Source organism: Haliotis rufescens, unplaced genomic scaffold (assembly GCF_023055435.1).
Source record: "Haliotis rufescens isolate VD_foot unplaced genomic scaffold, xgHalRufe1.0.p SCAF_11, whole genome shotgun sequence".
Classification (NCBI taxonomy): Eukaryota; Metazoa; Mollusca; class Gastropoda; order Lepetellida; family Haliotidae; genus Haliotis; species Haliotis rufescens.
The window spans coordinates 29,895,781-30,018,953 of record NW_025963791.1 but is presented as its reverse complement, the minus strand read 5'-3'; the positions used below and the strand labels follow the sequence as shown (position 1 = coordinate 30,018,953).

The 123,173-nt window shown below is 38.9% G+C and overlaps 3 protein-coding genes across 3 annotated transcripts; 2 read left to right on the top strand and 1 right to left on the bottom strand.

The window, feature by feature from the left end:
- The first annotated feature begins 11,546 nt into the window (after positions 1–11,546).
- LOC124132591 (glutamate receptor-like) lies at positions 11,547–56,866 on the top strand. Its single transcript, XM_046496569.2, has 14 exons — positions 11,547–11,697; positions 16,678–16,757; positions 33,670–33,816; positions 36,189–36,440; positions 41,010–41,200; positions 42,000–42,194; positions 45,997–46,170; positions 47,305–47,526; positions 48,062–48,162; positions 49,015–49,108; positions 50,119–50,461; positions 51,432–51,649; positions 52,850–53,100; positions 54,849–56,866. Exons 2-14 carry the CDS (start codon positions 16,697–16,699, stop codon positions 55,141–55,143), a joined length of 2,544 nt encoding a protein of 847 aa, XP_046352525.2. The 5' UTR covers positions 11,547–11,697; positions 16,678–16,696; the 3' UTR covers positions 55,144–56,866.
- Positions 56,867–68,326: 11,460 nt separating this feature from the next.
- Positions 68,327–85,969, top strand: LOC124132592 (ionotropic receptor 25a-like). Its single transcript, XM_048392521.1, has 14 exons — positions 68,327–68,586; positions 69,214–69,357; positions 70,544–70,786; positions 72,113–72,294; positions 72,853–73,008; positions 73,952–74,092; positions 75,162–75,263; positions 76,159–76,251; positions 78,604–78,795; positions 80,034–80,361; positions 82,087–82,224; positions 82,748–83,186; positions 84,202–84,415; positions 85,717–85,969. The coding sequence occupies exons 1-14, from the start codon at positions 68,511–68,513 to the stop codon at positions 85,870–85,872; spliced, it is 2,604 nt and encodes an 867-aa protein (XP_048248478.1). The 5' UTR covers positions 68,327–68,510; the 3' UTR covers positions 85,873–85,969.
- Positions 85,970–88,730: 2,761 nt separating this feature from the next.
- Positions 88,731–122,847, bottom strand: LOC125378000 (interferon-induced GTP-binding protein Mx-like). The gene is made up of 14 exons (XM_048392519.1): positions 122,687–122,847; positions 103,452–103,670; positions 102,304–102,456; positions 101,725–101,879; positions 101,251–101,389; positions 100,912–101,110; positions 100,062–100,137; positions 97,017–97,139; positions 96,071–96,221; positions 93,734–93,978; positions 92,932–93,049; positions 91,781–91,855; positions 91,461–91,528; positions 88,731–90,140 (listed from the first exon to the last, which is right to left on the bottom strand). Exons 1-14 carry the CDS (start codon positions 122,748–122,750, stop codon positions 89,919–89,921), a joined length of 2,007 nt encoding a protein of 668 aa, XP_048248476.1. The 5' UTR covers positions 122,751–122,847; the 3' UTR covers positions 88,731–89,918.
- Positions 122,848–123,173: the final 326 nt, after the last annotated feature.

Below are 123,173 nucleotides of genomic sequence, written 5' to 3'. Positions count from 1 at the left end.
TCAATTTGAATAGAAATTATCTGTCTAGTTGAAACGCTTGTACAGTTCATCTAGACAGGAATTTTATTCTCTGTGTAATTCAGATACAAACATTTTGAAAATAATTCAATGTTGATAGTAGCACCATACAAATTATTGATAAGACTTCAACATTAAAATTTGGCAACATGTATCTGTGTGTTATGATCGCGTGTAACTTGACATCTATGATTCCATTGGGGAAACGTTTGTTCAATAACATAAAACAAACTATTGGTGATGATGTAATGGATTGTTGGTCTATGTAAAGAGAATTTATTTTTCACAAAATTGTTACAACTTTATGAACGGTGTATCAATATCTTATTGAAGCTCATGACACAACACAGTATGCACAAATAATTCATTCTTTTTTAAAATGTTCTTGTTTCTATACTGTGATGATGACTTTACACTTTTACTAACGCCATCAAATTGTTGAATTTATTTTTATGACACAAGTTTCATCTATACCAGTGTGAATTATTAGTCTGAAGCAATAGATTTTGTGATCCTGTGACATTGTGATACATCTTCTCGCCATGACTATTTTGAGCAACATTTATACACAATAGCCTGTGGACATTGATAGAGAAGGCCCTGCATCAAGCACCTGATTATTGCTTTAACACTGGCCTAGGTAGAGTACAGGTAATAACCTGATTATCACAAGGAATATTGTATGGTAAGGTATTATATGTTTCACATTAAAAAAATTATTTCATGAATATTCTTCCCAACTCAAGGAATACAGATATGACCAATTGGCAAGATCACTTTCTTGATAATTATTAGAATGTAATGCTTGGAATGGCTTTATTATGTATATGTATCAGTATTTCATACTCAATGATCAATTGTGAAAGTTGAGTGGGATATAATGTAAGGGAGATAACTCATGAAATGGACCAAAGATTTGACGTATACAGGCCATCTGTGGACTACCACCACCACTACTACTGGACCCAAACTACTACTACTACTACTACTATAACGACTTCCCCCACGACTACTACTACTAATTCTACTACTGGACCAAAACTACTACTAATACTACAACTGGACCAAAACTACTACTACTACTACTACTACAAATTCCCCCACTAATACTACTACTACTTCTACTACTGGACCAAAACTACTACTAATACTACAACTGGACCCAAACTACTACTACTACTACTACTACGACTTCCCCCACGACTACTACTACTACTTCTACTACTGGACCAAAACTACTACTAATACTACAACTGGACCCAAACTACTACTACTACTACTACTACTACGACTTCCCCCACGACTACTACTACTACTTCTACTACTGGACCAAAACTACTACTAATACTACAACTGGACCCAAACTACTACTACTATTACTACGACTTCCCCCACGACTACTACTACTACTTCTACTACTTGACCAAAACTACTACTAATACTACAACTGGACCCAAACTACTAATACTACTACTACGACTTCCCCCATGACTACTACTACTACTTCTACTACTGGACCAAAACTACTACTAATACAACAACTGGACCAAAACTACTACTACTACTATTACTACAAATTCCCCCACAACTACTACTACTACTTCTACTACTGGACCAAAACTACTACCACTACCGCAACTTCTACTACTACTAGGACTTCCCCCACGACTAGTACTACTACTAGTTCTACTACTACTACTGGACCAAAACTACTACTTCTACTACTACTACAAATTCCCCTACGACTACTACTACTACTTCTACTACTGGACCAAAACTACTACTACTACTACTACTACTACTACTACAAATTCCCCCACAACTACTACTACTACTTCTACTACTGGACCAAAACTACTACCACTACCGCAACTTCTACTACTACTACGACTTCCCCCACGACTAGTACTACTACTAGTTCTACTACTACTACTGGACCAAAACGACTACTACTACTACTACTACAAATTCCCCTACGACTACTACTACTACTTCTACTACTGGACCAAAACTACTACTACTACTACTACTACTACAAATTCCCCCACAACTACTACTACTACTTCTACTACTGGACCAAAACTACTACCACTACCGCAACTTCTACTACTACTACTACTACTACTACTTCCCCCACGACTACTACTATGACTTCCCCCACGACTACTACTACTACTACTAGTTCTACTACTACTACTGGACCAAAACTACTACTAATACTACAACTGGACCAAAACTACTACCACTACCACAACTTCTACCACAACTACTACTACTACCACCACCACCACTAGTAGTGACCGCCTTCTTGGTGTGGTGGAAGAGCATCCTTCCGGAGAGGGGAAGGTCCGAGGTTCGATCCCCAGCCGCGTCATACCAAAATATGTTAAAAGATTGTATTTTTTGTTACCTTACCTGGCGCTCGGCCTTAAGTGCAATAATCTTGGACACAACGTTAAACCCCATTTAACCTCACCTCACCTCACCTTACCTCACCTCACCACCGCTACTACTACTGGACCATAGCTACTACTACTACTAGGTTTTCAAATAGGTTTCTTGAAGTGTGATTATTATTGTGTCATTACACAGATATCTGTAACACATACTTTTTACAGACAACATGATAACATGGCTTGACAGATTTATCAGAATTATCAATCCATAAAAAACAATTAAAGAAATAGGCATCAAGAACAATACAGTTCCACCAAAGATATTCTACACAATAATACTCCATAGAGTCTCCTACAGAAGTGGAGACAGCTAGAGTTTGGTGAGGGCTTCCAAATACATCGTTAGTTTTATCAAGCTATTTGTTCTATCTCACTTTTATCAGTGGAGCTGCATATCAAGACTAGTACAGTACAATGTGTGCTTCTGCAAAATGTAACAAAAGCTGACTATAATTAATTAATGTACCAGGTATTATCTGTTAAAGGTATATGTAATTTAACAAAATAATTATATTTCTAATCAGAACAAGAGAACAGGCTATGCAGATTTTGTGATCAAATTTTGTCATGTATTGTTTGTAGGCGGCTATATTAATGACTATTATATCTCGACCTGGTAAGGCATCTTGTCATATATTTGGTGGTAGTTCACGTATAAGAAATCTCTATCTATGGAGCTTTCTATCAATTTTGTAATATATCAGTAGATGTATATATAAATGAGCCGTTGATCGTTTTACTGCTTTTTCTATTATGATGATCCTAGTCTTGTAGTTTTTCAGAAAACAGTTGGTTTCTGTTAAACATGTTAATATAGTGTCTTACATTATAGACTATTTTCTTCTTCAGTGTGAATACAAATGATATACGGTATTTATTTATGGTGAAACAACAGTATTCTACAATCATAACCAAACTTTCCCAAACACTATAGCCACAACTTCTAGCTTGTTTTTCCACAGTGTTCTTGACACAAAGAAAGAAGCATTGACATATTCTTCTCTTTGTTGGGGCTATTGAATACGGCTACAATAAGATCAGTCCTCAAAGCGAGACCTCATTAGTCTGTAAATTTGATTCCTTAATAGCTACAACCAACACAGTGTTCCTTGGAATAATATTCCATCTTTAATTAAAAAGCAAGCTAAACTTTGTGTCCAATAGTTTTTTATGCTTTCAAGCGAGCACAAGTTTTTAACTTTTATTTCCGTTTTAAGCCTTTGCGCACTTCTTGTGGTATTTATTGTTTTTGTTTGACAATGTTGAATAAATGCTTTGCAATAGGTTCTGTTCTGTTAGCTTGTAGATTGAACAGGGTCGTGTTCCACAAAGTGCTCTTGGCACCATGACTTACTGAAATCAATGCTGAAGCAGGATTACAATCGTCTTGGCACTAAGATCGCTTTTTGGAACTGAGCCCAGATGTAAGTGCACGTTCAACTTCTTACATTTGGTGAAAAATAATCTTATGTAATATATTCATGGAATTGGAGTAATTTGTGCCTCTGAACCTTTTTTGTGTATGCACAGCAGTGGCAAATTTTATTGTTCATAGGAATAGCAAAATTTGACACAATTTGAGATCGTTGGCAAGGTTATTTTCCGAAATATTAAAAGCTATCTAGCCATTTCCTGATGGGAAAATGCAATGAATCAAATAGAACTTCTAAAGGATTGGCAGATTCACAAAGCTGTCATGTTCCTTCCAACAATCTCAACTTTGCAACTGTTGTGGCCCCTCTGAAAGTATGGAGCTGAGACAGTCACTTTGCTTGGATCTCTTTGATTGTGAAAACTACTTTAGTAAGTGATACAAAAGATTCTTTGTGTGGTGGCCATTTCTATTTACCAATGCAACTGTATGTCCATATGTTCTAGTCATGACGCATTAGCAGGTTTTCACATAGAATTATTTATTTATTCACGATCTAATTTTGATACTTTTGTATGCATAATCAGCACTCTTTGCCTGACTTTTCAGCCATATCATGAACAAAGTTTTAAGGCTTTTTGATTTGGGGCCATATTGTACATATTTTTATCATGTTGTTTTTCATCCTGAAATCACAAGAAATATTTATCACCATATTTTCATAAGTTATGCTCTCTTATGACTGGATGACTAACTATTAACTACACAACTTAGCACCATCAATTGTATATAATCTCACTGTGGCTCTGTCTTGAAATTCTTTACCCAACTTTGAAATTTTGATTCAGTGAATATAGTGTGAGCCCAGTCCTTCGAACAAACATTGAAAGTTGCCCAGTTGTGAGTTTGCTAGTGTTGGCAATATGGTGATAAGAATACAATGGGACTTTAGAGATGACGTGTGTTTGCTCCTTGCGTAGCTGTCTGGCTTGTGTGCAATGTGAGTGTTATTTTCTCATTTACACTTTGTTACCATTTTATGTACAAAGAGAAAGTTGAAGTCCCATAACAAACTTTGAAAGTTATGTGGAACATGACAACCGGTACAACTAGTTATTTTAAGTATTCTCTGTTATTATTTTTAATGTCAGTTAATACTCAAGATGTTTTTGAAATGCCAAGTACAGCAAACAGTGTTCAGTAGGGCAGTTATGTATCCCTCATTCTTCTTAGTTAGGGATTAATGGACAATACTGTTGTATGTACCATTATTGTTCATGACAAATCCAAAAGTTATTACAAAAGTTGGATCTGTTTTGTAATCTGAACAAGTTATCTACAGACTGAAGTACGCTGGGGCTCTTCAGCTGATGTGCTGTGCTTTGGATTTGTCCATGTTGAAAATTATGAAATTCCTGTTTGACCAAAAGTTGTGAGACAAATTGTAATATGATATACGGTCGAACTGAGTTTCTCCACAAGTGAACAGGAAGTGACTGTAGTGGTTACTGTCATAGTACTAGAGGTGTACAGAATACTGTCACAGTACTAGTTACTTCCCAGTTCTGATAGTACTGGTGGTGTACTATTATCTGCGTCCCTTGGTTACGTCAGAAACCTAGGATTGTGGGTTCAAATCCCAATGCTCATGGGTTTCACCGAATTGGTAAACATCTGAGACATGCATCACTTCGGGCTTTCCTCCCACATTAAGCTGACACGCTGCGATATAACTGGAATACTGTTAAAAGCGATGTTAAACCCAACTCACTCACTCACTATCCCAATACGGGTGGCCTTATCTATTGGGTGATCAGTCCAATGATTTCCAACAACAGATGTAACATTATCCTTGAACGATATTTGCTCAATTGTCATCAAGGTTTCTTGATGATTATTTTGGTATTTTCTCGTGACTTGATGCAAACATTTATCAGCTAGTTTCAGTTCTCCTTTGCCTTTTGTTAATATAATTTAGAGAAGATTTAATGAACTTTATGTTGATATGTTTCTCAGTAATATCAAAGATTGTTATAAAGGGATGATGCCATACCCTTGTCACACAATTTTGTATGACTGGGCTGCTGTCTTCTGATCTGTGCATATCCAGGTGATTATAGCCACCAGTAGATGTTGATAGAACATATTGTTCCATGTCTTGTCAATCCATTACTCCATTCATTCATGGCCCATGTTGTATCAACTTGTTTAACAATAGGAGAAAACACAGAAGACTCGGATAATATATTTTTTCACAATAAACAATGTTTACAACAATAAATACTGTCATGTGTTTTCTTCCTGGCATACCTCTGCAGGTTCTGATGTTACCCCATGAGTGGGTGCCGACACACCTGGTATCAAAGTTTGACAAACCCAAGCTGGGTAGAATCGGTCTTCAGCAAACCCATGCTTGCCGTAAATGGTGACTATGACTTGATGCATGTTGACTTGGTTGATGCATGTCATCGTATCCCAGTTGTGTGGATCGATACTTATGTCAATCACTGGATTTTCTGATCCAGACTCGATTATTTAAAGACCACCGTCATATTGCTTGAATATTACTGAGTATGGCGTTAAAAAAACACACAAAAATAATAAAATTAATGAGTACATGTTGTTGCTATCGCGGCTGTGAGGTAAGGGAGGTAAACACGGTTTGTGTAACTTGCAGGTTTATTTTCATATATACAGGTTCTACTACACCAAATCATAACCAGTTTGGACAGTGCGGTTTTCGTAGGCAGCCTTCAGTGCAGATCGAGAGATATCTGCAGGCTGTGATTGGAGGATATTCTGTAAGATTTTTATGTCTTTCAAATGTACATCCATCCAGTTATTAAAACTGACCATGTTTTTCTATATTTAGTACTGTCTTTTTCAACATGATGACTGATGCTGAATGTGACCACAGCTATTTTCAAGTAGGTGACATTTGGTGCGAAACTGGGGGTGGTGTGTTTAGCTTCCTGTACTCGGAAAAGGAGCTGGCTAAGCTAGTCATTTTTTATTTTTTTATTGCTGCTCTGAGGCCAAACTGTGCACACACGTACAGGTAATAGCTGTTGAATGCTTAGTTATAACGTTACTATAGAAATCTATGGGAAAACATTTGGTTGTGTGTAACCTGTAGTGATTGAAGTGAGTGAGTCAATAATTAACGCTTTATTTTTCTGTACCGTTTCAAAAACCAGATAATTGCAGACAAAGTGTCTGTTCAATTACGTTTACAATTCGCCTAAATACTAACATGACTCTAGAATATCTCCCCCCCCCCCCCCCCCCCCCCCACACACACACACACACCTCTAAGCCGTGCACATTTTCGACGCTTGACTGAGGTTGCTTTATCGCTGGTGATAGCCTTTAAAAGCGGAGGGTTTAAAAGACGGAACAAAACATGTGACTTTTCTTGTTGGAATATCGTTTCGATGAAATGCGACGTGAAAGTTTTGTATGAAGCCGAGTGTCGATCCGACATGTATGCGTTTGTTTGTTGTTTTTCGCAACACTTAACACCAATCCAGCTGATGGAGGCCTGTGAAAGATACACTTGCCAAAGAGACATGCGATGACAAGCTATCAACCAAGTCACCGAGCTTGACCAACCCGTCCAAATGGTCGCCTCTTTATGATGACCAATACGGATAAAGGCGTCATGCATCAGCGAGAACACTTATGTCCAAATTAAAACTGCTGAATGCTTGTAAAGTGTCCTGCTTATATCACCCCCCACAGTTTGCGCTTAATCTGCCCAACTAGTTATCATTTGTCATTTTAGAAAAGATGGAATTTGTCTCCAAGGCAACATTATCTTAACACAGATATGTTAAGGAGATTAGGTCTTTGATGTCACAGACTATATGTGTGAATGTCGCAAAAAACTCATGACATGTCATCAAGCAAATATACCCAGAGGAGTTGAACTGAAAATTGTAAACATTGCAGATCATATCCTCGAGAAGTGAAGCTCTCATAAAAGGTGTGTTCGTACTCTAACAAACATTAGAAGTGCACATTTGTGCATGTCCCACTGTTAATTTATCCATAGTATCCACAGGCGCAAAACAAGAAAGATACTTACTGTTAATTAACTTTTCCATTCGTTAACAACCAAAATAGACTTTCCTTCAAGACACTTGTCTATCCATTTAGAAAACGTAAATAATCTAATGTCAGATTTTGCTTGTTAGTTGTTTAACACCGCACTCAGCAATATTCCAGCTATATGGCGGCGGTGTGTAAATAATCGAGTTTGCATCAGACAATGCAGTGATTGATATCATAAGCATCGATCCCTGCAATTGGGATACGATGTCGCCGTTAGTCGCCTTTTACGACAAGCATAGTCGTTTTTTACGACAGTGGTTGCTGAAGACCTATGCTAACACGGATCTTCACAGGACTCTAATATCAGACAATAATCCGAGATACCTAACATTAAGAGCTTCCTGGACAATCTGCTGTTTTTGGGCGGACGAATTACGCTTTGTCGTCATGTCGGATAATGTACGAAACTCGACGCTGTTGCACACACACCACTTTCCATTCGTCACCACTCGCCCCTTTCCGTAGCCTGTCACGGAATAACACGAGTTGGTCACGAATGGTCCACTTTCAACACGATCGGCCAGTTCCGCTGAAAAATGCGGTTACGAAAATGGTAGACTTACGAAAATGGGCGAGGTTGCCCGATTGTACAGACACTGATGACGCTATCGTAATGCTATTGTAATAGGTAAAGCTGTATTTCAGTCCCTCTTCTGTGAACGTTTGACATAAAAGGAATTGAAAGTGCACGTAAACATCTGCAGTAAGCTTTCATAATGTATACAGGCATACCCATTTACGGTAGCTTTTGGCTTATTACTTACAAACTGATTCACACAAAAGCGCGAGAGAATAAACTTGAAATTCTAGTCTTATCTGGCTTAAAGTGAATGAGATCCGTGAAGATCCGGGGTACAATAGGTCTTCTTCAAACCATGCTTGCTGTAAAAGGCGACTATGCTTGTAAGAGGCGACCAACGGGATCGGGTGGTCAGGCTCGCTGACTTGGAACCCTAATTGCATGGGACCCGTGACGATTCCGGGGTAGAATAGGTCTTCAGCAACCCATGCTTGCCGTAAAAGGTGTCTGTGCTTGTCGTAAAAGGCGACTAACGGGATCGGGTGGTCAGGCTCGCTGACTTGGCTGATACATGTCATCGATCCCAATTTCGTGGATCGATGCTCATGATATCAATCACTGGATTGTCTGGTCCAGACTCGATTATTTACAAACCACCGTCATATAGCTGGAATATTGCTGAGTGCGGCGTTAAACAACAAACCAACAACCAACTAATTGCATGGATTGATGCTCATGATATCAATCACTGGATTGTCTGGTCCAGACTCGATTATTTACAAATCACCGTCATATAGCTGGAATATTGCTGAGTGCGTCGTTAAACATCAAACAAACAAAAAAAGTGAACGAGTAGCCAGTGACCACACCCCACTCCACACCTGACAGCCTAACCGTTAAAACAGATGTGTGAGTAGCGCTTAACGCCGTTTTGAACGGTTTCAGTGACAACACGGATTAATATGTCCGCGTTGCTTGCCCGATGAGACACCACCTGTGTTACATTTGCTTCAGTGTGGGGAAGGACCGAAGCCCAAGAACCCCCCCCCCCCCCCCCCCCCCCCCCCCACACACACACACACACATTCGCGTTCTTTACGTTCACTTCACACAGCAAGTACAGTTTTTTTTGTAATCTGGTTGGGTCAGTTTCAAATGAAATCAGTCTGCGTTGACACAATCATTACTTTACATTAATCTACGTTTCCGGATATCACTTATCCATATCTGGATCAATAAAATAGATTTGTCAGCTGGTCCGGTTTCCCACACATCCACAAATATGGATCTTGAACGTCACGCCAAGGACAGAGGGCTTCAATTCGTTGATTTAAATGGGTTGCTGGAAGAACATAATAACCACATAGACCATGCGTTATTTAAGACTCCCGTTTCACACCATGGGAAGTTAAACATGCACAATTTGACAAACTACAGACTAATGTGCATGTGTGTGTGCGTGCGTGCGTGCGTGCGTGCGTGCGTGTGTGTGTGACAAAAATGAGATTGTTCTATTTGTACAACAACAAAATTCTGGATTTGAACATAACATTGGGACTGATAATATATGATACAAAGTTAGGCGCAGTTAAGCAGCGTTGTTGCGGAGAATCGTTGGATGGGTGAGGTGCTGGGACAACTTGACGTCTGAGAGTTTGTAGGGCTTCGGCCCTGCATCACAACGAAGCACATTTACAGGTGCAAGAGAGTTGTTTTCGAAATACGCCTCTGTCATTGCATGTGTACCCGGTAAGATGAAATGGCAATGTAGTTGTTAATGTTCTAGCGCCTCATAAGGGTTGTGTACTCCCCAGGGAGATAACAATGAAATAATAAAAATGAATTAATAAAAGAATTTTTCTTTATTCTTTGTTGAATATGTGATTGACTTATACATATCTTGCACATTACCAAATAATGGATAATATTATCGATGCGATAAACCAATCTTGTAAACATGATATCAAAATCCGATAAACAGCCAAATAAGATAACCTAACAGGAACTGTTATGCCTGATTACCTGCTGTAGAATGTTCCCGATAAGTTCGGATAGAGGTTTTTGACAGTTTCCCGTGAGTGTTTATGTAGCTTGACCGAAGGCCGAGTAGTCTTTTTCGTCCCAAAGATATGGACACATTTTACTCAAATAGATACGGCTATCGAAGAAACTTTTTTCAATCTCCATGCCAATTATAAATTTTGCTGCACGCTGATTGGCTAGCTATAGATCACGCCTTTTGTTCCTCTGTAGTGTAAATGGACGTGTTATATTGACATTTTTATCATCGTCGATAACCGTGAATCCACCCTGTTATACCGATACCCACCCTTCACGCGTTATCGACTTACCACAAAATGATCTCATTAATACATCGACACATTTTAAAATTAATCAAATAATATAATATTCAATATACTCACTGTTGCATAAATTAAACTGATAATTTAAATTGAGAAAACGTGACTCTCACGTGATCGCATCGCAGCCATGCCGTATTTTCACATGTCTCAAAACATGAAACAACAGATAATTACACAGTCGTGTACATGTTGTGTAAGAAAACTTCAATATGCATTGTCCGAAATGCACCATCGTATTTATATTTGTTATACATTGGAAAAACCCATCATTGGCAAAAATACAATATTTATTACCTAAAATACATATCATTCGAGGAATATAAATAAGTGATATTTGCTGTGACATTAATACGTGTGAATTCTTCCAGATGATTCCTACAAGTGGTTGGAAAGATTCACTTTAATGATTATCAAGGACCATCCCTTTCAAACACTTGATTAGAAAAGCTTTACCGACGGCGCAATGCTAACTCTCACACTGAGTCTTCGATCAATATTTCAGTATTTCTCCCACGATGAAAAACTATAGATTTATAGATTGTGCTTTTACCAGAGGCATTATCGCTTCTTATCATCCTGCGAGGTCTTCACCACCCAAGGTATTTATTTTGGCATTATTTACATAAGCATCACTACTGCCACCTAGCGGTCTGCTGGGTCGGTGGCATCGATCGTGATGTCGACAACTGCATTACTGACTAATATTGGATTTCCTTGGTATAATGTGGCCGAGGATTTATCTGTGTCTTCCCTTGTCGCTGTATGTATATTCCATATTTTATTGAACAATTATAGTTCTGCCATTGTGACGATTACCTAAGGTAAAACATCATCGTCTTTGTCACCTCCTTGATGGTAAGTATTAAATTATTTAAAGAAACGTCTTGACAAAACTGTGTTAGCTCTTTGAAAGGCATTTAGAAGTGATACACATAAGGAAGAGAATATAAGGATGTCAACTTCTTTATTATGAGGAACACAACGTTTCGGAGTATATGCTTACTCCTTCATCAGGTGAATGAATGCCATGAGGCAGAGAGCATATATGTGTGCAGGTAAGGACAACGAAATAATGAGATAACCAAAGGTAGAAAATAAAAAAGGGTAGAAAATAACAAGGGAAGCCAACAGATGGTTGGGGCTGATAGGTGATTAGCAATAGACAAAGGAAGCCAAAACATTACAGTAATTAGCGCTGAAGGTATGGAAGCCAGTACTTAAGTTCGGGCTTTCACTGTCTATTGCTATCCTTTCGTTATCTTATTATTTTGTTGTCCTTACATGTACTTACATATGGTCTCTGCCTCATGTCATTCATTCACCTGATGAAGGAGTGAGCATATATACTCCGAAACGTTGTGTTCCTCACAATAAAGTTGACATCTTTTCCGTTACTAGCATGTACAACGTACTGAAAGTATTATTTTTATAAATCATGTTTTGGTAGATTTTCAAATGTCATAATTAGTAACGCTTGTATCAATGTTTATTGTATTGTGTGGGATGTATATATTACATATATTATATTTTATGTTTGCACCAGAAAACTGTATCATGTATTGCGTTAAACCTACTAATATTAACTTTTAAATATTGTACAAAAAATAGAATATATCAGATTTGAATAGCTCAGACATTTGTATGATAAAAGCGACTAACCCCTGTTAGAAATTACCCCCATTTCAGCTTTAATCACAATGGCCTGATCTCATTTGGGAACTCTTTCATGACACTGTCACGGCGCGCAAACATACATTGTGTTAATGGCTCCTTTATCAGATTGATCATATCTCACAACACATGTAACAGATCAGAAATGCGTTTGATTGCAGTTCCAGCGTATTTCAGTCTAAATCCATTATGCGACCCGTGCTAAAATATTACTCTTTAGTGAGTTAGCTGTTCACCACTTCAAACAGATGACTTGACCCCAAACATTTTAATTATAATTTCTTTTAAACATTCGTCTCTTTTCCATTGTGTTTTGATTTTCTGGTCTAATCAAGAAACGTTGGAAAACATTGCCGATCAGGCAGTTGCCATTTAAAAGTAATATTGTGTACTATTGATTAACCCCCAAAAGACACCTTACATATACCCGTGGGGTCATCAGGCTTTATTTGACGTTGGCGAAACCAATGACCATGAGAATGGTGCTGACAAACAGTGAAATCCTAACCGTCAACGCAAGAAAATAACCAGTCTTGATTATGAGGTGAGGTGAGGTAAAATTGGGTTTAACGTAGCGTCCAAGATTATTGCACTTATATAGCGACGTGCATGCACGTGTATGTGTGTGTTGCTGCTTGTACTAGTCCGGACTGATGCCGATTTATAGTGCTAGCTCACTGAGATACCATGCCGCAGTTTAACATGAATACCCCACTCAGACACAGTATACTGACTCCGAGCCGACCAGTCCCTGTTTTAGCCCCTTAATGCTTAATGCCCCTTAATGCCGAGCGCCAGACAGGGTAACAACAAGTACAATCTTTTAACGTCTTTTTGTATGACGCGGCCCGGGATCGAACCCTGGACCTTCCGCTCTCCGGGCGGACGCTCTACCACAAGACCACGGAGGCGGTCCTCTTGATTATGAAACGAAACAGTTTCCATTGGGCCTACAAGGCAAACGAGCGGTGAAAATTATATAAATAGATCAGTGATGGCACCCGGTGTTCGCGAAACGGGTGAACATGTCCTGCCCTACCAGAAGCACCTGGTTCAGCTGCAACTTTTGGAACTAATATCAACATAATGTATGACAAGAATATTGTCAATTTTTTAAAAGAAAGTGTGCATACACTCACCTACGCCATCTCAATATTCCTTCAAATATTATCTACACCCAAATGTCCATAAGGTTAATATTCTTTTATCTACAACCAACACAAAGCTGATTATTAATATCGCTAAATATCTGTATCACAGTAAAGAAGAGAGAACACGTATTTTATCATTGTGACTGTTGCCATAAATATGCCATACATTTTGCACAAAGGGCCTGTGGCCTGTACTGTACTGAATAAAGAAATCAAAATCGCACTATGTTTGTTAGAAAATACGGATTTAGTAGGTAATGTAAGCCATAGATAACAAGGAGGAAATACACATTCGTACACTCTTTGAACATCCATCGTACACTCTTTGTACAGTTGTCTCGTATTATTGATTTCGCTAAACATACAGAGAAGGTTTTTACACAAGGAAACGACTACAACGTCAAAACGTACACAGGAAAAACGCAATGGATTGTTGAGCATGGTAATATTTACAATGCTTTTGATTTCAGTCGAACCTTTTAGCCCCAATTACTGGCACACGTTAATAACCATATATGAATTTGCAATTAACTGATCCATTGATTGGTTCTTCAATTGCACAGTTCTTCTTAAGTCTCATCTGTAGCGTTATGAGATATGACAATATGGCCGGACGTCTCAACACCTATACCTATGTTACATGCTTTGCAGTAATTGTTGTTATATTTCCAAGTCTCTAACTTGAACCCATGGGTTTCACCAAAGTGGTTCACGTCTGAGACCTGCGTCATTTCGGGCTTTCCTCCTCCGACACGAGGTGATATGATTGGAATACTGTTCAAAGCGGCGTTAAACTCAATGGCTTTCTAAATTGAGGTGAAATGGGGTTTAACGTCGCGTCCAAGATTATTGCACTTATATAGCGACGTGCATGTACGTGTGTGTGTGTGTTTGTTTGGCTGCTTGTACTAGTCCGGACTGATGCCGATTTATAGTGCTAGCTCACTGAGATACCATGCCGCAGTTTAACATGAAAAACCCACGCAGACACAGTATACTGACTCCGAGCCGACCAGTCCTTGTTTTAGCCCCTTAATGCCGAGCGCCAGACTGGGTAACAACAAGTACCATTTTTTAACGTCTTTTGGTATGACGCGGTCGGGGATCGAACCCCGGCTCTCCGGGCGGACGCTCTACCACTAGACCACGGAGGCGGTCTTTCTAAATTGAAAACACAGTAGATTTATCTCCATCCCAATATGACAAATGGCAACTTGTTTATAGAATGATGTGGCATCGGTTAAGAAGAAGGTGAAAGTACTAGGATCAGTGACATTGATTTATCTTCCATATGTACCATAATGTACACCAAATTATATAAACAACTCAAATAAGACAATATAGTTATATCACGCCGATATCCTTTAAGCGTTGGTCACACAGAAAATGAAGGGCCGTATTCGATTACCAACATGGGTAGTGTGTGAAGCCTATTTCTGGTGTTCCCTTCCGTAAGTGGTTGAATATTGCCATAAGCGGCGTAAAATCCATCTCACTCTCTCACTCTAAAGTAAACACTACACACTATAACATGTTACCGAGAATACCTACACTCGCTCAATCATTGTTTGAAAACTATGCCGCATAAAAATATTGCCCCACTGGCTTTGAATAATCTAGGAACCACAACACGTTATTTAGCAACGCTTATGAAGTAAGATCAGTATTTGGAAAATCCTGCCGGTGGGTTTGCGGCCATAAACAACATCATGGTCTAACATAGCTTCTATATCACTGCCGGAACAATCAGAACGCCTGATCCTTAAAAGTCTTAGCGCTAAGGTGATCGTAACTCCCATGCCTTAACATAGACTTACGACAGTCGTAGCGCTAAGGTTGTTTTGTACAACGGCACCCATGATGGTAGAATTACGCCTTACGCTCAAAGCCTATTGTGTTGCAAGCATGGATGTGCACACTAAATCCTGCAATATACTTGATCATCACTTGATCCATAAACTCTATCCATCTAGTACTTGTTCCATAAAATCTATCATATTTACTCTCACAAGGCACATTTGAAATACCTTGTTATAGATACATATATCAGGTTTATATAAAATACAATGCGTTCAGCAATGTGCCTTCAGGCAAAAATAAAGGTGAAGGCCTACTTCGATCTCTCTAAACTGTACTTTCATGGTACTTGCGCTGAGATTATAGTCTTTTTACCATCGCGAACCGTTATGTCTTTACTATTCCTTAATAACTCAGATGTGCACATATGTAATTCTTTAATTTTTTATTATTGTGAGGTAGTGGATATTGTTTTACGCCGCTTTGGCAATATTCCAGCAATATCACTGCAGGGGTCACCAAGAATGGGTTTCATACCAGTCCAGGTCACCGGCGCGACGCGCGGACGCTTTAACCACCAGGCTTCCGCACTGCCCCATTCAGTTATTATTGTGTATGGAATCATACAGTTTTTGTTGTTGATTTTTAAATATTTTTTATTCAATTCAGTATATGATGTTACCTAGTTTTACATAGAGTAATATGACATGTAGTATACTTATTAGGCGTATTAAGATACCTGTACATCAGACAGCAAACTTTAGTTGGCTACAGGTGTACAACAATGTTCACAAGTGGTGAACGAGCAGGCTACATTTGCCATACTTATTGGGGTCCTCATTAACTTAGTGTGAAGCTAAATCCTTACAGCACATTAGTGGAAATTGTTCGTGTTCAAAATAGAGACATTAACTAGACAATTCATTTGCCATTTTTTTTCCATTTTTATGACAAACTGTCTTATTGTATTGTTTTTGTGTGCAATTGATTTTTCTATCCGAAATATATTGATTAAAGTCTTCAGAAAGTTTTCAAATGACAATTTGTTTTTCTTAATACTTGATACATGTATATTTTTCGCATGCCAGTTGTTTGAACGGACATAGTTGCAGGTTCGAGTGGTTCCATAATCTTTCAAGAAAAATGATTACTATTACGACATTAACCTTATTTGTACATGAAAGAAATACACTTCTGAAATCTTCCTTTTTTTCAGAAATAGGTCCTCCGGAACGATGCTTCTCTGGGTAACAGTTTTAAAAGTATCTATGACATTTGCAGTCGGTTTGAATTTATGTGAGTACTATTATTATATGTGTTTATCGTTACGCTATATACACAGCCATAATTTCAAAGCTTGAAATATGTTGAAAGATGGACATATGGCACTAAATACAATGTGAGTGAGTGGAAATGGTTTTATGACGCTTTCGGCAATATTCCAGCAATACCACCAGAAATATGCTTCACACATTATACCCATGTGGGGAATCGAACTCGGTTCTTTGTCGTAACGAACGAACGCGTGTACCACTAGGCTACCACACCTTCCCCCTAAATACAAAGTCAAAACATAGACTGGAAATAGCCATGTATAGAATGATATATTTTTCAATTTAGTCGCACCTTCAGGATTAAAAAAAGTTAATAACGCTATGTCATATTGCAGCTACTTTAGCTTTGGATAGTTCTCTAGTTAGTTCTTAAAGGACACAGCTCTTCTTAAGTCACACCTGTAGTGTTACGAAATGTGATATCGAGGAAATATTGAAGTTCAGATCATTTGTTAAAAAACAACACCCCAAAATTTACTAAGGCCTTGACTGTTCTAACTGTTGTAACCCTGATTAAGTAACATTTGGGAAAGAGTCGTATAAGTAACATTTGGGAAAGAGTCGTATGATACTCTAGACAACTTTGAAAAACAGAGCATTCTCAATTGTGCCTCAAAAAGTTGTGAAATGTGAACACCAAAGGTTTGAATATTGTTCGCCATGAAAGGAAATTTCCCTTGTGGAAAAATTAAGTCATCACTCCTGTCGTCAAGTCTCGAGGGTATTTTTTGTCACCTGAATCTTTATGCATAGATCTAAATGTGAATCTTATGGTGTCTTATATTTCTAGCTCAGGTGGGTAAATCAGTAAAAAGGAATTGTCCGTTTGGACATTATTGAACGATATCAGATCATCACATACCTGAAGCTTAAGGTCAACTTCTTGACCAAATTACCCTGTTTTGATTTTGCCATTCCGAGCAGAAATCCGAACCAGCAAGGAAGGGAGCACAACTGGCGACAATTGGGATGCCTACGTCTTGCCAAAATGTCCCATCTCCATATTCCACATTGATGTTATCTGTCCAGCAATTTGCACATATTGTTTTCTCAGTAAACTTGAGATGACATTTGCTTTCATTTTTGACAAGGTACCCTGATTCTGTGAAGATAGAGAAGTAACAATATCTATGGTCACCACGTTAAAAGACAAATGCCCCATGGATCAAGGAATTAATTTTGTCATTACGTTTGCCGGGTGGGAAAGTGGTGAAAGTTGAACAATCAAATATTTTGATATAATTGAACTTGTTTAATTTCTGAGATTACAACAAAAATCATAATTTTGGAATCCAGTACAAAACAGGAATGGACATGTTTTCAGGTTTTTGAGTCAATGGTACTGATGCATAGTGTTAGCAGATTTCTTCCTGGGGTAACATATTGGCATTATGTGTGACATTATTTGACTTATTCCAACTTCATTGATTATACAACTTATGTGATGATCTTTACAAATAATGGCTATATCATTTGAGACTTCGTCAGTGAGACTACCAACTTTTCATGCAGCCAAACATTGACAGCTTGCTGGAGTAGAATGGGTTTATTCCAATCCCGAGGACTGCAATCTGAACCATATTCGTGTTGTAGCACCCCGTCTGCAGCGCAGTGGGGCGGTTTTGTCTTTTAGTATTTTAGTAAAATGCTACGTTAAATGCAACATGATCACCAGCAGACAAATAGACTTGGTTCACGTAAATAAAAGCCACAGATCCCGGTCCGCAATCAGAAGAAAATTCTGCTTGAATTAGAGTCCATTGTCATAGATCATAAGAATCTGTTCATAAATATGGATCAAATAGTGATGATACCATGTGTATATACATGATGCAGATATGAAGTTTATCAAAATTTGGGCTTATTTGAATTTATCTTTTTAAGGACTAAATCATATTCTACCACGAGGAATGATTGATTATGACTGGTCAAACCAAGATCACAATCAGGTATCTAATTCAATTGGTTAAGACATTGCGTATGAAAACATCGATTTATCAATGGCCGCATCGATGCATTTAACAATAGCTGCCGATAACTCATTAGGATTGTATATGTTCAATATCAGAGCAACAGCTTATCAAACATGATGAAATCTATTTCAGAACACACAATTAAGTCAGACACACTTTCGAAACTGTGTCAGAGCCACACAATCATCTGTCACGAAAAAGTGCAGTCTCTCAGACTCATGGCGTACAATGCTGAATCGTCGTCATGTCAAAACGGCGGTATTCAGCCATTCTTCAGGTTGGTTCCGTTGGCATTGAGGTTGTGCTGGCAGGATAATTTTAACCAAATGGTGAACATAATTATAGAATGCTCCGGGCCACTGTGGAAAGAGTACTGTCATCGTGAGCAACTCTTTTGGCTGCCTTTGGCAATGAAGGAAGTAGGTCAAGTTCAGCCATGTTGAAGTTCGAAGTGGAAAGATAGCCATTCCGAATTATGTATTACTGTTACAGGGGAGTTACAAATGGTGCATTATTTTGAATACACGTAATTAATCTTGAACTTGAGTAATATCGTTTTATTTTCGGTATGTATTTTCGGTATATTTGCCCATGGGTAAGCACTTGTTCACGAGAGCATCTTTTTCAAAGCGCTCCTGCCATCATGGTGGAATCGTGATAAATCAACTGTTTCGTAATTCAAATTAGAGGTATCTATTATACATTTAGACAACCTCAAACCCCAAATGTAGGTTATCCCCCATTTGGATACATGACCTACATAATGCTGATATTTTAAACAATTGGAGGGAAATTTAATATATATTGATATATTTCTTGAAAAGCGAATTAAAGATTTCCTTAAAGTGCGAGCATTTGATAGCACTTCATCGCAAGTCTGCTCAATAGTGATCATAAGAATTTATTGATACGAACTGACAATCGATGACGTGCTGATACTGTTATGAGGGTTGACATGTATGTGCTATATTGCTTAACCACACTTCCGCGTAAACAACATAATTGTCAAGACTGACCAGGATCGTTAGATGCCGTTTGAATGCGTATATGGATAAAAAAAGAAAGTCATAAGTGAAAATGTCTGTTTCTTTGAAAAGGAACGGGGGAAAAATAGCTAGATATTCAGCATGACATGAACACCCTCATGTAACGATGCATTTGAAATAATAGAAATTGTATTGCAAATCCTTCGAGAACCTATCGGGTCAATATTCAGCTTTATTTAACACTGGTATGCTTTAAATCTTCCAAAGAAGAAGAGGTGATTGAGTTAAGTGCTTCAAGGACTTCAAGCACTTCTCAATATGTTAGATATTACCTTAATCACAGATAACTTGCCATAATGGTTTCTCATGACCTTCAAAAATGTTAAATATTTTAATTTTAACGCGCACCAATAGTTCAGAAGTTGATACCTCGACGTGGTACTGTAAACTGGCACACTGTAAAAATGCAAATGTCATGTTCCTCTGTACATTAAATGCATTTAATTGATTAATTGTTTCAGTTAGAGCACATAGTAATAATGAAATGGGGTTATAATTTGATAACTTGTGCAGAAAGCTGTTTATGGTGTCATCGCAAACACTGTGGTCATTGTGTCATTGTGTCAAGGGTTATTGTGTAATTATGTCTTTGTGTCATTGTGTCAAGGATTATTGTGTAATTATGTCTTTGTGTCATTGTGTCTTGGGTAATTGTGTCATTGTGTTAAGGTTTATTGTGTAATTGTGTCTTTGTGTCATTGTGTCATTGTGTCAAGGGTTATTGTGTAATTATGTCTTTGTGTCATTGTGTCTTGGGTAATTGTGTCATTGTGTTAAGGTTTATTGTGTAATTGTGTCTTTGTGTCATTGCGTTTAGGGTTATTATGTAATTATGTCTTTGTGTCATTGCGTTTAGGAACATTGTGTCATTGTGTCTTGGGTTATTGTGTCATTGTGTCTTATGTCATTGCGTCTAGGGCTATTGTGTAATTGTGTCGTTGTGTCATTGTGTCTAGGGTTATTGTGTCTTTGTGTCATTGTATCTAGGGTAATTGTGTCAATGCGTCTTGGGTTATTGTGCCGTGAGTCTTGGGTCATTGTGTCAGTGAGTTTTGGGTTATTGTGTAACTCTGTCTTTTTGTCATTGTGTCTGGGGTTATTGTGTCACTGCGTCTTGGGTTATTGTGTCGTTGAGTCTTGGGTCATTGTGCCAATGAGTGTCGAGTTCTTGTACTAGGCACCTAAGTCACAAATCTGTCGTAGAATGTCAGGGAAACATGAGGTCATAGTTACTTCTTTAAGTAGATGTACTGCAGTACAAACATATACTCAACAACAAAAGTTCCTGTGACACCAATATTTTAGTGTATTTTTCAAACAAGTAAAGTTTGGTTTTCAATATTGTAATACATGTATGGAATCAAGTCACAAAAAACGCAACTGCTACAGAAAAGCATGATTCCATGCAAAATTTGACTTTTATGCAAGTCCCATGCATTTCACTACCCAAGAAAGGGTGTGAAAACATGTGCGTTAACGGGATTCCATATCCATTGTTTAGCATCGTGCTGTCAACAACCACTCAGAAAATTACGCAATTATTCAACATTACGAAATGCCATGCCTGTCCGAAAATGAGTGTCTGTGAGCCATTGGTATGCTTGAAGCAGGATCAAGTCAACGTGATGTTGCAAGACAATTTAACGTCCACAGAAACACCATTTGGTGTTTATGGCAATGTTGGCAACAGACGAATGCAGTCAGAGATTCGAACAACACACCTACGAAATCGATTCCAGCCAGCAACAGTGACTGCAAGAAGCATCCCTGGCCTTCGACGAATATCTTCACCGTACGTCGTCGCCTCAGATGTGCAGGGATTGTCGCCAGAAGACCCGCCAGACATCCCATTTTGACAGGAAACCACCCTCAAGCACGCCTACAGTGGTGCAGACAGCGTCTAAGCTGGATGGCCATGCAGTGGGGACAAGTTCTATTCACTGACGAGTCTCGTTTTCACTTCAGCCACAGCAATGGACGGATTCGAGTGTACCGACGTCGAGGTGAACGTTACGTCAATCATTGTGTCATGGAAGAAGATCGGTTCGGGGGCGGCAGCGTTATGGTATGGGGTGGGATTACAGCAAGACAGAGGACGCGTTTGATAGTGGTAGAGGGAAATCTCAATGGACAGCGCTACCGCGACGAGATCATCGGCCCTGTTGTTCTACCGTTTTTTGCGTCGTCATGGCCCAGACATTACCTTTCAACATGACAACCCCCGGCCTCATATTGCTCGACTTGTTCAGGATTCTCTTCAACAAAACAACGTGAATGTCATCCCCTGGCCGGCTCGCTCCCCTGATCTCTCACCAATCGAGCACATGTGGGATGAGATGGATCTGCGCCTTCGACGTCAACCACGTGTTCCACAGACACTCAAGGAACTTCCAAACATGCTCCAGCAGATATGGACAGATATCCCACAGGACTTTGTGCGACGCCTGGTCCATTCCATGAGACGAAGATGTGTTGCTTGTATCGCAACCAGAGGTGGACACACACGCTATTGATTTGTAAATTGACATTTTGGCATGTTCATGTTTGTTTTTTTATGAAATCACGCATTTTCTGAAGTCAGTATGGCAAATTAAACCATTTGAACACTTACAGGAGTCTTTTATCTGTTGCAAACCGAAATTGTTTCAGATTTGGTAAAAGAACATAACTTTGCATTAAATCTTGGGTCAATGTCACAGGAACTTTTGTTGTTCAGTATATTTTAACAAGAGAATATAGGTCGTAACGAAACTGTCAGCATCTCCCGCTCACAGACGCAGGTGTGAAACGATAATATGTATGTATAAAGTTTTATAAAAGTGATCTTTCAACAGGATCAATATGTTCTGTACGTGCATGTAGGCTGTGAAGACGCAGCGCGCGATTCGGATGATGTCCCAACACAAAACAGACTTATTATGTGATAATATTAATCATTGTTTACACAACCACCAACATATTTTAGCACTTGATGTTTTCTCGGTTATATATAAATAGATATTAAAACTGTAAACTTCGTTAATGGTTGCATGTAGCAGCCAAATCGGAAATCAATAGCGCCAAATGCTATCTTTCCTTCTACAAACATTGTATACATGTTCTATATTAAATATATTTAATCTAATAAGCGCCCAGGGACACCGGATGGCCCATTTATATAAGTGCCGCTATTCGCCGTGTAGAGTTGCGTCCCTTAGGCGTGCCAGAATCCTGTGATCGTGGGTTCAAATCCCACATTCGCTCCGATCATGGTTTTAGTTTGTCGATTACTTTTTGAAGCTCTGCATATGTACAGAGGAAACAAAACCAACAATGATTCTTAATCCGATTTTATAGGAAGGAGTACCAACCTTATCTAACGTGTCACCCATATCAAGGTTTGTAACTTAACGCCGCGCTCAGCAATATTCCAGCAATATTTCTGTAAATATAAGCGCCTGAACCAGACAATCCAGTAATTGATATTACCAATCCACGCCATCGGGGTACGATGACACGTAATCAACCAAGACCACCGAGCCTGACCACCAGATCCTCTTGTCGCCTCCTACGACCAGCATTCACTGCGATGGACCAATTCTAACCAGGAATCCCAACGGGGTTACGATTTTGTAAGAGAATTCAGAGTGTATTAACAAAACTTCATACAGATTATTCCTAACCGAACTCATGAAACTTTCACCCTTTTAATCCCACTCTTATAACCTTGTTCTGAATTTCTGCAATTACGGTAACAAGATCAATAATGATATTTTATTTGTTATCTTTAATTTCACGTAGAACATCATTATACCGATATGATATTATGGTATATGTTTATAAAACATAGCACATTCGCTCGATGCATCTCCAGCACGATCTTTATCGCTGGCTCAACAGGTGTTCCTGAAAGGTTCTATCATGTCAGATGAACCTGAGGTAATTGGTTCAAGTTGCACAGCTGGGGAAATACACAATAATATGAGCCGTGGTGATGGGGCGTCACAACAGACACGCGGGAAACGTGTGGATGAGTTCGTGTATGGTGGCCTATATCCCTAATGAAACAGTTTGATGGAACTGATAACCTAATTTGGTATTCGCAGCTTGCCATTCTTGTTCAAATTGAACAAGTGTTCTGAATGAATACCCTTTAGCAGTAGAATATTGTAGTATGTATGTGTAGACATCGTTTGATGTTTATTTCACTGAAGTAAAAAGAGTATCTTGTGAGATGAGGTGAAATGGGGTTTAACGTCGCGTCCAAGATGATTGCGACGTGCATGCAGATGTGTGAGTGTGGCTGCTTGCACTAGTCCGGACTGATGCCGATCTATAGTGCTAGCCCACTGAAATACCACGCCGCAGTTTAACATGAATACACAGTATACTGACTCCGAGCCGACCAGTCCTTGTTTTAGCCCCTTAATGCCGAGCGCCAGACAGGGTAACAACAAGTACCATCTTTTAACGTCTTTTGGTATGACGCGGCCAGGGATGGAACCCCGGACCTTCCGCTCTCCGGGCGGACGCTCTACCACTAGACCATGGAGGCGGTCGCAGTATCTTGTGAAATATTGCACTGGAGATAACTAGTACCAACTCATCGGAAATATGTGTCCTGCTCAATTCAGACTGAAGCCTTAAAAAATGTAAAAAGTACAATTGTCATTTTTTTATGCTTAATGTATTTACACAATTAATCAGTGGTCAACTACTAATAAGCCCGGGGCAGAAATATTTTTAAAGCCTTCGCTTGTAACGCCAAAGACCCGGGTACACTGTGTGAAGTCGATTTATGGTGTTCCCCGCCATAATATTGCTGAAATATTGCTAAAAGTGGTATAAAACCACACTCCTTCACGTATAAGCCTATGTGACTACGTTAGGAGATACCCGTCTCTAGAGTGCTCAACTAAGCAATGTGATAACGTGAACAGAAAGGTTTCAACATAAACACTGATGTACAATGTTCAATTAATCCTCGTAGCAACGTGAGAATAATATGGAGTTCAACATATATTATAAAGTGGGCAATTAAGCCCATATAGCGCCCATTGGCTGCTTGAGAAATATATGAATTTTAATGAACCGGGGGCAAAAGAAGTATGATTTAAAAAATCACACAAACAATTCCCATAATACTCTAGGGCTGATGGGTACTTAGACATCTTATCTTTGAAAAGCAATAAATTGGCTTTTTTTCAAACATGGTAGGAGTTATATGGTTGCAAATTCATTTCTTACCCCAGTTACTAAGAATGAGTGATGGTCAACTAGAATTAAATTAAAATATATTAAATTTTATAACAGTTCTTTCAATGTTCAATTACATAAAGTACAAACTCGGTATACTTTCTAGTGCCCCTCAGTCTATATGTCATGCTACAGAGTTGTCAATTAAGCCGATATGGCAACGTGAACAGTATATGAAATTTAACTGATGCTCTTGTATAAACTGGTCATTTACGCCAATGCAGCATTTTGGAATGTATGCGAACTTCTTTATAGACCCTGTAATAGAGAGGTAATTAAAGCCTATGAAGCAATTGAACAAATTTATAGAAATGACTAACAGATTCAGTAGCTAGCATATTATTATTTCCAATTGTTAATCATTAATATTGTTAAATCTATATATAAACACTAAAATGTATAATATTTGCATATGTATGAGATGCACACTGTCTTCACTTTCCAGCACATTGTACATATCCTCCATATGAGCACTATATATATATTGCGCACTCTGTTTCCACAATGTCGAGCTTCAATTTTAAATTGTTCATTTCCATTATGCAATATTATGTTTAACAGTCTACAGGGAGAAGGCGGTAATAAGTTTTGCACTTTTGCCCAATCCTTTTGTCTCATTGGACAATAAAATATATTTAATAATAATAACAGTACATATAACCTGCTTTGTATAGAATGGTCACTAACATATAAGTCCATCTGACCTCTTGTAAAAAAAAGGAATTTAATTCAGCTATAGACGTGTCGACTAAATCCACAAAATCATATGTGATAACTTAAGACAATAATTGGGATAACACATCGACATTTATCTCATAACAGAGAAGTACAACATGTTTATATTTGAATTGTATGTCAATGAACGATGATTATAATGTGACACCCGCAACGATGTCGATGTGATCGGTAACACACGATAAACTAGTGCATTGTAATCAGCAAAAGCCCTCTTGTCAATATATACTAATTTATCTCATGATACAATGTGTATAGTGTCAGGAATGTCATTGGGGACGGGTCTCCAGTTGAAAATGATGACATGTAATGAATAATGCATAGAGCCCGTAGGTGTCATGACTAAGATCAAACAAATGTTCAGCGATCATGATCAAAAGCCACTGTATCATCCAGTTCGTATATTCGATGTAATAAATGTATAAATATGCAACCGTCATTCATGGAATCTAATGCCACAATCTACCGCTCGGTTCATAGAAGTGCTTTCCTGCATACAATGACATCCAATTAACATCTACCCAACGATCAAATGACCAGAAGAATACACGGGAGTACCGCATATCAATATGTTTGCACTTACTGACATTCTATATGCAGTAAAAAGTATCACGAATGTGATTAGCACGAGGCCTGATAATGGAACGCATGCTGAATATTTGACAGAATATTTCGTCATGCATCTCATCAATCTAAAACATCTGAAACCTATGTGAGACCGACAATATCTAAACTACGGTTATAACGAACACGCTTATAACGAACTGACGGATATAACGAACTAACCTTTTTGGTCCCGAGTATTTGCTGTAGTTATGATGTATATATGCTTATAACGAACTACGGTTACAACGAACTAAAATTAGTAGTCCCTTTGAGTTCGTTATAACCGTACTTTACTGTACTATTAGGCGTTAGCTTGTTTCACAAGCGGAGTAATGCTTGATATTTATATATGAAATGTAATATCTTGGTTATAAGCATAGTTTATATTCTGTCATATCTTGGTAACAGTGAGTGAGTGTGTTGGGTTTAACGCCGCATTTAGCATTATTCCAGTTATATCACGGCGTGTCAGCTTAATGTGGGATGAAAGCCCGAAAAGATGCAGGTCTCAGACGTTGACCACTTCGGTGAAACCCACGAACACGGGTATGGTGCCGACAAACCTAGAAACATAATTGGGGCGAACCGGGATTCGAACCCACAATCATAGGTTTCTGGCATGCCCAAGGGACGCAACTCTGCACAGCGAATCGCAGCGCCTTAGACGACTGGGCAACCCGTGCGTGTATGTGGATATATGTGTTTGTGTATAATACTGTATATATGTACGTGTGTACGTATGTAACACAGCCCGTTGGATCTCTGGTCATGATAGAGCTCCAGATCTCTATTGTTGGTAGTACGAGGAGAATACATTGGATCGAGTAGTTTGACTAGTGATGTGGAAGATTGCATGTAAATATAGCCCGACGACGCGGTACGTTGCTCATAATATCAACCATTTGTTTGTAGGCCCCCACCCCTTTTATCGATCCCTGGTAACGCGGTAACTATAAGATGGTCTCCAGTAATCGAGGTTTTTACCTTTATGTATTTTTTCCGATTTCCACCTACCTATTTTGTTTCAGTGTTTATAGGTTAAGCCTCAAAACAGCTATAGCTTTGATGCTTTTGCCATTAGTCGCTACAAACTCACTCACAGAACCCACATTTATTAATCAGTGCATCGATACATGTTTCTCCCTTCTCATACATTATTTATGGATATCAAGATAATAGACAATTATGTACGACACATGGGACAGCAATAACTTGCCACAATGCAATTTCCATTAATGCAATATTCCCCATGGTCCAGTGCTGCTAGCTGACAACACTTATTGAGGTACTTGACGCAGCTTCTTGCTTGGCCGAAAACTCTTTAATCAAGGTGATTATTTCAGTTTGCACACTTGACAAATCTGGGATTCTGGACATTTCACAATATATGGTATATGAATATACTCAATGAATTTGTCGAACTGGTTGTCCTATTCTGATAGAATATCCATATGCTAACATCACCAATTACTATCACGACAACATATATATATATATACGATATGTTGTGAAATGTACTAATTCGTACGGGTAGCCCAGTCCTTTACGGAACTGTCGTGATAGTAATTTATTGGTGATGTTAGCATGTGGATATTCTATCAGAATAGGACAACCAGTTCGACAAATTCATTGAGTTATCAAATTCCAGTGGGAAATGTTACTTTAATGTGTTAAATGTGTCCGAACCCGACAGGTTTATTTATAAGCTATGGAAGTTATGCTTTCTGTCCAAATATTTGCTCCTTGCATATTTACATAAACTATGCATTATGTTTTGTCAGCACAGAAGTAATTGTGTTCCTGACATGATTTCCATACAGAACCAAAGAAAGAAAATGAAGGTTGTTTCAACAAACAATGAAACATATAAATGCATATGTGCTCATTGGCAAATGTTTGCCCTTACATTCTGTGATGTATAATAGGTTGCGGTTTTTTCTCAGTTCTTTTTGTTATTTGTTGCCTGGGTAATATGGGGATAAGGTTTATTTCTAGTCAGGCCTAGACAAGCGTGAGTGATATAAAATGTTTTCGATTTTTAGAAACTTCGTGCCTTCAATATCTGTTCCTATGGCGAGGCATAAAGTGCAATAATCAATATGGACAAATACAAACAAAACATTTTTCCGTTTTAGTGGCTTTTAAACAGCCTTGTAACATAACGATATGTTCATAATCAATAATTGTAGACTTACTGCTACGTGATAAATACTGAGGACGAAGTAAGATGTTTGCTGTTTTTAAAGAAATCCAGGTTCATGTTTGACATACCAATGCCGTAGACGCCCATGACATATTCTAGTCACCATGAGAAGAAGGGTTGACCGATGTTTCCATAGCATAAGGCATAAGGCCAATTGAAATATTATTCTTGTTTCACATATTTTCCTCAAATGTCAGGATAGAGGTGTGTGTGTATTTTTTGAGTGCGTACGTGCGTGTATATGTGCGTCTGTGTGTGTTTGTGTGTAAGTTTATTGCTTTATTCTTTAGTCGCTTACAAGTATATAACAGTCAATTTGTTTCTACTGTTCGGCGTGTCGGATCCAAGTGACCTTTGGTCGCGCCCCTGTGGCTCAAAGTGTGAAGATACGGGCCCGAAACCATTGCAGGTTGCGACTCTGACACACGGGGAATTCCATGACGAGAGCAACATACCCCATTTTGATTTGCCAAACCGTTTCTTAGCAGCGCTTGTAACGCTTAAAAAAATTAACAAATTTATTCAATATTACATGTATATTAAAAGCCTTATTTTACATGTATTTTGTTTAGTACCGCAGCATTAATTGAATGCGGGACATATAGATTGCTAAGACACTGAAATAAAGAACACATATTTGTCATATAATGAGTTGCATGCGTCATTATGGTGTTGAATATTGCAAGGGACCATCCGATCCTCAGAGGAAATGTTGACTTAATTGTAACTCATCAACAATTAGATGCTTTTGGTGGTTTTAAGTATAAGGGTATAGAATCTCACTTCAACGCTATATGCCTGTACGTTAATAATATTCATGATTAGTAATACTTTTTACCATGTAGCTTTGATCGCAAGTTGATAAGTTTACAAATGGACATGTCGGGAATGTCTGTTGTTGGTTTCTCTTATGTCAACAAATTCATTTACGTCCGAAATGATGTTGCCCAATTATGTTTGTATTATGTTGTATACAAAACACTTGGGAGAGCAGGCATTGATTGCTGGCTTGTGATAAACAGAGCCCCTAACGAGAATGCCTGGTAGCTAGGAGTCCGCATGGCGTGGAAGGTACTTGGGGTAGTCATTGATGCTGGCAGGGTCATTACTGATATCTTGTCATAGCTGTATGGGTATGAGTTCGCTCCAGACTCCATTTGGACTTTGCAATGCCGACTCCCTCTCTTCTTATAAAGCAAGTAATCACCTTTTGGAAAACCGTCCAGTATTTGATTTGAAAATGTTTTTGCAGAAAAAAATCTAATGTATAAGTGACACACTTACGAGGCCTTCTCCAACAAAGATTTTTATTACATTGTAATATATGAATAATGATATTGCAGTATAAATGTACAGTGCATAGAAATTATATACAAGTAATGTGAGAGAGAGAGACAGAGACAGATTCTTTGTTTCCCCAACGCCGTGATATAACTGGAATACTGTTAAAAGCGGCGTAAAACCCAACTCACTCACTCACTCACTCACTTTATTTCCTCCAGAAGTTAATCCGAAGATTATACATAATTAATCAAACGTATTCACACAAACTCATATTACCTGTACATATATACAATACAAGACAGTAGCACCAGTGTCATGCCATTCACACCGTACAAAAGGTTAGATCAGATGACATAATCAAGGTAAGGCTTTAGTGTAAGTACATAAGCAGAAAATATCAGTATAACAGATTCCAATGTAACTATATCAATACATTGTGAGAAGTGAGTATCAGCACCAAAGAAAAATGACAACATATCTTCATCTTGTAATTCCAACTGGACATAGGTTTCAACATCAAGCAGATCAATAAAAGTTGAAAACAGTTCATTTCTTTCCTGCAGTAGAGCTTCACAATGTAATATGATGTGATTATCATAATCAACGGCATGCTTGTTACACACTAAACAGTCCCTGGAAGTTTTGTTTCGTGATGAAACTCTAACACAAAATTTTAAACTTGACCTCTGTTCTGGGTACAGATATGCTAGTTGCTATAATATATGGTGAGTATGTTTTGTGTGTATTAGCATGAAGCGTGAAAGACCTGTATTGACAGAAACTTTTCTGCGCCACATATTTTCTTCATATTCATGTGTGGTTTTATTAACCAGTTGCTTCCAGTTTCTCTTTGTAGGAAATACACAACAGCTTACATATGTACAAAGGTTGTTTCGTAGGTTATACTTGTTAAGAAATGATAATAAATCTCCACATACAGATTTAGGATTAGTTGGATTTGCAATGTATGCACAAAAAAGATGTTTAACAAAATTGTTACAGGTTAAGTTACATAAGCGGCCAAGCAGCTGAAGTTTACACTTGTCGATATAGCCGATCATTGTCCAAAGCCCAAGATTAGCAATAGTGGATTCTGATGGAGATCTTTTATCAAGTCTTTGTACGGTTCGTGCGAAATAGCGTTGAGTATCTTCAATGACATTGATGTTTTGACCCTTAATATCAAAGAGAAGTTCGCAGCCGTAAAAACTTGTTTTTAATATCATTCTTAACCAGATTTTTACACTGGTAGCTGGATGTAGCGCTGAGCTGTTGAGTCCCACAGATTTTAACGAATTAATACTTTGTCTTGCTGTTTGGCAACATTTTTCAATACTTGATTTACATGACAAGTTATGTGTTAGTAGTATGCCACCATACATGACAGAGTCAGAGGTTGTTATATTTATATCACCAAGTTTGCAGTTAATATCTAACCCCTTTTGTTTTGTCTTAGGGAAGACAACAACATTACTTTTTGAAGGGTTATACGTTAGTCGCCACTTTGAGGCATATGAATGTACTGTATCAAGTGCTTTTTGAAGCCCTCGTGGCGAGGTGCTCACAAGAGTTGTGTCGTCTGCAAACAAAACCGTTGGAATATCTAGACCAAATACACAAATACCACTATTTGCTTGTCTAAGGGCTGTTATAAGGTCATTAATGAAGACTAAGAAGAACCAAGCAGAGAGAACTCTTCCTTGTCCGACACCTTGCCTTACATGGTATATATCTGACTGTTCACCCTGATAAGTAACAAAAGCATGGCTATTTGTATAGCTATGGTGTAATAACTTCCATGCATTTCCTCTGATACCCATTTGGTGTAATTTGTAAAAAGGGCCGTCCTGCCATATTCTGTCGAAAGCCTTTTCATTGTCTAAGAAAGCAGCATATAAATAAGGGTAAAAACGGACATTATTGCCCCATGTTCTTTCCTAAAGCCGAACTGGAGCACGTCAGGGAAATCAGGATTTGTCTTTATCATTTTTAGTTCAAGGCACTTAGCAATACGTTTTTCAAACAGCTTGCAAATGCATGAAGTTAAGGTTATACCTCTATAGTTTCGGGGAACCGATTTGTCATTCTTACCCTTGTATATAGGAATGACAATTCCTAGTCTATAATTAAAAGGAATGTATTGTAGTCTTAACATAGCATTAAACAGTGCACACAGATATCTTATCAAGGATTCACCCCCGTGAATTATATGCTCGTTTGTAACTTTATCAGGCCCAGGGGACTTGTTTCTACTCAGTGTTTTTACAGTTTCGTTTATTTCTACAGTAGAAAATTGTCTTTCTAGCTCCTCATCATGTGCCCCTATCTCTTCGTGAATACGTTCTAGGGAAGAAGATATTTCTTTTCGAAAATTTTCATCAAAAGTGTCTTAGCAATATGGCTGAGCTAGATCAAAGTAATATTTTCCCCACAATCTACAAATGTCCGAGGGTGTTGTGACACTCTCTCCCTCAGGGTCGAGTTTTGTTATATCTGTAGTTTGTGACCTTTGCTTTCTTACAGTTTTGTAAAAGGAATGTATGTCGGGGGAGGAAGGGGCTGCGGTGGTATTAGAATACCAGAGCCCCAAGACGAATCAGTTTTTTTTATCATTATTATAAATAAACAGCATATAATCATTAGAGAAGACTGTCCTCTTTGCAATTTAGATTGGAGACGAATTACCTTTTTAATTGTGATTTCTGTAAAAAAACAAACTAGACTTGTACATCTGCAGCAGATTCATTAGACCAAACACCATCCCATTTTGTCAACTATTTAATTGTCATCAGTGTTAAATATGCTTTCCATGTTCATTGAGATAATCAATAATGTATTCTGTTCACAAAACACAACATTTTCACAAATTCCGCTTGTCACTGTAAACCTCTACTTTGTTACCGCTTGGCGATTTATGAGCGATTAGGGGCGGTCGGGTAGCCTAGTGGTTAAAGCGTTCGCTCATCACACCGAAGACTCGGGTCCGATTCCCGACATGGGTACAATGTGTGAAACCAATTTCTTGTGTCCCCCGCCGTGATGTTGCTGGAATATTGCTAAAAGCGGCGTAAAACCATACCCACTCACTATGAGCGAAAAGAGATGTTAAGATAAATACTGGGACACGGATTTTATCTGTTTAAGACTCACTCTCTCTCTCTCTCTCTCTCTCTCCCTCTCTCTCTCTCTCTCTCTCTCTCTCTCTCTCTCTCTCTCTCTCTCTCTCTCTCTCACACACACACACACACACACACACACACACATAGACCTGTGTTTATGAAATAGTGATGGTACCAGGCATTCGCAAAGAGGTGAGCGTATCGTACCCCACCGTTGACACCCGTCACAAGCACATGCAAATTTCCGCGATTACCTGGTTTCATCACAGACTTTCAGTGATCCATTCATACAATTCATACCTGTTGTGCCTTTCCCGCCCACTGGAATCTGTTTCGACAGATAAACAAGACTGATCTAACGGGATTGGGTGGTCAGGCTCGGTGACTTGGTTGATGCATGTCATCGTATCCCAATTGCGTGGATCGATGATCATGATGTCAATCACTGGATTGTCTGGTCCAGACGCTATTATTTACAGACCGTCGTTATATAGCTGGAATATTGCTGATTGCGGCGTTAAACAACAAATAACCTAACCTAACCTGATTAATCTCTGGCGTTCACGTTAGCCTGTTATACTGAACTATTGTATGTTGCCTGTGCATTGTATGTAGGACGCGAACGTCCATGATAAACAGCTTTGTGTTGACTGTTGTACCAATGTCCCTGCAGGTGTTGTGAAGCTGCCTGGATATGGTGACATCACTGACGACGCCATACACCTGGCTGCGATGACATTTTCTGATCAAGCAAATGTCAGTTTGTCCGTATCTATAGCAACGCTCAATCCAGTATCATTTTCATCTATCGCGGAACCAGGTACGTTGTAGGCTCACGTTGTTCGTATTGGTTAAAACATGCACATCGCACTTCCGGGTAGCACAGGGCTTTAGATTTTCCAATAATTAACCTATATAGCCATCTGTGGAGCAACAATGTGATTGGCCAGTCAAAATAGCCCGAAGTGATAGATATTATTCAGCTCAACTTCCAGGAAAATATATATATATTTTTTTTTATAATTATGCACAATGCATTCGCCCATCATGTTCAGATCTAAATACATCGACCAAAAATGTGACAATAACATTTTGTCAATATATCTATAAATATTGATATACACAATATACAATCCGACATTGTGACACATCGTGTGGAAAACATCAAGATGTAACTAGAAGTAAATGTCACGTTACCAACCGTATACAAATTACCAAAACGTACAAGTTGATGACAAATTCAACATGATTGTAGTTGTCTACTCCTTTGGGAATCAAGCCGTTGCAATGTGTGACCTGGCTGATCTCCACTTTAATTATACTTTCATGGATAACAACTTCTTTAAAGTACCAAAAGTACTGCGTATTCGTCGTTACAATAACAATAAAGAAGTTCCGTCCAAAAAGGTGGTTCGTCTTCATGTTCTTCAAACTTCTAAATGCCTCTCAAATACACTATTTCTATATTTGGTCTTTCTACAGAAAATGGCAAAATGATGTTCCTGACTAAAGCATGTTAATCTCGTCTTGTTTTTATGAGAATATTGTTTTCACTTCTGTGTTTCAATAGGATATATCAAAATATACAAACACTATTTTATTGTGTTCAAGTGTATATAAGACCAGATATGACATTTGAAATTTGTGTGCATGTCCCTGAGTGCAATTTGAAATTATAACTCGAATTGTTTGTTTTTTTATCAAAATATAATACTTCCAAGAGTTACCTTTTTTAGGACAAGAAGATCTTTTCATGAAGTTTTTTACATTTATATATATTTATCCTGTCACTACAAAACTTACTTTTGGGGGCTTACAGTCCAAGGAAGGTTATTATTTGAACAGGGTCACATGACCAGAATGTTCTGGCGGAGGGAATCATGAATGGCGCGAAGGAAACATATGCCATACATGAAGGGTTTTGTCACAGTTCGACTCAAACTACAATTGAAAATGAGAGGGATTTTATTAATCATGCATACATAATGATACAATTTTGGGTTACCTGAAACCAGTGATAATGTTCAGGCTACATGCTAAATGTACATTGACATTTATTTGGGGCATTTTCTTCTGAACTGTCATTACCAGAACAGTCATTACAACAGTACTTACAGCATGATTGTGTGTTTTAAAATGGAATCTAACACACTTTGTTGGTATTGGGTATATAATCAAGTGCTATATCAGTAAACCTAAAATAACCCGACTGCAACTTACAGTAGAAATAATTCTGAGATTAATCCTAACTTTTTCAGATTTATGGTATAAGTCAGATATGTTGTGGTAATAACATTTGAGGTGATTATGTTTTCTGTCTTTCACACTTTTGTTATGAATTAATATCGTGCAAACTTCGCAGCAAAGTATATTTTTATAAACATTAATTAACATAGTGTACAATCGTTAAAATAAACAAATACATTTATTACTCAATTTGTGAGGAAATCATGTGTCAATATTGCCACATTTGGTAGAATCACCCATATGTCATTGCACCCGATTGCGTAAATCGTTGCTCTCTCATCACCGCCCATACACCCGCCTTACACTAAGGGGACCTTTAGTCGCGTCGACACAAGAGACATATTGCCTTTGTCGCTTCATTTACCTCTATTCATACCCGATTGCCATCTAAAAGAAACTGTTTACTCCACATATTTGAAATAAGAATCGAAACCCCTTTTGTCAGTTAATGCAAATCCCTGATCGAAATGGAAGAATAAGCAAATATTTGTCATTACTGACGATATAATATGAAAACATGCAATTCTAACAGCTGTTTCAATATTGCACTCACTGTTCCATTATGTAATTTTAGCGCCATGCTTTAAGCGTACTACGGACGTGCTCTGACATTGCTTGGTAATTTTGTCGATAGTGTTATGACAGGTCATTCATAACAGGTTTAACAATATTGACATCAAGCGGTTTCCTCCGATCGACCTTTGCTATGACTAAACACAGGGTCATTCGGTTAAAATGACAAAGTGTGATGTTGCCATGATAACTTCTTGTTTGGTTAATCTTCATCTGACATGATATGGTATTAATGTTTTGAGTATCATACACACATTGAAAGCCTTGCACATTATTGATAATTATGATGAAGCGTGCTACTTAGTGACGGGTTTTGGAGTATGCCTGTTGCAAACATTGTTTTTAATCTTGAATATATTTTATTATTTTCAGACTGTTCAATATTCAACATGACCTGCACTGGTCTTATCACATTTGCTGACTGCTCACATGCCATTTTCATAGACTTTTGGGCTGAAGAACACGTGATACCACACGTGATGTTCACCAACAGAGCATGTGACTTTGTCAGCTCGCATGGAGTCAAGATGATCCCACACTTTACCACGCAGAATAAGTTGATATCGGACATTGTTGTCCAAGAAGAATGGTCTGACGTTGTTATAATGTACGATTCTCTTCTAGGTATGTATTTCCCCTCCCATTGTAACGTGTAATATAATACATACAGACATCATTAACTAACGTTGTTGGCTCGATATATCGTTTAAGACGATGTGGTTTTATGGTCTTGGCAGAATCCTCGTCAGCACCGATATGTTGTTGTTTATTTATTTTTATTTTTACGCCGCATTCAGCAATATTCCAGGTTGGGGACACTCCGCTTGTCACGAACAACGGATAACATATTCAGTGGTCCTCTGCTTTCAAGTTGACAGGGCGGGGGGAGCGGGGTGGCCTAGTTGTTAAAGCGTTCGCCCGTCACACCGAAGACCCGGATTCGATTACCACTATCATCACTGATTTGTAGTGATCAATTCATATAATTTGCATTTTACGCATAGTGGACGTTTTAGATTCACTAAATGTTACATGTCGGGTGTATTTTTCTAGTCAACACATGGCAATGTTACCACGTGCACCCACGCGAACTGTGCTCGAATGTCACGTCTACATCTGTGAATTAATGACATGATGTCAATTATTATCATTTACTTAACAAAGATACACATTGTCCAACGTGTGATGAAATCAATATTGTACTCAGGGAGAAAAAGATAATATCCTGCTTGCTCAAAATCAATGTTTCCAGTATTCTTACGAAAATCGTATTGGAACCTTTTTTGTATCAATGCAACACACCTGTATTGGTAGCCAACCAACGCTTATTCCACGCCCTTCGGAATCCAAAATAAGAGGTGAGGTGAAATAGGGTTTAACGTCGCGTCCAAGATTATTGCACTTATATAGCGACGTGCATGTACGTGTGTGTGTGTGTGTGTGTGGCTGCTTGTACTAGTCCGGACTGATGCCGATTTATAGTGCTAGCCCACTGAGATACCATGCCGCAGTTTAACATGAATACCCCACTCAGACACAGTATACTGACTCCGAGCCGACCAGTCCTTGTTTTAGTCCCTTAATGCCGAGCGTCAGACAGGGTAACAGCAAGTACCATCTTTTAACGTCTTTTGGTATGACGAGGTCGGGGATCGAACCCCGGACCTTCCGCTCTCCAGGCGGACGCTCTACCACCAGACCACGGAGGCGGTCTCCAAAATAAGACGTTTGTTTGTTACATGTACATTGCTGGCGTAAGAGTAACGGGTATTTCAAACCACGCAACCTTGCGCGAAGTGTCGCTAAACAAACATTTTATATTTCTTCCGGTCAAAAGTCCTAACCAAGGTATTACTCAGATGATATTACACGACATGTTCACAAAATTCGAAGTATTAGTGAGTGGGTGAGTGAATTAAGTTTATCGCCGCCTCGAAAAGTATTCCAGTTATATCACGTCCTGTCAGCTTGACGTGGGAGGAAAGCTCAAAGTGATGTAGGTCTTAAACGTTTACCACTTTGGTGAAATCCACGTTCACGGGTATGATGCTGACATACAAAGAAACATAATCGGGGCAAACCGGGATTCGAACCCACGATCATAGGTTTCTGGTGTGCTCAGGGGCGCACGGCGAATTGTGGCGCCTTAGACGACTGGAACATCTATGCCCCTACGGTCAGTGAGCATTAGACGTATCTCACTCTCAGTGAGTGAGTGAGTGAGTTGGGTTTTAACGCCGCTTTTAACAGTATTCCAGTTATATCACGGCGTGTCAGCTTGATGTGGGAGGAAAGCCCGAAGTGATGCAGGTCTCAGACGTTTACCACTTCGGTGAAACCCACGAGCACGGGTATGGTGCCGACAAACCTAGAAACATAATTGGGTCGAACCGGGATTCGAACCCACAATCATAGGTGTCTGGCGTGCCCAAGAGACGCAACTCTGCACAGCGAATCGCGGCGCCTTAGACGACTGGACCACCCGTGCCCCCTCGCTCTCAGTAGTAGCATGCGTCCCTTATTCGTGTGTCAGGATCCGCAGATCATGGCTTCAAATTCCAGATTCTAATCGATACTGAGGCCTGTTAGATCTGCGTCACCCGTGCTTCTGAGTTGTTCATGTATACGTCTTGACACGCGTGAATTCTGGCGTCCCCAGTAAGCTGGAACTACGTGATATAGCTGACATAATGTTTAAGGGGGCACGGGTGGCCCAGGCGTCTAAGGTGGTTCATGTACACGTCTTGACATGCGTGAATTCTGGCGTCCCCAGTAAGCTGGAACTACGTGATATAGCTGTGCAGAGTTGCGTCCCTTGGGCATGACAGAAACCTATGATTGTGTGTTCGAATCGCGGTTCGCCCCGATTATGTTTCTAGGTTTGTCAGCACCATACCCGTGCTAGCGGGTTTCACCGAAGTGGTAAACGTCTGAGACCTGCATCACTTCGGGCTTTCCTCCCACATTAAGCTGACAGGCCGCGATGTAACTGGAATACTGTTAAAAGCCGCGTTAAACCCAACTCACTCACTCACTCACTCACTCATAATGATTAAAGCAACGTTAAACCAAACTCACTGTAACAAATAAGGGGCGATGAGGTGGCCTATTGGTAAAACGTTCGCTCGTCACACTGACGGTGTTCTCTACAAAGTTACAATGACGCCCATTTTTGACACACGCACCTCTTTTATATAGCCGGAATAAGGCTCAAAGCAGCTTAGAATCCAACCAACTCAGTCACTATCAAACACTCATAATCCATATATGATCTCAAATACCCAAACTCCAAATTCAATTTTGTGGTCACGAAATGACAAGTTTGTTTTGTTTGATTGTTGTAAATACAATGTATTATACAGACATGACAATTTTGGTCTCCAAATTCGCGACAGGTAAAGAGTATTGTCATGGCTCGTAGCTGCAGTATGTACCTCCCGAAATCACGTGAGATGCATCGTATTACAAATATACTCTTCAAAATCAGAAAAGCAATGCGGATATTTTTGGCAATAAAAGCAAAATAAGCGGACCAAAAGGTGCAAAATGAAGAGGTTTAATGTGTTATAGTGTTAGTTACACATTTCCCGGATCAAAATGATCACAATAAGAACATGCAGAGCATTAGTCGGGAAACACGTAGGATTTGGAAAAACGCATCCAGTGCATCAACAAAACGGCCATGGAGCTGCACGTACTGAACGTGCAGCAGCACTATGAACGATTTTTTGATTGCCTGGCTTCTACGTTAATTGAACAGTGACAGTTTAACAACATGCCAAGATGAACAGAAGTGCAAAGAAACAACGTCATAAGCCGCTTGCAAGCAGGGGATCCCCAACAACTGTAGTCGGGGTTTTCAACGTAGCGCCGAACACCATCACAAGGCTATGGGATCGGTTTCAACAGCATGGGTCAACACATGATCGGCCAAGGTCAGGACGACCAAGAGTAACCAACCCCGCCCAAGATCGCTACATCCGACTGCGCCACCTACGTGAAAGGACGACCACAGCCACACCAACCGATTTCTCCTTTGTCTACACAACAACAACGTTGATGTTCTTCCCTGGCCCTCCAGATCCCCGCATTTGAACCCGAAAGAGCACCTGTGAGATGAATTGGATAGACGGCTACGCCGACGTCAACCACAACCCCAGGCATTGCATCAGTTGGCTTTTGCGTTGCAGACCGAGTGGGCTACCATTCTCCAGGATGTGATTCGCATACTCGTCTCTTCCATGGGCAGGAAATGTCAGGCTGCTATCGATTCAAACGTGGGACATACGCGTTATTGATGGTAGCTGACCTTCACCTTGGACTTTTCCTATTTACCGATAACTGAGATAACTACAATCACCAAGTGTTCTCTCCTCAACATTTTGGCTAAATACCTTGTACGGTTCCTCGTATAAATGTATGTTCCTACCTCACACAAATCTGGCATTGCGTTTCTTTTTTTTGAAGAGTATATACACGAATTATCCATTTCATACCCGTGCGAATGGCATCACAATTTCCTCTTCCAATATGAATGACATTGTGTTGTGAAATAAAAAACACAAAACACTTTCCATAATCATACGAATTTTCCATTAAACGATTTCGACTGAGTCACAAATATGTGTTTATGAATCACCAAGCCTTCGCGAAAATGTAAGCGTCTCTTGCTCAATCGGTGGCACACATACATACATGCAAAGGTAAGTTCATTTTTCAGATGAGAAAAACACGTGAACAAATAAGGAATTGCATCGGACATCATTTTTGTCACTGTGTCAAATTTGGAATTTCTTCTTCTTTTCTTCTACCATAAAACATTTTGTAAGCTTTAGAGTACGAGTACTACGCCATCTTTGACATATCTAAAGAAAGAGCGTGCTCGATTTATACAAGGGAGTCCGTATGTACAGCCTGGCTGTACTTAAACAATTGTGAAATATCGGTATCAAAGACTGGAGCAGCAGGAATTTCTCGACATAAAAAGAAAGTTGACAATTGGAACGTTAAAGTCATCCCTCTCTTCGATAGCTTTTTGTCACAATAATAATCTTTACGCATAGCTAGCCACTCCAACAATAGCATGTACATGAATGATGTTAGACTCTGTTCACGTATGCACAATGTAACGACTGTACAACGAATTAGAGAAGTTCTTGTTTATGACGAATCTGTGGTTCTATGGTGTTTCAGAAAACAACCAACTGGCTGACCTTTTGAACAGACTGTCGGACAGTTTTGTAGGAACAACAGTGATTGACCTGTCTGAAGCAAGGTCAATCAGCTCAACAGTGACCGAGAGCATAAGGGGCGTCTCAACTGTCCAATATAAGAATATAGTTATTGTAGCTACGGACGCAACAGTGAACGAATTAATAAAACAGGTAAGAAACAAAAATAAAACCTGTTCTCTGGCCTACCGTATCACGCAGACTAGGTAATAAAGTACAGGGTCGGTGATAACCAGACAGTTGCCACAAAGACGTTGTTCATCATTGGTTGGAATAAAGGGACCAATTTATCTATGGCAATTTTGTAATCCAGTGGGCCGTACTCGCTATTGCAAAATTTGGGAATAAGGACACGTAATCCAAACTGATAATAAATTTGTGAAACATTCATTGACGTCATCCTGTACGTTTCTAATAACGTACAGTCAACTGTCAATTAAACCCATTATTGACTAGTTGGATACTCCACACTCGAAGGCCCCAAAGGGATACACGTTATGGTGTTGAACAGTTTAATTTTCTGGACAATACTTGGTTGATGATATACAATATATTTATTACAACGTATATTGCCGATCATATATAGTTTAATTATTTCGAGCAAAGCAATAAAAATAGGCGACAGAAGGAAGAATTCGTTTCAAAAAAGCTACCTGGAACTACAGAAATGGCACATATTCCCTTGCTAGTTGGAGTGGGTGACCTCCACTCTGGCGTTTACAATATGCCTTAATTTGTGTTATCACACCACACATCATTGAAGATTTTAAGTGCTATATTAATAAACTTCACTATTTCGATGTACAGGTAGCAATTAGAGGTAGAGTAATTGATACGAAAATTGAAAATATTATCAATATTCATTGAGTTTCGGTGTTGTTCTGGAATATTTCCAATGACCATCCGATAGTGGAATCCACTGCATTTTCGACATTGCTTCTTACATTTGCAGGCCTACCAACATAAGATACTCGGACAGAAGTACTTCTGGATAGTTGTATCGGACAGCCTGACATTCCCAACCTTGACCTCTATGTTAAGGGAACGCAGTAACGTTGTCATCATAAGGACAGATGACGCCCCAGGCTCATGGGATGAGTGTGACAAGCATGTACCGTTATCGTGCCCTTTGTACAACCAATCCCAGGTACATAAAGCGACAAACCCTTTCCATATCCAATAGAAATCTCTGCACAAAGCAGAGTCGATTGTACTATTCCGACTATATCGGATGTGTTTATGAATCACTGTCAAATATTGATGATACCAGGTGTTCGCGAAAAGGTGAGCGTATCCTGACCCACCGGTGGCACCCGTCACAAATACATGCAAAGGCAAGTCAATTGTGCACCCGACAAAACATGGGAACAAAATGGTACAAGTCAAACTGCATCAGACATAATTTTTGTCACTGATGCGTCAATTGTGGACATGTCCTCCACATGTTTACCATAAAACTTTTTAAAAGCTTTACTGAGGCCTTGAAAACAACAAATATGTCCGACCATGTATGTCCAACAAAAGTAGGCATAGATGTAAACAAAACAGACAGTGTTTTTCGATATTATGCGTTGACGTTTGGTTCGACAATTCCTCGTTCATATGTGATATCCTATTTAAAGGGACAATATTTTGTTACGAAAAATGAATAAGTTTCAACTCTTTTAGACATTCATTGTTATGAAAATACAAACCAAATAATGAAATTATACTGGAAACGTATATGACTGCTAAGTGGATATTCAAACAAACTTTTGAAACAAGACCTGGCAGACAAGAAGGGATATGAATGTGAATGAGCGAATGTTATTGTCGTGCTAGCATGGTGCATGCTTGTTTGGCAACAGCTGCTTATATCGTATTGTAATTAAGATTTATATTATGCAAAAACACCTGAATATTTCTGATTTGTACATAAATGAATATGGATATACATGACAGTTCAAGAAACTTAGCAGTTTTTTGTTGATTTCTGTTACAAGATTTCATTCAGAAGAAGAATTTGACTTTTATGCAATCCAAATAAGATGCAGTTTTGTTGTTGTTTTGTCTTGTTACAACATTTCGGTCAGAAGAAGAATTGGTCTTTATGCTAATGCCGACCAAATAATATGCAGTTGTGTTGTTTTGTCTTGTTAAAACTTTTTATTCAGAAGAAGTATTGGTCTTTATGCTAATGCCGACCAAATAAGATGCAGTTTTGTTGTTTTGTCTTGTTAAAACTTTCATTCATAAGAAGTATTGGTCTTTGTACTAATAGGTTGATTTCCATTCCCTTACATGTTTATTGGTACATGTTTACTTTGCAGTAGCATACTATTCATTACCAATTACCTATGTTTGTATATTTACTGATTTCACCCGTGAGATCGGGGGGAATTTCACTTTGAAATAGCTTTGCACCAGGCATATGAAACACTCCGGGGTTGTGGGATAGTCAAGTCGTTAAAGCGTAAAGCTCGTTCATGGCGAATACAGCGGAATAATTTGTGAAGATTATTGGTGCCGTGATATAGCTTCAGTATTGCTAAAACCAACGTACAACCCAATCCACTCACTCACCGTCAAACACTCCATCTTGATACCTAACTGTAAGAACGACGTATCGATGACATGATCTCAAACACCGAACATCAATTTTGTTGTCACGAAATGACATTGATCCCCGCGCTAGGCAATCACACACGAAATGTTTGCATTAGCTACTTTTATAGTGCTTTCCTGTTTTCGGTTCAGTGACATTTCGTAAATTGATAGCTTCTGTACCTTTGACATTTGATGCATGTCTCTGACAATATACTTTGATTGAAAGGTGTGATATCTCACTCGATGGATTGAAATAGAAACTTACTTTTCATCTTTTTGATATCAAAGTAGCTGTTAACTTGTTACAGACTCCCCTTTTATGTAGTACAATGAGGTTATCCTTGAAAAGTGATACACAGGAAGTATATGTATGTTATTAAAGAGAAATGATCAACATTGAAACTGAAAATGTGTAATTTTGATGTTGCTGATTTATGGTTTACATGTGAATATATGTAATTGAATGTGATTATGAGAAATGGGTTATTAAATAGTTCATTAAGGGACATCGTATCTTGAGGGCCATGTTGTGAAAATATGACACTAGAAGTGTAAGAAACTGGAAAAAATGTGATTTTGTTTCCTGAGACTTTATCATACAGGATTTCAGAGACTTTATCATAGAGGATTTCAGAGACTTTATCATACAGGATTTCAGAGACTTTATCATACAAGATTTCAGAGTCTTTATCATACAGATTTTCACATCACACGGTGTTTAATTGTTCTCTGATCGTCCGTTAAATTCAAGTAAGGAATCTTTCACAATAATTTAACGCAATAGTCTTGTATCATAATAAATGTAGACCTTGGATGCTTTAACCTTAATTTGAACTTGTCATTGTACTCGATCAGTATTGAATAGAGTTGTTTGAACAAACTATCTATTAGCAGCGCAGAGGCCTGGTTGTATCCTTCCAAACATACTCAGGGATATGTTTATACACTCGTGACCACCTGTGTAGCCATAGTTACCATGACATCATTGTCACAAAAACTTGGACTCTCCTTGAGACTGCATCATGGATTCACATGTTAAGATACTTAAAATTAATATACCTTCAAGAGCATCAGTTCGTTTCATAGTCATTATGAGCAGCAAGTATATCATTATCCTCCCGCCACGAATTGGGTGATATCCGTCCGTCCTTCCGTTCATTCCGCCAGGTGTCCGTCAGTCCGTCATGTTTCGTTTCCGGAGCATTGCTCGGAAAAATATTTATACTGTATTATCAAACTTTGCATTTTTGTGCTGAACTGGTGCCTTTGATGTTTTGGTTTCCTTAGCAACAGACCGGGCTTCGACTAAAAAGATCGTAGCATTCGTTTCCGGAGCATAACGTGGAAGCCGTTTTATATTTTATTTGGAACCTTTGAATATGTATCGAACACTTGCTGAACCCGTGCTTTTTGCTGTTCCGTGGCAATGTAGTTTACTTTCATTACCAGAGCGTAACTTAAAACCCCCCAGATGGGTTGTAGTGTTAATTTCTGGATCCTATATCTATAAGTATATTAGCCTTGAAACTACATACCCATATTAACAGAGAACTTAAATTGTCATGCTTTTTTTGAATTTCTACAAAAAGGTCTACGCAGGGTTGTCTGAGAACAGTTACCATAAATACCTAATTGAGATGTATAACACTTGCGAAAGGAACTTGTACCTCGGGTATAGGGTGAATGGTGGCAAAACACAAACCAGCCTACTTTTCTTGTAGTGGGCTCAATAACTATTTTAGTGCTTGCAATTAGGCCCTTGACAAAAAGTTCCACTCAACTTGTCAAGACAGAGTTGAAACATTTATGCCATAATGTTTTTTTCTTGAGTTACCCTCCCTTTCTCCATGTATATTCACTGCTATATGGACAGAGTGCTAATGTGCCCCATGACTTGGGATAATGACAACGTTGTTTTCTTGTTATATATGAAAATATGAGTAATGTTTGTAATATCATTAGACGTGAAAATATGAACTCGCGTTATATTCTAGATGCTATGTTTATGACATATGTTGTTCTTGAAAGAGAGCACTATCTCGTAGCATGTTTACGTAGATGCCAATTCTGGACATTAGGCGGTAGGATATTAGGCAAGTTGTTAAAGCTTCGGTTCGTCACACCAACGCGGGTTCGGTTCCCCCTGAAGGGACAATTTATGAAACCCAGTTTTTGTGTACCCCGCAGGAAAAATGCTCCAATCGGCGTAAAATCCTCACTCACTGTGGGACGTTTGCCAAGCTTCGTACGGGTACTGTTGGCGTGTATAGGTTTAAAAGGTAGCATTTAATATACGTTCTTGTCATGCAAAGTCATTGAATCAAGTGCTGAAACAATGTTTATTGTTTTTATTGTGTGTTTAGGTATATCTGATGGAAATACACGACGCATTCCATATTATTGTGCATTCCACGCAACAGATCTCACACCCAGATCTGCTTCTCAACCTGGGTCCAGGGTGCTCCGATGGAATTGTATCAGAGAAAGATCCCCAGCTTGTATCAGGGAAAAGGGAATTGGTAAATATTATCAGAAAGGTGTGTACATTTTAGACATTTGTCATGGACCTCTACATTTCTATATGTTTAAATATATTCGTTTGGGAAGAATTAATTCATTAAATCCTGTTTACACTTCCCTTCTATTACAGCTACACCATGTAGTCAAATATGTTATAATCGTATCAAGATAACAAGTAGTTGAACTTACTTAATAAAAGTAATGATAATCATAACACTACAACACATGGTCAGTTGATGCCAAGCTTTGGCACAGTATCTTAAGCGACATGATGGAATGGCTCGATCCTTTTATTCTTCGACCTGCTTGTGGTTTTGACGCAGATGCCCATCCATTGTACGACCCAGAATATGTAGAGGGCGTCATAGAAAATGAAAAACACAAAATTCTTTGGAATAGGCCTGTATTCAGGCTCAGACCTATCCAGGCACAGATGTGATTGACAAGATTCACGAAAGACATGGCAAATATGTAGACCTCGCTTGCGATATGTCACGCTTCCATCCCACGTACCAAGTTGTCCGACTCCCCATTGTTCTCGGTGCCTTAGTTTTGGTACCTCCCAGTTGTTACCACGACGTCACATTCAAATGACAATACTAAACTCCCTACCACTGAAGCTGGTTAGCTGTATTTTTTACACCCAAGTCACTAGTTACTGAAGATTGTCCTGTAAACCTGACGGGTCATTTTCTTTAGATATAAATCCACTGATGCTTTAGAGGAGGGGGATGTCGCATTTTTGGCTAGGGGCCAGTGGTCGCATTCTTTTGGAGACGCATTAAATTCACGATTTACAGTATTACTCTTTAAAAACTTATAAAGTTGGGTGATGAATTATGGATGATTAATACAAACTGACCCTCGTAAAATTTATCAACACGAGGCTATAAAAGTGTCGGAGTGTTTACCTTTTATTGACTCGTGTTGATACAATTGATATCAGATTCTCTATGTATGCTTGAAGTTCTTTGCTATTTCTCCGAAGTACTTGGAAAAAATAAAGTAGAACACAATGCAGTGTTTTGCATTACACATTTAAACATATTTATTAACACATATGGTCAATGGGATTGGGTAAAAGATATCCTGCTCAGATGTCCCTTTCCCTAATTTAGATGGACATTATAACGTGTTATACTTTGTTTCAGACGTCTTTTGTCGGAAAAACCAGACATTACAAATTTGACGACGCCGGATATGTGACAGCGAGGAGCTACAATATCGTCAGCACATCTGACAAACGTCCAAAATGGTTCCATAATGTCGGCACTTGGTCAGAGGAAGGTCGTCTAGAAGTATTTGATGAAGAGATATTCGAAAATACATTCAGAAACTTTGGAAATACAACATTATTAATCGGATCTCAAGAGGTAGATATATGATTGTATGTTGTATTACGACCCTAACAGAAGTATGTGCTCTAGCGATGAGAATATTCATTTTGCATCACCAAAATTGATTTGTATCATTTTGAAGAGATAATATATATTAATAAATTGTGCGGTTTGTTTATACGAAAGCCTAATGTTGCAGAATGAAATATCAAATAGCGAGAAATATTCTCGAAAATTTCAAATAAAAACAATAGAATTTGCTACCAAAATGGCAACATTAGGCTTCTGTATGTTTAGACATGATTCATTAAGTGATAACTCCTTTTTCCACATGTGGTCGAATTTAAATGTATCTATAACACAACGGACTAAAAAAACGTCGGACGTAACATTCTCACACTATTGCAATACGTCATTGCATACGCGTGTGGTGTTCTTAATTTCTCGTGTATAAAATCGTGCTTGTCCGGATATCTCGAAGTAACAAACGAAAACGGCCCCACTAGATTCGAGATAACTAGTTTCAACTGTACTAAAGCTGTGTTATAAGTTTAGTCATATATTTCCACAGGCCCTCCCATTTGTTGTGAAGAATATCATTGATAATAGGACCGTTTTCACTGGCTTCTGCATCGACATACTTGATGAACTGGCGCTCAGATTTAATTTCAAGTAAGCCTTCACATCACATCACCTTTGCACCATTTCTTATGCCCCGTAAATGTACATGTACATACGTTGAGCCACAGGCGATGTCATCTATAAGCACTTACTATTAATATAATGCTTCAAAATGGGGCGATTTAAAACTACCACTAGATCCTTAGGCTATACCCCCTGATCTAGAAAATATCCAGATCATATCAAGCATCTAGTTATTAGCGACATATTGTTTTATAAATTGATGCTCCCCATCTGTTGTACGGGATGTATACAAAGTAAAAGATAAAGATATATTTTTGATGCCCTGGTGAGATTATGGCTATCATAATACCATCTCTTCAATGCAGTTTTGTACGGGGGGAGGCATTTTGGGAGTCAAAAAATTATTTCAAATATTTTCGGAGGTACAACTTTTTTTAAGAAGGCACTTTGTATTGTAACGCTATTAGGTCTTTCTAAAGCAGACTGTATCTTGCTCCCGTGCGAGTTTCAGTGACAGGTGTGCTTGCTGAACCATTCTATCCTGTGGGATCATGACCGGTGCGATGTTTTCTGTACAATAAAGCATAATTAGTCCCTAGACACCTAGTAGTCACAGATTGATTGCATGGTAACACAGTATGTAGCCATCTGGATTTCAATAAAACTTTGATGATGAAATGAGCTTCACAACATGTGATTTATATCATATATTACTCACTTTTACGGCAGTTTCAAAATGAAACCATACAACATTTTCTACAGTCGCCTGGAACATAAATTTTTGCACTAATTTGAAACTTGATTACCGAAAATATTTACGTAATCGTATGGGAATGGACGATTTCACACATTAAGCTATTTGACGATGGTTGTTTTCAGTTACACAATCGTTGAACCCTCAGACAGGATATGGGGTGCACCAATAAATGACAAAGGCGATTGGAATGGCATCGTTGGAATGATCGTAAGAAAGGTTAGTTTTGGAAATCGTAAAGCTAAACTTTGCATAAAAATTGAATATAATGAATATCAGCGATACCTGTCCATGTTCATAAAAGAAGGATGTGAAACATCTGATAAAGCGATGTTATCCCGTGATAGCTTTTATGCTTTTGATCTAGTCAGCCTGTTGTATTACATTATTACATATAATCATAACATTATGCTTCATTATGTTGTTCTTTCTTTCAAGTTGAAACACATCTGTGTCACTCTAAGCGTTGGGGGCACGGGTGGCCCATTCGTCTAAGGCGCCGCGATTCGCTGTGCAGAGTTGCGTCCCTTGGGCACGCCAGAAACCTATGGTTGTGGGTTCGAATCCCGGTTCGCCCCGATTATGTTTCTAGGTTTGTCAGCACCATACCCGTGCTCGTGGGTTTCACCGAAGTGGTAAACGTCTGAGACCTGCATCACTTCGGGCTTTCCTCCCACATTAAGCTGACACGCCGCGATATAACTGGAATACTGTTTAAAGCGGCGTTAAACCCAACTCACTCACTCACTCTAATGTTTGTTCGAATGGACAATTTGGCCATTAGTGGTTGACGTATATGTTATCTTGAATCCACAACATTTCACTTAATGTACACATAGAATTGACGGAACTATTTTGTCACTCAAGTGAATTAATTTAAATTTTGTCGGAAAACATATTCCAAGCGGGTCTCGAACCCGCCTCGTGTGTTCTGCGGACGTGTAATAGTCAATCTTTGCTACGGCTATATTTGACACAACAGTGTAAAATTAACAGTTTGATAGTTTGAAATATTTGTAAACATATAAACATATACAGCCTTGTTCGTGGCTCTGCATTTCTCGTAATCCCCGACAGCATGTTTTCAAATATTTTCATTTGATATATTTGCGATAACATACCCGCATAAGTATTTATTGTTCCTTAATAATACCTAGATAAAGTAGTTAACATCATAAAATCGCTAGTCCATCACATAATTTATATAAATTTTTCTATCTATATTTCAGGAGCTGGATTTCGGTGCAGGTCCGTTTACCATTACATCAATACGGGAATCGGTCATAGACTTTACTAAACCTTTCATGGAAGATGGCGCTGGGATTATTACACGTAGACCAGATGGAGAATCCCAGAAGATGTTCAAGATGTTCACACCGTTTGCTCCCATTGTGTGGGGTTGCATTGTCATCGCGATTATTGTAGTGAGCGTCTTACTCTACCTTGTCAACAGATACAGCCCTTTTGCTGCTCATAAGGTGTTACCAGAGTCAGGACACGCAGGTTCCCACGCTGAAATGATGAGCTTGAAGACGACATTGTGGCTCATCTACGGTTCCTATATGGAACAAGGTATTGATGCAGTTATTGGAATTAACCGATCACTGACTTGTTCATTTCATAGCAAATTTGTACATTTATTTCATTTAACATGTAACCTCTGATTGGCGTATGATTCTCGTAAGATGCCAATAAATGGTTCCTATATTGAACAAGGTATTGATGCAGTTATCGGAATTAACCGATCACTGACTTGTTCATCTCATAGCAAATTTGTACATTTATTTCATTTAACATTTAACCTCTGTTTGGCGTATGATTCTCGTAAGATACCAATAAATGGTTCCTATATTGAACAAGGTATTGATGCAGTTATCGGAATTAACCGATCACTGACTTGTTCATCTCATAACAAATTTGTACATTTATTTCATTTAACATTTAACCTCTGCTTGGCGTATGATTATCGTAAGATGCCAATAAATGGTTCCTATATTGAACAAGGTATTGATGCAGTTATCGGAATTAACCGATCACTGACTTGTTCATCTCATAGCAAATTTGTACATTTATTTCATTTAACATTTAACCTCTGCTTGGCGTATGATTCTCGTAAGATGCCAATAAATGGTTCCTATATTGAACAAGGTATTGATGCAGTTATTGGAATTAACCGATCACTGACTTGTTCATTTCATAGCAAATTTGGACATTTATTTCATTTAACACGTACACATCTGCTTGGCGTATGATTCTCGTCAGATGTCACTAAGTTGATCGGGTGGTCAGACTCGGTGGTTTGGTTGGTATTATATGTATACCGTGTGTGACGACAACGAAAGTCACATATTGTGAATCTTCTGATTTATGTTATTATTGCAATCAAATAATATAGCCTACTTAATGTACTGATATAAGAAGGTTAGATTTAAATATTAAACAAGACATAGTTTCAAGTAATTCTACATTGAATAATCGGGTGTTTCCATTGCCGTTTTCATATAACGTATGTCTACCCAACACTTAAACCTCAACTTTGCAGGTGGAGATCCCCATCCCAACAGCACTTCCGGCCGCTGTATTCTTGGGTTTTGGTGGTTGTTCACCATCCTGATGGCCTCAACGTACACTGCCAACCTGGCAGCCTTCCTTACAGTCACCATCGCCGAGAAGCCCATCAATAGTCTCGCAGAACTGGCTGCACAGGATGAAATGCAGCCTTTGGTCAAATTTGGAAGTAACCTGTATTCATTGTTTAAGGTAAAACAAATAGTTGTTTATGTGCCTTTAAGTAATCCTGTTGCAGGCGACCCTGTCGGAATCCTGGGTTAGAGCTGGTACCCGGCAATCTATTCTTGTCGTCCGAGGTAACGTCATTGATTGGGTGGTCTGGCTTGTTGACTTTGTTGATTACATGTCATCGTACCCCGACGGAGACAATTGTTGCTAAAAATATCACTGGTCTGTCAAGCCCAGACTCTATTGTATACAGGCGGTTGTCTCATACTAGTCATAGCTGGAAGAGGCGTGAAACAACAAAACAAAAACAAACAAGATTAAAAATAAACAAACCATTGCAGGGGTGGTACGTTGGTCTTAAAACCATATGATAGGATTATCATACACACTCACATACACAAGATATGTAACTTCTGGTATACGCATACCTATATCCTAAACCGTATCCACTATTGATAAAGTAATAATTGTTATAAACATGACATACAGCAATTGATTTAGATTTACATATTTTTCTTGTGGAAATCTAGCATTACACTTTACAGTAACAGGAATGATACTATAGCACCAAACTTCCACAAATGTTCCAATGTGGAAGAATACCTTCACCAATGTCAAATATTCACATTTCGGGTGCAATGATTCGTATACAATATGGAAGCTTATGGAATATATACATTTGTTGCTTCAAATGACCAGCTGTACTTATATTATATATGAGTTGTGTCTGTCTATTACTACAATAAGGGACCGCCCCCGTGATCTAGTGGTAGAGCGTCCGCCCGGAGAGCGGAAGGTCCGGGGTTCGATCCCCGGCCGCGTCATACCAAAAGACGTTAAAAGATGGTACTTGTTGTGACCCTGTCTGGCGCTCGGCATTAAGGGGCTAAAACAAGGACTGGTCAGCTCGGAGTCAGTATACTGTGTCTGAGTGGGGTATTCATGTTCAACTGCGGCATGGTATCTCAGTGAGCTAGCACTATAAATCGGCATCAGTCCGGACGAGTACAAGCAACCGCACAAACACACACACGAACATGCATGTAGCTATATAAGTGCAATAATCTTGGACGCGACGTTAAACCCCATTCCACCACTACTACAATAAGGACGTTGTGATTTATACAACTTTCAGACGTCACTGTATAAGTGTAATAATTTTGAACGCGACGTTAAACACCATTTCACATCACCTCACCTCACCTCACCTATCTCTTTTAGGACGCTGACAACGGAGTATATAAAGACGTGTGGGGAAAGATGAGAGGCTATCCTGTCGTGAAGAGTAATGATGAGGCCCTGCGACACGTGAGAGATGGGACAATGGCCTACATGACTGACAGGTCACAGTTAGAATACATTCTGTTGCATGACTGTGAACAATACTCCCTGGCGGACGAAATCTTCAACACTGCAGGACTCGGATTCGTTGTCCCAGAGAATTCCCCATTTTTAGAAGCATTTAACTATAAGTAAGCATGGTACTCCTCCTAAGAATATATGTAGTGCGTGTTTTCTTCCAAGACCAAGATGATAGTCTGAGTAAATTAGAATAGTAACATATTTTTAATAAACGACAGTCGTCTAAAGGCACATATTGATAGCATCCTATGTCTAGAAATGTTCCACTCATCGTAGTTGGATTCAAACACTGAACATATAGACTTTTCATATTGTTGAGACAGACCATACCTCAATAACATCATTGACAAAAATCAGAACGAAAATAAAAAATAAATATTCTGCTTTATTGTCTTATAACATCTCGTGACCTAAAACAATTGACAGAGAGTTCTTATGATTGCTGAAAGGGTTTTATCGAGTGTATTTATTTGTTATTTCACCCGAAAAGAGAAATATCCTCTTTAAATCCTACTTACTTTACGAGAAGAAGTAACGAACACGTTTTACTGCCCACAAATCGCGAATGACCAGACACAATTTGTATTTGTATACACGGCACCACTCCAACACTTCATCCTAGTCAAATTAGGAGCCAAAGTGTTATTCAAAACAATGAAGGTTTGTGCAAATAGCGGAAACGCCCCAGGGAAGACCTTCTCATCCAATACACTACATTCAACTTGTTTGTATCACTTGGTCTTCATTCCAGAACAAGATATTGCGTGTATATCTAGTGTGTGTTAATACCATCACCAACATTGATTTAGTTCTAAAGTACCAATTTCTTCCATTTATTTTATTGACTGGTGCCAAAATGTGTTTGTGTAAAACTGAGATAAAAGACTAATTGTTTTCCATTTATCTTAATACCATCCGCCCGTGCAGCTTCTGTAGCTACACGCAAGGGCGTCACAACACATGATACACATTAATGCTCTCGTGATCTACATGTTGAAAAGAATCCACTTTTCGGAAGTAACTTACCACGGGTAATTTGATGGCTTTGCACTTCGTAACATCATTAGTTTTTAACTGCAATTATAAAGAATACATTGTAAACGGAATGCACTGAAAATCACTGGTCCAATGTTGTGTTTTTTTACAAATCCAAAACCTTTTTAACACCTTACTTCGAACGTTAAATGGCTGGGGCTATCAGGCGAATCACTGAAATGATCAAAGTTGTAATGGTATGCCCTAAAGCCGAATATGGCACATGTATAATTTTTTTATGTTTCTGTCTGTTCAAACGTGATACCTTTTTGGGAACATCTGGTATTATCAATATTTGATGGTGATTCATGGACGCATGTTCGTGATATGTTCAACCGCACTATACAGTTGTACAATCCACTATCGATAATATTCCTTAAAAACATAGAAAGAGTTTTGTCGTTTTTGTTATAAATTGCAACGTCATGTTTGCCCTTAATGGTATTCTGAGAATAAGTCAATTGTGGGAAAGGATATATGTTGTTCAATATCTTACGTTAAAGTCAAGTAATTAAATGCGGTAATACTCTCGTAGAATGCTAACATTAATAGTGGTTAACATTATACAATTTATAATTTGGTGGAAAGTGAAACTGTTGTTACCGTTGAAGGCATTTAGGTGTAAATTTATCTCTAAACAAAGGCTGTTAAACTTCTACATTAATGTGGATGGCAGAATTCCGATCCTTTCACATATAATCCCCGTGGCATTCATATAAGGTAGGTTGGAATATAGGTTTACATCTAAGAAGTTGTTATTTTTGCGTGAAAGTATCACTGGCTTCTTTATAATATTAAAGAAATACGCTTTTTATTTTTTCAGCATAATGAAAATGCAGGAAGCTGGTTTGATTGATAAATGGAAACAAAAATGGTGGCCGAGTTCAGACAAGTGTAGCGGTTCAGAGAGGACAAGTTCGGCAACAATACTAGGTCTTGACAGTTTGGCTGGACCATTTCTTATATATGCTTCTGTGGTGGGAGTGGCTTTACTGTGTCTCATTTTTGAACTTGGGTTACATGTAACTAAACTGAACATGTTGTGTCAAAAGATAAAGCAATGTCAGTCATCAGGAACACAGGATTTATCTCTGCACCGCACCGATTCAAGGACGTAACGGGCATTAGGAGTGACGCTGTGGTGTAACAGATATCTCTTTTTGTAATCAACTGACTCGAGCGTGTAACCTTGTCTGACGAGTGGGGTTAATGATGCTTCAGCGTTATTAAACGATCACCTTGTGTTTGATCAGGTGACTCTAAGGCATAATGATAACCTGTGTATTATCAAATAAATATTAACTGATTCCGGGACATAACGGTATAAATGTAATATACCGTATTCGACGTAACAAGCGCCCATGGCGCTCTCAAAATAAGAAATATGGGGCTCTTTCTTAGAATATTATTTTGGTGGAAAAAAAGAGAGTTGAAAGATAAATTTTGTGGTTTATGCTGACAGCCTGAAATGTTTATATACGACAGATATATTTTTCCAGAATTTAATTGCCCACAATTAAGGGTGCATATAACACACTAGTGCGTATTATATACGAACAAAAAAGTCTTGTGAACATTGATCAATCGGAAGGGGTGCGAATTTGGATTGTTCACTACTAGCCAATATATTAGCAAATATCGCCATGGGCGCTTATTACGTCGAATACGGTATGTAACTAATATGTTGTAGATTTCATCATATTTAATGTTATCTACCCTGTCCTCTTCTTCACATCATGCTGCACTGACAGCATGACGTCACAGTGTTTGATATGACGCCATCTGCATCTGTCATAATAGATCCTGCTCATATTTACAGTTCACACTATTTGATATCGTTACACAACCATATTCCACCTAACATATGTATCTGTACTTGTGAACACGCAACGATAACTTCGTAGTGTTGTATCAAGTTTTCCCGTGTTTTTTTAGGTGAACACATCACTTGCATGTACATATGTTTGTGACGGGTGCCACCGGTCTGACAGGATTCGTTCACCCTGGTGTCACCACTATTTGATATTGATCCACAAACACGTGCTTATGATGTAGTCGGAATCGGATTCGTCTGCATTTAGCAGATATTAATTATGATTATGGATAGGGTTTTGTCGCTTTTATATGCATGTGTCACTAGGGGGGTGAAGGGGATTTTACAAGCTGACCGATCTTGTACACCCATCCGGTCTCATGCAGTTGGTAGGTCCCGTACACCCAGCTAGTCACATATGTCGCTCATATTGATTATGTATAATGTAATACTACTCTCATTTTTGTAGTGATATTGATTTTGTTCTTAAATACATATTTTGATAAAATGACGTTGTTGTTTTTACACATTCATTACAGTATCATTACATATATAAATTACATATATAACTGTCTGTAATGATACTTGAAGGATTATTTTTATATATCTCATTCTGTTTGGGCACCTACTCCCATCAGCTGTTAACGAGTGAGTGTATGAATGATCTTTATTTCCTCCATTAATTTCGGAGAGTGATCTCCATTTGTAATCATGTTGACACAACATATTTACAGGAATTATGCAGAGAAATTGAATGATTCACTATACTGAATATTTACATGGCGTGATCCTGGTATGAGATATACTGTCTATTGATAGGTCATTGATCGCAGGTTCCAAGAGTTTATTTCTCGTGATAGATAAGATATGAGTCATGCCCAGCTGTCACGGCTCATATCCTCTACAACAGGGGTTATACCACCTAGTAATGTCACAAGTTTTACTTCCTCAACTGCACAGTCTTTAACACACTTGTATTTGTTGTTTCCACAAAATCATAATAGTATCATATCATATTATATATATAAATTCCCTCATCGACATTTTGAATTCTTCTGAAACCATGAAGGATTTACAAATTTATATATATATAAATTTGTAAATCCTTAATGGTTTCAGAAGAATTCAAAATTATTATACAATTAGAGCAATTTATATATATATATATATATATATATATATATATATATATATATATATATATATATATATATATATATATATATATATATATATATATATATATATATATATTTGTAAATCCTACATGGTTTCAGAAGAATTCAAAATGTCGATGAGGGAATTTATATATATATGATATAATATGATACTATTATGATTTTGTGGATGTGTGTGATATATATATATATATATATATATATATATTATACATTTTGAGTTCTTCTGAAACCATGAAGGCTTTACAAATTTATATATATATATATATATATATATATATATATATATATATATATATAAATTTGTAAATCCTTCATGGTTTCAGAAGAACTCAAAATAATAATAATAATAATAAAGGGTGTGTATATATATATATATATGAATTTGTAAAGCCTTCATGGTTTCAGAAGAATTCAAAATGTCGACGAGGGACAGGAATGCGTGAGACCGGTCTTCAGAAGTTGCCTCTATGTACGTGGCTGGTAGTCTATCATAAACACGTACTTCATTCCAACATGAACATTGTGAATAGGAAGCCAGGTTTTTATAGTCGTGGGGCACTTCAGGTCTGGTTCAATTAGAGGTTTACGTGTGTTCAAACAGGACGAAAGTATCATGAATTGTCAATATTCTGGTCTTCTTGGCAAAATAATAACAATTAGAATATGATCGTTATCTGTGAAATGTGAAACAAGCTTTTGACTTTTCACATGATATTCCACCTCTCGCAGCCGGACCCCGTTCTACAAACCCATCTCACCTTTTGTCCAACTCAAACAAGTCACTAAAATGCATAACAATGGGTTAATATATATAAACCATTTCTTATGGAATTACCATTATTGTAGACATTACATACAACTTACATAGTCTCAGTGCAAGTCACTAAAATTAAATATACTACTCAAAAGAGGTTAAGGATCACCCGATTATTTCATATTGGTAATGTTAATCTGTCATGGCATGAGAGATTAACTATTGTAATATGGAAGAATCAGTTGATCCTCAACTTCTTTTGAGTAGTATACATAACAATGGGTAAAGATTATGTAAACCATTTTTATGGAACTATGAGAGAACATAATTGTGGACGTCATTTACAACTTATATCATTTCAGTACAATTAAACCACATTAATCCGGAATATACCGTTTGAAAACAAATCGACATATGTAAGTATTAACGAATCAAAGGAAATAATGTATGTAGGCGTTCCAAACAAGACGACTGTCCTGAAAGCAGGGATTCCAGACTATCGAGGGCCATACTAATGAGGTGATACTGTAAACCCTGTACATACGATATTCCTGGAACTAAAATCGGGCTGTGAGTTTGGCCCACATACCCTCAATATTGTACCCGATAGAGAAGGTGAAACGCGACACTGTGTACGTAGAACAGCTGTTTTTTGCCCTGACGGCGAACGTTGGCTTTTGTTAAGCATACCATGCACGTGTTAACGTATCTTCTTCACATGGTTATCTAAACATATTCATGAAAAATAATAGGATGAAAACATGAGCTCACTTAATGCATGAATAGGATTGTGTTAAGTGTAGAATTCAACATATCGCTCCACCAAACCAGAATGACCTTAAAACATGTTCTGTCAACACTTCACCGAAGTTCTGATGGCTTTCGATCGAGTGATATGTTTTGATTGTATTCAAGTATGCAATTGTAGCGTTTTATGCCCAACATCCCGATGTGGTTTGTCGCTCAAGGGATTTGATATTCGATGACAAGTTATTATGACGAATCACAACTCGACTGTCCACTAATACCACTATCTGCTATGTGTATAAACTCATTAGTTACCACATTCAAAAAATTCTCAACAAGATAGATTATGTAATAGCAATTAATATGCTGTCAAAATTCATTCCATTTCTTCTTCGAATGTACCTTATATGATGATTTTAGGGAGACATTACTGACAGCTATCGATAATCTTGGAGGACAACAAACTCTACATAGTATTCTTTTTGGTGACCCAAACCTAAATGTTTTATATATAAACACAAAATGTATAATATTTGCATATGTTTGAGATGCACACTGTCTTCACTTTCCAGCACATTGTACATATCCTTCATATGAACACTGTATATATATTGCGCATTATGTTTCCACAATGTCAAGCTTCAATTGTAAATTGTTCATTTCCATTTTGCAATATTATGTTTAACTGTATATAGGGAGAAGGCGGTAATAAGCGATGTACTTGTGCCCAATCCCTTTGTCTTTTTGGACAATTAAATATGTTTAATAATATGCTGTCAAAAGGTTATTTATGATCATAATCAAACAGCCATTAGGGAAACAGTGCTGTTAAGAGTGTTTCTTAGAAGAACAATTTTGCACAACAGCATGTCCTGTGGTTAGTATATATTTTTGTCCTAGTCAAACAACCTTGCACAACAATTTCAATGAGGGGTAATTAAAGTATATGCACAACATCATGTTATTGCAAGAACACGTCAGATACACATGAAAAAAATGGTCTTTTGATCAATGTGATTGACATTGGCAGTTATTAAAATGTTTACGAACACTAAGCACGCTTAGTGGGAACATGTTCAAGGTAGCGAGGCTTGTTGCTTTGATCGTAATCCAGAAGTGTTACACGGTGGAAGTTGGACATGTGTAATTATACCCAATCAATACAGTGGCTCACAAAAGTATGAAAATGAGTATGGGGTCGTATCTTTCGGTTAATCATAATGCAATTGTCAAAATGTTAAAAGCTAATTAAGGATAATCTCAAATGGAAGTATCTAGTTATCTTCAAATGGGCTTTTTAAGTAGCACAGCTTCTAAATGTATGCGTGCAACTGAACACAAAAATGTGAATTTATATGATGAAGGAGGCCTTTGCGTCACCTTTGAGTAAACAATGGTCCTTTTCGCGCGCGCGTGCGTGCGTGCGTGCGCGTGTGTGTGTGCGTGCGTGCGTGCGTGCGTGCGTGCGTGTGTGTGTGTGTGTGTGTGTTCGTTGGTGTGTGTGTTGGTGTGTGTTACGTATAAGTATGACCAAAGGCGGGGATCGGAATGGATGCGCGATACGTTTAACATGTTGGCAGGGTATAAACGCAACGCAACTGAGAGTGGTTTTAGGCTTCACGGTGTTTTTAACGCTGTATTTCTGCCATAACTCAGTGGTCAGTTGTAGTGATGAGGTGAAATGAGGTTTAACGTCGCGTTCAATATTATTGCACTTACATAGCGAAGTGCATGCACGTGTGTGTGTGTGTGTGTGTGTGTGTGTGTGTGTGTGTGTGTGTGTGTGTGTGTGTGTGTCTGTGTGTGTCCTTGTATTTTTACGGACTGATGCCGATTTAATAGTACTAGCCCACTGAGATACCATGCCGCAGTTTAACATGAATACCGAAATCAGACACAGTATTCTGACCCCGAGCCGACAGTCCTTATTTAGCCCCTAAATGCTGAGCGACAGACATGATGACAACAAGTACCATCTTAAAACGGCTTTTGGTATGACACGGCCGGGGATCGAACCCAGTATCTTCTCCACTAGGTCAGAAAGGGGGTTGGCCAGATGGTGGAGGTCATAGATTGTATCCACTCTGTTTGATCTTGACTAATTAAGTATGATAGCCATGAACAGCCCTGATATATATATCACAGACGCTACTGTGTCACCACGACCCTGCTTCTTTATGACTACTATTATATGACCTCGATGTATGCGGTTTCGGAATGAATCCATCATGCAATGAAGCTAATTGGATCTAAACAGAAAATTAGGAATATTTGTTCGGCAAGGTGAGGTGAGGTGAAATGAGGTTAACGTAGCGTTCAAGATTTTTGTTGGGTAGAAATTAATATATACGCTTCTCATTAAGGTTAAGAGGTTGCAGTTACCTGTTTCCCATCGGTTTCCAATACGTTTCCGCCAAAATAATGACCTGATTTCTACTGATTCCGTTACATATTAGTGTCATTTATTCGTTTTTAGGTCGGTTAACTTATCCCGAAAATTTATGGAAATCAAACGTATTTTTGGATTTGTAAGATGTTTCGACTATTTTGACTGCAATACATTTTTCAAAGTGTAAAGTAAGTAGAGGGCGAACGTAGAGTGAGAGAGTGAGTATGGCTTTACTCCGATTTTAGGAATATTCCAGCAATATCACAGCGGGGGACACCATAACTGGGCTTCACACATTGTACCCACGTGGGGAATCGAGCCCGGGTCGTCGGCGTGACAAGGGTACGCTTTAACCCTGGGGCGTAAGTGGAGGCATGGGACATTATCTGTACCTGAAAACTGCCTGAGGGGTTGCAGTTGCATTTGGAAACGACAAATGTTTTTATCTATAGCATTGCATCCACGCAGATAGTTTACTGCATGGCGTACTTTATGGCGTATAAAGTCTATAAATATAAATAGAAGTAGAATAGAAGTCGGAACGTCCCACGCTAATGCCCTGTAGCAAACATTCTTGTTCCAAATTTGAGAAAAAAGTACTGCGATGGCGACAAGTTGGAGACATGTTGATCGGAAAAGAGTAGTGGCAACGCACATCAACAAGTTCAATCCCGTCTCCTTCTTTGCCATACCATGCTAGCATGTACAGTTTCCACATTGCTCTTGCTACCACACTGAACATGCACGCTGCATGTATAACTACACATCGACAACGTCACTTATGTAAATGGTTCAATATTCTAACATATGGTTACGTATGTTGACAGTGCTGACAGAATCCCATTGTAGTTCATCAATAGGTAGCAACAGGTTGGACTGTAGGCACATATAATACCTTCTGGCTTGAGCACATGTCGCTCAGCTGGATGGCGTTTGATTTCCAATTACTAAATTGTAACAAATGACGCTTATAACCAACTTCAACCCGTTATTGTGGTACAACATCCTCTACAATGCTGAAGATCAATGCCGACCTTGATGTTTCTGTGCAAGCTTTATTTGCTGTTTCTGTACAAGCGGTGTTTATGTGACAAGATATGGTTTAAATGAATATTGTCAATTAGAATCACCGATTCGTCCAAGTTAAGGTTCTTGGATTGTCAGCACCGGACACGTATTCTTGGGTTCAACAAAGTGGTAACTAACGTCCAAGTTGTCATGCATGGATTCAGACTTGTCTCCAACAATAAACCATAACTCACTCACGCACACGAGGGTCGTATATGAGGGTTCATTTAGAGACTGGCATATATAAGAAAACATCGCACTGAAACCTGTCCCACAGCAACTACCTGCCCCATATTGCTGGAATATAGCTTAAAGCGGTGTAAACCACAACTCACTCACTCACTGCAAGGTGGGAAGGGGTCGCTAGTAGTCAAAGCGTTCGTTCGTCACGCCGGGGTGCCATCCATGAGTACAATGAATGAAGCCCATTTCTGGTGACCTCCACCGTGATATTGGTTGAATATTGCCAAAAGCGGCGTAAAACCATACTCACCCATCACTAACTTGCCCATAGCAATAAATGCTGATGTTTTTTATTTGGATTCGTGGCATTGAAGCGAAATCGAACCTCAATGACATGCTTTGAACCCGACAGAATATCAAGGGGAATAACAATGAATGCGTTTCAGATGCGTATTTGTGAAGTTATCTGAGACGTCATGCAGTCATCCTGATAATAAATGGTTAAGCCAGATGGCAAATGTTCGTTTTATTGTATGTTTTGCTTTTACGCTTTGCTCTGAATCATGAGCACGTAGGGTGACACAAATAAATTACGTTCACGAACTACGTGGAGCGTACATTGTAGGTGACACTATCCGGAAGACCTGGGAAGTCTATTGCTTTATGCTCGATGAATAATATCATATTTCGTCAAAGATATGAAGGACAAACACGTAAAGCATGACTGACGATTGATTGACGAACGTTAGAGAGAGATATGCCGACCTTTAAAACACATTGCCTTGCGAAATATAATATTGTATTGCGACGGCTGTGTTTTGTCAGGATGGGCCTCACAACTATAAAACTTCAACGCAAGAGAATAATCAGACTCGATAAGCTGCCGAAACAGATTGCATTACCCAATATAAAAATATATAAAGTTGCTAAAATGCAATGTTAAACGTTAAAACCGATAAATGATCTGTTATTACGTAACTGTACAAAAACGGGCATGTCACCACAGGAAAGGCACGAAGATAATTTTTACATGGTTGATTTATTGCCAGTAACGACTATGTGATTACGGTCGTCGAGGTATTTTGGGGGCACCTGATGAAAACATTTCTACGGCAGGGATATCAAAACTGGCGCAAAGCTGGGCCAAATATATTGAAGACCAACGAGATTATATGGAAAAAACAATTCTAATTCTGAAACATTTTCTATTTGAGGTAACGGACTTTACGTTTCTTAGTACAAACGCCTTTGTCTAAATAATATTTTGTTATGGGTCCGACCATTATGGTTTCTTGGATGTGTCCATAGACCTTCATTCAACCCACAAACGACAAATAATGTAATGTTGCACTCAAATCTGTTTCAAATTAATAGGTTCCGAACGGTAAGATGAATGTTGCCCAACAACAATCCGTACGGAAATGTTTCAGTCATGTTTTATTACTGAAATTGATTAACATTACCCTTTCTCAGTACTAGCAGTCATTACTAGCAGTAGTGATTATGATGAAAAACTTCATGTTCCTAGATTCAAATGAAACGGCTAGTGTTCAATGGCATTTTGTTTGTATCTCTTCTTTGTTATAGAAGCAACGAGTGCCATACTATAGATAATTGTTCCTTAATATGATGCCGAAGACAGATATTTGTATTGTTAGGGGATTCCTATTAATGAGGCTGCATTGGATGCTAACAGTCACAGCAAATTTATAAGAACATTTATATGAAATCGAATCTTCTTCAAAGAACAACAAATGATTGAATATTTCAGGAAATCATAGGTTCTTTCGAAAACAAATACTATAAATGGGTACGTGTTTGAAGGAACGTATTTGACGAGGATATTATCAAAGAAATCTGCTCATTACCCATGACAGTTCTTCCGAAGCGACTGAAAACTTTAAACAAAGGAAAATATGTGCTCACCACTTGACTCGAATTAAATCAACAATGTCTAATGAAAGAAGTATCGAATAACACGGGAACCAAGTTGATTTCGATTTTAAATGCTTAATAACAAGACATCTCACTTCTTTGAATATTGTTTGCGGGAGGTAAACAATGTCATGATTGTCAATATTTACAACGGATAATCTGAAATGAAAATAATCCAAATCATTTATCATGTTGGAGCGAAATAATGAAGAGCATGTTTGAAAATGAACATCAAGTGTGTCCATATACCAGCTTTGGAAACTATTTTGTTGTATGTGATGTATGATGTAGTACTGTGTACACAGCAGTATGCCATACTTTGAAAGTGCTTTGAAACATGCATGTCATGCATTAACGCTAGCTGTCCTAAGGCCTTTCAAAATCTCCGTTTACGAATCTTTCTTTAAAACTTAACATCGATTTAATACATTTATGAATATGTATGATACATGTTAACAGCATGCTAGGCTCCCTGCAAACGGTTTTGAGATTATCAAAGCACATGTTAATCCAGACTTAAATTCAATCTAATATCGTCCCACGTATTTCTATAGAAATTAAGCTACATTTCCAAATTACAAATAGTTCTATAAAGACGCCATGATACCAAAAATGAAAACAATAGTCCAATTCAAACCTGGCCTGACAGATATATGGATATGTAAGAAAGATTGTGAAGAAATACTGAATTTACTAACTGGTTATAGAGGATTGGGCATACATGCGTAATTCATAACTCGATGCATACCTAGCATTTTTTATCGTTGGAACCAAAGTGTACACCACTTGAATGTTCTCGTTCCAGTTGCAGTGGCACCGATGTCGAAGTAATCTGGGGGGAAAGTAGTTTCTCAAGCTGCTATTCATTATGTGCATGTATATACAGGAAGGATATTAGTACTTAAAGTGTATGTTAATTGCCCACTGATCAGCAGCACGCACCTTAACTGCTGTCCCATTTGTAATGAAAGATATTGCAATCAAATGCTCTATCAGATGGGCTCCTTGAGTAGACTGCGGTTCCGGCCATCTGGGTAATTGGGAGTTACTAATTGAGCTTGAAAATGAAGCATAGTGCAATGAGTGCAGATTTAATGACACCTGCTCAGTAGGATAAATATATATTGGTTGATGATGGAGTCGGATACTGCCTATTCCAATCTTCAGATGAGACTCACATGGTTGGTTATGTAGTAATTACTGCTGAGGACTTCGATCAGAACTTTTGTATTCGACCTATTATTTCGTGCTCACCTTGAACCCGTTAAGTAGTTTTTCTCTCACAATAAGTATTCCATTTACCCATTTTTATACCATATATTTTCTAACCTTATGGAAAAGAATATGTGCATGCTTTGTATTTGGTTGTTGGGATTGGATTTCCAAGTACTTCTTTACAGTTTAACCTTTGTCGGTGCAGAAAGACTTCAAACAGACAAAATCTCTTTTAAGAAGGAACAGAACGAACCCAAGTACTATATGAATATGTACATGTAGAAATACGAAAGCAAATTAGTCAAATGCTCTCAAAGTAAGGAGTACAGTCAACGTACTGACTTGCCTATTCGTACTGACACAGATGAAGGGATCGACCAAATAATAATAGTCTGATGAGAGGGGAGACAGGCCTGTTTGTTTTGGTTGAGACAGTGTATATTTTCAGTCAGTTTTACAATTAGCCTTCTCTAAACAATTGCTTGGGGACCCAGCACACGTTATTGGTCAGAACATTCATCATGGTCAGTGAACGATTTACACATATCTTTGTAAATCATGAGGATATCTTACATTGTCAGTTTCATATCATTTATATATTGCCAAACGGTTTTCATGTTTTTTTTTAATTATTGTAATATATTTCGACACCCCCTATTTAGATCCATTCGAATGAAAGTGAACTGATTGTGTTTCGTGATTCATAGGTATGTTTCATTGATGCAATATTCCCAGTGAAATCAACCATATCAATTTGGTTTTCCGTTCTCATCTGCCTATGAAGTATTTTAAGTGCCCTTATTATTTGGTTGAAATCCATAGTAAATGGACACACCGCTTTGGTAAATCTTACGAATATTTTCCGAGTGTTTAAATTTCATATTTCAACACTGATAATACAGTGAGTGAGTGAGTGAGTTTGATTTGACGCCGCTTTTAGCCTTATTCCAGCAATATCACGGCGGGGGACACCAGAAATGGGCTTCACACATTGTACCCATGTCGGGAATCGAACCCGGGTCTTCGGCGTGACGAGCGAACGCTTTAACCACTAGGCTACCCGACCGCCCCCACTGATAATACAGACCTCCCTTTCAAATCAATAAAACGAACAGTAAGTGGACACTGCATTCGCATCAATTATTAGGTTGTGGTTAAATATTGCAATGATTATTACTCTTATAATCAATGAGAGTAAACACGTCTTGATGGTTTAGACATTAGGATGACCATTGGAGACACTCTCATCATATCCAATTCCTTGTCATGTCTCTATAAATTGAACTGGCAGGCTTATATTAGAACGCATATGTTGCAGTGTTTGCTTCCTGTCTGAGTACATATATATCATTGGGATTATCAAGGGCTTCTTTTCATTGAGTAACAACCTCTTGAGTTAATTAAATGCTATATAGAACGATATGGGGTTGTTTTGCCTTGGAGGCTTAAAGGCTTAGCGTGTTTCCGGGAGGGCACCATATGTTCAAAGCAGATTGTATGGTACATGGGCAGAAGCGGATGCTGACTGCTATTAATGATATGTTTTATACTTGTATATTTATCGCAGATGTGCAAATATGCTTTTCCTTTATACTTTATAATAGATGTTGTTTTGATTGTTGGTCTGTTGTTTAACGCAGCACTCAGCAATATGCCAGCTATGCCGGCGGCATGTACACAACAGAGGAATATTGCTAAAAGCGGCGTAAAACCTCACTCACTCGCTTTGGTTTTCAGTGATCCATTCATAAAATATTCAACACCATTTTGCATTTTACGCCTAATGGCGTTGACGTTTAATATTATATTGCCAACCATTAAATTACTACATTAAATGAAATATCATTCCACAATTGATGTCAACGCGTAAATTTAATATTTGATCCAAATTGAGACAGATGTGATTAGTGTCAAACAGCAAGCACAAATTTGTTGTTACGTCTTTTGAAGTGTATTAAAAGAGAACTTCAAGTCTGATAGATCATGTGAATCCTGACCAAGTGGTCATGGGTGAGATGTCCAAAACCAAACGCTTGTTATCAATATTAATAGAACAGGTGGACAGTGTTCACGTTCCCTCTGTTGACGGCTATGAGCACTGAGCCTTGTACAACCATCCACGGTCGAGACAATCAATACACCGCAGCCTTCTTGGCACAGTTTGATTGAAACACGGGAATGTGGAATTTCGAAAACAATTCTAGAATGAATTAATATGTGATGTATACCTATTGAGTTACAAGTTGACTAAATGAAGTATTAAATCAGTTCTATTACTATTTAAATTTATCCCCTTTACAAATACGTTACCTTTCTTGTGCAACGAAGAACTCTCATATTTACCTCTAAGTTTCGTAATCATAAATGCATATTAAAAATATTTGCTCACTCTGAAAAATATTAAAAGCCGCAAACTGTATGGACAAAATACATATAGATTTTGGATATATTTCATACTATTTTGTGATATGAAGTACCTAAACGTGTAAGCTGTATAAAAAAATGTACATGGTGTAGTCATTGACAGTGGACGGAGTGAGCAAATATCAGTAAGCCAATATTCCAACTATTTTCACGGCAGTCTGTAACCGTTTGGACCAGATAAACCAGTAATAGAAAGCAAGACAAACCTGTAGGCCGCTGTACGGGCTCAAGCAGCGTTGATTTGGGGCCTATTCCTGTCCGGCTCCCACAAGGGCACAGTGCGAGAAATGTATAACTAAATATAAGCGCCATGTATTCGTATAACCTACATTAAAGTTCCAAAAGCCTGCCTAAAGGTACATTTTTAAAAATCAAAATTGCATTTTTAGACATTTGGTGGAATATTATCTACATTTATGTCTGTCATCAACAACGTCAACAACACTACTTACTTGTTTGCTGTTTTTGTTTCTTTAAACGTACCACCTACCCACCCCCGCCAACCCTGTTTCAATAACTTGTAAGAACGAAATATCCCTGTAAAAAGGATTACCCGAGTCCTATTCGAACTGGGTCGAGTTACGAGTATCAACCCCCGAGGCCAGTTGATGAGCGTTGTCTACCTGTGGAGGGGAAACACAAGCGAATTGAAAACTAGTGTTCCCTCCTCACCCTAATGGTCACGGGTGCTTGGAGAAAAATGTCGGATTTATATCGGGCAAGAAAAAATATTCAGATCTGGAATAAAAACACTTTGGAAGACGAATTTGGACCGAATGTTCTCGGTACTGCTTGCTACCGTACTTGTGGGACTAGTGCATTCTGGAGGCCGTGCTTTGTCGAGGAAAATAGGTAGGAGGGAGTCATGGTATTCCTATTACATCGCTTATGGATTTGGTATCTATCTATGCCTTTGGGAAATGTACATCATGGCAATATTACATCTACACATATGAGAGAAACGTACAGATTGGTGATCAAATACATGTCGGTAACCGTAATAGTTCTACAAAATTGATTTGATCAACTTTGATCAATAATGTGCTTGCTGGTATACACAACCAACATATATATTTTATGTCTTAAAATTTTGTTATAACTGTCCTCCTACCCAAATGGTCAATAAGAAAAATACAATACACTTTTATAAAGTCTTGTTTCATATAGGGCTGAAGTGATATAATATATTTCCATATTCAATTTCTGGTTACTTAATTATTCATATTATGTTTATATTTTATTGTTTTATATGTGGGTGAATAAGTGGTGTTTTCGAATATTGTTCAGTTAACACAGCTTAACTTGATGCAGAACCGATAAACAAACTAAGAATCAGGGCGAATCTATTATTCCGACCCAGGATCTCGGCATCATGGCTCGCACAAGGTGTGGGCCTCTGTCGATAGGGTCACCCATCTATTCGATTTCTTTAAAATGAAATCTTTATTTTAGGTGTAATCCATTTAATTCCTTTTACAGTCGTCCTCGTCGACAGGGACTTGTATGCCGACTTCTTCTCACGCGATTTGTCATCGCTCTTGTCAGTTGCATACAATGTATCGTCATCAGAAATTCTGACTTATCGGATGAACAATACAAACACTCCTCTTCATATCTCTTCCTGTGAGTATCATCGTTTACTGGACCGAAATCGTGTCTTTGGTTTGTAGGCAAACTGTTAAGCTTATGAGTAAATATTGAACTAAATTGAACTACTATTGCTACAACTTACATAAAGAAGGATCTCAATCAACGTCGTTTGGCGGTAATAACTTACTTTGATAGTTGTAGTCAATGAGTAACAATATGACAAAGCCATCGACGTTTTCAATATGTTTATGAAACTAATTGATATGTCGTATACAAGTCTCTGCCTATAACATTAAAAACTGGGGTTAGCCCTGAAGATTATACAATGATTTTATGATGAACTCTTGCAGAATACAATGATAATGCTATTAAGATGATTCCTTCTATTCTTAAAATGCTTTTATACCTGCCAATCAAATTAATTACATGTAGTTATGTTACTTGCCAACAGACAGAATCTTGCTTTTGATAGTTATGACACATTGTATAATATTTTCAAACTCGAAATTACGATATTTCCGCAACAAAATACATTTGAACAATTACTAAACTAATCTACAATCTCATGTATGGTGTTTTGTTTGTTAATAAACCGCGTTCAGCACTAGTCCAGCTATATGAAGGCGGCCTGTACAGATTAAGGTTTGGACCAGATAAACCAGTATTAATGATAACATTATTAGCAACGTCCACCGCTGGCGATGAACGGAGTCAAACACGCCTGACAACCCGATCCATTTAGTCGTCTCTCACAAACAAAGGTTGTTGGGAACGTCTTGTTGTAACACCGAATTTCCACTAATATTACAAGTTTTATTTCGGAAACGAACCCTACCCTCAGTTAACCTCAAGTCCAAATTATTTTAACGCATTTTCAAAGGCTCCCGAATAGTAAAAGAAAAGAAGGCACCAGATCTGTGCTTGCGTGATGTTTATACAAAATGTTTGACGAAGAATTATTAAACAATTTATGAAGTATGGTACGGACTTAAACCCTACCTTCATTTGAAGTCCAACTTGGCGTAGAAATGCAAAGAAAATAGAAATTCTTGAATAGCAACAGGCAAAAGGTAAGAACAGGTTTGATGTGCATACACATGTTTCAATCAGACATATTGAACGGTTAATGGATTATGAAACGTGACGGACGGAGCCTGTTTATATATTTTGTAATTCGTATCTGAGCAATATGTTTATTGATATAACATTTTCTTTTCAGTATGTGGCAAATACAAGGAGGATATTGTTGTAATACTTGACACCACTGCCTCGTGCACGTTTGCCAACGTTGCCGCGACCTTATTCAGACATTACGTACGGGTATCCAACAGAAAGTGTAACGGCCAGAAGGTAATAAACATACGTCCTGATTTGACATTTTACAGCGAGGCTGCATTAAATTTCACTGACCTAGGAAAAACAACTGTAGCAAGGACTGTCTTCCTGTACGATGACATCTTCGGTGAGTAAAAGCCTACATTATGCTACATGTTTTGTCCCTTCAAATATGAATAAGTGAATATGTTTTTCACGCCGTTTTAAGCAATATGCCAGCAATATCGAGGCAGGGAACACAGAAATGGGCTTCACACATTGTACCAATGTGGGGAATCGAAACTTGCGAGACGAGAGAACTTTAACCACCAGGCTACCGCGACTTCCCTTTCGAAAAAGGTTTCGATGAACTGTGTGCGGTAAAACTTTCATATAAAACATCAGCCGATATTTGCCTGAAAACATTTTGAATAATTAATATAGCTACATGTTTTGTGTAAAAGAGGGTTTCAATGTAGGTCTATATTGCTAATATCTATATCGTTATTCAGAAGTAACATAAAACTCCACTTATATGTGAGCTCCTCCAGCCAAGCTGATAACAGTTTCAAAAACAATCATTAATAATATGATAATTTCGTGACTTGTTTTCGACATATTTAACAAATTTACACGCATGTTTCCATAAAGACATTTTACAGTGACAAAACAATATACAAATGTCAAGCTGATGGCTCAGAAAACTTGTCAACACAAAAAGGAATTGGAAAAATATGAAAATATATTAATGCCTTATGTTCAGTTGTTTTCCGCAAGGTGGGGACTAATCATTGCCCTTTCATCAAATGAATATATTCGCAGTTTGCATCATCATGACTTTATTAACCTTTCTACAAACTGCCAAATACCATTTACAACTCATTGGACCGCCTCCGTGGTCTAATGGTAGAGCATCCGCCCGGAGAGCGGAAGGTCCGGGGTTCGATTCCCGGCCGCGTCATACCAAAAGACGTTAAAAGATGGTACTTGTTGTTACCCTGCCTGGCGCTCGGCATTAAGGGGCCAAAACTAGGACTGGTCGGCTCGGAGTCAGTTTACTGTGTCTGAGTGGGGTATTCATGTTAAATTGCGGCATGGTATCTCAGTGAGCTAGCACTATAAATCGGCATCAGTCCGGACTAGTACAAGCAGCCACACAAACACACACACGTACATGCACGTCGCTACATAAGTGCAATAATCTTGGACGCGACGTTAAACCCCATTTCACCTCACCTCACCTTATAACTCATTGTTTCTTTCCACAAGACCACAAGCATGATAAATGAACATTGATACTATGTTCAGAGTAGAATTATCAGTTGTTGACAAAATCGATATGACGTGTTGTTGAGTGGGAGTTTCTTAGATAGTTGTAATTTGGACAAACAAACTGAAAATGAAATTCAGCAATAAAATTTTTAAAATTACTGTTATAGATATTTCTAAACGCGGTTGGTAATCTTGTGTTCAGGTAATGACAGCATCCCGGACCTTTTATATCATGAGCTACCCAATGCCCTCATCCGAAAGATGATGGTGATGACATCCGCCAGAAGCTTGAAGGCATGGGTAACACAGCTGGCATCCAAGAAAATATTGCGTTATATTGTTGCAGTGGGAACAAAGTCATCTCTACAAACCCTGTTCGAGATGGTAGGATTTGCTGAAGTTAATGTTTACTTGAATACATTAGAGATTTGTTATTTCTTCAGAAGGAAGTTGTATTTATTATTTTTGTTACTACTTTTGTTAACTTGTATAAATTAAACTGCAAACTATTCACGTGTAAACTGTCTTCAAAGATGTAACTTGTAACAACTGTTACAAGTATTATTCATCATTACTGTTGAGCTAAGACCTATGATGCAGCAAAGCGTATGATCGCGTGGCAGAAATGTACAACAACTATGATATGACGTCATGACGGCGCAACATGACGTTATTTCCGTTGTAAGGTAATCAATGAGTACCCATTTGTAGCTTGTGGTTCGTCCCAGTTTTCACATTATATGTATTAGCTCTGAAACTCTCTATAATACTAAGGTAAGTTATCCGTTATAATCGTCAATCGTTTAATTCATGTAAACGCATCGTCGTTATCCCTTGAGCTTATTGGGCAAACCAGTAGAGTCTAGATCATACTCTCCACATAGGTGACATATGCAAATAAAGTTCATAACTTTATGACATAGCTGAGTGTAATGTTTACAGGCTTGTAGAGATGGTGTCCCCGATACCTTCCACTGGGTAGTAGTTCTTACCGACGCATTACAGCTCAACATGCCTGCCTGTCCCTTCAAGCACCTGGTCATTTTTAGACACCGGCTCACGTGGGCCAACGTACCAGGCGTTGAGATCAATAGCAGCGTAAGTGTACATCGGCCGAATTACATAATTCACATTAACATGTATCATTATGCCAGTCTAAATATTTATGTTACTAAATAATACAAAAATATATGATCAAATCTTTGTTGTAATGAGTAGAATGTCTGCCTTAAAAGCGGAAGGTCGGTGGTTCGATATGCTAGCTGCGTCATACTAAACGACTTTAAAAGATGGTACTTGCTGTTGCTGTACCATGGTATTAAGGGATGAATTGAGGACTCTCTGGTTCGGAGTCAGCATTATGTGTCTGAGTTGGGTATCAATGTTAAAGACCGCCTCCGTGGTCAAGTGGTAGAGCGTCCGCTCCGAGCGGATGGTCCGGGGTTTTAACCCCGGCCGCGTCATACCAAAAGACGTTAAAAGATGGTACTTGTTGTTACCCTGTCTGGTGCTCGGCATTCAGGGGCTACAACAAGGACTGGTGGGCTCGGAGTCAGTATACTGTGTCTGAGTGGGGTATTCATGTTAAATTGCGGCATGGTATCTCAGTGAGCTAACACTATAAATCGGCATCAGTCCGAACTAGTACAAGCAGCCACACACACACGCACACGTAATGCTCGTCGGCATATAAGTGCAATAATCTTGGACGCGACGTTAAACCCCATTTCACCTCACCTCACCTCACCTCACCTCACCTCACCTCACCTATCAATGTTAAACAGCAGCACACTGTCACAGTCACAGCTACACTGCATGCCCGTCGCTATATATTTGAACGCAGCGTTGAACCCCATTTCACCTCACTTAATAACAAAATGCTATATTATGTTTGCTATGAATATGAGCAAAAAAAACAACAGTTGCTGCAGCTGTGTGATTGCAAACAGACGTTACCTCTCCGGATGCGGAAAATAGGAAATGGATTTTTTTGTATCAATACGTGGACAGGCATTGTTTATAATGAATATGTTGATTACAGGTAGATACTGGATTTCTCATTGATGGTTTGACGACAGCCATGCTTTTATCAAGCAACCAAGGTGACGATGACTGGATTAAGCCATGTAGTGAGATATCCTTTTCAAAAGAAGACAATATTTCTGGAGTGCAATCTGGCAAAGTAAGATAACAAGGCTTAATTTTCTCATCATGCATACATGTGTGGAAATAAACGCAACAAGCCCTTTCCACAATCACAAGAAGTCTCTGATAAAAACAGAGTTCAGTGTACGATTTCGACTATACAGTAAGCATGTGTTTATGAATTATCATATAATAGTGAAGATACCAGGTGTTTGCGAAATGGTGAGCGTATCCTGCCCCAAAGGTGGCACCCGTCAGCAACACATGCAAGTCAAGTTTTCATCGGAACAAACTCGGAAACATATGGTACACGTCAAAATAGGGACTTGTATCAGACATAACTTTTGTCATTGATGCGTCATATTAGGAAATGTATTTCTCTCAGCATGTCTACATAAAGCGTTTGAAAGCTTCCCCGAGGCCTTGAATGGTGTACATTCTGGTCAAACAACTTTTATGACGCTTTATTAAATCATACCTCAAACGTGTAAAATGTAGACATCCATAGTTAAGGCTGCTGGGATATTGCTCGACGTAAAGGGAAAGTAGACTGGAGAGTTGAATATACCCCTCTTGTCATATAGTCTTGTGGATGTTTCCTTGTAACTCTTTAGCCATATATATATATATATATATATATAATGCCTAAAGAGTTATATATATATATATATATATATATATATATATATATATATATATATATATATATATATATATACTCTGAATCTTATATATAATTTTATATAAAGTCTAAAGATTCAGAGTTACAAGGAAATATATATGAATGAAACAGATAAGGCGGTTTCACTGGTCTCTGGTGGGTTAACCAGTGGAAGGGAACTGGAAACGTAACCATCAAGCTTTAGTTAGATTTCATGGCAAATTTCATTGTGTCCATCTGATCAACAATCAACTCCAGCGAGTCTATCTGTTGTTTCACGATGCGATTCATTGTGTATTTACCACCCCAAGGCTTGCTAAATAAAATATTTATAAATATTACAAGATAAGAACTACCCCACACTACACTCGCGTTATAACCTCCATGTACATGTACATAGGTGTCAATAGCTGGTAACAAATCCATTGATACTTATACATTTCAGTACCCCGGCGTCATTGGTAATATATCATCAACTCCTTCGCGGACTGAGACTATGGTGCTAGAAATATTACAGCACAATTATTTAAAGACAAAACCAACAGAAGTAAGTACTAATGTGGCACATTATAGTAAATGAACGGATATGTTGTTGAGTTCGAATAACAATTATACTAGCAGGCCTTACCTTCTTGATGAAGAGAACCTCTGAATTAAGCACATTTTCTTGTGTATTACGAACGCCGTGGGTAATGATTATGATTACATATTGCGATAACGTCCTCCATTACTGAGATGTATGAATGATTGCATTTACACTACAACTGAGAACATCATGATTAAACATATCCTATTGTACTGTGAGTCCTAAGGTACAAACCAATACTATACTGTAGTGATGTCCTCCAGAAATGGACTTCCGGGAAGATCAGGGCCCCGTTCCACAAAGCGATCATAGGTCTAAGTTGATTGTAACTCACTAAGTATGCGATCTTAAATTTTTGTTACGATCAGCCGCCCGTTCCACGAAGCAATCTTAACTAAGAGAGTTGTAAGTTAAGATCAAAATGCTTAGTTGCTCCTGACAAACTTAGGATTGCTAAAATCGATCTTAAATATTGTACCATAACAACAAAGATGGCGACTTTTATTATGGTGTGCAAGGAAATGCGTCGTCTGCTAAACATGACCAAGGGAGGCCACTCCAAGGGAAAATTTCGTATCTTTATGGCTGAAGATTCCGATCTTTGTTAAGATCGGCTACTTAAGAACTTGTAAAGTTACAATCACCCTAAGATCGCTTTGTGGAACGGTTGTAAACTTTAGCTAAGACAATTTTAGAATCGACGTAAGTCTCTAAGATTGATTGTAGTTATGATCGCTTTGTGGAACGGGGCCCAGGTTGCAGGTAAAGAAAACCAGTGTCGGTAGGAAGTATGTCCAACGCCTGCATAACTTGAATTAAAATCACTTGCACTCTCTTCGTCTGGTTTCTGTTATAGATAGGGACATGGTCAAGACAAAGCAGTATACAGCTACATAATGCTTCAACTCAAGGTCACAAGAGGCCCAATGTAGTTGTTGTAACCAAACACGTAAGTATTAATACATGGTCTCTGCTTTCTTTGTATGAAACTTAATGTTCCTTTTACCAATCCATATCATAAGTACCATTAACGTCAACCCTCATTTACCATATAGATCGCTTATGTACGTCATCACAATCCTTTAATGTCAATCAATATAGACGCTAATTAGCAAAGAATGCACAAACAGAAAGAAGAACGTGTCGTAAGTTCTGCTAGTTTTACAAAATCAACAATGATGTAGTCTCTTCCTACTTATGTGCACTTTAACTAAATACTGCTGATGCAATATCTGTGTACACGTTCAATAAGTGCACGAAACGTATCAATACCATAAGCAAGACACATTTATTAAGTCAGTCATTTATGCCGGCTATTGTAAAATTAGGGACTTATTTACCCCTGTCAGTTAGAGACACCAGTACTCTAAAGCTCTTTTAAAGCCAGTCCGTTAATTTATGACTTATACAGACTTGAAACCGACTCTATGGCCTAGAGAGAGAGAGAGAGAGAGAGAGAGAGAGAGAGAGAGAGAGAGAGAGAGAGAGAGAGAGAGAGAGAGAGAGAGAGAGAGAGAGAGAGAGATACTTGATTTATTAGACAGTCCTAACCGTCTCTGTAGTCCTCCGTTTGAAAACGTTTATCACCAGTTTTATCACGCTGCTAGAAAAAGTATGCATAATGGCACTAACTGACATTTAAAAACAACAACCTAGTCCCTGATTTGTCGATATTGTCAAGTGGGAGCTCACATCTCAGCTTCACCGCAAATGTACAGTTGGTTCACGCTAATGGATTTATGTAAATGTAAAACCCTGTTTCCTGATCATTCTCTCTGTTTGTATGTACTCTGTATTTTGTTCATACCTCAGTTGTGTTATTATATAACGCTAATGGGGGCTACCTAACTTGTGTCAACTATTTCCCAATCCTTTTCCTTTTGGATAAAATACATATGAATCAAATCAAAGAATATTGGAATACACATGTATAGTTAATTTGAGATACTACAATTGACACCAGTATGGACCAAGGAATAAGCTAAATTGTATTTGACGGGTGTCTGCTGTGAACTGTTGTTAATCAGGCTTCACATTATAAGTAAACCTTTCGATACTGTGAAGCGGTGCAGCCGAGAATCATAGACTAAATGTCAAATACGCAAATATACGGCGTTATATATATATATATATATATAAAAAAGGAGAAAGCTTTCCTATATTTCGACATGTCGCGTATTTCATGTCAAAAACCAATGGGAGTAGTACAGAAACGTTGTTTAATTTATGACGTCACTGTATTGCAACATCGTCAGGGCACTGTATAACGTAGTCAATGGAATGTCAATGCACGTTAGAAATTGAGAGAAATAAATGGTCACAATAACATATATAAATTAATTAAAATATTAATAAAAATAAATGTTTCCTTGCAGATTTTCATATGTTATTAAATTGTTCTAAAACGTTAGCTACTTTTATGCGAAATTGATATTTCAAGATGACTTAGTAGTACAGTGTGAATGTAGCGCTGTAGTTAACACTCTAGCGCAATAAACTGAACACAATCCCTCTTCTCCTTTCGTTAGATTACATCATAACGATTATATAATGTTATATACCTATCTTATATACGGCTAATGCAGACCAGCCGCCATTCTGAAACTAATTATGTCCCTTTCAATAATATATTGAATTATATATTTAGTGATTTTATTAGGCTAGCGTATCATACACTTTAAATAATTCTGCTGGCCCATGAAGATCCGGGTTGTTCAACAGCAACCCATGTCGTAAGAGGCGACACACGAGATCGGGGGCCAATCTCGCTGACTTGGTGGATGCATGTCATCGTATGCAAATTCCGTAGATCGATGTTCGGCATGTTCTAGGTTGTCTGGTCCAGACTGGATTATTTACAGATCGCCGTCATTCAGCTTGAGAATTGCTGACTGCGACGTTGAACAACAAACAAAAATACACACAAGCAAGGATTTCTAAACACCAATTCTTACCCGGATCTTCACTGAATAAGTAGTCTACGGCGCTGAGCTTTGCTGTGATCGTTGGTTGGAATCCCAGGTTTGCTCTGATGTCGTTTCTAGAGTTTTCAGCAACATTCCCGTGCTTGTTTGTTAAACCAACCTGGAAACATACAATACCTGCGTCACTTTCCTCTCACGCCATGCTGACACGTCGTGACATGACTGAATTTCTGTTAAAAGCTCCCCCACTTGCTCATTCGCTCATCTGTTGACAAATGACATATTTTGGTTTCGTGAAAACGTGTATGCATTGCTCGCTAACCCGTCTCATAGATTTACGCATGGAATAAATAATTATCCTTGGCATCCCATTCCAGGAACCCCCGTTTGTGATACGCGAGGAGACTGAGAACGGAACACAGTACACGGGGTTCTCCATGGACGTGTTCAAGGAGATCTCACGGCGTCTTGACCTCGACTTCACGGTGTATGAACCCAGGGATGGACAGTATGGCAAACAGAACCCTGACGGAACGTGGACAGGACTGATGGGTGAAATACTGACTGGGGTAAAACATTCTGATTATACATCTTCTATACGTGCACAGACATAACTGAATGTGTTTTAACAACCAAGTTGATTTGTTGGTTTATTTTTTTTAACAATATATGTATGAGCATATGTCGTAAGTCCATCGGGCATTTATACATGCAATAACATTACTGAATATGTTTTGAATAGCCGAGTTGACATTTCGTGATCTTTTTAAATTTAACAATTCATGCATGTGCATATATCGTCCCCCATCCGTCCGTCCTCCCGTCCATCCATTCGTACGGTTTCGTAACGTTTATGGATTGAGCTAGAGCCTTACATGTGTGTCGATGTTCATAGCGATGAGAGACGCCAACTTTTGTTACTGTGGTTTGTGACGGTGCACGAGGCAGAGTCCTTGGTACCAACTTATCCGGAATTCTACAAATCACACTTGGGTCGATCTTGTCAGCGTGTCAGATCGCGCGGACTTTACAGTCATGAGGTGAAATTGAAAAAAAGCGAAATATTATAATTCGTTACTGATATCTCTAATACTGAATCTACTTTGGCGGAAGGGCGAAATGTAGTAATGATGAGAAGCTGACGCTTCACCGAATATCCAAACAATGTGTGGCTTTGTTTACATCTGAACGCTAAAACATATTTAACATCACAAAAAAAGCCAGATTTACGATAATACCAAAAAAGAAAGAAAATCCAAATACGATCGAAGACATTGATTTAGTATTTAAAAGATATAAGAATGTAGTTTTAGTTTTATTTCCACCTCGGACAAATAAAGGTGTACAAAAGTTTTCAATGAATCTATAGGAAAGAATTAGTTCAAACTAAGTTACGATTAGAATTAATACTTGTGTGTAATCTATACCCAAATATTTGCGTTTACGTGTCGGGTGAGCTACGTAGCCCTTGGACCAATGCTGAAAAAATAATGGTTAAACAGCTTTCACTGAATTAAGATTACTTGAAATGTTACACTTAACGCCTTAATGATACTTTGAAGCTGTCTTCCGGTATGTATTTGGACAAAGGTATATCGTTTCGATGGCGCTAAAATATTCATATCACGTCTGTGTGAGAAGTTAAATACATATTGTTACATCGCCCTCGAATAATATGAAATAAGAAAGATGTATGCAGGCAGAAGATTATGAGATATTGCTGACGATAGCCCTGGGTTACTTTAAGACAATACAACCTGCCGGCCCTCAGGTGTCTGTAAACTAAATGTAACGTTTCTCCACCCAGTATGCCGACATAGCTGTAGCGTCCATGTCCATGACAACTGAGAGAGACATGGTAGCCGACTTCACAACTCCATACTACGAATTCGGGGGCTTTCAAATCCTCATCAAGAACAATAACCCGGGCACATCTCTACTGGCATTTGCTAATGTGTTTTCCGGGGAGGTGTGGGCGTGTTGGGCGTCCGTCCTTCTCCTGTCGGGTCTCCTCGTGTGTGTCTTCGAACGCTTGAGTCCCTTCAGTCCCTACAACAAGGATCAGCATAAGGCACGGAAGAAGTTCACTGTGAAAGAGGGACTGTGGCTTGTAACGGCGTCATTTCCCATGGCAGGTAGGTGATTATATCAATACGGATATCACTTGGTTTATATTAGGTGAACTTATTTCGATAATTAGTTCTTACATATTATTGTTTTGTGTTCAATGAACTGTTAAAGGTAGATGTACATGTAGCTATTACTTCAAGGTTAAGTGAGTGAGTGAGTGAGTGAGTATGGTTTTTCGCCGCTTTTAGCAATATTCCAGCAATATCTCGGCGGGGGACACCGGAAATGGGCTTCACATGGGCTTGGTAAATGGTGTTGAATATTTTATGAATGGATCACTGAAAACCAAAGTAAGTGAGTGAGGTCTTACGCCGCTTTTAGCAATATTCCAGTAATACACTCGAAATGGACTTCACACGTTGTACCCATGTCGGGAATCGAACCCGGGTCTTCGGCGTGACGAGCAAACGCTTTAACCACTATGCTACCTGACCACCCCTTAAGGTTAAGTAATTTCAATACTCATGTCCTACCTTATGTTTTTTGTCTTCAGAAGTAGTCGCGTGGGGACTTAGGTAAAATTAGATCCTGAGATGGTTTTTCATTTCCAATTAGCTTTCTTGTGCCCCCATTTGGTATTAACACGGCATCAAGATACCACAGACTTCATTAAAAGCGATCGGTTTTGTAAAACAAAATATATTGTATAGACAATTGCACATTAAGCAATGTCATAGGAAATATTTTGCAACTGGATTTGACAAAATGTCCAGCATATTGTGTGTGGTCTACGTTTTGTCTACCCATGGGATTCCGGGTTAGAATTATTATAGGTCCCCGGCACCCTATGCCGGTCTTAATGAATCGGGTGATCAGGCTCTGTGACTTGATTTGTTGCGTGTCATCGTACCCCGACGGCGTGAGCCGTTGCTCCAATGTCATTCACTGGTTTGTCTGTAATAAACACGACTAGCTATACGCCCTGTCACTGTCTGACCGGGATTAGTCGCCTTGTCTGTGGTTATCAATGACAGTGACTGGTTGTTCTTTGACCAACTTTCTATTTCATGGCAAGGGAACGACCTGTCAATAATTATGATCAACCATATTTCACGAACGCGCCTCTGTGTGTTTTGGCTAAAGGCTATAGGCGTGAGGAGTACCACTGACTGTTGTGTCATAATATACATGTGAACCGTTGCTCCAATATCATTCACTTATTTGTCTGTATCAAACACGATTAGCTATACGCCCTGCCCCTGTCTGACCGTGATAAGTCGCCTTGGCTGTGGTTATCAATGACAGTGACTGGTTGTTCTTTGACCAACTTTCTATTGCATGGCAAGAGAACGACTTGGCAATAATTTTGATCAATCATATTTCACGAACGCGCCTCTGTGTGTTTTGGCTAAAGGCAATAGGCGTGAGGAATGCCACTGACTAAAGTGTCATAATATAGGACCGTCCGGCGTATTTTGCCTCTGACACTTTGCAACGAACATCGAATATTGCTCTCTTTGTTGGTTTTCAAGAAATCAATCTTAATTACACATACGACAAGACAGATCGAGGTTTATAACGGTTTATAACCGATATTTGCGTTTCGCCATGATTTAATTTCGTAATGCTAATTGTTCAGTTAGAGCGGCATAACGTCACATTGCTGTATTGTCTTATATTATATGTCTCCTTACAAGCCCCAAAGCTCGGGAAAACAATCATGTATTCTGATCAGAAAATTCCTGGAACCGCGATGGTTATTCTGCTACTCATTTTCACTTGCGACTCAGGTCCGGAGTGCACTCCTCGAACGTTCTCGACTCGTATGCTGGTTGGAGGATTCTGGTTCTTCTGCAGCATCATGATGGCCACCTACACGGCTAACCTGGCAGCCTTCCTCACCACATCCAGGCTCAGCGTCCCAATAGGTAGGAACATCATTCATTGACTGAGAAAGGAGCGAGTAATAATATCCTGTCTAATCACGAAAAAGGTTCCATTTGTTTACAGCATCGATTTCAGCATCGTGCATGTGGTGAATATCATAGTGTATATTGGCTTGTGAGTGAGTATGGGTTTACACCACTTTTAGAATGTTCAAGCAATATGACGGCTTTACACATTGTACCCATGTGGGGAATTGAACGCGATCTTTTGCGTGACGAGCTAACGCTTTAACCACTAGGCTATCCCACCGCCTCAAACATCCCAGAGTATGTTTTAGAAAAAAACATCATCTTTAAGCCAACGACTGGTGTTGCTTTGATATTTTGATTCAATAACGTATTTCATTTAATAAGAAAAAGTTTGTCGACAATTTTCGGATATGACTTACCAATAGATTTCTTTTCTGACCACTAGGTATACCAAAAATGACATCTTCGATATTGAACAATTTTCACTTATTTATTACACTGGATGTCGTTCTTGATACGTTCACTATTTTCATAGAGTCGCTTGATGACCTCGCAAAACAGAACACAATCAAGTATTCCGTGGTTCAAGGAACGGTGATCCATGAATACTTTCAAAGGATGGCGAAAATAGAATCGGATCTTTACCAGGAATGGAAAAGCATGAGTTTTTACACCAAGAACATAGGCAACTCTCGTACACTGCCCGCTAACTATGCTGTGTGGGATTACCCACTGGGGGACAAGTACCTCACGATCTGGAGATCCATCCAGAAGACTGGCTTGATAAATAATACTCGTGAAGGCATTGCCAAAGTACTGGCAGGTAATTTTGCCTTGATTCATGAATCGCCTATGATACAATACGAACTCTCCAAACACTGTGATTTGCTTGCTGTTGGCAAACAGTTCAGCAGCAGATCGTACGCATTTGCTCTGGCAGAAGGCTCGCCACTGACCCGCATCATCTCATATACGTAAGTACTTGCAGCATTATAAAAACTTATTTACTTTGATTCGTGTGATTATTTTACTTCAAGATCGACGACCTCTTCTGTAAAGTATTTGGCATGAATGTGACAGCAGGCAATGTCACTGTAATCAAATTGTGTATATAGAACCATGGAAGTTTGAAACAAGTCTGGTATGTTGTACATGGAGCCAACCCAAGTCTATAGTTGTGTGCAAGTCTCTGGGGCATATTTTATTTACATAATTTAACAACTGTCTTTTTTGCTGTGAAATATTTTCATTTCAGAGACTAAATGTTAGTCTAAAAGCAGTCATGAATACTTGTATAGTTAGGTTTACCTGTATACTGGTATAAGAGTGAACACTGATGATTCATAATTTAATTTCAGGGTAACTCAATGTATTGTAAATGATGATCTAAAATAATTAGGAAATGTATAATTATAAAATATATTGCCAATGCATAAATGGCACATCGACTATACATAAATGTCAGCGTTGCTCAAAACATTTTTATATATTTTATGTCTGCTCTTACATCGCTGCAGCAAAGCCTCGTGTTAGTTCACTGACAAAACCGCTGGTTCTAAGTTGAGTAACAGTAAGAGAATATGATATTTCTATGCTAATATCAATGTGAATATACCATCATTTCAATCAGTAAATGTAGAATAGGTCTGCAGCAACCCATGCTTGCCGTAAAAGGCGACTATGCTTGTCGTAAAAACTGACTAACGGTATCGGGTGGTCAGGCTCGCTGACTTGGTTGATACATGTCATCGATCCCAATTGCGTAGATCGATGCTCATGATATCAATCACTGGATTGTCTGGTCCAGACTCGATTATTTACAGACCGCCGTCATATAGCTGGAATATTGCTGAGTGCGGCGTTAAACAACAAACCAACCAACCAACCAATCAGTAAATTGTTAGTGTGTTCACTAAATATATCTTCACGTTTATGAAGCACACGACGGGAAAACCACCGAACCAGCTTGATCAGCTCTTGTCATTCCAGGATATTACAACTGCAGTCCGAGACTATTCTGGAAACTATGAAGACGAAATGGTGGAAGAACGGCAGTTTGACATGTTCCCAGGTTGATGAAAGTGGCGGCCTCACATTTCACACTGTCGGTGGCATCTTCGTTGTTGCTAGTGTCGGCATTGGACTTGGAGTAATTGCCCTTGGTCTAGAGCGTCTGTGGGCGTCATTGACAAGGGTGCCGAAAGTAAGATGCGTCACTGAGTAAGATGCGTAATGAGTGAGTGAGTATGGTATTACGCCGTTTTAGCAATATTCCAGCCATATCACGGCAGGGTACAGCAGAAATGGGCTTCACGCATTTTAATGTACACTTACATATTCAGGGAGCATCTTCGAGTTTATTAATCCAACATTGGTCTGATTTCAACATTATTTCTGTTTGTAATGCGTTCCAGTGACACCGTAGCAAACCCCAGCTACGCTTGGTTTAGCGTTTGTCAAAAGCACACCCTAATATAATTCAGTTAATGAAAAATTTTGAACCAGAACGTTGATTGTTTGTTTGTTGTTTAACGCTCCACTCGGCAATAATCCAGCTAAATGACTGAAGTCTGGAAAAAACCGAGTTTGGACCAGACAATCCAGTGATTGACATCATGAGCATCGATCTACGCATTTCGGTACGATGACATGCATTAACCAAGTCAGCGAGCCTTACCACCCGATCCCGTTAGTCGCCTCTTACGACAAGCATTGTCACACCACACGCACGGGTTGCTGAAGACCCTTTCTAACCTTCACGGGTTCAGAACTACTTCAAGAATGAAAGTCACCCAAAACTTCAACTTCAATGTCCCACCCTTGCAACTACATTTCCAAAGTTTCATCTTCCTACAGTTAGGTCTTGCTGAGTTATCTTACATAAACTATTGATTTGAGTATTCATTATCAGTCACGTGTTTTCAAGAACATTACCAAGGTGTTAAACAGTGCTAGTGTGAGGACCCGGATCTTCACGGGTGTAAAACGTTGATAGCCACTCTTGTAATAACCAATGACGTTCTACATTAGCATGTCTACTGTAAATGTAGTGACCGCCTCCGTGGTCTAATGGTAGCGCGTCCGCCCGCAGAGCGGAAGGTCCGGGGTTCGATCCCCGGCCGCGTCATACCAAAAGACGTTAAAAGATGCTTCTTGTTGTTACCCTGTCTGGCGCTCGGCATTAAGGGGCTAAAACGAGGACTAGTCGGCTCGGAGTCAGTATACTGTGTCTGAGTGGGGTATTCATGTTAAACTGCGACATGGTATCTCAGTGGGATAGCACTATAAATCGGCATCAGTCCGGACTAGTACAAGCAGCCACACACACACATATATATAAATGCAATAATCTTGGACGCGACGTTGAAACCCCATTTCCCCACCTCACTGTAAATGCAGTTGGCACTTATATTCAGTCTAAGAGCTGTTGTGTGTAAGAACGTAACAGGACACTGTATCATGACACCTCCTCGTTCCTTGTCTAAAGCTGCGTATATATTACAGGAGCAACATAACACTCAAGTAACGTCGCTGAATGGCCAAACAAATCTTGCTGCTGACTTCAACCCGGGGATCAGTTATCTTGCCAAGGAGTTCTACGGTGAGGAGGGCACGGCCGACATTGACGCTATCACACTGGAGATGGCGCGAATGTATTAGTTGAATTTTCACCATGACTTCAAGCCATGTAAATGCCCATAGAGAGAATTTATGGATGTCAACTTCTTTATTATGAGGAACACAACGTTTCGGAATATACGCTTACTCCTTCATAGGGTGAAATTTCAACTTCTTTATAATGAGGAACACAACGTTTCGGAGTATATGCTTACTCTTCATCGGGTGAAATGTCAACTTCTTTATTATGAGTAACACAACGTTTCGGAGTATATGCTTACTCCTTCATCGGGTGAAATGTCAACTTTTTTAGAATTAGGAACACAACGTTTCGGAGTATATGCTTACTCCTTCGTCGGGTGAAATGTCAACTTCTTTATTATGGGGAACAACGTTTCGGAGTATATGCTTACGCCTTCATTGGGGGAAATGACATTTCACCTGATGAAGGAGTAAGTATATATTCCGAAACGTTGCGTTCCTCATAATAAAGTATTTGACATAAATAAATTCTCTTCCTTAAGTGTATCACTTCTAAATGCCTTTCAAAGACTATGTACATGCAGTTTCATTTCTTCAGGTGGCGGTTTATAACAGAAACGTACTTGAACAGACACCATTTACTACTTTTTAAGTATTATGCTTATATACATCCAAGAATTTCATAATCATTGGACCCGTGAAGATTCCGGGGTAGAATAGGTCTTCAGCAACCCATACTTGCCGTGAAAGGCGACTACGGGATCGGGTGGTCAGGCTCGCTTACTTGGTTGATACATCCAATTGCGTGGATCGATGCTCATGATGTCAATCACTGGGTTTTCTGGTCCAGATTCGATTATTTTACAGACCGCCGTCATATAGCTGGAATATTGCTGAGTGCGGCGTTAAACAACAAACAAACAAACAAATCATAATCATTGAGGCTGTTTCATTATTTCTATTGCAATATTCTATTTGTTACCACATTACGAAAGTAGAAATGTGTGACCACTTTGCTCCCTTTATATCGTCGTCCATATTTGTGGGCGATATGGTAGCCTAGTAGCGTTCGCACGTCACGCCAAAGACCCAGGTTCGATTCCCCACATGGGTTCAATGTGTGAAGTCCATTTCTGGCGTTCACCGCCGCGATATTGCTGAAATATTGCTAAAAGCGACGTAAGGCTATGATGCTTATGCCCTCACTTACACACATTTGTGATACATTACAGGAATCCAAGAAGAATGTTTATTTTACCAACACTATGCACACTGTAAATAAACATAACTATATCTAATAAAATTCACTTTGAGTATTGAAAAATGTTTGTTGTGCTTGTATATGTGTAGGGAGGACGGTGTCTCATGGTAATGTTTTGGTTTGGTTTGGTTTGTTGTTTAACGCCGCACTCAGCAATATTCCGGCTATATGACGGCGGTCTGTAAATAATCGAGTCTTGACAAGACAATCCAGTGATTGACATCATGAGCATCGATCCACGCAATTGGGATCGATGACATGCATCAACCAAGTCAGCGAGCCCGACCACCCGATCCCGTGAGTCGCCTTTTAGAAGCATAGTCACCTTTTACGGCAAGCATGGGTTGCTGAAATGTAGCGGAATTGGTACGAATAATGATGGCAGTGTAACCCTGTAGTGAATTACATCATATGATGAAATGTCGCACTTATGTCTTGATCCATTGCAATGCATATACAGTATGTGTCATAATTATTGAGAATTGTAGAAACAGGAGTATCTGTGCTCTTTGCTAATGTAGCAGCATCAGTGATGCCTTCATCATGGAGCTGTAGAATCAACCTTCTTTCTCCTCTGCACTCCTTTCTGACATATCAGGAAAAGTCGATTGCTCCATAATAAAGGGAGATAACTCCAATTTGGGACTTCTAAAATTGAAGAAGAGTTGCTTCCCTTTGACCATACCTCAATTTTAAACACTTGTGAATATTGATATTTTATGTATGCTTCCTTGAATATCACAATAAAATTCTCAATAATTTTGAATCAGACTATATTATGGTGCACACATGTAGGTGTGTATTATGAATGAACATACACACAACATATGGCCTCTGGTACGTTCATGCAACGGATCAAAGCAGGCGTTGTAACTATTCATGTTTGATCGTTGATCAGGGTTACAACATTTAAGGCCTTAAAAAAGCTTCATAAACGTTTCATAACGTTTTGGAGGACATTTCCACATTTGACGCGCCAGTGACAAAAATAATGTCCAATGCAGTCCCAATTTTGATATGTACCACACGTTCCCGTGTTAAGCTAAACAACTGACTTGCGTTGTCTGTGTTTAGGACTAATACCACCGATGTGGCTTGATACGCTCACATTTTTACGAATACCTGATATCATCACTATTTTCTTATAATGATATAGTCGGAATTGTATACTCAAAGAGATTTCTCATAATTATTAATTCATTATATTATTAATCAATCTTTTCAATCTGCATGTAATTTTGTCTGTTACATCAGATTGGTTGGGTTGGTTTGTTGTTTAACGCCGCACTCAGCAATATTCCAGCTATATGACGGCGGTCTGTAAAATAATCGAGTCTGGACCAGACAATCCAGTGATTGACATCAAGAGCATCGATCCACGCAATTGGGATCGATTACATGTATCAACCAAGTCAGCGAGCTTGACCACCCGATCCCGTTAGTCGTCTTTCACGACAAGTATAGTCGCCTTTTACGGCAAGTCTGGGTTGCTGAAGACCTTTACATCAGAACGATATATATTTTAACATTTACCTTTTTCATCGTTCACGTGTCTGCTGAATATACCAAATAACGTAAAAGTGCCCTGACAACGACACATCAAATTCTATGGATCAACTTTTTTGTGGGTTAGATCCATCGATACATTAACTTTAAATCACAATTTTAACCTTTAATTCATAAATACTGCCATAACGTTAAAACACAACTACTTTCATTTCAATATTAAACTGCTGACCGTGAACGGCATTTCTAGTAATACCTTGCTGGTCAGGGTAAGTCATCATAACAGTGCCCGAATGTGTTGTCTGATCGTGCAACCTAGAAACATTAACATTGGGCATTCACAACGACAGATATGGGCTGATTCTCTCACCCCTTTAGCAGTATTGCTACCATATGAAGACGCGGAACACACAAACTTTCCTTCGCATTGTGTACTACATAGTACTATTACAAATAAATTGTCCAATAATCCGGATATATCAGATGCATTGCACATATTTTCTTTGAAAATGGGATCAACATGATCTTGTCAAGGTTAAAATGCCCTCCTTCAGTATGCCACAGCCACATACACAATCGTGCAGTCGTGATAATGCATCAATTCAACACTTAAAAACGCAGAAACAAATTTACAATCAGTTACAGTACATGTACAATTATATCAAACAAACAAAAATGGTATTGGTCGTGGTTACATGAGCAAGCATTACGCGACATGGAATGTGTATTACGTCTTTGTCTGTTGCAGGAGGCATACAATGCAAGTGTTGGCCGTGCGTGTGCTAACCCAAGCACTGAGACATATTGCCTCAGTGTAACATGAATACCCCACTCATCCACAGTATACTGGCTCCGAGCCGACCAGTCCTTGTTTAAGCCCCTTAATGTCGAGCGCCAGGCAGGGCAACAACAAATATCATCTTTTAACGTCATTTGGTATTGACGCGACCTGGTATCGAACCCCCGACCATCCGCTCTCTGGGCAGACGCTCTATCCACTGGACGGTTTTATGGGACCCACCATATTAATATTCAGGGGGTGGGCTTGTTTTTCTTCGGGTAAAGCCAGGATTTGTTTTCGGTAATGTTTTAAAAGAAGCCCTTCCTTCCTCTTGTAGGAGCTGCCGAGTAACTTAGAAATTTTTCAAAACACACCTATATCAGGATAGCGACTAACTTTCTGGTTTCAACTTCTGAGGAAAATAAATATGTTTCCATTTTTTCAAAGAAAAGTACTAAATCCCATCCCCAACTAAGGAATTACAAAAAAAGATGTTCTGGACAATGATGACTGTTGACAGAAACAAAGCGACACAGCAAAGATTGACATTTAGAAATGCTAGATTTTGTCAAGTTCTTCCTCCGCCAGCTGGAGTCTCTCGAGACGAGACTTGCATTCTCTCCTCGTGTAGGCCATGTCTGGATCTTCCTGGATGTGAACCATGGTTCTTTCGTCAGAAGCAATGTCCATCAGCAGGATACGCATATCCTCAACCTGTTCCCGGAACATGTGCTGTTGAATGATCATGGGGATGACATCACAGAGACGCCGTGCAGCAATCTGCAACAAATGTACACGAGGATTGGTACACTCAAAACAGCAATACTGACACTTTGAGAACACTTTGAGAACAATCTGAAACAAATGTGCACGAGGATTGGTACACTCAAAACAGCAATACTGACACTTTGAGAACACTTTGAGAACAATCTGAAACAAATGTACACGAGGATTGGTACATCCAAAACAGCAATACTGACACTTTGAGAACACTTTGAGAACACTTTGAGAAATGCAATGCAAATACTCCAAGTAAAGTGAGATTATTGATCAGGTCCCAAACCTGAAATCCTTTAGAATTTGGAATCAATTGTGAATATGTGTAAAAATGAATGTTTTTAATCCATTGACATTCTGTAAATATCCAAGGAATTGAGGCCGCACATGGAATCTGATTCCTGCCTGACCTATTTGACTTATTTTACCATTGAATGAGAACTGTCCTATCCTAGGGAAAGTATATGCCAAATTAAATTAATTATAAATACACAAACTTAGTTTGACATCCGCTAAACGAGTTCCCGAGGGCCTTTTGAAAGAAATCAAAGACGAATAATCTGTAATATGTGTAAGTGTTAGTGGAGTGAGTATGGTTTTACGCCGCTTTTAGCAATATTCCAGCAATATCACGGCGGGGGACACCAGAAATGGGCATCACACATTGTACCCATGTCGGGAATCGGACCCGGGTCTTCGGTGTGACGAGCGAACGCTTTAACCACTAGGCTACCCGACCGCCCCCTAATATGTGTAAGTTGTGTAGTAGGCATTAAAAAAAATCCTAAAAATCATGTGCAGATAATTTGATACTGTGGGGCGGAGTAGGGGTGGGAATATAATATATGATATAGATGTGTTTTGAAAAAATATCTAAGTTGCTCGGGAGCTACTACCAGAGAAGTACGTGTTTTTGAACAATACCGAAAACATATCCTAGCTTTAACAAAAAAACAGGCCCATCCCCCTGAATATTAATTTGGTGGGTCCCATAAAACTGTCCAGTGGATAGAGCGTCTGCCTAGAGAGCGGATGGTCGGGGGTTCGATACCAGGTCGTGTCAATACCAAATAACGTTAAAAGATATTTGTTGTTACCCTGTCTGGCGCTCGGCATTAAGGGGCTTAAACAAGGACTGGTCGGCTCGGAGCCAGTATACTGTGTGTGAGTGTGGTATTCGTGTTAAACTGCGGCAATGTATCTCAGTGGGCACACACACACACGCAGTGTTAATTACAAAATGAGTGACCTCGGCCTTGAGTATGAGCTTATCGCATGTCTTATAAAGAGGCTTTCTTCAACGAACAACACATAGCAATGTACCTGGCAATAAGATCTTAGACTCAACAATGCCTTGCCGACACCGTTCACATCTTCTTCCGTTATGCCTACTGAAACATAGAAACATTCTCAAGAAAACGCAGCTCATCCAACGTAAAATCGTAATCGTATCGTACACGCACATACAGTATCAGGTGGGGGAGCTTTAACGAGTACATTATTTCTATATACACCATACGGGCGAATGCGTTATGATTAAACACGTGACAACAAAACTAAGATTAGATCACAGTCGCAAGGGCCAAAGTAGAAAATACAGTCTGGTGTACTAAATGCTGTATATGACTACGCTATCACAGCACCTGAACTTGGCAGTGTCATTCCTCTCCTCTCTTCCTCTTCTTTTTCTTCCTTTCGTTTCTTTTTCTCTTCTGTTCCTAGAACGGAAAATAAAAGTTAGCGTAAGGACTGCATTAAATGTTGATAAAGATGCGTGTATAGTTACAGATTGAGCATTTTTGGTTTGCCAGAACTTTATTTCCAAGGAATTTGTCCAATTTTGGTAAAATTGTGATAAACTTGAAAGATTACTTATACTGCCAAGAATCATTACGACTCATTCACTCCTGGAGATATAAACATACATACATGAAGATGATGATGATGATGATGATGATGATGATGATGATGATGATGCCTACCATGGTAAAAGAGCCAACTTCCTCAGACATATCACACAATGTAGAACATGCAAAGTCAATAATTTTCACCACACAGTACTCATCTACAAGCACAGTAAGAATTAAAAATCTGAAGTTTGACACAGGGCTTTACGAAAGTACCTACGAACTGTTATTTAAATATCAAATATATCGATAGTCGTCAGTGATTACTGACACAGCGCCCGTGCTTGTGGGTTTCACCGAAGTGGTAAACGTCTGAGACCTGCATTACTTCGGGCTTTCCTCCCACATTAAGCTTTAAACTGACACGCCGTGATATAACTGGAATAACGTTAAAAGCGGTGTTAAACCCAACTCACTCACTGACTGGCACAGCGCTTTTAGAAATTACCGAGAGAATCTCTCCAAATTAAACATCGATCGATATAAGATATATCAACACTATTCGCTGAAGGTAGTGATCATATTTAGCTTTCACGTATTATCCACAACCAGTCATACGAACATTATTCAAACCTTGAAAATCAAGTTTGTTTCATCTGTCAATTTTAAGGAGCACAACAACCCCAGAAAACAATCTGTGAGCATTTAACAAATCATCTCATGTCTCTTTGATGACGCACGCTGCATCGTGGTTGCGGAATAAGCAGTGGCAAACCAGGTGAATATAGACATATTGCTGACGTTGGTTGGTTGGTTTGCTGTTTAACGCCGCACTCAGCAATATTCAAGCTATATGACGGCGGTCTGTAAATAATCGAGTCTGGACAAGACAATCCAGTGATTGACATCATGAACATCGATCTTCACGGGTTCATTGCACCACTTACGTAACTCGCTCCTATACGTATTATCCTGGGAGTACACCAGATTCTCCATCGTGAAATACTTCTGTATTTCCTCTTTGCAGTCACCATGAGTGTCTTTCTTTGTCCTCATGATAACCTCCTGAAATATGTCGAAAAAAGAAATATTTCAAGAATAACAATATGGCATGCATGTTACATGTAAGATGTCCACAGCTGGGGAAAACATCATATGTCCGACATCATGAGGAGCTGGATAACAAATATTAACCATACCATCGGGGACACAAATCCTTTACGATTTCTTTCTTATGATGATGGAAATGGGTTTGTCGCTTATATTTATACTCAAACAAGCAGCTTGACAAAAATCTTTCGAAGACCAAATGTAAATGTATTTATGATTTTACACGCCCTTCAACATTGGTGACTTATATTGTACAAAATAGTTGACGTTATTACAGATATCGTTGGAATTTCGTTTCTTAAAATCCGCATGACCCTTGTCGCCCTATTAGTGTTGACATCAGGTAGCATCATTCTGCATAGACCGCCACTTTGAGAGGCAATGGTGTCATCAAACAGTCAAATTATGTCATGTGTCAAAGTGCAAGGAACAATCAGTCAAGTCGGAATATTTCAAGATGCAGAAAAGATATGATAAAGATGCTATCACAGTTTGCCAAACATCGTTCAGTCAATATTAATAAAACTTATTTGTGCTGACGTAATGCAATATGACGTATATTCATTTGTCGTCTTAACTGATTTTGTGAAAGAATACGGTTAACTATAGAAAAAGAATAAATATATATGTGTTAAACACCTTTGCTCTCTGTGCAAAATCAGGGAATTTCTCGAAACACTTTTCTGCTAGTATATTTAGGATGCCTATTGTATTGCGATGTACGTCGTCGAAACAGCGAAGTGCAGGTACTTCCAGTTTTGAGATGTATTCCCGGGCATAACTTTCCACAAGTTCAAATTTGCCTAGAAAATTACAGAACTCTCGACCTCGAGAACATTCCATCCTCTCTTGTAGATCGTTCTTCACCTTCGGTTTCTTGATATCTGGAAAATACGTACAATTATATGTCATTCCCTGTATCTTGTCTCGGGTTATTACATAATTGGGGTCCGGTTGATCTAATTCAACCACGTTTAAAGTTCAAAGAACCTGAGAACCAATTTTCGTCATTGTCATCGGAGTTTAACTAACTGTTTTAACGATTACATGTGGATCCGATTGGTCAAACCAGATTAAACCATTGTACACGGGTCGGAATAACCAAATTAAGAACCTAGGCACCTAAAAAGTTTAATAATATTTCAAAAGATATTAAAGAACACTGTGTTTTTTACCTACATGGTGCACATGGAAGTGTTCCTTGAGCATTTCGAACCCATACCACATGATCATGAATTCATGTATATTAATCATTTCGGAGCAATTCAAACAAGCATATAAACTGACGTCCAAAAGAAACTTTACCAACTGAAAATATAAATTTCAGACAAATTATATTTTTTTTCGATGAAGTCCATCTAAAACACATATTAAGCTAAATACAACAATAGTGTATGCAGAAAATGTGAATTGTCTGTTACATGTTTGCGAGATAACACGCGAAAAAAGTGAAAAACACGTGCACCAAAGACAACTGCAAATGCACGTGCGGGTATTAAAGGTATTAGGGTATTAAACTATTGCAACGGCAAGTCAGACATCCACAGTGATAGAAAAACACAAAAGAAATGACACGACTCACAGTCGAACAACGTGAACGAGCCTTGGATATGGTACAGATGGGAGCCACCCACGCCCATATTGCACGAACCTTCGGTTGCTCCCGTGTTGCCGTTACCAACTTGATGCAACGTTACAGACAGACAGGGAGGACTGCTGACAGGCCAAGAACGGGCAGACCCAGGGTGACCACGCCCCATGTGCCTTGGTGCAAAACGAGTGTTACGTTGCCTCCAAACACGTATTCGACCATCAACAGTTCGTAGCAGCATTCGACACTCGTCAGACCAATGGATCCTTCTCCAGTTGGCCAAGTCTCATCGACTACGGGCACGACACCATATCAGACGATTCCGCATGTGCCTCTCAGTCAGGTGCGGTTCTGGCGTCATAACAAGCCGCCCTTACGGTCATCATCGAGAGTCTCTGATGGGTAATCCAATGCAGTCTTAAATCTGTTGAAGTGGCAAATGGATTTCGTCTGACTATCCTGAAAAGACGTCTATCCTCCTGTTAGAGGTCTTTCTTCGCCTACCAAATCGATGCCTGTCATTGCCATCATTGGTTTGACCATGTTTGACAATCAACCGAGTGATAACACTGTGATGACGACCCATTTGTCTTGCAATGGCCCTGCATGACATGCCAGCATTTTTCATGCCTATCACTTGCCATCTTTCAGCGTTCGTTAACTCTCTCCTCGCCATGGCTGATTTTCAGCCTCTATTGGAAGGGGAATCTCACACAGGAGCAAAATGCAACCACGTGTTTGAAACTTGAATTTCACTATTTATAGGGTAGGGGAACTGCAGCAACACGTAAAGAACGCTTTCCTTGTGGTATCTGGACAAATTTGGGTTCATGAAATTATGGAAGCCTAATTCAGTCATACATCATCATATTTCGTATTTCTCATTCCCACAAGTGAAAAAAAGAGACTATGAATATGGTGGCGCCTAACTTTTGCTCATGTGAAAATATTATTATTGGGTTGATTTTTCTTACAGTTTACCTTCGTTTCTCCTGATTCTTATAATTCACCACGCTCACTGTGAAAATGTGCACATTTCTGTCACGTTTTGTACTGTACCAAGTACTGTCCAAAACATATTTATTGTTTACAGAAAATTATCTTTAATTATCCCTTCGAAGATGACACTTTGTATAAGGCACATTCAAATATATCAAACAATCTCACCATTTTCACTCACGTACAATATTTCATTATTCTCGCTAGTGCGGTCAGAAACAACAATCATTTTCAAGTCGTTTGTGTGAACAGTTGGAAAACACGTTCGCTTTCGCGACGGAATGCATAGTATGAAGCAATATTGTGCAAAGTCAGAGAAACCTTTAGTGTCGCTAAAATGTAAAATGTCTTTTGAACGTTTTAAAATAGTTTGGCATTATACATACCTGGTTGTTTCTGAGCAGCGATTTTAGACAACTCTACGAAAGACCGGCGGGCACTGCTGTAGAGGCTGTTAATCTTTGGTGGAAACTTCGGGTCATCCCAGTGTTGTCCAGTGGTCAAAGCGGTGGTAATTTTGATAAACTCGGTGACCATCTGTCAAAAACATCTCATCTCTAAAGGATTTTTTCTTCTTGCACGCTTCCTTTAATCGATTTATGTATTTGGGGAGCATGTGAAAATATTTTAAGGATATGAGGTGAGGTGAGGTGAAATTGGGTTTAACGTCGCGTCCAAAATTATTGCACTTATATAGCGACGTGCATGCACGTGTGTTTGTGTGTGTGGCTGCTTGTACTAGACCGGACTGATGCCGATTGATAGTGCTAGCCCACTGTATATACCATGCCGCAGTTTAACATGAGTACCCCACTCATACACAGTATACTGACTCCGAGCCGACCAGTCCTTGCTTTAACCCCTTAATGCCGAGCGCCAGACAGGGTAACATCAAGTACCATCTTTAAACGTTTTTTGGTATGACGCGGCCGGGGAACGAACTCCGGACCTTCCGCTCTCCGGGCGGACGCTCTTCCACTAGACCATGGAGGCGGTCTTTAAGGATATGAAAACACATATACAATATTTAAGGGAAATTAACCAACTAAACTGGCTGGCTTGTAAACGGTAACAGTTTCTACAGCACTGTCCTTTAATAGTTAAATCATAGGGCACAACGTTATTTTCATAACAGTTTACTTCGTCGTTAATCATGGATTAATTTATAGTTGTAGTTAATTTTACTCAATAGATACTGGACTACCGCGCGAAAAGACGTTAGGGTAGAATTTCATGATACCCCACACGGGGTGTAGCCAGTTTCTCATAATATGTTTCTGATGTGGCAGGAATATTTCTAAAAGGGGAGTTAAACCCCACTCCCTCTGTTACCTGGAGAGCCATCTGCCGCTTCTCTGAGGCTGTTTCTGGCGGATCCCCACCAAGTTCATGTAAGTCACGCTCCGTCTCAAGAAGTTTGTCGCGCACATCCTCCTTCAGTACCGGTAACAGTTTCTACAACATTGTTCATGATGAGCAGTTTTAACTTGAACCCTGTGTCTCAGTTTGTTTGTTTGATTGTTATTTAAGGAATCACTCAGGAATCTTCCAGCTATATGACGGCGTTCTGTAAATAATAGTATCTGGACATGACAATCCAGTGATTGATGTCATGAGCATCGATCCATGCAATTGGGATACGATGACATGCATCAACCAAGTCAGCGAGCCTGACCACCAGATCCCTTGTCGTCGCCATTCACTTCCAGTTTAAAGACATCAATTCCTGTTTTCGAACACAAAAGGCACCATGCCTCTAGATACCTAAACACACTTTTGTACACTTTAAACCACACGGTTAATATAATAATTTCCGCTTAGGGGGGACAACAACGTAATTTATTAACATATCGTACAACCACAGGCACTTGTTTCAGTACTCAGAGTCAAGAGGAAGAACTTCTTCTTTGCTTTGCTTTGCTTTGTTGTTTAACGACACACTCAGCGATATTCCAGCTATATGACGATGGTCTGTAAATAATCAAGTCTGGACAAGACAATCCAGTGATTGATATCATGAACATCGATCTACGCAATTGGGATACGATGACATGCATCAACCAAGTCAGCGAGCCTGACCACCAGATCCCATTAGTCGCCTCCTACGGCAAACATTGGTTGCTGAAGACCTATACTACCCGGGATCTTGACGGGTCCAGGATTACTTCAAGAATGAAAGTCGCCCAAAATTTCAACTTCAATGTCCAACCCTTGGAATAACATTTCCAAAGTTTCATCTTCCTACAGTTAAGTCCTGCTCAGTTATCGGATATAAATTATTTCTTTAAAAATATTAATTTGGAGAGTCACATGTTTTCAAGAACATTACCAAGGGTTAAACAGTATGAAGACCAAATATCTTAACCCCAGTTGGAATGTTAGGAACAGAGCATATGCAGCAGGTAACGGTGATCCAGATACTAATATTTTCATAAGGATGAGGGGGCGGTCGGGTAGCCTAGTGGTTAAAGCGTTCGCTCGTCACGCTGAAGACCCGGGTTCGATTCCCGACATGGGTACAATGTGTGAAGCCCATTTCTGGTGTCCCCCGCCGTGATGTTGCTGGAATATTGCTAAAAGCGGCGTAAAACCATACTCACTCACTCACTCACTCATAAGGATGACATCGTTTGTCATTGGCAGGTATTCAAACACATAACTCCTACATATACAAATCTTCAAAATATTTGTAGGAAGCGTCATTGAAAAAAACACATGGCAAAACATACTTTTGATTTACCTTCGAAATGACCATGACCACTTATGGAGAAGCATTTAAGTTCATTTCATTGACATATAATAAATGTTCCGTGGGTTATCAGTTGGCTATTTCAAGCGACAGCCTTCTGTGTGACCTTGATGCTTGTCATGTATGAGTAATGTCTTATTATAATTAACTACCCAGAACAATATAGAAAATACAATAAACTACGGTTATAACGAACTCAAAGGGACTACTATTTTTAGTTCGTTATAACCGTAGTTCGTTATAAGCATATATACAACATAACTACAGCAAATAGTTTTGACTAAAAAGTTAGTTCGTTATATCCGTCAGTTCGTTATAAGCGTGTTCGTTATAACCGTTGTTTACTGTATTGTTTTGATATGAGAAATAGCCGAGATCTCCAAGCACTACGACAATCCAAAAATAAAACGTCTGCGACAGCGTTCGATGGCACATTCACATAAAAACATAAGGCATTCTCATTAGAGGTTATAAGACTTTATTAGTACAAAGATGTAGAGATTGTTTTTACGAAACATTGGGGCAAAAGAAAAAAAGAGAAGCTTTGCAACATTTTCTTATGTTCATTACGTTCACAAGAGGTTGAAACCCTGGTGCCAGTAGTTCAAAAGATCACGATTTTAAAACTTTTTGTGAAATTATATTTTTGAAAGTAATAACAATTTTTTTTTTAAATCTTACAATGCAATTACAATGACTTTAATGAGAAAAAATGTTGTTAGTTCAAAGAAGAAATGTCAACTACTTCAGTCAAGCAGTGTCAGAGGAGAAGTGTTTAAGAGCATGGTAAATGTTCAAATGTCTTTTAACCTGAAGCTCAGTGTCAGTGTAATATTAGTCTGTCACAAGAAGGATACCCTCTTTGAATTGTTGTTTCATAATAAGAAGCAGGTCCCCATCCCTTGCCATTGCCTCGACGACCGATGCAATACCCGTTTTAGCGTCGGCTAGCCAAAGTTTGTTTGTTTGTTTGTGTGTTGTTTAACGCCGCACTCAGCAATATTCCAGCTTTATGACGGCGGTCTGTAAAATAATCGAGTCTGGACCAGACTATCCAGTGATTGACATCATGCGCATCGATCCACGCAATTGGGACCGATGACATGTATCAACCAAGTCAGCGAGCCTGACCACCCGATCCCGTTAGTCGCCTTTTACGACAAGCATAGTCGCCTTTTACGGCAAGCATGGCTAGCCAAAGAGTTTTTTAAAGGATAACTGACAAACATGTGCAATTGACAAACCTGAGGGGTCTGACGTCCGTGGGCAGTTTGTGTCTGCTTTAAATTATTTCGAGAGTTTCTCCTACATCAAAAGGTGTATATCACACTGGCGAAGCTCTACCTGGACCATCCTATTCAGAGCCTATCCCCATTTCGTTCTCAAGTTAAGTAGGCTTTTCATGGCATTCATAAGCGAAAACCTACTTCACGCATGCAACGTTTCAGGTACGATTCAGACAAAAACTGTAGCTGGACAAAAATAACAATAATTGCCAAAAAACTATTATAAGTTATTCCGAATACCGCATACTTGCTGCAGATCAAAATGACAGCTCGGAAATGCAGCGTCAAACGTCTTGTGTAAGTGCGTAAACAAAGTAAATCAAACTATTTTGTTATACACACCTTGATGTGTTTCTTCAGCTCACGTGACAATCTCATTGATAAGTTGGGGATTCCCCACTGAGATGGTCGCAAGGAGCTGGAACATAGGAAACATACATGTAACTCATAAAATAACATGACTGTTTAAATAGGTATAATGTTACCCTGGCTTACTTTTATATAGCACTTTTCATATTTATCCCCATCTTGCAAGTAAACGGCAGTCGATGGTTGAGCGCAATCACACCCAGTGTGATCCTGATTATAACATACTGGTCTTTACTGTAAAGAATGATAATGTACAAAGTCTAGATGTGTCACTTGCCTTTCAATGTGATGATTGCACTGCCTACAAAGTGTGACCCGTGAAGATCCGGTGTAGAATAGGTCTTCAGCAACCCATACTTGCCGTAACAGGCGACTATGCTTGTCGTCAAGATAGACACAATTTTATGGATAAAAACTTCTTTAATACTGGCAAAATCGACGTTTCGGTATAGATCCTTATACCGTTGTCAAGCAAGACACACATTCAGTCTTGTTTGACAACGGTATAAGGATCTATACAGAAACCTTGCTTTTTACAGTATTAAAGAACTTGTTATCCACAAAATTGTGTCTCCCTTGTCAACCGTCAACATGTAAAGCCTAGCAAACAATTTATACTTGCGTAAAAAGCGACAAGGGGGATCGGGTGGTCAGGCTCGCTGACTTGGTTGATGCATGACTTGTCATCGATCCCAATTGCGTGGATCGATGCTCATGATGTAAATCACTGGATTGTCTGGTCCAGACTCAATTATTTACAGACCGCCGTCATATAGCTGGAATATATCTGAGTCCGGCGTAAACAACGAACAAACAAACAAACCTAAAATGTCTGTGACTTTTAAAGAAATCTTCTTCTACTTCTAGCGCCTGTTTCAAGGATTGGCCGTCCGATATAGCCTCCTGGCCTCGACACTTGACAATAATGTAGCCCTTGGACAGCGTGAACTCCTTGTTGTTGAGGATCCTCACCACGCCCGACTCGGCTCCCTTGTCCAGCAAGTCCGGCTTTGTTAGAACTCCTGTGCAGATACATTTTAATATTAAAATCCCATTGATAACATATGTACATGAAAGTATCAACACAAACTTAGAGATCAATATCATTTAAATACATTTTCTGATTGCCTTTTTAAACATTAAACGAAAGTGATCAACCTACCAAGAGTTCTGCCACCTTCGGTATCAAACTCCTTTGCCATTTTGAGTGCCTCACATGTGGCTATATCCACATTACACTGTAGAACAGCAAGGATGATAGTCTCCTGGCGTCCAATGTATCTACGGATCATATTTTTAATCTGAAAAAAAAGATAACTGATATATTAGTACTGCAGATCATAATAAATATGTAACAAAAACTATTTAATCTTCTATTGCTGAGAAGATGTAGATCATAGTTTAAAACATACCGGGTGTATTATATATTGCGCAACTATGCTATGAACATTCTCGATTCTGATTGGTTTACCAGTGGTTTAAAATGACAATATTGCCCATCCGATACCTTTCGATGTTTAAAATAACAATTTCCAAAAATCTTTTTATCAATTTTATTTTAACAACGGTACGGAATAAATTTGGTAAAATATGGTATTACGGCAATTTGAAAGACATGATAGTGATGACGTCTTACCCTCGCTTCAATATCAAACGGCTGACCCTCGACGGCGTTCCTAGCAATACCTGGCAGGTCTATGACGGTAAGGTCAGGGACATCTGATGACGTCACTTCCAGAGTAATGAGTTCATCACTGATGCCCTTCGCACTATCTGTCATTTCTATCTGAGCTGTACGGAACATACCAATAGCACGTGTCAAGACAGCGGTCTATAGTCCTTAAGGGGCGGTCGGGTAGCCTGTTGGTTAAAGCGTTCGCTCGTCACGCCGAAGACCCGGGTTCGATTCCCGACATGGGTACAATGTGTGAAGCCCATTTCTGGTGTCCCCCGCCGTGATATTGCTGGAATATTGCTAAAAGCGGCGTAAAACCATACTCACTCACTCACTATAGTCCTTAAAAATCAGATGTTTATTTTCATTGCATAAGTAAATATATACGTAGTTAAATAGGCGCTGAGAAGTAAAAATTAATTCATTCTGTCTGAATGAATCTTATTACATTTAATCAATTTATTTAATTGTTTCACAAAATGTTGTTGAAGTAATGTTCACTCAACCCAACAAACATCGATATACTTAATTGTTTCAAACCTTTCCGCACGAGTTCTCCGACGCTCTCTCTGTTCAGAATGATTTCCTCATGGGCCATGTCATGCATGTCCTTGTACATTATCTTTCCCTCCCACATGTCCCCATCCTCTGAATGCTTCATCCGCATCTCCAACGGGCACCTTGTTACTATACCTATAAACATTTTGAATATTATCACATGTGGTTGATTACCTCGATTTTGTTTCTGTTCTCTAGGACTAAAGTTACTGGATCAATATTTGTCAAAGGCAATGTCGCGCAATCATTCCAGGTCATTAGCACACAATATTGTGTGATCAACGTTCCTTATGATGAAGACCGCCTCCGTGGTCTAGTGGTAGAGCGTCCGAGAGCGGAAGGTCAGGGGTTCGATCCCAAACCGCGTCATACCAAAAGACGTTAAAAGATGGTACTTCTTGTTACCCTGTCTGGCGCTCGGCATTAAGGGGCTAAAAGAAGGAGAGGACGCCTCGGAGTCAGTATACTGTGTCTGAGTGGGGTATTCATGTTAAACTGCGGCATAGTATCTCAGTGAGCTAGCATAATAAATCGACATCAGTCCGGCCTAGTACAAGCAGCCACACAAACACACACACGTACATGCACGTCGCTATGTAAGTGCAATAATCTTGGACACGACGTTAAACCCCTTTTCACCTCACCTCCTTATGATGAACGAATTGGTTGAAGGTTATTCTTGGAATTGGCTAGATTCAGGCATGATCAAGGGAATTGGACTTTTGAAACTGCTCAATATGATTTCTATGACTATTGACTTGTGTTTAAATATATCTGGAAGATGGCTTATAGACAGAATACCCACAAATAACTCTGTTCTCTGTACATTTGTCCAAGTTATCAACAAACAAATCTCGGTCTCAGGTAATACCTATGTACATCAACCTTCCGTACATCATATTTAGCCTTCTTAGTCTAATTGTGTTGTTTTGCATAACACCTGCCTCTGAAACACAAGGGCGGTCGGGTAGCCTAGTGATTAACGCGTTCGCTCGTCACGCCAAAGACCCGGGTTCGATTCCCGACATGGGTACAATATGTGAAGACCATTTCTGGTGTTCCCCGCCGTGATATTGCTGGAATATTGCTAAACGCAGTGTAAAACCATACTCACCCACTCTGAAACTTACCCGTTCCTCTTGGCAGTTGAACGCCAGAGATTGCTTCAAGAACAGAGCTCTTGCCGGCACTCTGGTCCCCGATGACGGCGACGGCAGGGAGGTTGATGTCACTGTCCAGACCATACCCTCGGAGTCTGTCCACCAGGTCTATCAGAGGGCGCACCTCAGCGTCGAAGGACGAAGCTAAGGCTTTAGTTCTCTCCTCTGGCGACACTATAGTCTTTAGCTCTGTGAAAAGGATGACAATTTATCAGTGAGTAATTGGGGTTAACGCCACATTATCAGTATTTTAAAGGATCATGTTTAATGGCATTGCTTCCGGATTAAACAAAAGTCTTTTGCAAATATTGACCTTGAAAGAAATAAAAACAAGCTTGTACCTTCATTGTTAACAAAGTACAATAGCTTCCGGTTTAAGCACACCATTGCTGCCAAATACGGAGACTATGCTTGTCGTAAGAGGCGACTAACGGGATTGAGTAATCAGACTCGCTGACTTGGTTGATGCATGTCATCGATCCCCATTGCTCATGATGTAAATCACTGGATTGTCTGGTCCAGACTCGATTATTTACAGACCGCCGTCATGTAGCTTGAATTTTGCTGAGTGCGGCGTTAAACAACACACAAACACAAACAAACAAACAATCATTCGGAATTGAATGGAACCGAAATGTCCTCGCGTCGGAGCCATGTTTTATAATGCGATATCAGGTGAGCTTTGCTAGTAGTATAGGTAATGGGGGTTCTGGCTCACTTTCACTGGAGCAGGATTTATATACCTATACCACCACTACAGATGGAATTTTTTATGCCAAAATGATCATGCGATTTAACGATAGTCATAAGATTCAGCTAAATTAACCACCACCTGGAGCCAATGATATAAATTTTTATAGGTAATGGGGGTTCTGGCTCACTTCCACTGGAGCCGGATTCATATACCTATACTGCTACTACAGGAGGAATTTTTTATGCCAAAATGACTATGCGATTTAACGATAGTCATGAGTTGTATTAAACGAAACATCAATATTAATTAATAATGGATAAAATTTACTATAGCCCACGAGGATATTGGAAAGGTGTAGGAGCAATAAAAAAATTAGCCACTGCGGCTAAGGTATCTAAAGATGTGGCCAAGGATTGGTTAAAGAAACAAGCGATGTGGCAGATATATTTACCGGCACCGCGTTATATACCGAGGAAGAAGTTTGATATTTTTACGACGAATGAAGTTCATCAGGCTGACCTCTTGTTTCTTCCCCACGATAAGGTAAAACGCAAAACGTATAAATACGCTTTAACAGTAGTGGATGTGGCTAGTCGATACAAAGAGGCTGAGCCATTAACATCGAAAAAATCAACAGAGGTAGCTAATGCACTGAGTCGCATATATAAACGCGGACCGCTAAAATGGCCTAAGCTATTTCAAGTAGATCCCGGTCGCGAGTTTATGGGATCGGTAACTAAACTGTTAACAAAGAACGATGTTGAAATCGTCCGCGGAGAAAGAGAGGCCCACCGCAGTCAAGCTATCGTCGAAAGATTTAACCGGACATTAGCGGAACGTTTGTTTGGCTATCAGTATGAGATCGAAATGAAATCCGAGCGATTGAGATCAACCGAATGGGTGACACGATTATCAGCCGTTGTATCAGCGCTGAATAATGAAGTAACGAGATTAATAGGGAAGAAACCATCCGATGCTATTAAAATGAAATCCGTGACTTCCGAATCTTCAGCACCGAGGAGAGGCAAAGAACGAAAACTTCCGGAAAGAGTAAGGGTAAGATATTTATACCAGGCAGGTGAACTCGAGGGAGGCCTACGTCGTGCAACCGATCCCATATGGTCCCTTAAGACGTATAACATTAGTCGATTGGTTACGAGAGAAGGAGAGCCTGTTCTTTATTACCTTCAAGATGGACCGGGTAGGGCATTTGTACGAGAAGAGTTGTTCATAGTTCCCGACGGTACGGTATTACCACCATAACCATAAGCATAGGTAGTTACACCATCATTATCAATCCATCTCTTTGTATCTAAGGGGGATAATGATGTCTTGTTCATTCTTAATCCATATATCCTATGATTGTAACTTCTTAAGAGTTCATCTCGTGTTTGAACGTTCTACCGTTGAATAATGATTCTTTATACTGTTCGTGTTGATATGCTGTTTTACAACATACTTCTTAACACCCTTAGCTTTTCTTATCTCTCCATTATCAGACTTCTTTATAGAATACATCTTAGGTCTTAGGGGTCCCAGCACATTCATCCTTCATCTTACCTAACACCTTTTTATTTACAACGCTGTGCAGTGGATTATCTTTAGGATAATCGCTCGTGTCGTACATATCTAATTTTTCTGCCATATCTTTATACACATCCTCGGTTTGTATTTCCATCAACAAAGAATCTGTATCGGTATATAACACCTCGCATCTATCGCCGTATTGCTTCTTAAGTTCGTTGTAATAAAAGTCATACATTAAGTGTTTTGACAAGTCGAGAATACTCATACCGACGTACACCGGTCTGTTGAATTTTATATTACTCTTCTGCATATGCAACGCGGCTAAGTCGTTATCGAATATCTTGCTTCTGTTATAAGCCGGACTGGCTATAAGTTTCCTGAGTCTTTCTTCCTCATTAGATCTGACTAATTTAACATCAACACGCTTCCTTAGATTCTCCATAGTTTTACCAAATACTGAGTTATTCATGAGCTTATACAGATTCTTTTCGAAATCGCTGGTAGCTATCTTTCTTAAATCTGTGTTCAACCTTATATAGGGCTCCATCCAAGGGCTTTGATCAAACTTTAGAACTCTGTGTATTTTCTTAAGTTTCATACCTAACGATAGATACAACTGGAGATTTCTGTAGTGAACTATATATTTTGTCTTATCCATCACATTTGGTACGAGTTTTTCTACGTTAGCTAACCTACTATTTCCCATCAATGAGCGTTGATATTCCGACATCCAATCTTTATTAACCATTAATCTTTCGGGAGCTAGCGGATAACTGTTATGTTCTTTATGTAACGAACTTGGATATTCCAAGTCAACTTCTAGTATGTACCCTTTATTCTCTTCGATATCATTCACATTAATATTATGAATATCATTGACCCATTCAAAACCACCCATGGGTAAAGGTTGACTCATAGCCCATCCGTACAAATTGTTAGCGTCGAGATATAATATATGCGTGTCGGGTTTACTCGGATCGTATCCTTCCACTAATTTATTATTAGCCTTAGAATACCTTTTCGCTGCCATCGATATACCACCTCTTAATCCTTTCTCAATAAACAAGTGCATATCGTAATCTGTGAGTAATTTTAGTTCTACGCCGGTCTTCTTCAACAATGCATCCCACGATAGTCCGGGACTGGAATAGTACCATGCCGGGACCAAGCCGTATTGTTTTAAACACGTCTTTCTAAATATCTCGAATATATCGGCGAGTAACAGTACATCGGTTTTTAAGTACAGATCGTGATAATCGCCTAAATTCTTACAACCTAATTTATCCCAGACCGTCAGAGCGTGTTCATAATCGGCATCTGTTATTCTAGATTCTGTTAAGTTACTATAGAATGATTCGAGGGGTGGTAAATCAGTTTCTTCGAATCTAGACCAATCATCCATATATTCGTAAGGATATACACCTTTTCTCAGCAACAAATGACGAGTTATCTTATCGGTATATTTATTTGTTATCGCGAAGTCATCGGGATTGTTCGCATTAGCTAAATTGTCCAGGGAAGATAACAGAAACTGTACGGAGTCTATGAATCTAAGCCCATTACTTTGCTTTGTTCTAGATTTGCAATCCTTGTCCCTATAATGTATAGGTTTAGTCAACGAGAACGATATGTATTTTTCCATATTGTTAGGAATGCACGTTAAACCGCCGTCGGTCTTTGAGATAGCTTGCATAATGAGATGTGAATCGTATCCCCTAAGGTTATGAAACACAACGGGGATGGGTATTGTTTGAGAATTCATTTTTAGTTTCAAGTTACACTCGTTATGAGCGGCTCCCCGATAATTACCCGTGACGTGACAATGATCTCTTATGGAATCCCCATCCAGGGGTTTATTACAAACGTGACAACTCGTTGACTTCTTATGAGCCCACCAATCATCCCTCGTCATACGCATGGGTTTCTTACACGATAATTTTTCCCTTATTATTCTAGGAACTTTCCCGCTGCATCGGGACCTCTGTAAATCATGGGAGTGTTTGTTTTCCCATCATACCTTACAACTATATATCCAAACCCACAAGGAATATGTTCTTGAGTTTTGTACGTAAAACTACTATCTTGATTATTATGGTCTGTATTTTCTATGGGTTTGATAAGCGCTTCGAAGTCGGCGTAAATTACGTACGGTACTGGCATTTGATTACAATAATGTTCAAATTTTAATATATTTTTTCCCTCTTTAGGCATATCGATCCTGATAGCATTCTGTTCAACACCTCTACAGTCTTCTTTATGCGCTTCTAATAGATCTTGTCTGCTGTACCCATGTAGGCATCTTTCACAGAAATATTTCTTTTCTTTATGTTTTGTTTGATCGTATAATAGCCTGTTTAAACTCTTTATCCACGTATAATTATATTTACCATCTTTTTCGATCAGAAATGAATTGATTCTGGGAATATTTTCCGGAGCGGAGCTTATCCTGTGTACAACAATTCCTTTAGAAGAATGTCCGAAAACATTTATAGCTAAATTATTTTGCTTTTCCACCTTATCAATTTGTGATATTGGTGTAGGTTCGTCTATACCATCGAAGTTGAGTCCATCGTTTTGGGGATAGCTAGAAGGTCTATCCGGATTTTTGTCAACGGGGAACAATGCAGATCTTATCATCATTCTTAAACAGTCATCGGATTTATTTTTTACGTTAATTATGCCTTTTTTCTTCTTATAATACAGGGGTAAATCTATATAAGATCCACCTTTGAAAGGCATATAATTTGCTATATCTAAATATAAACTATCGATTTTATCCACACCCCAACCCGAACCTCTATTAGTCCAGCGTTCTAAAGTTTCCTGTATTCTCTGAATTGATGTATCTAATGATGAGTTTATAGTATCGGATTCGGTTATAACTTCTTGATTGCTTCGGAAATATGGTTCGGTATATTCGGTGCTATCGTCTGTGTTACTTTTACTCAATGTCATTTTAATCGTCAGCTGGTATTTTATACTATGTAAATCATCTAATTCCTCGTTAATTTTACTCGATATGATGGGCTTAATATTGTTAACATCCATGTTGGAATTAATATCCATCTTCCAACCTCTTAGATATTTACCAACGACGGCGGATGTGGGTACAAATATTAATTCTTGTTGTTTATTCTCAACATCATTATCAATATCAACATTATCATTAGGTTGATTATTATCTAGTAAAGCGATCAATTCAGCTCTTCTCATTCGAGAATAACCTCTCAGCCCACTGTTTCTCGCTCGAACTTTGAGTTCTCTAACAGTCTGGGGTTTGTTGTATTCCAAACCGAGTAAATCCATCAATTCAGCTTTTCTCATACGAGAATATCCACGCAGTCCACTTTGCTTTGCCATAGCTTTTAATTCTCTGACAAAAACCATTGTGGTATATGCAAAATGAGACAAATGTCTAATTGGTTGTTTTCATATATCTAAATACGTATTCTCCCCAACCTATTCCTCTCATTGATGTAATCTCTCTTCCTAGCATAAATATTCTGGTTCCTGACCCTATCAGCACCGTGTTTCTTGCATAAACAATAACGACCTTTGACCCCTATCCCGCATTCAGAACACGTATAGTTAATGTTTCCGCGCCTGATGTAATAATTGTGTATACCGCAGTAAAAATCAACACAGCGTCGGTTACAAAGAGTAGTCTTACCCATGAGTGTAAACTTGCAGTTATTCATGGTATATACATCTATCATATCATTTGTCTAAATGCAAATCACAGCTACACTGGTGAGATATTGATTAGGCTATTTATAGATCACTCCAAAATAGGTCACTGCGTATTCATGGTATAGCTGAAAATCAATACAGCAGTCAATCCCAACATGATAAATGTGACCTCTCGGTTCTTTTGTTCCTCTGACGGTGTATAAAACTGACTCATTGTTGGTCTCGGTATTGGGTCTAGTTTTTTCCCAAAAACGAGGAAGTATTCGTGCATGGCATATTCGACATCCTTAAACGTTTGAATTGAATGTCCTTCCTTAATCAGTTGTTCATGAATAAAGTCTAATCTCTTCATTCTCTGCTGTGTATATTGCAACTGGGCTGCTTGGTATTGTTCTAAAGCTTCATTTTGTCGTTTACGCTCCTCTTCAACTTCTTTAGCGTTTGATTCCCTCATACTGGAAAATAAATAATTACTAGGGCATTAACAACAGCTCCACCGACCATCATCGCAATTGTTGCCATGTTTAATAATATAAAATATTCAAATGTTTAATTACTTCATTATGTCTTCCGGGATAAGTCCTTGTTTGATGAGCATATCCTTCGTTGCCATAGCCAATCCAATATCCAGAACCATCATACCAATGTCATATCCATTAAAATCTAGCTTGGGTGGTGTGGCTTTAGTAATCATTTTAGCCATACGGGCATAGCCAATGGCCAAGCCGGTGACCACTGCTGAATGATACGTCGCGTTTACCAACATTTTACCGTCTGTAACTGGAGTAGTCATGCTTCTTATAGCATTATATGAGGACTAACCTCTAATTGAACTTGTTGTTGCGGCGGGGGTGACGTTTTCTCTTCTCCGATCTTATAAAAGAACCATACAGCCGCTATACCAGCAACTCCTACTGGTGCCCATGTTTTAATCGGATTAATATTTGAATTATTTATTAATTTTGCTTTGCGCGCCAGCCCTACCTTTCTTCCAGCGGCTATTTTCAAAGGATTCTTTGTCACTCTGGGTTGTTTTTTTGTTTTCTCATTCACATGTGGTGCATCCTCATTCACTGGTGGTGGTTCCTCATTGACTCGTTGTTCCGCAATCTGTTGTTGCGTTTCACAATCTGTTGTTCCTCGTTCACAATCTGTGGTGTCACCTGTTGTGATTGTGTCTCCATTATTATTAAGTGGGCATGTATGTTTAAATTGACAATACCTAGCCGTTATTAAAGCTGTGGTGAGTGGAGCTAAGAACATTCCGAATCTATGATAAAACTCACAGCTCACTGCGCTTATAGCGTGTTTGATGAATGGGTCTTTCTCGAGAGATTCGCATAAATACATGCGATGTTCTGCCGGGATGGGGAGAAACGTACTAGCTACGGCTGTGTATAGTTGTAATATAGAAGACCCTATCGTTTTAGTCATGGTAGCTCCAAGTCTAGACTCTTAACGCGTGTACAGTTTTTTAATCTCTTCGTCGGTCATGTTATCAATTTTTTCGATGGTATAATTTTCTCCCAAATATTGGGAACATTTTCCACCGGCTACCAAAGCCGCGAGTCTTTCTCTATGTTTATCTTTACTACTTCAGCATGTTGATCAACATCAGATTCTTTGAGCATTTGTTCGATGAGTTCGTCGCATTCCATAATGTAATACCTAAGGAGATATTTAAGTCTAACATAATATAATATGACATATCCAATACATCCCGTAATAATGAACTGTTGCGAAAGAATGATGATTTCGAACCACATTTTATGTCATATTAACCGCTAATGTTCAATTTGCTTCATTTTGCTATATTTTTGCTATAATTTTCCTATATTTTTGCTACATTTTCCTACATTTTTGCTTCATTTGCTATAATTTTGTTTAGCAGTTGCTACATTTTGCTAAGCAATTGCATAAGCAGCTGGTTGATCTGTTTTTAATACGAGTTTACAGTGCTTCGTTGCCGCTAACTGTTTTCTGACTTTATCTCGTTCGATCTTGGTATAAATGACATCATTTTCGCGTAACATTCCTCGAATGAATCTCGGTCTTTGCAATGAAAAAGCGCTACCCATTTGGTCTGCTCTCTGAGATCTTTCAGGACAGAGTTGTATTTTTGAGTAAGTACCCAAACGCTATGTTGAGTATGCCGACCGGAGAATGCTAAATACGAAAGCATATCTTTCTTTTTTGTGAGTTCTTTACTCGCGCTGCAGTCGTCTATTACGAAAAGGGTTGATTCTCCTTTGTATTTTTCGTGACATACTCGGAGGCAATCTTGTAAACGATCGCCCGGATCGACTCTGTGTACCCCGTCATCATTCATTACCCAATCTCTCGATAAGTAGGTTTTATTAACGCTTATAGTCGGGCACAGAATAATAATATGATGGAAAACGTCCCGATAATGACTTTCTAAAATATCTAGAATAAAGGCTGTTTTTCCGCAGCCCGTTTGCCCGCATATAATAGCGCAGTGCAGATCTTTATGGAAAAGATTATTTATAGATTGCTTGCATGAATCTCCCTTTCTGTATATTAAGTTGCGCATCCATAATCACGTACAAATATATGTTTAATTTACCAGCCGCTTCCTGGAGCTTCGTTATCTGTATGGTGGCACCCTCGCTAGCATTTTCTATTTGCCTCCCACTGCCGTGTAATTGGTCATCGTCCGTTGTTCGCATGTCGAGCCATAGCGCGTACTTCGTGGTGAGGTATTCACCCATCGATACACTCCCGAGAGACAGATCTTTCACGACCGCGTTAACTTCCGGAGAACGTTTTATAGAAGGAAGTTTTTTAATCTCATCCCACTGGTGATATGCTAGCATTCCTTGGCTATATAGTTGATTAGGAACGCCCTCGATAGTCAATTCTACTTTTGTAATCTTGGGATTGTAGAACTTCTCGGTATTTCTTTTAAACACATCGGAGGGGTCCTCGAACAACATTAAAATACCCTTCAACGACCTCGTGGGAACGTTTAGATTGATATTCCACATCGTATCTTTTTTGTCCCTCGTGATCTTTCGATGTCGCAGCACGCAATCGTACAAAATGGCTAAACTTCCCGTATACTGGTTACGAATTTGTCTGGCTAATTCGGGATCCGTTGTCATATCGTACTCCAGCGATATATTGTCAATGGAATATCTAGCATCTTCATTAGCAGATCTGATTACTCTACCGTAGTCATTAAATCACCTAGGGATGCTTGATAAGAGGGCATGTGGGAATCTAGTAATTCAAAGTCTAGGGGAACATAGAATCGGTTACCTAATGCGTCGGCAACGGCCTTATCTTTTACGATGGTACTATCACCATTTTCAGCGCCCACGCGCAGTCTCAATGTGTTCTTATTACAAATACCTTGGTACTGTAAGTTTTCCCGCTCTTTATCCGTTCTCCAGAGATCCATGTAACAATAGTATACATCGCTATCGTCGATACTCAAAACCTCATTACTGCTAATTTTAATGGCGATTTTCTTAATGATAGCACGACCTATGTTCTGAACTGGCTCTCTGTTAACGTCTGTAGAAGTCAAACTAATCGTAAATGCTAGTCAGACAGTTCCCGGAACTAACACATCGTGTGCGCCGAGATTAGGAAAGCGAACCAGAAGCGTTTGATTCTGATCTATGGTACTAGGGTTATTTGTTATAGTTACAGACTGACGAATTGCTTTGACCCCTAATGGATCTCGAAGTCTACGTTGTGGGTTTAACTTGCGTCCATATTGCGAAGACATTGTTTATATTGAAATTATGTACCCTATGTTTAATATAAAAATGACTAATTTTGAACATAATGACTTTGATCTAAGTACCTTTGATGACTTTGATAACCCAATCGAAGATACTGATGAAACCAACTTTGGTGGCACGAATCTTAACGTTGAAATTTTACAATCAACCGTCAATGATTATTACGATGCCTTAAAAGAAGATACCCCAATAGGTCGTGACTATTCAAAGTTTGAGATAGATAGTAAAGGAATATTGCGACTGCGTGGCGCTCCGGATATTGATCTTATGCATTCTTGTCTACGATAGCCACTAAACACGGCATCAGCACTGTTCGTGATAAATTAGGTTTTGTGGACTACCGACGACTTTCCGCGAAGACTACTAAGGTTCTTAGGACTGTGCGTACTGAACTCAGTAACACAGATAATTTGGAAGCTTCCTCGCAGGTGGCCGCGGACGGACTCGGAGAAATCTTAGATACCTATTACGATAATTCCACGTTACTGGTCTCAGAGTTTAGTATTAGGGAATTACGAGGTCTTGACAAGGCAATGTGAACAATGCGGGGAGAACTGATAAATAATATAGCCAAGATATCTGAAATCGACAAGCATATAGCTAAAGAGAAAACAAAACTTGAACAGGCGGGCGATGAGTTCAGTAGACGCCGCGTAGCGGAAAGATTGCGTAACTTAGAAGACGAAAGATCGGCCCGCCTCGAAGCAGCTTCCAGTAATAGAAAGGCACTTCGTTCACAAATCAGTCGTATTCGAGAAACTATCGATCAAGTCCTCAACGATGACACTACACTGGCCGATAAACTTAAAACATTGTTCAGAGAACAGGGAATAACAATTGCCAGTATTTTAACCGCGTTGGGATTTATTATATCGACTTTGACTCTCTCGTTAACAGGTGGTGGTACAGGTGGTAGTACACCTCCTAACGATAAAAATGGTATAAAAGAGTGGATAAAAAAGCATTTAAAAGCATTAGGTTCAGCACTGGGAAAGCTCGCTGAGAAAGCCGCGGCCGCACTTCCCGGTATAATAGGGAGTGTTGTTTCCTGGCTATTGAATTTATTAGCTAAGACCACCACTTGGCTTAGTCAAAACTTGTGGGGGTTGATCGTAGCAATTGCAGGGCTGTTGTACGTGTTCGCTAAGAACTATTTAACCACCAAATCATGAGTAAACCAACCGAGACTCCACCCACTACAAGCGCTGTTTTTTCATCGATATGTTGTTGATTTTTAGCCTCAATATGCGGTGGCACTTGTGCGTTAGTAGATGGTTGTGCATTAAAAGATGGTTGCGGCTTGACTATTCCCTATTCGCACGTGATCGTTTGCGTTATTAATTCGACGTTAATATCTGAATTTATACCTGGTTTTTGTTGATCGGTAGCGATAACAATTTTATTATTATAGCCTATCACTTGACCGATCTTAAGTTCCATATTACTCGGAGACATGTATAGTCCCGGCGCATAAACGTTGTCCACTTTGGATTGAGCGTACTGTAATGCATCTTGAAAACGCTTTATAGACGATGGTATGTCAACTGGTGAATTAATGGCGTCCTCCACGTTTGAGACAAACTGTTTTTGCGCATCGAAACGCCGTCCAAGTACCGATAATGGATGTTCGTGTTTGCGATTGTGCTCCGAGAATTGCCCATACATAAGTTCTTATTGATTCATTAACTCTTTCAAATCCTGGGTTAGTAAAATTATTTTCCGTTTTATCATTAAGAAATTCATTCCAAGCATCTGTTGTATCGTTTGGGTGCACAAACTTTGTTATAATATAAGGAATGCCACTCTCAAAGTTCATACGATCTGCTCTAAACTGTTTACTCGAGAGAGCAAAGCCTGAAGGGATCACACCCTCTTTAATTAAATAATCGCTTTTATCTTTAATAGTTCTTTGTCCATTGTACAGAATACCTAGACCATGGCTAGGTCATTTAATGCGCCAATCTTTACTTGTAGAAACATTAAATTCATTACAAATACGTTCGAAGGCCCTCTTATTATAATGATTATTTGCGTGATTCCATGCTGGATCCATCGGTAATGGAGCACTAATTTCTTTAAGTATACGTCTAATCTGATAGTACACGTGAAATAATATAACAGACTTATATAGTTTAAATCCTGGGGCATAAACAGATACACCACATCCCGTTGTGGCACACCATACGGCAAAGTTTAACTGATTCTGCCAAAATTGCATCGGACGGTTAAACCAATCGTCAATCATTTTATCGTTAGTTGCCGTGAAACTGTATTTTTCAAAGATATCGTGGAATTCAACGGTAAACTCAGCACCTGAGGCAGTTACTATAATCGATTGAGTCGATTTCATATTTAAGTTATGATATAGTATCATTGTATATTTAATATGTATGTTACACTACCTGGAATAACAAATGGTCAGTCTATTGAACTGCTTCATACTATCGATAACTCGGATGGACAACGCAAAGTAGCTCTATGCGATGTAACGTATTACCCGCGGTGGACCAAGTGCTATAAAAAGAAATAATATGATAATTATACCAGGTGAAAGCAATAGTATTGAAAAACGCATTACTATACCTGATGGGTATTACAGCGTATGCTCACTCAATGATGAAATTTTAAAGCCTATGGGAGCTAGTCTCACACAAAATGAGTCGAATGGGGCGCTGATTTTAAACGCTGGAGTAACAGGTATACTTATTGGTGAGAACTTAGCAATTACACTTGGATTTGGACAGTCAGTAATATTAGCACCCCACGAATCAGTGATTGTATATACATTACCCGATTTAGTTCCCTATAAAGAGTTGTGTATCCATCTTGATCAGATCAGTACGACGGATAATATTCAACAAGAAATTCCTTCAACTCTACTAGATGTGTTCCAGTGAAAAATGAAAAATATAATAGCGGTAGAACGGAATCTTTCTCAACATTACAATATAAAAAATTGAAGCGTGATATTATTTCAGACCTCAAAATTTCTGTATTAGATGTAAAACATCAACCTGTACATATAGGATACTTAAGTGTAACACTTCATATTAAAAATAATGGTTGATGCATCAGGCCCTGGAACGCTCAGAAAATGTAATACAATTGCGCTTTCCGATCTCGGAGACACGGAAGGATTTGATAAACCCGGTACCGATGGTAAGTTATACGCTTTACACTTACACGATAATGTATACAAGCGGAAAGAAGTCACATTCACGGGTAATCTAGGAGATTTAAGCGATGTCGACGTTAGTAGACTCATTAAAAACACTTCGTACAATATTACTCGCAACGACGATAATAAATGGACTATGATCGAAGCAAACATCGAGTGGCTACTGAATATCGTCATTACCCCACCTTATGTGATGATGGGTAAGGGACATAATTTAACTAAGATAATAAATAGTGGCATCGTACTCGCGGCTTATACCTCGTCAAAACGAAAAAGTGTGTTGGTCACTCCCCTGCCAGAAAACCCAGGTCATATGTTATATAGTCGTCCGGCCTTAAAAAATGTTACTTTAAATTTGATTACTGAATTCGAAGATATTAAAGATAACTTGAGTGCAATACCTAATAGTTCCACGCTTATTATTGAAGTCTTGTTCGGAGATGCACCGGTAGATGCCTGCGACATATTACCAGGTCTATCGATTAAATGGCTCAAGAAACACGAGCGTCAACGTTGCAGTATTATTCATATCGGAGCATCGCCCGTTGCAACCCTCGAGGGGGTCCAAATTATTAAAAGTGACAGCATTTCTCTTTCTAAGATATTATTGCCGTATAATATACATTTGATAAGATTGATGTATAGTCTCAAAACATTTAAGCAAGACCAATTAAAGACTATTATATGATCGTAATATACACTATGAGTTTATATCCGGCGCTCGGTGAAGCATTTGAAAAGATGGAAACTGTTGATGGATTTCGATTACATCAAATAAGCGACATAAAACATCAAATAGGGAAGGATAGGGAGTTGAGACTTTGATTGTATAAAAAGTATCACAGAGCCGTGAATGCTCTGGACGGAGTTGACACCGCTCTTGTAGTATCTGGCATGGGACTCGGTGTAGCGGGTATCGGTTTACTATCAACTATAATCGCCGCGCCTATCGTGCTCGGCATGGAAATAACCGCTGGAGTCTCGGGACTGGCAGGAATAGCGATAAAATTCATTTCTCGTAGGTTGCAAAAGAAAGCATTAAAACACGATAGTATTCGGATACTCGCCGAAGCAAAGTTGAACAGCATTGAGGATCATATTTCGACAGCAATGGCCGATTGTAAGATATCCGAGGATGAGTTTCGTTTAGTGCTGTCGGAACTCACCAAATACAACGAAATGAAGCAGGAGATTCGATCAAAATCTCGTAAGACCAGTGGTATTAGCGAAGACAAGAAAAAAAAGTTCATAGAACAGGGGAGGCAACAAGCGCGTCAATTATTCCGTGCCAAAACCAAAGAACTGGTTGGAGATTAAAAATAGATTGCTTACTATCGTTTGATCACATTAAGACAAATGCTTACATAAATATATAATAATGGAGAAAGCTATTCAATGGAGAGAATTACCACAAGGTTTTTATTATATCAGTGATGTCAAACCAACCAAATAGGGTTATCAATTGTTTCTTATCAATTTACAAAAAGAGTGTAGTTATATAGTCTGGTCTCCTAGTAAAATGAACGAAGAACTTAATAAAAATGTTGAATATCGCTTTATCGATAAAAATAATAAAGAATATTTTTATTACCATTTGGGCTCATCTAAAGCAATGATTGGCCCCAGGTATTGGTGAGATAGAGCCAATCTCATGACTATCGTTAAATCGCATGATCATTTTGACATAAAAAATGCCACCTGTAGTAGCAGTATAGGTATTAAATCTGGCTCCAGTGGAAGTGAGCCAGAACCCCCATTACCTATACTACTTTGCTTCATACGGACGTCCCCCATACCTTGTTTTTATTACCATTGGGAGCCACCCCTGAAGATAGTACATGATAGATGTCGTCAAATTCCAATCTTTGTGCCAAGATTGCTGACGACATAGCGTACGGATCTCGAGATCTGCTCCGGAAACGATAACTACTCCCATTATTCAGTTCAAGTCAAAGTTGTTGTCATGGAAGCTCGTAAAGTAGCATTTTTTAAATCAAAAACTCTGAAAAGACACCAGTTCACCACTAGACCAATCTATTTGCCAAGTTTCCTGAAGTACGTTTTTCAAGATATGTTACGGAAACGAGCACTACCGCCATTTTAAGTCAAAGTCAATGTTTTGCAATGGAAACGCGAAAAATTCATATTTTTTTAAATCCCAAACTATAGAAGGCACTAGTTTACCTCAAGATCTATCTATGTGCAATGTTTCGTGAAGAAATATTGAACGCTTTTCAAGATCTGCTTGAGAAACGACAGCTTGCACGGACGGACGGTGTCAATTTAAATAATAACCCCTGAAAAATGCTTTCCGGGGGATGATGATATACGATGACTTATGGCTGAAAAGGACACACATGATAAGATCTATGAGGCATAATAAAACATCGGAATTCAGGTTTTTTAGGTGGCATGAGACACAAAAAGTTTCCGCTTCATATTCCTTAAGCTTTCAGACAAAATGTCACAACTCTTAAACGTTACGACGGATGGACAACGGACAACTTAACAACGTACGCACACTGGAACTTTCAGTTCAGGTGAGCTAAAATTAGAAGCCTTCAGAAAGTGTTCGGAGGTTAGAAAATTGAAATCAGAATTAGACACATATTGTACTGAATGATTATAACATGTTCACTGACAAACAATTTGAATGGATTTGAAATCCTGCTGAATAATAAGGAAATATTTTCAAATGAATAAGAAAAATTCACACGAGAAATATCTGAAAGTGGAGTATGTTGTCATGTATGGTCTAAGGGAGGTAACTAGGAGTAGATTAGTTTGCTCAGTGGAGGGTTAATATAATACAAGTAGAGATTGCTGCGTAGCATCAATTGTTCCCCGCCATAAATGTCATATGCAGAGAAAAGAAGTGTAAGCTATGGGAGGTGAGGATTAGTGTAAAGTACAAATTGGTTGTTATTAATGTAGTTGTCTTTGGAAAGCAACAATTTATTTAAATGGTCAGTACAATGAAAATCAAAACGACTGTTGACAAATATACATACATTTATCTATGTACACAAAATTGGAAAGTTCAAACGTTATATACAGTCATTCATTGGGAAAGCCATAGGTGCTTTCCATAGATTAAAATGATGATATCCTGGTAATATTAGCAATAATAAAACCCTTATAGAACTAATAATGTAATACAATTATGAATTTTTGGGGTCTTGATTGCGAAATGTTAAAACATATTGATACACTTCTTCCAGAAAGACTTCAGTTTTGTAAATTATTTCTAGTAGTAGGCAAGAAAACACTTACCTGGGCCTAACATGCAGAACTTGGTATATAACCACCATTAGTACCAATAATAAAGACAAATTGATCACAAGTCCTGTATAGATGACACAACAAATGATGTGGCAGAAAATATCAATATTTCTGGTCAAAATGTTGGCTTGGAAAACAAACTTTTGAACTAGTGAACACAAATACATGTAATGAATCCACTGTATATAAACTCAAGTCCAAATGTCAAAATATGTTCAAGTATTCATTAAGGGATATTCCAATATATCCAACAGCAAGTTACATACATACATGTTGGCCAAGTCATCGGTAAATAATGAGAATTATCTTACATATTATAAAAACAAAGCTCATAGCTAGGTCACGTTTCTCAAAACATCGTTTTAGTAATCACCAACTAAAAATTAAAACTGATAGATACACAAAAACAGTGTGAAACATGTGGTGTCTTAGAATATGAGCAACACTGTGCACTTGTATACAAATACAACCAAGAAAGAGAATTACTTCAACAAATAATCCTCACAATTTGGCACACTCTACTGAAAGGAACAATTCTTACTAACTTTTACCAACAGTTATCCAGGAACAATTTCGAAGATTTGTTATCATATCTACAATTATAAACAAATTCTTTGTATGTACAGAATTACTACAGTTTTGTTTCATATTGTTTCCATGTCATTGTAATAAAAAAACTGTTTTAATGTACCTCCATATATTTTGTAGTTTGTAGTAGTGTAATATTGCCACTGTTTGTTCATGGACTTTGAATATCTCATCTAATAAGTCTTTGTTGTATGATAGTTTGTTTGAGTTGTATGATAGTTTGTTGTAGTTGTATATGGAGCACGGTTGGCACAATCGTCTTAGGCCCTGCTCTGCTATGCAGAGTTGTGTCCCTTGAGCACACCAGTGTGTTCGATTCCCGGTTCGCCCCGATTATGTTCAAGGTTTGTAACACCATACACGTGCTGGTGGGTTTTAGCAAAGTAATGAACGTCTAAGACGTGGATCACTTCGGGTTTTCCTCCCACACCAAGCTGACACGCTGTGATATAACTGGAACACTATTCAAAGCGGCGTTAAAACCAACTCACTCACTCACTCACTCACACATAACTCTGTTTCTGTTGGGTTAACTGAGTTTGTGTTGCGATTACTACTGGTTTAGATTTGCAGTATGTTTGGAAGATTGTTGCCATGTTGAACCCAAACATCGTGAAGATATCATGCAACCGCGTTGTGTTTAAAGGAAAACATGCTAACTACAGGCCAGCCTGTTGATTTCCTTTGTATCTAGAAGTCAATGAACATATACGGTTTTATAATCTCTGCTGGAAGTTAAAAATACTGTCAAAGCAATAAATTATGCAGAACCGTAAACCGCCGCATAAAACGGTATGAATCATACATTACATGCAGTGAACTCCTTGAAACAGCAAGCACCATACATATAATTATGAAGAAACTAATTTCAAAGTTGTAATATCAAACCCGTTGTTTTACATGTTTGGTTATTGAACAAAGTCATCGAATAGAAGCCTGGTATTTAATCGTGTTGAACAATATTTAAAGTTGCAATAGTAGTGTGAAGGGAGAAAAATTGCGTGTGCCTCACATGCTTGATCTGAATTCCGCACTGGAACCTGTCTAGCGGTTTGCGACCGCCTCCGTGGTCTAGTGGTGGAGCGTCCGCCCGGAGAGCGGAAGGTCCGGGGTTCGATCCCCGACTGCGTCATACCAAAAGACGTTAAAAGATGGTACTTGTTGTTACCCTGTCTGGCGCTCGGCATTAGGGGCTTAAACAAGGAGAGGTCGGCTCAGAGTCAGAATACTGTTTCTGAGTGGGGTATCCATGTTAAACTGCGGCATGGTATCTCAGTGTGCTAGCACTATAAATCGGAATCAATCCGGACTAGTACAAGCAGCCACACACACACGAACATGCACGTCGCTATATAAGTGCAATAATCTTGGACGCGACGTTAAACCCTATTTCACCTCACCTCACCTCTCGCGGGCTGCCTGAATAACATACGATACATTGCAAAGGTATTGCACAATAGAGCTATTCGGGTAAGGGAGATGATCACTCACTCTCCAAACCAGCGGCAGCTTACAGCTTGAATAAGATACGATGAACCGCATTGCAAAGTCAGTGCGTGACGGTGCTAAACTACCCCCATATAACCACGGACTTGTATAACCTGGATAGGAAACGATACAGAATTCCTGAAACTATCTCTGCCGCGCATCCGCGAATTGAAATCCGAGCCCCATGTTATCGGTATCCCGCAGGCGCGATGACAACCACATGTGGACAGCTTATGGCGCATGCGTAGTAGGGCTTAACTTGACTTCCCCTGGTTACCAAAACATCCGGCTTACAAGCATGTGTGGCGATCGATAGCTGTCAAAACACATATGTCCCATGTGCATCAGATTTTTATCAATTAAACACGGAAATGGTAATTATGATGATCGAGATATCTGACCAGGTTATATAGGTCCGTGATATAACGTAGTCACTCACTCTGACTCATCGACAAAGTGGACTGTCAACATAGTCTGATAACATCAACATATTGATACTAAATAATTGATATAGACCGTGTATTGTCACATTCGATGCTGGGGTGTTAGAATCATGTGGGCGATTCCTTGAATCATCAAGCCATATTCCAGGAAATGAATTACGTCACACAACCTTTCACCATGCAGACAAAACAGCTACATATGTAGGTTATCCGAACATAAACATTTAGTAGAAAGTGCAGTGCAGTGCAGATTCGACTGCAATCTGCACGTGTACGTAGACGGTTCAATGTCACCAACCTGTGGGCGCGGTAATAAAACGATAAAAGGTGTTGACGGACCTCCAAGTCATGTTACTCACATGTTAAAATATTTTATCTGCTTTATAAACCTTAAAATATATATGGCTCATATGTTCAGTATAACACTGACATGCGCAAGGGTTATATAATGTAAATTAGGAATTTACTGGATCAACAAAACAAAAACACACAATTGTGTTTGTCTGATTTCAAATGCATCGATCGATTCTACCTATCCTTACCTGTATTATCTGGCGAGGGTGTCGTCGGAATAGAATAGCGGTTCTTCTTCTTGTTTCTCCCCATCGTATCTGTCTGAGATTCTTGAGGCTGGGTCCTCCTCCGTCTAAACAGCACAATTCACGAAGCTTGCAAGCTTTGAGCTGTCTCTTAGCGACCGTTGTTTTGTACTTGAAATCGTTAGTGGAAAACCCGTCACTTTCTGTTCTTGGAAAACACGCGTCATAGTTTCGGTTTCCATAAAAGGGGAAATGTATTCAACATGGCTGACCCCATGCGTTGTCATTGTGTATAGCATTATTAGTATCTAAATATGATTTCTTGAATTCCCCAATTCACTTTTCGACAATGAGACATGACATATTAAAGCTTTTTTAAAGCTTAGGGTAATCGAGAGTTTGTTTGTTTGTTTGTTACTGTTTAATGCCGCATTCAGCAATATTCAAGCTACATGGCGGTGGTCTGCATATTATCGAGTCTCGACCAGGC

Bases quoted from the DNA above. Each gene is read 5' to 3' on its own strand.
- LOC124132591 (XM_046496569.2), top strand. From the start codon at position 16,697: ATGCTTCTCTGGGTAACAGTTTTAAAAGTATCTATGACATTTGCAGTC. The intron at 50,462-51,431 runs GTATTGATGCAG...TCAACTTTGCAG, and splicing joins CGGTTCCTATATGGAACAAG to GTGGAGATCCCCATCCCAAC. The intron at 51,650-52,849 runs GTAAAACAAATA...TATCTCTTTTAG, and splicing joins ACCTGTATTCATTGTTTAAG to GACGCTGACAACGGAGTATA.
- LOC124132592 (XM_048392521.1), top strand. From the start codon at position 68,511: ATGTTCTCGGTACTGCTTGCTACCGTACTTGTGGGACTAGTGCATTCT. The intron at 78,796-80,033 runs GTAAAACATTCT...TTCTCCACCCAG, and splicing joins TGGGTGAAATACTGACTGGG to TATGCCGACATAGCTGTAGC. The intron at 83,187-84,201 runs GTAAGTACTTGC...TTGTCATTCCAG, and splicing joins ACCCGCATCATCTCATATAC to GATATTACAACTGCAGTCCG.
- LOC125378000 (XM_048392519.1), bottom strand. From the start codon at position 122,750: ATGGGGAGAAACAAGAAGAAGAACCGCTATTCTATTCCGACGACACCC. The intron at 103,671-122,686 runs GTAAGGATAGGT...TCCTTTTCACAG, and splicing joins ACCCTCGCCAGATAATACAG to AGCTAAAGACTATAGTGTCG. The intron at 91,529-91,780 runs GTGCTGTGATAG...TCTATGTTTCAG, and splicing joins AATGACACTGCCAAGTTCAG to TAGGCATAACGGAAGAAGAT.